The sequence below is a fragment of the Gossypium hirsutum genome, chromosome D10 (assembly GCF_007990345.1).
Source record: "Gossypium hirsutum isolate 1008001.06 chromosome D10, Gossypium_hirsutum_v2.1, whole genome shotgun sequence".
Lineage (NCBI taxonomy): Eukaryota > Viridiplantae > Streptophyta > Magnoliopsida > Malvales > Malvaceae > Gossypium > Gossypium hirsutum.
Genome location: NC_053446.1, coordinates 55,453,254 through 55,592,075, shown reverse-complemented (window position 1 = coordinate 55,592,075; position 138,822 = coordinate 55,453,254). Strand labels below are relative to the sequence as shown.

At 33.3% G+C, this 138,822-nt stretch overlaps 6 protein-coding genes, 1 long non-coding RNA gene and 1 other non-coding gene across 10 annotated transcripts; 5 read left to right on the top strand and 3 right to left on the bottom strand.

Moving 5' to 3' along the window:
• The first annotated feature begins 10,200 nt into the window (after nt 1–10,200).
• LOC107916313 (annexin-like protein RJ4) lies at nt 10,201–13,986 on the top strand. 2 transcript variants are annotated; one of them, NM_001327129.1, is made up of 6 exons: nt 10,201–10,273; nt 12,189–12,334; nt 12,429–12,647; nt 13,148–13,360; nt 13,442–13,531; nt 13,612–13,815. In NM_001327129.1, exons 1-6 carry the CDS (start codon nt 10,201–10,203, stop codon nt 13,813–13,815), a joined length of 945 nt encoding a protein of 314 aa, NP_001314058.1. The 2 variants fall into 2 exon arrangements, with proteins under 2 accessions (NP_001314058.1, XP_016700997.1); XM_016845508.2 differs by lacking the exon at nt 10,201–10,273 and adding an exon at nt 11,686–11,959 and having other exon boundaries at nt 13,612–13,986.
• A 9,048-nt stretch (nt 13,987–23,034) lies between these two features.
• On the top strand, nt 23,035–24,912 carry LOC107915962 (annexin-like protein RJ4). The gene is made up of 6 exons (XM_016845137.2): nt 23,035–23,192; nt 23,317–23,462; nt 23,542–23,760; nt 24,047–24,259; nt 24,327–24,416; nt 24,495–24,912. The coding sequence occupies exons 1-6, from the start codon at nt 23,120–23,122 to the stop codon at nt 24,696–24,698; spliced, it is 945 nt and encodes a 314-aa protein (XP_016700626.1). The 5' UTR covers nt 23,035–23,119; the 3' UTR covers nt 24,699–24,912.
• Nucleotides 24,913–47,071: 22,159 nt separating this feature from the next.
• On the top strand, nt 47,072–51,383 carry LOC107916312 (wall-associated receptor kinase-like 22). The gene is made up of 3 exons (XM_016845506.2): nt 47,072–47,873; nt 47,952–48,056; nt 48,847–51,383. Exons 1-3 carry the CDS (start codon nt 47,339–47,341, stop codon nt 49,944–49,946), a joined length of 1,740 nt encoding a protein of 579 aa, XP_016700995.2. The 5' UTR covers nt 47,072–47,338; the 3' UTR covers nt 49,947–51,383.
• A 13,680-nt stretch (nt 51,384–65,063) lies between these two features.
• Nucleotides 65,064–65,170, top strand: LOC121222778 (small nucleolar RNA R71). The gene has a single exon (XR_005920149.1). It is a non-coding gene; the product is annotated as a small nucleolar RNA R71 (small nucleolar RNA).
• Nucleotides 65,171–67,261: 2,091 nt separating this feature from the next.
• Nucleotides 67,262–84,330, bottom strand: LOC121222469 (uncharacterized). The gene is made up of 2 exons (XM_041103317.1): nt 84,037–84,330; nt 67,262–68,145 (listed from the first exon to the last, which is right to left on the bottom strand). The coding sequence occupies exons 1-2, from the start codon at nt 84,092–84,094 to the stop codon at nt 67,703–67,705; spliced, it is 501 nt and encodes a 166-aa protein (XP_040959251.1). The 5' UTR covers nt 84,095–84,330; the 3' UTR covers nt 67,262–67,702.
• Nucleotides 84,331–90,638: 6,308 nt separating this feature from the next.
• On the top strand, nt 90,639–94,081 carry LOC107916311 (U-box domain-containing protein 44). Its single transcript, XM_016845505.2, has 3 exons — nt 90,639–92,053; nt 92,138–92,438; nt 92,517–94,081. The coding sequence occupies exons 1-3, from the start codon at nt 91,256–91,258 to the stop codon at nt 93,959–93,961; spliced, it is 2,544 nt and encodes an 847-aa protein (XP_016700994.2). The 5' UTR covers nt 90,639–91,255; the 3' UTR covers nt 93,962–94,081.
• Nucleotides 94,082–100,041: 5,960 nt separating this feature from the next.
• LOC107916014 (uncharacterized) lies at nt 100,042–100,793 on the bottom strand. The gene is made up of 3 exons (XR_001689354.2): nt 100,646–100,793; nt 100,418–100,481; nt 100,042–100,325 (listed from the first exon to the last, which is right to left on the bottom strand). It is a non-coding gene; the product is annotated as an uncharacterized lncRNA (long non-coding RNA).
• A 16,406-nt stretch (nt 100,794–117,199) lies between these two features.
• Nucleotides 117,200–120,164, bottom strand: LOC107916310 (protein trichome birefringence-like 4). 2 transcript variants are annotated; one of them, XM_016845504.2, is made up of 5 exons: nt 119,191–120,164; nt 118,555–118,747; nt 118,248–118,441; nt 118,004–118,162; nt 117,200–117,919 (listed from the first exon to the last, which is right to left on the bottom strand). In XM_016845504.2, the coding sequence occupies exons 1-5, from the start codon at nt 119,922–119,924 to the stop codon at nt 117,541–117,543; spliced, it is 1,659 nt and encodes a 552-aa protein (XP_016700993.2). In that variant the 5' UTR covers nt 119,925–120,164; the 3' UTR covers nt 117,200–117,540. The 2 variants fall into 2 exon arrangements, with proteins under 2 accessions (XP_016700993.2, XP_040959250.1); XM_041103316.1 differs by having other exon boundaries at nt 118,004–118,156.
• Between the last annotated feature and the right edge of the window lie 18,658 nt (nt 120,165–138,822).

Genomic DNA, 138,822 nt, shown 5'->3' with positions numbered 1-138,822 from the left:
CTGTAATTATTTAATAAAAATATTTACTAGCTCAGTTTATGAAAATGAGATCTCGATACCTCATTTTTTAAAACCATTGACTTTCAGTACAAATCATCCGTACCTTGACTAACTGACCAATTAATAAAATCTATAAAATCAAAATTCACAATAACACTATATCTATCTCATAAATATTATTTAATAATATTTACGGACTCGACCATCGGAGAGTGGGGTTTTGAAACCATCATTTCTAGCATCACTGGAAACTAGGTCATTACACACATGAAGGGCATTATGAATTTTAGGTGATGCCCTTTGGTCTCACCAATGCACTCTCCCGTTTTCAGGCCCTTATGAATGCCATATTGAAAACTTTGTTAAGGAGATCAGTCTTAGTCTTTTTTTATGACACTCTGGTGTATTCTACTAGTTGGTAATAACATTTGAGGCACTTGAGGAAGGTTTTTCAAATTATGAGGCAGCATCAATTATTTTTTAAGTATAGCAAATGTTCTATTGGTACTAACCAAGTAGAATATTTTGGCCATGTGATCATTAAAGGGATAATACTCATGGACCACACTAAAGTTGAATGTGTAGCCAACTGCCCAATGCCTACCTGTATTAAGGAATTGAGAGGATTTCTAGGTTTCTCTGGCTATTACAAGCTTTTCATCAGGAATTATGGCATCCTAGCTCGACCCCTCATCAATCTACTCAAAAAGAACTCTTGGTTCTGGAATGATCAAGCTACAGAAACATTTCACAAACTCAAGGAAGCCTTATGTACAACACTTGTACTTATACTGCTTAATTTTAACTTGGAACTTTTTGTTGATACAAATGCTTCTAGTTTTGCGTGGGAGTTTTCCTCTAGAAAAGAGGACAACTAGTGGCCTTTTTCAACAAGGGATTGGGTGTTAAACACTAAGCACTATCAATTTATGATAAGGAGATGCTTGCAGTGCTTCTAGCAGGGAGGAAGTGGCATGCTTATTTAGTGGGAAGTCATTTCAAAATAAGGACTGATCATCAAAGCTTGAGGTTTCTGTCAGACCAAAAAGATATAAGTCATTTTCAATAGAAATGGGTTGCAAAATGCTAGGATATAGCTTTGAAATCATATACAGGAAAGGATCTTGTAATGTAACAGTTGATGCCCTCTCTAGAAATTGGACACTCTTGGAGGGTCAACTATGGCAGATGTTTGGAAGTACTATAGTACCATATCTGTTAGGTAAGGTGCAAGCATTGTATCACACTAATGGCAAGCTTACGAGATCATGTTAGGAAGTTCAAATCCAACCTAATAAACATCCCAAGTATGTGTGGGATAGAAGGTTTTTAAGGAGGAAAGCAAAAATAGTTGTGGGACAAGATGCAAGCCTCAGACAAGAAATATTTCAACACTTTCATGCTAGCCTTATAGGAGGACATTTAGGTAGCCAAGCTACTTGAAAAAAGATTTCATCTCTACTTTACTGTAAAGGAATGACTAGAGACATCAAGCTATGGGTTAAAGAATGTACCACATGCCAGAAATGTAAGGTGGGAATGTAGCCAAACTTGGTTTGCTACAGCTTTTATCTGTGCCAGATAGAGTGTAATACTCAATTTTTTTTACAGTAAGATATTATCTTTGATATAAGGAAATAAAGGAAATAAGTGACAAAAAGGGGGAAATTTTGGAGTTATGTCAACATTGGGAAGTATATTATGACATATTAGTTCAAGAAAGGATTAAATTGTAAAAGTAAGAAAAGTTTTGTTGCCCAAGAGTAAATACTCAAAATTTGAGGGGTTAAAGTATAAATATGAAAAATTTGAAGGACCAATGGTGTAAATATTTTAAGAGTGGAATGATCTAGAAACTAAGGAAAATGAATGGACTAGGACCAGATTGAAAAATGTAAAAAATTTTGAGGGACTAAATCACAATTTTACCAAATTAGGTGATGACTCAAGGATGAAATTTTAAAAGATCATAAGGGCAAAATGGTCAATGAGAAGAGAGAGAAATCTAGAAGATAATGATGATGTTGGAGATATTTTAGATTAAATAAATAAATAAATATTAGTTTATTAATATTTTAATTTGATTTTTAAATAATATATTATAATTTGAGTTTTGTTTTATTTACTATATAATAAAGAAAAGGAAGATGAATAATCATCATCAACCTCCCATGCATTCCAACGTATGGGGAGAAAAGAAAGAAAGAAACTTTCTTTTCTTTACAATTTGGTCCTTTTTCCAAAAAAGTACTATTTCACTTAGAAATCAAAAGAATTTCCATAGTTTCCAAGAGAGAAAAATAATAAGGAGACAATGGGGAGCTATAACATCAAGTTAGATTTAAGAAATAGAAGCTGAAGGAGAGAGAAAGTCAAGTTAAAGATTGAAATTAATAGCACAAGGTAAGAACATCAAGATTTCAATATATTTTTGAGTTTGAAATTATTGAAAAAGTAGGAAATTAATGTTATAGTAGAGTTTTATTATTTAATGTCTTATGTTCTTGATATGTTAGTGAAGAGAAAATAAGAGAAAGTGATGAGAAATAGTGTAGAGAAAGAAAGTAAGGGTGTTATAAACATGGTAATAAACATCTTGCACTAAAACAGTTTTGGACAACAATAGTAGGCTAAATTTGAAAAATCACCATAAATTATGGAAATCGAATTAGAGGATGAAAAACAATATTTAATTAAATATTATTAAGTCTAGATTCTTATAGAAGAAACGGTGTAAGTAATGGAATTGTAAATCATGAGATATAATAAATTTTGTGAGACAAGGTCAGAATGAATTCGGGTTCCCCTGTTTTGAATTTGGAAAATAATAAAAAATTTAATAAAAATAATTAGAGGCTTAAATTTATATTTTTAAAATCATTAATGAGTCTATTTTCAATAAAAACAAACGAGAACATCATCCGAATTCTGTACAAAGAGATAATTAATTTTTAGTGAAGAGGGGGCGGAACTGTCAAATAGTGAAATAGGGAAAACTTTAAAGAATAAAATTTACTTATTGGCTGGACAAAAAATTATAAAAATTTTATGGTAAGAAGATATGTGAGTCTAGTTTTATATAAAATTTTCGGAGCTCAATTCGAAGTTCTGTAGCTTAAGATATAATTAATTGAATGACTATGACTCGAGTGAATAGCTTGTTATGAGTAAACAAGTGAATAGTGGTATTATGTATTTATCAAGGATGTGGAATGGAGTGGAGGAAGTGGAAAAATATATGTGAATATTTAGCTAAAATGAATTTATTTTAAAATATCTAATTTACATGTTTTAGGTTCAGGGACTAAATTGAATAAAAGTGAAATTTTAAGGGTAATTTTGTAAAAATGTCAAAAATGACCTAATTGCATGAAATGAATTGTTTTATTATAAATTGAATGAAATATTTTAGATCAAGATTGGGTGGAAATTCGAGGAAAATGGAAAATTACCAAAATGTCCCTAAATTTTGGTATTTTTGCAATTTAGCCCGGTAAGTTTGTGTAACTTGAATTATATTCTTAAATGCTTGAAATATTTGCTATTTATGTGAATATGATTTGAATTTTCATTGAATGAAAATTGATGAAACATTGATATATTTGATAAAATAGGAAGAAATCCCGGTTGAATGGAAGGAAAATTCGATGGATCTCTGAAAAGGAATTGACAGTAAAAAGGATGTAGCCCGGACGGGTGATCCTATCCTGGTATAGCCCTCCCGAAGAATATGTGGAAATGGATTTAGCCCGGATGGGTAATCCAAATTAGGGTCTGAATTTAGCCTGGACTGGTAATTCAGATCCAAGCTCATTATAGTAATTGTCATTGCAGGGGATTTAGCCTGGACTGGTATTCCCGACAATGCTTTATGAGTTTATATTATAGGGAATTTAGCTTGGACTGGTAATCCCGCTGTAAGGATAATGTTCGCGGGAGTGTGCTCTCTTAAATGGAAATGTGCGCACATGAATATGAATTGACGGACTCAGATTTGTACACTAAAAGTGTACCTCTGAAAATCCATCGAATTTTCGAGAAATTCAACGGGATAAATATGGAAAATAATAAGGGTAATAGAAAACATGGAATTGAATTATTATTGGAAATATATTATCGAATTTAATACCCAGTTTGGATTGAACACGGGATTGAGTACAATCGTTCTGTGCCAAAGGATGAATTGACGGATAAGACCATAACTGGGTTATGGCATTACAAATGTAAAGGATGAATTGACGGCAAATTACCCAAGTAAACTGTGGTTCAACATTTGTTGCGGACTTTCGTGTTTACTATCTGTTTAGCTCTTATGAGCTTAAGTTCAGTCTCCGGGCTTCTGAAAACGATGTACTCATATCCGTAAGTCGTTCTTCGATGCAGTAAGAAACAGTAAAAGACTTATGTGGTTGAATTGAAAGGTTTATAGATCATTATTGGTATTGATTTGAAATAAATGTAACCATTGATATTTAAATGATATAACGGGTAAAGTTCTGAAGTGAGATAATATGAGTTTGAAATGATCTATCATGTGATCAATTCGGAAAAGGCTTTAGTTAAATGCACTAGCTTGTGACTATGATTGAATGATATGTTTATGACTTGTGTGTCACGCATATGGAATAATTGTGGAAAGTAAAGAAATGCAAATGAAAATAAAGAAATTATGAAGAGTTAAAGTTATATAAAGTCCTACTAAGCCTGGGATAATATGTAATTGATACTGTGAATTTATTCACCTTGTTAGTTGATGAATATAGCTTCATGAGTACTATGGTATTAAAATTGGATTATTCTTGATATGTATAGATTTCATATTTTAAATGAACTAATATGATTAAAGAATACACTAGCTTACTAAGCATCCATTACTTATGTATTTGTTTTTATTTATTTATTTAGCCTACAGATTATTCAAAGCTCGATTGGTTTGGAAGCTTGTCAGAGATATATCACACTATCCATTGGTTCTATTGGTAATTTTGGATGATTTGATTCTGGTTATAATGACATATATAAGTTAATTTGGCCAACGTTAGCTCATTAATGTTTTGATTTTGGTTGGTTTCAAATATGAATGCTAGATGAAATGAAATGTCTGAAAATTAATTTGAAAATTTTGGTAATGCTCCATAACCCTATTTCGGAGACGGATTCGGGTTAGGGGTGTTACATAGAGCTTGCTCTTTAATTAGTATGAACTTCATAGAAGAACTTCCAAATTCAATAGGGAAGTCTGTCATTTTGGTGGTTGTAAATTGACTTACCAAGTTTTCTCACTTCTTGCCTCTCTCATATCCTTATACATCAGTTACAGCAGCACAGAAATTCCTGAACTATGTCTTGAAATTACATGGAATGCTTGATTCCATCATTTTTGATAGGGAAAAATTATTTGTTAGCAACTTTTGTCATGATTTATTCAAGAGGGTGAGGACAAGGCTTAATTTATCAGCTTCACATCATCCAGATTTTGGTGGCCAGACTAATAGGTACCTTGAAGGGTGCCTAAGCCGTATGACAAGGGAGAGACTATGAGACTAGCTACTTTGGCTTCTAATGGCTGAGTGGTGGTACAATTCTAATTACCACTCTACTATTCACACCACTATTTATGAAGCCTTTAATGGCCAACCTCCTCCACACCATATGCCTTACATGGTTGTCACTTCTTTTGTGTTATCAGTGGACAAAAGTTTGCAGCAAAGAGAAGCTGCTAAGAAGCTGGTATAGTTTCATCTTGAGAGAGCACATAACAAGATGAAACAATAAGTTGACAAACACAGGAGTGAAAGACATTTCTAGGAAGGTGATTTGGTTTACCTTAAGTTACAACCTTATCGACAACATTCAATCAGGAAAATTTTGAACCAAAAGTTATCCCATAAATATTTTTGTCCTTTTCTAGTGTTGGATTGTTGGAAAAAACCCAATTTGAAAATTGTTTTCTTTCATAGTGGAAAATTAAAAAATTAAAAATTGACACGGTTTGTTATATTTATAGCAATAAACCTTAGACCGAAATTGTACTTGTGTTTTTGAATAAGCAGATCCTTGATGTTTTGTCGGCTTTCAACCAAACGATCTTCTCCACTATTCTCGTACCACGAACTGCTTCGAGTATGGGCTCGCGAACCAATTGAATTAAAACACAGAACTAGAAAAAAGTTCTTTTGGGGTGAAAATGAAAATTCTCCCTTCTTAATAGAAATAGGTAGAATTGTTATTCTTGAAAAATATATATGAAAATTGATAATAAGTTCTCTCTATTTTTCGGTAGAGTAACAATCTCTCAAAGTTGTGTTAATAGCTCTATGGTGCCATCTATTTATAGGAAGAGAATGCAGAACCTTTTTAGAGTTGTACAGGTTTATTTTAAATAGAAAAATAACATCATACTTAGAATAGGAGAGGGGTGAACGTTCCACCCTAGTTTTTCTACTAGGGTTGCCACCCTCTTCATGTTATATGAAGGGTTTTAGGTCTCTCTTACATCGAGTCCAATTACGAGTACTTACTGGACTCTTTTTAATCTAGTACTCTATAATGTGATCCAACTCGATTCAATTTTTCTATTTCCCAAAATAAATTTTAATATTTATATATAAAAACAATTTTCTTATCCATGTTTTACCCATATCAAAATTTTGATGATTTTACCCATTGTAAAATTTTGACGATTTTACTCATGGATGTCAAAATTTTGACGATTTTACCCCTGATAAATTTTGAGAAAATGTTTTCAATATTTCACAACTCAACATGTTCATTATGACCAAATGGTTTGTTTTTATTTTCGAGCTTCAAATAGTCTAAAAACATAAATTTATTATTCCATCATTTTTTAAGTAATCCTATTTGGATTACAAATTTCCAATTTCCATTTCCATTTCCATTTTTGGAAACCTACATTCATTTCCAAATGATTCCATTTCTCCATTTAGGAGAAAACCATGATCATTCCTGAATGTTTCTCATTTCTCTTTTCCTATTCATTCTGTTAATTTCTATCTAAACACACAATTCATTTCTGGGTTCAACGAGCTAGCGGAGGGGCCGAATGGATATATGAAGTTGAGTCTCAAATGATTTATAATTAAGTTCTAGCTTTTTTCTTATTAATTATAAAATTATTTAGTCACGAATTCATTCCACTATAGTATCGTGACTGAGCTCTCCCCAATGGCATACCATTACGAAAGTAACTACTCAGTGCTTATGCAATGACTTTGTCATAAGTGTGTTACCCTCATAGGGTATCCTTGATCTCTTTGGGGGTAATATCCATTCTCTCAATATGATCCTATTTTATCTTATAGTAACCATTACATATTCCTTCATGAAAATTCAATCACTATCAAATCGTGATCAATTTATCCATTATAAAGACGGACGACCCTTGACCACGCTTACTTTTCATCAACCATGTAATGCCAAAGAGAGGATATCATTTACCCATGTTTTGGGTTAGGAATTCCACTGTTGTGAATGATACTACATACTATAGAAGTCGTACACCTAACACACCAACTTTCGGTTCCTTATCTATTTGAACTTAGGCTTTTACTTACATTAAAATGTACGAGTCACACATACATAGTCTGCCATCCACTCAGGACTTAGGTATGTCACACTATGAATGTCACAAGTGAATAAATCCATAAACGAATTTAGGATCTATTCTACTTGGGTCTTGTCCGATGTACTGTTAGTCTAATCGGTCACATCTATGTCTCTATCTTCTGGGAGTCATTCGCTTCGATGCCCAAGACAAGACATCTCATCAATTGGACTTGATAGATTACATATTAGTCTTTCGATTGGTTTGCTCATTTTTTATTAGACTAAGGACATGTTTAGGTTCGTCTTCTAATACAAGTTGTCTTTCTATACTACGATCCAACCACGTAATACCACTTAGTATTAGTTAAACATTAGACAACCAATGAGCAACATTTGCTTCCATTTTTCTTTGCTTGCAAAAACCATGCGAGGACAATTATACAAAGAGTATAGTGATTAGTGACGAAAATACTACACTTAGGGAACCCCATTTTTGTTCTTTGCATGTGCTTATAACAAAAGCTTGGGGTAGGACTTTGGTGAAGCTAGTGAGTAGGGTATGGCTAAGGGATAGCCGATGGGAGTTGGCGATTGGTGAGGATGGTGAAGCGAAATGGTGTGAGAGAGCGGCCATGGCAGCTTTGGTGTGGCAATGATGCCCAGCTAGTGCTATTGGGTCTAGGGACCCAATTGTAAAATGTGTAAAGCTTAAGGGGTCTTTTTGTAATTTTTTTACTTTTTGAATTTTTTTAATTAATAAAATAATAAATATATATGCAACTATATGAGCCCAAAATAGATGGGCCAAAGCCCAATAAAAGAAAATTATTTATGTACAAAAAAGAAAATAAAATACAAATAATAGAACTAATTAGACCTGTCCATGGGCCGGGCCCGAAAAAAAATTTTTGGCCCGCCTCCTAGGCCCGGGATCGAAATATGGGCCTGGAATTTTACCCAGGCCCGGCCCGAGAAAAATATCATAAGCCAGAGCCCGGCCCGGCCCGGCCCATTTTTTAATAAACATTAAAAAATTATTTTAAAAATAAAAAATAAAAATATTTTAAAAGTATTTTAAAATAAAAAATAAAAAAATATATTTATTCCCGGGCCAAAAAAGTGGTGCCCGAGGCCCGGCCCGTTTTTTTAAACGGGCCTCAATTTTTGTCGAAGCCCATATTTCGGGCCTATATTTTTACCCAAACCCTCCCATATTTTGGGTGGGCCGTCGGGCCGGGCCAGGCCGCCCGGTCCATGGACAGGTCTAGTACTAATATCTAATAAGTCAAGGCTCGAGTCTAAACCCATTTCAAGGGGAGGCTCAAAATAAATTTCGCAAAATAGCCGATTAAATCAAATTTGAAGAGTTCACCCTTAACAAATTCAATAAGCAGATTTTTAGAGTGTATGTTGACAAAATTAGTGATTTTGTAGGCTCTTTGAAATTGAAAATTAAATTAGATTTATCACTTTGAAGCAGGATAAATTCGGTGTCTAATTTTCATTTTAAATAATTCACTTACAATTAAAGATAAAAATATTAAAATGAAGAAATATTATGTATTTATTTCTATTAATATTAAAATTTAATTTTTATGCTATGCTTTATTCATATTTTGGATCTAAACTTAAAGTTTTATATTAATATCATAAAATACTTTTTTTTAATTATGTTTCAATATATATAAAAACAATTTTTTGATATTTTTTTTTATTTATAATCGTTAAATCACTATTTTGGGTTTGAACTTGAAAACTATTCTCACGTTAAGGTTTAATTTTTTTTTGTCTGAGTTAGGTCCTAAACTTGACAATTGTTCTCACATTAGAATCTGAACTTAGCAACTTTTCTCACATCGAGCCTGAATTTTTTTTGTTCAAATTAAACCTTAAACTCGACAATTATTCACATACTGAAACTTGAACCTTAGGGTTTTCAATGGCTGATTTAGATAAAAAGAATTGAAGTCCCCACGTAAAAGTATTTACCAAGTACAAGCCCTAACTTAGACTAACAAAAAGTTCGGACCAAATTTATAACTTAAATGAAAAAACAAGTTGAAGTTTTGTGAAGATAAAATTCCAAAATATGATTTAACCCTATTTATATATTAAATTTTAATTTCTATGAGTTTTTTACCGTAATATAAAACCACCGTTATATTCCTAGTGAAGTATAAAATAACGTAATAAAACCACGTTAAGCATCTAAACATGTTTTCTGTAATTGAAAATTGGTAGAAAACAAAAAATGATGCATTGCCAACTAGAAAGACAAAAGAGAAACGACATGAAAGTGAAGGAAAATCTGGAGAATCCAACATTTCTCTCACACTTTGCATCCATGCAAAACAACATGACAACAATGGAATCAAACCGAAACTAATTTGAAACAAAAGCTGAGGTTTCTCCTTTGCTTTTTGCTTTCTTCTCTTTTTTTTAATTGGCCAAAGAAAACAAAAGAAAAAGCATGACAGACGTGAGTTGGCGTTAACTTCAACGTTGGGTCTTTAATCATGATACCAAATTTTGATTGCTATAAATAAGGTGGTGGATGAACAAGCTTTTCTTCACATATAGCTTCTTTCTTGATAAACCCTAATTTCTTTTTAAAAGCTTTTGCTTGTAATTTTAATGGCTACCCTCATTGCTCCTGAACATACTTCAGCTGTTGAAGATGCTGAAAAGCTTCAAAAAGCTTGTAAAGGTAACTTAAGTCTTTCCATTTCTGCTATTCACTGTTGTTTTTGCTTTTCATTCGTACAATCATAGTTGTTAAAAGTAGAATTTTTCATTTGTAAATCAAAACTTTAGGCATAAGAAAGGTAATGTTTATGAGATGATTTATATTTGATTTACTTCAAATGTAACCATATTAATAAATTTAACAATTAAACCATTAAAATATTAATCATATAAGATAATACGAAATGATGTAAAATTATTTTATTTTTAAAATCTATTTATTTTTGAACTATCATGTGACTAAAATAAATCTGGCAAGTTTGTATTTTTTTCGAGCCACACACAATAGTTTAAAAATGGATTTTTTGGGATGGTTGAGTTTTTCTATGGATTGGATCATCGGTAAATCAGTTGGATATGATATATTTTGTCCTAATTATTTATGACCTAACGATAAATTTTTAATTAATTTTTAATAAAAATACATATTCCTATACTTCCACTATAAAAAAGTAATTTAAGGACCCTGACTCTATATTCAATCAATCAATTTTTCTATGAACTAGCAAAATGGTGACCTACATACAGAAACAAAATAGTGACTTGGCAAAGTAATTGCTCCTAGATTTATATACCAAATAAAGTGATGAAAAATCTTTGTTATTAAACACAAATTTAAATATTTTGTGAAGTTTCCTTATACCCCCATTTTCTAATTGGTAAGTACACTTTTTATTGCCATACATTATAGTAGCTGCATATGTCAATTTTTCTATTACCATTAAAAATTCAAGCTGTAAAGTGCATAAATTCAGAAAATTTTGCTAAAAATAAATGAAGAGAAATTCAGAAAAGCCCATCAATTTTCAGAACAATAGCTTAAAAAAGGGGAATCTATTAAAGATTTAGGTTATATTAGTTCACCTAACACAAATAAAAGTTCAAGATTTAGCATTAGGAGGTTAATTAATAGAAAAGAAACTACAGGATCCAAATTTAATTCAATTAATTCGTAATTTAAAAAAAAATATCAACGAGGTTAAACTTAAAATTATTTATAATTTTATATTTAAATTGAGATCACCACTTAATATCATATAGTATTAGGTGAAATTTTCATAGTAATAATATAAATGATCTAAAATAATGGGGATTAAGTGAGATAATAATAATTTTTCCTACCTTAAATATAAAATATAGCTTTAAAGTTCATTACCAACATTTATCTCTTAATAAACCTACAAAATACAAAAATACTAAATACTTTGAAGAAAATCATCTAACCCTTTCTTATCTTATACTTTGAACTTATCGCATTATAATTACCCTACACGTATTGGCAGGCTATTTATATTTTCTAGGCGTTAAGTTCAACTATATATATTATATTTCTTTATATTAAAAATTATATTCACCATCTAAATCCATTATAATTATTTTTAACATTGTATAAATACTTATACATACATGAATAAATACTTGAAATATTTTTTTTACACATGCATGTATCCAATATTTACACCGGAATTTAGGTAATAAAGTGTTGGAGGAACTTAGGACTATAAATAAGTGTCTCTGGTAAAGTCTCATTGTTAGTTCTATAGATAAGAGAGGAAATTGGTTCAGAAAAGAAAAATGGCCACCATTGATGTTCCTGAGCAGGTTTCGGTTCTTGCAGATGCAGAAGCTCTTAGAAAGGCTTGTAAAGGTTATAATACATAGAATTTTTTATAATCAAAATCTTAGTTACTCCTTTAATTTAATAGTTCAGATGACATTTTTTTATGCAGTAATCATTACTTATAATCCAACTTCATATTGAAAAAATGGGTTTTTCTTTTTTTACTGTGCAAAGGCAGATTTTTATATTTATAATGAATCATCCATGGAAAGACAATTATGAAATTTAGATGTTTTTGTTATTGTAACTTTGACAGGATGGGGGACAGATGAGAAGGCAATAATTTCAGTGTTGGGTCACAGAAATGCAGTTCAAAGGAAGCAAATCAGGCTTGCTTATGAAGACCTTTACCAGGAAGATCTCATCAAGCGTCTTGAATCAGAGCTTTCTGGTGATTTCGAGGTTAATTAACAAATGGAACCATCATTACCTTCTTTGTATGTTATATATGTTTGTATATTCCTTGTTTGATATGATTATTGTGAAATCAATACAGAAAGCAGTGTATCGTTGGATATTGGATCCAGCAGACCGAGATGCCGTGTTAGCTAATGTTGCCATAAAGAAATTAAGCCCTGATCACCATGTGATCGTTGAAATTTCATGCACCAGATCCCCTGAAGAGCTCTTGGCTGTGAGGAGAGCTTATCAGGCTCGATACAAGCATTCCCTGGAAGAAGATGTGGCTGCTCATACCAAGGGAGACACTCGAAAGGCATGTCCTAATTAATCTTTTTTTGTTCTCTCTCTGTCTCCATATTTATGGTTGATGAAACGTTAGGGAACAAGTTATTGATGTTTAACCGAGATCGGAGCTATTCCGTTGGCCTAAGATCATGTAGAGGTTAGGAAAGAGGTTAAAGGGCATCAGTTTTGGTCTAAAGCACGCTTTGATGCTTGGATCTTTCGCGCCCTTGGATCTCCTTGTCTCTAGAGGACCTTAGGCCATCGGAAATTGCTCCAACCTCCATAGACATCGCAACAAGTAATCGAGGAGGTCAGAGCGATTCTGGTGGCCTGAGGTCCTCTAGACACATAAAAGAGGTTAAAGGTTGTCGGAGTTTGGTCCCAGAAATGCTATCTGATGATCAGGTCTTTGGCACCCCTGGACCTCCTTGTCTCTGGAAGATCTTAGGCCATTAGAATAGCTCGAGCTCGAATCTCCATCAGATATCAAAACAAGTGATTACTGAAAGTTTTTATTGCTGTTTACAGCTCTTGGTTGCCTTAGTGAGTGCATTTAGATACGATGGGGAAGAAATAAATACGAGAGTAGCAAATTCTGAAGCCAAAATTCTCCATGAAGCTGTCAAAGACAAGGAATTCAACCATGAAGAAATTATCAGGATCTTGAGTACAAGGAGCAAGATGCAACTCATGGCGACTTTCAATCGTTACAGAGATGATCATGGCACTACCATTACCAAGGTATCAAACCTTCAATTAACTTAAAAACAAGCTCTACGTTTATGTTTGTTCATCTCAACCTTTGCTTTCCTGTTTCTTCAGAACTTGGAAGGTGATTCAGGTGACGAATTCCTCAAGACACTGCGTCCGACGATTCGATGCCTTAATGACCCGAAAAAGTATTTCGAAAAGGTTAATGTCTTATGATTTTAATACCAATTTTGTAAGCTGTTATTCATCCATATAACTTCTCTACATGTTTTCGGCTGTAGGTTTTGCGCAATTCGATCCGGAGGGTCGGAACCGATGAGGATGCACTTACCAGAGTAATTGTTACAAGAGCTGAAAAGGACCTGAAAGATGTCAAAGAGCTTTATTACAAGAGAAACAGTGTGCCTCTTGATCAAGCTGTTGCTAAGGACACCACAGGGGATTACAAGGCATTGCTTCTTACTCTGTTGGGAAAAGAAGATTGAACATCTTTATTTGGCCCATTTTCAGGTTTAAATTAAGTGTTGTTCTGGTTTGAGATTGGACCTTATTGATATGAGTCACTGTTATCTTCATCCTTGCTTTTAAGTTTTTATGTGGTGTGACAATGTTTGTTTACATTTGGTTTGGTTTTAATGGAGTTGTTATTTTCCAAAGGCATCTTCCTTTACATGTTCTTAGTTATGGTACGTGCAACTATTCTTAAAACATGCGATACGAGATTCGAATTTTAAGCTATAAATATTAGATTTAGAAGTGAATAGTACAATTCACATAACTCGACAATTTGAATAATAGATTGGTGTAAATACTCCTTTTGGTCCTTGTTCATTTTAAAAATAAATAAATTAATCTTTCTCAACAAAAATTATAATTTTCTATTTTTCTTTAAAGTTTTCATTTTAAATTAATAATTAAAATATTTAAAAATTTAAAAATAATTTAAAATGAACATCATAACAAGAATGTTGAGGCACTTAACTCAAATATAAATATCTGAAATAGAAAAATCCAAAGCTAACAAAAATATTTATACTTTACGTAAGTAATGACGTGGCAAATTATTTAACCGTTAGTTTACATCCCAATAAAGAAATGAAAACTAACTATATATATTTGAAGTATTTTATGATGTCACCACTACATTTGTTGGCTGGGCCTAAAGATATGTTTAAATAAAAATATATGCTTGAAAAATAAGTTTAAGCAAAAAATAAAATTTATTTAGAAGATGTGTCAACTTTGGGTAAGGGTTTTTTATTCCGGCTTGAATTTGTAAAAAAGCTTGTTTTATTGTTGTTATTTTTTATTATTTTGCTGCTGTTTTCTTACTATTTTGTTGCTACTTTTTTTGTTATTGTTTGATTATCATATAACTCTTGTTTTATTGTTAATTTTGTTATTATTTGAGGCATTTGCTTATTAAATTGTATCTATCTTAGTGTAATTTAAGTATGAATATATTTATTTAATTTATTTCTAATTTGTTAAAAACTATTTATTTTAATTTATTTTATGTTTTTGATAAATTATATTTTTAAAATATTTTTATATAAAAAATTTAAAATTTAATATGGACAGGTTAGACCGAACCTGAATTTCAACATTTTTATTCAAACTAAATTTGAACAAAAATTTAAATATTTTTTTTCAGGCAGAACTAATCCCAAACCTATCAAAATTTTGTTAGAACGCAACTCGAATCATGTTAACCAACACTTACACCTCGAATTTCTTCTTGAAAGGTACATTTTTTTTTCTTGTCCATACTGACAAGTATCTTCATATGTCAATTTTCTTTCTGTTTATTATTTGATAGAATTCAAGCTCTAAGTTTATGTATTTTTCTTTTCAAAATTGCTGATATAGTGTTTTAGATATTTATTTCATGTGGATGAATACATACAAAATCCTTTGTTTAGAAAATTTTGTTAAAAATGAGTGAAAAGTGATTTGAGAATTTCTAATTAGTGGAAAGTGATTCCTAATATTTTTATTTTTGAGAATTATTTTTACTTAAACATCTTTTGATAAAAGGTCGAAAAATAAATTTTCAATATAATTTAAAAAACTAAAAAAATACTATATTATTCATAAATTTTTATACCATATACATTCTACTAAAATTCATAAAAAATTATTTAATTTTAAATTTATTTTAAGTTTTATCGAATGAAATTTTAATTTAAATATTTAATACTAAATTTGAGATAAATGTACCAATTTATTTTTTATTTAAAATAAATATTATTTGAAAAAAAGACTAAATTATGTGTTTGTTTGTTTGTTTTTTTTTTTATAACTACATGTGTTCTCATATGTTTTACTGTCCAAACCTAATCTTATTCGGGACAAAGTGATATTCATGCAAAGTCCTCCCAACAATTTCGACTCCAAGATTTAAACTTGATCCAAATATTTGAGGAAAAAGTTCACTTTCATTTCTTCTAATCACTTATTGCCAAATTGTGTTTATTAATACAATTTAAATTTTATTTAATAAATGTAATTTCATTTGAAATTAATTTATACATAAGTTATTGAAATTAATTTGAGGTTAGTGTTTTGCATTCATGACGTCTTGATGTTCATAAATTTATTTTGCTTGCTCTTAGATTTATATAAAATTTCAATGATATTATTTTTAGATACAAATAAAAAAAAGCATAAATTAAGCAAAGCATAAACATTAAGACCAGCTATATGATGCAAAGTTATATGCTGCGTGTTTAGTTGGGTTAGACCTAATGATGGTTAGGTGATTTGTGTAGGTCCGAAGATTTGTTTAGAAAGTGAGAAAGTTTAAATAAAAGTATAAGTTGAAAAAATGAGTTTGAACAAAATATTATGTATGTTTTCTAAATGAACCAGGTTTCAAGTAGAATTTTTTTGACTTGGGTTCAGCTTGACCTGAATCACATACCTATATCTTTTTTATATTTTTAATTTATTAAGAAACATTTATTTTAATATTTTTAGTGTATTTAATATGTTATATTTTTTAATTTTATTTTTATATAAAAAATTATTACAATCAAGTCGAACCCGAATTTAATATTTTTAATACAAGTCGAGCTTAAATAAAATTTTAAGTCCAATTTTTAGACTTAAACCTAAAATTTAGACCCAAAATTTTGTATCGATTTAACCCAAACTCGATCTAACTCATCACTTTAGCTCAAGCGGAACACAGTGAGTTATTCACGTCACTTTTATATTATTTTAATGTCACGGAAGTCGTATTTCTTATATTATGTGTTTTAATTTATTTTTTGTTTGTTATATTTTTCTTTATTAAAAAAAATCTAATTTTAACTTTAAATTCATTTTCTGAAGAATCTTTTATTATTTTATTGAACCATTATTGAAAAGTTAGATTATAACGTATATTTTATAGCACCAAATAAGACAAAGGAAATGCCACACTTCGTGAATAGTTCCTTCTTCTATTTCTTTTCTGTAATAACCTTACAAATTTTTGGCAATAAAAAATATAATTTAATATCTCTTATAGTCGATTGAGTTTTAGTTCGATTGACATGAATATTATTTTCAATACAGGAGGAAGTGCGCTAAAACACATTATCCTCCTAGTTATAAGTTGGAGAGGAATTATAGATAATTCTAGGTATTGTGTAAAAAAAAAGATCTAAACCTATAATAAAATTGTACAAGCCCAAATTTACCCAAGGTCCGCACCAAATTAAAACAAAACCTCTAGCCCAAACTCCAAATACCCAAACCATTCCCAAAACCCAATTACAGACCCAAACCCAACTACCATAAGCCCAAAATCTAAAAGCCCAAACCCATCTTCAGCAAAAACAAAAAAAGAGAAAAAACCTAACCCTAGGTGCGCCGCACCTAGGGTCTTCTTCCTCTGCTGCCGCCACCTTCAGCAGCCACCTACCCTCTGTCACTATCGGCTACTGACTCCACTCGCACCAACCTGCAAAGAAATGACAACAAATAATAAAAAAAAACTTTGTAAAATGGCTATAAAAGCCATAGAAAATATGTAAACAGGGGGTAGCTTTTGTTTTTTGTAACTCCCTACGAAATTTTGAAGAAAAAGAAATAAAAACAGAAAAAAGGTGGTTACCGATTTCGATCTAAGGGGTTCTTTTTATTTTTACTTCTTTTTACTCTATATATTTTTATTTTAAAAAATATATATACAAAATAACAAAAAAAAGAAAGGGATGAGTTTTTTTACCTTTTTGACGACGCCGGAGTACTCGAGGTGGTTGAGAGACGATTCGGCAAAAAAAGGGGAAACTTTTCAACTTCCCGCCGCCGTGTGCGGCGGCGCCGGCGCCGGTGACCGTCGGTCAGTGAGGTGGCCAACGGCTGGGCCCTTGGCCGGAGAAGAAGGGGAGAATAGAGAGCATTTTTTATTTTTTTTTGAAAGGGGGGAAGAAAATGAAATTTTTTAGAAAATTTTTGGCTTATATAGGCGCATGATACGGCGCCATTTTGGCCCAACTCCAAAATGCCCAAATGTCGTCGTTTTGTCATGGATCGGATCGACCTGACCCGTTCCAGGGGGATCCGCGTGTTTTTTTATGCGGAGGGGTAAATTGTGCTTTTAGCCCCTCCGCTTTTTGATGTTTTCGCAATCAGTTTTTTTATATTTTTAAATTTACCCTTTAGTTTATTTTGGATTTCAATTTAGTCCTATACGAACGACACCGTTTTAAAGGAGAAGGGAAAATTGCCCTTCTAGTCCCTCTATGTTATTCGCGTGTTCAATGTAGTCTTTCCTTTTTCATTTATTTATAGATTTAAACCTCGAATCTTGTTACAAAGTTTAATTTAGTCCTTCTTGTCGAAACCATTTTTAAATTTGAAAAACAGAAATCGACTTTTAAAAAATGAAAATTCTGGGAGTCGCCACCGATCTTTTATTGAGGTGTGATCGGATCACCTTGAAAACGATTTTGGCCAGCGAAATTTGAGAAAACAGGTTCGGGAGTCGGTTACGCACGAGGAAGGGTTAGCACCCTCGTAACGCCCAAAATTGGTACCAAATTGATTGTTTAATCTCTTAGTGTCGGGAATTTGAAAAGATTTTAAAATACGATCCTTCCTTCTTTATTAATGTTAATTTTATAAAAGATGTTTGGATAAATCGATGCGGATGCTAAAGACCTCCTTGTCTCAGAGTAATAAAATGTCACACCCAATACATTAGGGCACGGCATTTTTAGTCCTCGAGATTAAGCTTATCTTTTGATTTTCAAAACTCGTGTGGTGAAGTTTAAGATGAAAAATCGAAGCCCAATACGTTAGGGCACAATTTCTCAAAATTCTGAGCATTGAATACTGCCATTATTATTTTTTATAGATCTTCATTTTGAGAAAACGACATGTCATATCCAATACATTAGGGCACGACGTATCAAATTCCCGAGAATGAGTTTTTATGTTTTTGATTAAAGCATATCCTCGATTATTTAGATTCAACGAGGAAAATTAGAACCCAATACGTTAGGGCTCAATCTTTTCGAAGATCCCAAATGCCGAGTATTGCGTTATTTTTGAAAACTTTTGTATGAAATAACTTTGACATTTGTAATCTTTTGAATAAATAAATAAAAAACGATTGAATAATAATGTACAACGCGGAATGATAATTTGTAAACTAAAGCATACATTAATGAATAACAAAGATTCGATATATACGAATAAACAATATCATATACGTAAGAGCAACAATTTTATACCCTACACTATGCATATACTAACATCCTTATTAGCAAGTAAAATGAATTAAAAAGTTAATCTTAAAAAAAGTAACAAGCGAATTAAATAAAATGTAACAAGTTCTTAAATAACAAAAAAAGCAATATGAAAGAAGGGAAATTATATATTAAAATAATTTTAAAATAATATATATACATGAAAGTTTGAAATAAATAAAAAATATAGTTAAAAACAAATACTTCATAAAATAATAGTATCCCAATAAATTTAAAAATAAATATTATATCAAAATACATAAAATTATATACATATATTAATTTAAATAAGTAATACATGAGAGAAAATAATAATAATAAAGATGATAATATATACATAATATATATATATATATAAAGAATTTGAAATAAATAGAATATATAAAAAAGGGTTTTTAAAAGTATATTATAAAATAAAAGTTATTAAAAATATTATACATTGGATTAATAAAGAAAGAATAATTCATCACAAAGTTAAAATAATAATGTATGATAATAATAAGATAAAAGAATTTAAAATAATAGTGCATAATAAAGTAATATATATATGTAAAAAAATAAGTAACCGAAAATGTAACCAAATATAACAATAATGTCAATAACAATAACAAATAATAATAAATTAATATTAAACTAATTAATAAAACCATGGGCTAATTTGGAATTAGAACAGAAATTTAGGAGTAAATCTGAAATAAATAAAAGGGAAAAGACCAAATTACAAAGCGCGAATAATATAGGGACTAAAATAGGAAATATTCCTTACCCAGTAAAACGTAGCATTGCAAATGGACTAAAATGGAGTCAGTGACAAATTATGCAGCCCGATTTAAAGAAGCAACATAAACTAGATTGAAACCAAACACAAACAAGGAGGACCTGGAGCGCAAATAACCCTCCCCTCCCAAAACATGCGGGTCAAGCTACAATCGGATCGGGTCATTGGGTTATGGCTCAATACGGCACCGTTTTGGTGCCATTGAAGCAAGGCCCAAACGGTGTCGTTTCAATAATCTGAATTAAACTAAAAAAAAAACTAAACCTAAGTAACCCTAAAATCATCCTTTTTGCGCCGCATCCAAAAATCGAAAGCCCCCCATCCATTCAACTCCAATCCGAATGGAGGAGGGATTCGGCGACGCACCAACCCCAGGTACGAGTTCTAAGCCCTTTTCCTTTCGTTTTCACTCTTCTTACTGAAAGAGATAAGCGCCGATACGAAAAAAAACAGAAGAAAAAAATGAAAAATGAAATAAGAATGCGAAGGCCAATCACCTTTTGAAACTGTTGTTTTTGTGTTTTTGATTTCTTTGAATGCTTTTTTTTTTTACATTCAATCTCTCTGCTTTCTTACATTCGTTCCTCTCCCCCCCTTTTCTGTTCTATTTGCCATCGGTTTATATACCGAAAAATACAAAATAATAAAAAGAAGGAAAAATACAAAATCTGTCATTTTTTCGCTATTTTTTGTTGTTTTCTCTTTTTTTTTCTTCTTCTTTGTGTGTTGTTGGTTTTCTGCTGGTATACGGAGGCCGTATGATGACGTGGCACGGTGCGGAGGCCAGCTGGAGGCGCGTGGTGATGGTGGTATGTGCACGGGGCGTGGTTCAATAGCGGCGCATCAGCCATTAGGGTTTCCAGCTTTTGTTTCTGTGTTGGTTTTTTAGGCCAATTTGGGTTATTGGATATTCAAGCTAGTGGGCTAGGTAAAAGAGGCTAAGTACAATTGGGCCATTTGGGTTTAATATTCTAGGCCAACGTAAATGGACTATTTTTGGACTGTTATTAATTTTTTGTTTGGTTTATATTTGGTTTTTAAATTATCCATATCGGGCCATCCTAAATTGGCTATTACACTTCTGTTATTATTATTATTTTCTTAATAATTTGATATTATTACTGTTATTATTAATTATTATATATACATGTATACATGTGTTTATATATATACATATGCATATTTTTTTAATTTATCTACATATACATATATGTACCTATATACATTTTTATTTCATAATTTATATATATCTATATACATGTCTATATATGTATTTTATTTTCACAAATATATGTATATATACTTACATATTCTTTATACTTTTAAAATATGTATTTTGTATATATATTCTTTTTATTTTATGATTCATATATATACCTACATATATACATCTTTTATATTGTTATACTTTTATTCATTTTCTTCGTTTATTTATTTATTTGCTTGTCCGTTATTATTTTTTTTATGCTTTAGTTTTTATCTGTTTATTTACTTGATATTGTGTATACAAGATTGATTTGTTTTTTTATTTATCTTTCCGTTATTTTTTGTTTTTGCTCAGTTGCTCATGCTATTTATATTTACATTATCACAATTGTTACTCCATTACATCAATTTTTATCCAGATTCAAAAAAATAAAATTTCGAAAATAAAGGTAATGCTCGGTATTTAGGATCTTCGAGAGGATTGAGCCCTAACGTATTGGGTTCTAATTTTTTTCATTGAATCTAAATAATCGAGAATACTCTTTAATCAAAACATAAATAAAAAGCTCATTATCAGGAATTCAATATGTTGTGTCCTAACGCATTTGATATGACACGTTGATTTCTCAAGATGTGGATTTTTCTAAAAATAGTAAAGGCAGTATTTTGTATTTGGAAATTCGAAAAAGCGTGCCCTAATGTGCTGGGTTTTGATTTCTCGTTTAGCCAAATACCCTCTTAAAGTTTCAAAGTATGGGTTTTGGAAACCATAAGGTGATCTTGGTTTCGAGAGTTTAAAATATCGTATCCTAATGTGCTGGATGTGATATTCTTTCGGAACAAGAGAATCTTAAATTCCAACCCATATTGTTCGAAAGTTTTTAGGATCGTATTCTTAAAATTCTTTAAAGTTTTCAATTTTCGCCATTAAGAAATTAACTAATCAACTAGGTACCAATTTTTGGGCGTTACGAGGGTGCTAATCCTTCCTTGTACGTAACCAACTCCCGAACCCGTTTTTCTGAATTTCATGGACTAAAATCGTTGTTCTAATAAAATTAAATCTTTTATTAAAAATAACCACTTTTCAAGGTGATCCGATCACACCTTATCAAAAAGGATTGGTGGCGACTCCCGTATTCGTTTTCGTTTTCAAAATCCAAGTTGACCCCGTTTTCACAAAAAAATGGTGTCAACAAAGATTATTTTAAAAAAAAATCCCTTTCAAAGTTGAGAAGGATAGTTTTACACCACTTCAAATTAAGTCTAGTCATGTTTTGCAAGGGATTATTACTCTCACTGATAATAATATCAATGTTCCATTGGATTAATGGTGGCGCCAGTGTACAATTTCAGGGGTATTATTAATTTAAAATTTTATAAATTATAAAGAGTTCAAATAGAAAATTTTTAATTTTAAGGGCAAGGCCTACTTGCCCCTTAACTCCGCATGTATATTTAATTTGAAATTCATCTTAAATCTTTATTAAAAAAAAGGTTCATTTAATTTTTTATAATTTAAAAAATATATTATATATTATTATATTCCGCCATACATTGGATACAAATGCTTTAAAATAAATAACATAAATGAAAATTATCATTATTCTTTGAAAGGAAAGCATATGTTACAATAGATTAATCCTAAGAAAAATCATGCCTTACCAGGGTATGTATATAAGTTGCCATAAATGGAAAGATCATAACCATGCATTAAAATTGAGATATGCGTTACCTTATAACAAATTCCTAGACCTGGGCCAACATATTTCGTTAGATAGTAATGCTGATTAAAGCTTTAGTTATGTTATAATCAAGGTCGATAATAGTAGTAGGAATAATTATAAGGTAATAATATATATATATAAATTTCAATTACTCATGTTACTCGTTCCCACTTTAGATGTTGTATAAAAAAATTGAACTTATTTATATCCCACATGTCATTTTAGAGTTCGGGTAGACACTAACTTGAAAACTTAGTACTATAAATAACAATCTCAGGTAAGTCTCTTGCAAATCGTTGATAATCTAGAGAGGTTGAGGATTAAAAAGGGAAAAAAAATGGCCACCGTTTCTGCTCCTAAACAGGTTTCAGTTAAGGAAGATGCGGAAGCTCTTCGGAAGGCTTGCCAAGGTTGTATATACAATTGATGATTTTCTAACACATCTTTCTCCTTTAATCAATGAATAAATCTGGGTTTTTGTAATAATTCAAAGGCAGATTATATATAATGAATCATTTTTGTTATATTTGATAGGATGGGGCACAGATGAGAAGGCAATAATTGCAGTGTTGGGTCGTAGAAACGCAGCTCAAAGAAGGCAAATCAGGCATGTTTATGAAGAGATTTACCAGGAAGATCTCATCAAGCGTCTCGAATCAGAGCTTTCTGGTCACTTTGAGGTTACCAATGGCACCATCATTGCCGTCTTTATATATTGTATTATATATGTTTGATGTGATTGTTTTGAATTAAATACAGAAAGCAGTGTATCGTTGGATATTGGATCCACCAGATCGGGATGCAGTGTTAGCTAATGTGGAGTTAAAGAAATCAGGCAATAAACACCATGTGATCGTTGAAATTTCGTGCACCAAAAACCCCGAGGAGCTGTTGGCTATAAGAAGAGCCTATCACGCTCGATACAAGCGTTCCCTCGAGGAAGAAGTTGCCTATCATACCAAGGGGGAAACCCGAAGGGTATCTTCTTTTATCGGTTATTATGTTATCTCTTTCTCTTCTTTTTATGATTTGATGAAACCTTAGGGAACAAGTTGTTGATGTCCATCGGAGGTCCGACATATTTAAGTGGTCGGAGATGATAATGGATAGTGTAGATTCAGATATTTGTGGTCATTTGATCATTTTTATGGATTTGATATTAAGGATTCAGATATTCTAATTATTATAGACAGATCGAAATAGCTCCGAGCTCGGGTAAAGATGAACAGAATTAATTACTGAAAGTTTTGGTGGTTGTTTACAGCTCTTAGTTGCGTTGGTGAGTGCATTTAGATACTATGGGGAAGAAATAAATACCACACTAGCAAAATCCGAAGCCAAAAAACTCCATGAAGCTATCAAAGACAAGAAATTCGGCAATGAGGATGTTATTAGGATCCTTAGTACAAGGAGCATAGCGCAACTCCAGGCCACTTTCAATTGTTACAGAGAACAAGAAGGCACTTCCATTACCAAGGTACCAAAGCTTCCAACCATTACCTTCAAAACAACAAGCTATTAATTAACCTACCTTGTTTCTCCAGAACTTGCCAAAGGACTCGAGTGACGAATACATAGCCATGCTACGTATGGCAGTTCGATGCCTCAAGGACCCGAAAAAGTACTTCGAAAAGGTATAATAAGTCTTGTGATCCCAATACAACAAATGGTATTCGTATATATGAACTCAAAATTGGCTTTGTGTGCCGTAGGTTTTGCGCAGATCGATCGAGGGGATCGGAACCGATGAGGACGCTCTTACGAGAGTGATTGTTACGAGGGCGGAAAAGGACCTGAAAGAAATCAAAGAGCTTTATCATAAAAGAAACAACGTGCCTCTTGATAACGCTGTTGATAAAGAGACCTCAGGGGATTACAAGGACATGCTTCTTACTCTGTTGGGGAATGAAGTTTGAAATGATCTTTATTTGGGCATTTGCAGGTGCCTTTTTTTTTCTCTTTAAATAAGTGGAGTTGGTTTTATCATTTATTCGAGTCTCTATCATGTTCATCTCTGTTTAAGGTTCTATCTGGTGTGACAATATTTTCATTTCGTCTGGTTTTAATGTTCCTAAACGATGTTCTAATGGCCTGTTGATTTTTAATATCCATATCTAAATTTCATAGGCTCGATTGGTGTAGGCATATGTGGGTTTGAATGCGATGAAGTGCATTATCCTCTTATTTATAGGTTGGGAAGGGGTTATGGATAATCTAGGTATTTTATTAAAAAAGAGTAAATATGATAAGAACTTAAAATAATATTGTTAAAAAAATCATAAATTCTTAAAATAATTACATTTAATAAATTTCAAGTTTGAATTTCAACATTTACGTCTTGTTTTTTCTCGCTTTATATATTAAAATTTTTGGATAAATATCAAAATTGCACATGAACTTTCGTATGTTAATTTTGTACAATTTTATGTATGAAATTCTTTTAAAAAAAACTTTTAAACATTACAAAATCTCTTTTCAAACTCTAAAATAAATAATTGAGTGCAAAATCAAAATATAAAAATCAAATTCAATTTCATTAAGCAAATGAGATTAAATGAATTGAATCGAATAAACTCTAATAATTCAATTTATATCTCAAGTCGAACTTTAACTTTAGAATGGAATTCAATTGTACTTGAAGTCTCTTGAAATAAGTTTCAACCCTCAAAATTTAAAAAATAAAAAATTAGATAAAATCAAAATTGAAAAAAAAAATTAAAGCAAACATAATTTTTTTATGTTGATATTTGGAGTTAATTACACTAGACATCTCAAACTATGACCTTCATTTTATATTGGTCTTTAAACTTCAAAACATTTTAATTACATCCTAAACTATAATGTTATATCAATTACGTCTTTTCATTATTAAAATTATTAATTTTAACCATTAAATAACACGTCAAATCATATGTAGCTAAATTTAAAGCGAAAATTTTAAAGAAATAGAACATTGTCATAAAACTTTTAAAAGTAAAAATTTAAAATAAAGAAGTAAAGAAATAAATATATTTGGAGTTTTATTCCTTTTATTAAATTGATACTCCGTCATTTTTTAATCTAATCAATTTGATTTGATTCAAACCAACACTAATTAAAATTTAACCTTTTAGACAAAGATACTAAATCTCTTTATGGAGACTTCAGGTATATATATTAATCGATCTAATAAAAATAAAGGTAAATTACACCATCAATCACTTAACTTTGATGCAATTAATGAAACAGTTACTCAACTTTCGAAAAATAACAAATCAGTCACTAATGTTATCGAAAAGAGACAAATCGGTCACCCATTAATATTTTTCATCACAGGTCTAACAAGACAGGTAATGTGGCCAGTTAACTTGCCACATTGGACGAGGAGCCGAAGGGTTTAAGGTTTGGAAGGGTTTACAGAAAAGAAAAGATGGATTGGTTTAGGGTAAAAAGAGAACAGATCGATTGGGTCTTTACTTTTCTCCTTCGCCTTGTCTTTCTTATTCTATTTTTTCTCATCTTTCTCTTCATCTTCTTCTCCCTCAACCTCTTTTTCCTTGTGCTTTTTTTCTTTCTTCTTCTTCTCTTCTTTCTCTTCATCTTCTTTTACCACCTCTTTATCCTCGTGTTTTCCTTCTTTCTTCATCTTTGCCTCCTTGTATTTTTCTTTTTTTTCTCTCTGTGTTCTCATCATCTTCTTTATCTTTATGTATCTTCTCCTTCTTTTTCTTTTTCTCCTCTTTATTCTTTATTTCTCCAATTTCACTATCCTCCTCTTTATGTTTCTTCCGCTTATCCTCCTTATGCTTCGACCTTTCCTTCTCCACTGATTTGGTATTCAATTCAAGTTCAACCTTAGCCTTTTCTTCCTTCTCATGGTTTGGCTTCATATCCTTCACCTTTGCTTTGAAATGCAGTTATTCCTTCTTCACCTTTTTTCCTTTATTGACAATCGATTCAAATGTACCTTGCAACTCAGAATCATTTGCCACAAATTGAAACTAGAATGTAAGTCCTTCCTGATTTTTCAACAAATTCCCTAAAAGAATACCAAATATAGATAAGCACGGACAAAATACAACCAAACATGAACAAATTATAGGATTCATTAAAAGACACAACATGCTGGTAGGTATATTACAACTACTAGCATTACACATAAAAGCAAGTTTAGCACAAAACTTCTGATAGTAGAAGCATGATGTTCAAAGTTTCAAACAGAAAAATGATCTAAATTTTACGCGAGGATGAATTTGTGCCCTTCAACTAATTTGATTCCAAATACTTTCACTACCATCATATGCTGACAAGAAGAGAAAAATAAATCACAATGAAACCCAAAAAGAGTTATACTAATTTGATTCAACTGAATGAGAAAACTGACATTTCAAGCAAATATAATAGCAGGAAAAATAGTGGTAGCATAAAAGGTTTCAATGATAAATCAACACAAGTTTTTCCATACCCTTGGCATTTTCTTACTCCTATACCTATTTCACTTCCAAGAAGAAGGTTAATATAGACAGGTGACATATGCATGAGTATAAGAAATGGATTTAGATATCAGAAACATTTGCCAAACCTGTGCATCATTATAACCTTGCACAATTAATCACACTATACTACTATAGGGAGCAAAAGCTCCATTGCTACCAGATTCAGCCACTCTCCAATCATCATTACAAGCCTTACGACCTAGAGGACAAGCCATTACAAACTCAAATTATTGTAAGAAGAAAGAAATTAAGAAGTTGTTGCTAGACCAATACAAAGGAATAGTTTTATGAAGATGATTTAAAGGGAATGAAAGAGTCGCACATGCTTCCTGAACAATAAAACTTGTTATCCATTCTTGGAGGAGTATGTGCCAATCACTTCACAAACTAAGAAAACAAAACCCAAATTCAATTTCCCAAAGAAAAGATAAAAAAAAAATGAAACCTTTATACTAGCAAGCAGTCATAAAAAGAAATGGGTAAAATAGATAAATAAAAAAGATATTGAAACATCCAAAAACCAAATTCAGAGAGGTATGTACCTTGAGTGGCTAAGAGGGGCAGATGCAAAGTAAAGATGAGAAGAAAAAGAAGATGAAAGGCAAGAAGAAGGAGAAAAGTAAAGACCCTCAAACTAGTTGGTTAAATGACAACAAGGAGCCGGTTAAATGCCATGTCACGGTGTTGAAGTAATGGTCAGCATGCAGCAACCAAGACTATCGAAGGCACTACATGCAGAAGCTACTGGTTCTTCTAGTCAGCAAGCTGTTTATGTTTCATTTTGTAATTTTAAGTTAGAGTAATGTAACTTAGTTGCTTTATAACTATGTTAGGTTTATGTTTGATGTAATTTTGATGTTGATTGAGCTGATAAATCAGCTTTGTTTATTTGTTCAAGCTAATTAGCACAAGTTACTATGTGTATCACTAGTTGATTTAACATACAGAGTTGGCTCGCTAAGACTTCTTTCAAATCCTTGACTGGTCAGATAGCCATCTATTCTGCTATACCAGGCCCTTGGAGCCTGTTTCAAGCCATACAAGGCTTTATTGAGCTTGTACACCATTTCTTCCTTGCCAGACACTTTGAAACCTTGAGGTTGCTCCACATAAATCTCTTCTTCAAGGAATCCATTCAGAAATGCTGATTTTACATCAAGTTGGTGTATCAGCCACTGTTTTTGTGCTGCTAAGGCAACTAGCAGTCTAATAGTGTCTAGCCTGGCCACTGGTGCAAAGGTCTCCAGGTAGTCTGATCCATACCTTTGACTGAAGCCTTTCACAACCAATCTAGCCTTTAACTTGTTTAGGCTACCATCAGCATTGTTCTTTACTCGATAAACCCATTTAACACCAATAATCTTCCTGTTTGTTGGTCTATCAACAAGACTCCAGGTCTGATTCTTTTCAATCATCCTGATTTCTTCAATCATTGCTTGCTTCCAGTCCTCCTGGCTTTCTGCTTCTTCAAAGCAACTTGGTTCAACAGTAGCCACTTGTGCTCTTTCATAAACATCAGCCAGTGATCGAGTGCCTCTGATTGGAACATCATCTACATCCATTTCAGGTGTGTTTTCATCATTTTCAACTTGGTCCAATGCCAGATCTTCAGCCACTGCCTCTGGTTCAGCCTTCTCCCAATTCCAGTGTCATTTTTCATTGAAAACAACATCCCTGCTAACCAATATCTTGTTTGTAGCAGGTTCTAGGATTCTGTAGCCCTTTTTAACCAAGCTATAACCGATCAGGATCCCTGCTTGAGCTCTTTTATCTAGCTTGCTTCTCTTCTCAGCTGGAACTTGAGTGTAGCACAGACAACCAAAGGTTCTGAGATGAGCCAGTGATGGCTTAAACCCAAACCAGGCTTCAAATGGAGTCTTCTCAGCCAGAGCCTTGGTTGGGAGCCTATTTTGGAGATAAACTGCTGTGTTAACAGCTTCAGCCCACAGGGTTTTGGGCAAATTCTTCTCAAACAGAAGACATCTTGCCATGTTTATCAAGCTTCTGTTTTTCCTTTCACTGACCCCATTCTGTTGGGGTGTATACACATTGGTCAACTGGTGTTTGATACCTGCTTCTTCACAATAGGCTTGGAACTGAGCTGAGGTGTACTCAGTTCCATTATCTGACCTCATTGCTTTAAGTTTGCAACTAGATTCAATTTCAACAGCAGCTTTATACTTCAGGAACACAGATGGAACTTCTGATTTCTGTTTTAGAAAATAAATCCAGCAGTATCTTGTAAAGTCATCAATAAATAGAATAAAGTACCTGCTTCCTTTGAGAGACTCAGTCTTCATTGGTCCACACACATCTGTATGCACAAGCTTGAGCTTCTCTGATGCTCTCCATGTTGTGCTTGTTGGAAATGACAATCTTGCCAATTTTCCTTGCTGACATATCTCACAAAGCTCATCATTCTTCATTGAATCGATGAAATTTTCTGCCAGACCTTCATTGACCATGCGGGCTATGGATTTGTAGTTTGTATGTCCAAGCCTCTGATGCCAGGGTCTTGAGTCATCAGTGGAGGCTATGCAGGCTGAATGTAAGTCATTTGGCCAGTCAGTCTTAGCGAGCCAACTCTGTATGTTAAATCAACTAGTGCTGAAACTCAGCTCATTGTCTCAATATATGTCGATGACCTACTGGTGACAGGAGGAGATCATGAGATGCTAAGCAGCTTTAAAGCCAAAATGCAACAGCACTTTGAAATGTCAGACTTGGGATTGATGTCTTACTTCTTAGGCATGGAAGTAACTCAAGCTAAGAATGGGATTTGGCTAAGTCAAAAGACCTTTGCTATGAAGGTTCTCAGCAAATTCTCAATGGAGAATTGCAAAGCAACCAGCGCACCAGTTGCTGTTGGAGAAAAACTCTCGAGCCAAGACAAGCATGAAAAGGTTTGTGAAACAACCTATCGAAGTCTAGTTGGATGTTTGTTGTATTTGACTGCTACTAGACCTGACATAATGTATGCTGTGAGTCTACTCTCGAGGTTTATGCATTGTTCAAATGAAAGTCATTTTAGAGCTGCAAAAAGGGTTCTAAGATACATCAAAGGAACTTTGTCCTATGGAATGCAGTTTACCAAGGCTGAGAACTTGAAGCTAGTTGGATATTGTGACAGTGATTGGGCTGGTTCCTTGGATGACATGAAAAGCACTACAGGTTATGCATTCAACATAGGCTCTGCTATGATTTGCTGGAGCTCAAAGAAGCAGGGAGTAGTGGCTCAGTCGACTGCAGAAGCAGAATATGTAGCTGCTGCTGCAGCAGTCAATCAAGCCATATGGCTTAGAAAAATTTTGAAAGATATCAATCATGAGCAAAAGGAAGCAACTGAGATAATGTGTGACAACCAATCAACAGTTGCTATTGCAAAGAATCCTATTTTTCATGGAAGGACCAAGCACTTCAACATCAAACTTCATGCAGTTCGAGAAATGGAGCAAGCTCATGTTGTTAAGCTGATACATTGCAGTTCTGAAGAGCAAACTACTGATATTTTAACAAAAGCACTAAGTGTTTCCAAGTTTCAACACCTGAGAGCTAATATGGGAGTTTGCAACATGCTAACCAAGGAGGAGTGTTGAAGTAATGGTCAGCATGCAGCAACCAAGACTATCGAAGGCACTACATGCAGAAGCTGCTGGTTCTTCTAGTCAGCAAGCTGTTTATGTTTCATTTTGTAATTTTAAGTTAGAGTAATGTAACTTAGTTGCTTTATAACTATGTTAGGTTTATGTTTGATGTAATTTTGATGTTGATTGAGCTGATAAATCAGCTTTGTTTATTTGTTCAAGCTAATTAGCACAAGTTACTATGTGTATTAGTGGTAGTAGGTGAAGTTTAGGTCAACCTACTGTTTTGTCAAGATTGTAAACTTGTTTTATGTATTGGCTTTGTGCCATATTCAGTTTAAGGAATGAATTCAACAAGTTTTCATCCATATGCTCTCCGTTTTTAGTTTTGCTTCAAAATCTATTTGAGTTTTCTGCATTGTTTCTGCTGCAAGTCACGAGACTTGCTCAACAAGCATTCTGTTGAAGCTTGCTGCTGTTGCACTTAGATCCAACACACGGAAAATGGTTAGTAGGACTGATTTATTATTTTTTAAAAGTTGAGTGATTATTTTATTAGTTGCATAAATTTTGAGTAATATGTATTTACACTCATGCCTATTTTAAAATAAGACGTTTTTATTTTGATCACTCTAATATTTTTTTTTCTTTCAATGTCATTGTAATTAAAATAATTATTTAAATTAACTACTACCATTAAAAATTTCATTAATTCATTAACGAATTGCTAATCACACATTAGCCCAGTGATTGTGTTGTGACATTTTTTTACTTAGAAACCTTTACATAATTAATCCAAACTTTATTTTTTTATTTGCATGAAGAGTTAGTTGCAGTAAATCACTTTGGTTTCTGGGTTGCGTGTTCTTGCAGCTTATTTCTTTCCATGCCGTTGCTCCTGTTGCTTTGTAGGTTGGCTAATTCAGTTGATTTGAGAAGATCAAGCTCTCCGTAGCGGAATTTGGTGACTATGATCGGAGGAAGAAAATATTCCAGGGTTTGTTTGCTTACCACAAGAAAGCTTAACAGCTTACCACATACACAGAAGAAAATGAAAATGAAAAACAAAGCTGCTAACAGTTGGGATTTTTAGAACCGTGACAATTTGTTGGATTAACAAGGAAAATATCACACCAGGCGATTGTTTTTCTTTGACAGTCAACTCCTCCACATGACTGATATTGGCAGATACCCCTCATTTTATTTCTCAGTCAATCATATAAACCCATAAGCATATTTAAAAAGAAATTCAAGAGATATATTATTTTTACAACAAAATGAAAAAGGAAGTAGCAGCTTTAATGGAGCCGAAGTCCTTACGGTTCCTCACTCTGATGAGTTGACAAAAGATGAACCATCTGATGGCATCACAAAATGAATCAGGGAAAATTGCTTTATATATTCTTGCGGAAAACAATTTCCAGGAGATTTTCAGTTGCTTGCTGAAGTTTTGTGATGCTGAAGTTGTAAAGATGAGGTCCAAGTCTGATATGAACACTTTTCATGCTGTTGCTAAGTTGGAAAACTTGGGTATGGTTCTGATTTCTCAATTATGATTTTTGTTTGCTTTTCCCAATCTGGATTTTTGTTTTTTAGCTTGATTTTATTGGGAAAGGGACAAAGGTGACATTCGAAGGAATGGGAAACAAAAACCCAGGAGCCTACACTGTCGGTGTCACATTCGTCATTGTCGAGAAACACCAAGGCTTATTCCGACGAGTCGGAGATGATTTGGCGCTCACTGTTGAAATTTAGTTGGTCAAAGCTCTCCCTTCCAATAACTTTGTTATGAACGAAAGTTTTAATGAGAGATACTAATTCCAACAATTATATAAATTGAGAAAAAAAAAATCAAAATAAGATTTATTATCGTTGTGTAATTACCCAAGATTAGTGGAAAATTCAAGGGGCTGCAGGGTTGTTCCCAACTAAAATGAAAAAAATTTTCATTTAAGTTTTTTTTTATAGTTTATAAAATTTTAAATTAAAAATGGTAAGATTATATTTTACCCCTAAAAATGATAAAAAATTAATTTAATCTTTTAAAAATTATAAATATATAAACTATTAAAATGGTAAAAATTATATTTTTACTATTGTAGAAATATACAATTTACTTCCGATCCCGCAAATTTTTTTAAGTTCACCCTAACAGAGTCTTAACAAGAAGTATATTTTCCATTCATGTCTTCAACACAAGATCTCAGAGTATTATACACAAGCTAATCAAGAACTTAACAGACTATAACTAGAAAACCAACATCAGCAGCTTCAACTACTTCTAGTTATACAGTTATTTATCTAATATTCCCCCGTCAGATTAAAAGAACTTGCAAACACAACATTCAAACGATCTCTATACCAAGTAAAAGCTCCAACAATTAATGGTTTAGTCAATGCATCGACAACTTAATCAAACCCTGGAACATGATTTACTTGCAATTGACCACTTAACACTTTTTCTCTAGTAAAATGCATATCAAGCTCAACATGTTAACACAGGATTTGCAGCAAAGGACACAACATTGGAATTACCAAACCAAACAACTGACACTCCTCGAACTTTGACTCCAATCTCATCCAGCAGCATATGATTCCAAGTTAACTTAGAAACAACATTTGCTAAGCTTCGATATTCCGCCTCCGAAGTCGAACGAGAGATGACACTTTGTTCCTTTGATGACCAGCCAATAATATTTTCACCAAGATACAAGCAAAAACCAGAAGTAGACTTGCGATCTTCAAGCGAACTTGCCCAATCAACATCAGAAAAACTAATAAGCCTGACATCTGATGGCCGAAACACTAACCCATATATTGTGCCTTGAACATACCGAAGAATTCACTTCACTGCTCTCCAGTGAGTGTCATGTGGGGGTTGCATGTATTGGCTGACCTTATTAACAACAAATGAAATATCAGGACGAGTTAGGCACATATATTGTAAGCTACCCACAACTTGTCGATACAAGGTTCCATTTGCAAGAGGAGAACCAACCAAGGAGGTGAGAGTCGGAGAGCTAACCATAGGAGTACTCACAGGTTTGACGCTCGCCATGTGAGCACGCTCAAGAAACTCACGTCCATACTTTTGCTAAGACACATGTAGACAATTGTTATATTGACCAAACTCAAGTCCAAGAAAATAATTTAGCTCCCCAAAGTCTTTCAAGGCAAATTGTTTATCAAGACATCTAATAATATCATCAAGCTCAGAATAAGAATCATTGATTATAATTATATAAATCACATGCACAAGAATGAATACAGTACCCAATGAAGTATGTTTAAAAAACATAGAAGAGTCGGCCTTTGAAACTTGAAATTGCAGACTTTGAATAAGGAACCTTCATAGCTTTTCAAACCAAGCTCGTGGAGCCTATTTAAGGCAATATATGGCCTTGTTTAGTTGACATGCCAAAGGAATCCCATCACTGCCACATATCTCAAACCCCAATGGTTGTTTCATATAAATGACTTCAGCCAAATCATCGTTCAAAAAGACATTATTAGCATCTACTTGACGCAACCTTCATTTGCGTGACACCGCTAAAGCCAGAATTGTACGAATTGTGTTAGCCTTCATAATTAGACTGAATGTCTTAAGATAATCCAACCCCTGAGTTTATGAAAACCCCTGCGCAACAAGTCAAACTTTGTTACGAGCAATACTGCCATTTGGATTTTTCTTGACTTTGAACAACCATTTACAACATACAAGAACTTGATCAACTGGTGCTGGCACTAACTCCCACGTATTATTTCTGATAAAAGCTTTTAACTCATCATGAACTACCATTTGCCATGAAGGAATGGTCATGACTTCATGAATATCTCACATTGCTGGTAGTAACAATATATGCCTTTGGCTTGTATGTACCGACCTTACTACATGTCACCATTGGATGAGCATTAGTGTTGACACCAACATATTGCTCAACAGCTGAAGGAGAAACCTGCTCCTTACGACCCCCTTGTTCACTTGCTAACTTATTCTGATCCATAGGTGGACTTGGTACTTGTTGAAGAGTGTCTGCAACATCATCAGGTTGTGTCGTGGAAGACCTTGGAGATGAAACATGAACATCACTAGCCAAAGGAAGAAAAATTGGTAGCATAGTGTCATAGCTCAAAGCATTTGCTGATGTAGAAATGAAAGTAGTAGCAGCCTTGGCATAAGGAAACTGACTCTCATCAAACCGAACATGCCTAGAGATATAAACTCGACTAGTTTGATCCAGACACTTATACCCCATGTGATTAGGAGCATAACCCAAAAAAGTACACGACGTAGACCAAAGCTAAAATTTGTGCCGATTATACAGTCGCACCAACGGATAACAGAGGCACCCGAAGACTCTAAGTTGTCGATAATCCGGTCGCCAACCAAAAAGCTTCTCAACTGGAGAGATTCCATTCAACACTTTTGTTTGCAGTTTGTTGATGAGATAAACTGTCGAATAAAATGCATCATTCCAGAATGAAAGTGGTAGTGAAGCTTGTGCCAAATAAACCAAACCGGTTTCCACAATTTATCGATGTCGCCATTCCACTAGCTCGTTCTGTTCAGACGTGTGAGGACAAGATAATCGATGAGCTATAACAAACTGCTGAAGATACGGCTTGGAGCTCCGAAATTCCCCACCATCATTAGTCCGAAGTTGCTTAAGCGACACTCTCAATTGCAACTCAACATGCATTTTGAACGCCATAAATGCTTGCAACGCATTTAACTTCTTTTGCAAAAAATAAATCCACACGTGTTAGGAATAGGCATCCATAAATGATGCATAATACTATGCCCAGAAGAATAACATGGGCTGGTCCCCATAAGTCAACAACCATAACATCCAAAGGAGCACAATAGACAGTAGAAACAGATGAAAAAGGTAATTTATGACTCTTACCAATAGAACATGCTTGGTACAGAGAATAAAATTTATTATGAGGAATACGAATATTACTACCACGAAGAATTTGATTTACAACTGAAAACAACGGATGCCCTAATTGTAGGTTTCACTGATCAAATAACATGACACGTGCAATATTGAAAAAACTGGTTTGGAAAACGTAGCGGAAAATAAATTTAAGAAAAAATTAGAGTTTTATTTTTTTTCCAAAACAAGATATTGGTTGTGATATTTAAAGTAATAAACACTTAATCAAAATTGTACCTTTTCGGTTCATCTAGAATGAGCGCTTCGATCTATTAGTCTTCTCTGCAATCCTCAAGCTCATGTCTACCGAGTGTGGGCTCGCTTTAAATCAGAAAATTTTTCACAAAAATTACTAGTGGGGTAATTTTGTAATTTATCTAAACTTTTGGGTGAAGTTGTAAATTAGAAAAATACATCTAGAAATTTTTTGGAATAATCTCTTCAGAGAATTCTCTCTACAATTTTCTCTAGAATTCAAGTGTGTATAAATAATGACCCAAAGCTCTTTTTATATATGGAGAATTTAGAGAGTTCAACTATGATTAAACATAATCACTTTAATATTTATAAATATTAGATTAAATGTAATATTAAATATTATTAAAATATTAAAATGTTTATCTACAAGATAACATTAAATTAAATTTAATATAAAGATAATCACTTTAATATTAAATTAATAAAATACTATTAAAAGAAGTATTTAATTTAATTTAATTTTAAACTATTAAAATAATATTATTTTTGAAATAGTTAGTTTGAAATCAAATTCTCTAGTAGAGTCTCAATAGGAATGTAGCTTTTCCACTACTTAATTACTAATGACCAACCGCTGTCGGCCTTCGGGATGCCACTGTTACAGTTGTCAGCACTGCCATGTCTAGTGATGTAGGTGTGACACCTTTACAACACCATAGCCAGTTCAACTGTTGGAAGTTCGGTCTGGGTTAATGACGATGACTGGTCCGATCTAGCCACCGGTTGGACCGTTAGCCCGGTTTCATATACCGGGCCCAATGCAACTAGTTTTTGGGTCTTGGTCTCGATTTTGGGCTCCTGGGCCCAATTTATTGAGCTTTTGTTGAGCTAGGGGAGGGACCAATCAGACATATACAATTAGACTCTAATGATTGCAATTATGTCTAGAAGCTTCGTTCCGATAATTCACAATTACTTAATCATGGAGTCAGTCCACAAGAAGTACCATGATTGAAGACTCCTTATTGTATACTCTTTACGAAAAAAATTCATCTAACTACTTTGTCCAATGACCTCGTCATGTGTGTTACCTTATATGATATTCTTGATTCCTTTAAGTTAAATTCATTCACTCAATATAATCATATTTTATCTCATTGTCAGCATTGTGTCTTTTTAATGATTAATATGATCACTGCCAACAAATGATTGTGATAAATTACTTGTTCAAGAACGAGCAACCTGTGGCCACGCTTCATATTTATCAATCCACACAATGCCAATGAGAGTATATCATTAACTCTTTAATTGAGCTATGAATTCCACTGTTGCTAGTAAAACCATACTATACACAAGTTATGTACCCAACATACTAGTCCAATGTATTATTCTACCAATGAATAAATCTATGTCTATACGAGTGGAGTCGATGCTCCGATAGCCAAGACTAGTCATCTCCCCAATTGGAATTATAGATGACATAATAATCCTTCTTAGTATTTGAATCAAATGCTCACTTTGATACTTTTACAGGATTACAGACTCATTTAGATTATCTACTAAAGTAAGTTATCTTTCTCGCAACGTAAACTTTCTTTACAATGCCACTTATCTTTCTCACTATGCTTGCAAAATATAAAAGACAGAAAATACAAATACATAATAGTGAAATGTTGAATTAACTTTATTTATTTATTCATTGTTTAAATAAATAGAAAACAGTTACATTACTATAACATTGGCACTTTTCTCAACATGCAGAAGACAATGTAGACGACGGTATGGGTGAGGATTAAAACCAGTAGAAAAATAACCATTACCAACACTGAAAATACCAATTGAACAACCATTACCTACAATCACTTTACTTGACCCAACTATATGGGTGAGAGTCGGTGAATTGAGCCACATCATTAGTCATATGTGTCGTAGCCCGACTGTCAGGATACCAAATAACATCGTCCACCATAGATGGCATAGCAATCAACACAGACATGGATCTAGCCGAACCAGTAGCCTGAGAGCAACTAGAGAAGACACCATCAAATCTACGCGAAGAGAGGTTAGGGAATGAAAAATCTAAAGGGCATGAAGAACTGAGGCAACCTAAATTAACACTAGGAAAATGAGTCCCAACCCAAGAATTACAATTTGACTAATGAGACCCAACACATGTATGACTATCCAGATAAGCATAACACATATATGCTTGATTAGGTCTACGAACTCAACTGCCCGGCACTTGAAGTTGAACTTGCATCTACATATTTATCAAAAGCACTGTCATATCTGTAATAACATTGACGAGCACTATGCCTAATTTTTTCACAAATTTGACATTGTAGTCGAGATCCACCACTAAACTATCCCTGTCCACGACCACGAAATGACCTAGTTGTCTGACGAGACTAAGACGCTTGACACAAGGATTGACCAAAATACGTTGGAACAACAATCGACTCAGTTTTATTAGCCTCCACAAGATTAGTTGAGAACGAGACTTGAGACAAATGCGCTTGCTGTCAGGCTTCAGCATCAAGCAAGGCACTTGTAATATGATGCAGATCAAACGGTACTCGACTTGTAATAATTGATACAACATGATCAAACTCCAGTGGAAGTCCTTTGAGTATGATAGATTTTTGTTCTTATAAAGACACATGGTGTCCACATCCAACCAAAGAATCAAACAGATGTTTAATCTCAACCAACTACACTGAGATTGACAAATCATTCTTTTTAAAATGATGAAGTAACGAATGATACCTCATAGCTGTAACAGCTCGTTTTTAGTGATATAAAAAATAATAGTTTCGGGACCACAATTTCGATGAGTGAATGATGATTTCATTATTTATTTAAGGTCTACAAGATTATAGTAAGGTCGTATTAAAATTTTCTTAAGAAATTTTAAAGTTTACTTAATTAATTAAGTAAAAAAGACTAAATCATAAAAGGTGTAAAAGATGAATTCTATTAATTAAAAGGGCTAAAAGACTATGAAGGGGAAATATAATTGACTTAAATGGTAATTAGACCATTTATTGAATTAGTGGATAGTTATGGATATGGTTTTGATGAAATTATGATAGATTGTAAAGGTTAAAGTAGTATTTTGGTAAATAAAGTTAAAATAACCAAAGAATAATGTTCATCTTCTTCATTTTTTTACATCTCCACCGAAAACAACCATTGAAACAAGCTAGGGTATTTGTTCAAGCTCTTTTGCTTGCATGGCAAGTGATGTCGATCCCGTTTTTAATCATTTCTATATTTTTGAGATCGTTTTAGCTTAATCTAGCTAGCCCGAGGGTTAATTTGCAAAAAATTTAAAGGTTGAGGGACTTAACATGAATGATTTTGATGTTAATTGATAGATTTTGAATCTTTATTGAAAAATAAACAAGTTTTGTTAATTGATTTTTGATGAATTTTTGGAAATAAGGATTAATTTGTTAAATGTATAAATTTTAGGGTTTTATTGTGAAATTATGGTAAATATGGGTTGTTTCAAGGTCCCTTGCATCTTTGGTTAACATGGATTTAGACTAAAATGACTAGATTTTAAATTATGAGCTTAAGGACTAAATTGTGAAAAGTTAAAATATTAGGGGAAAATTGGTAATTTTTCATAAATATGAAATATGGATGAAATTGAATAATATAAGTATTTAATTGATTGAAACTATCTATATAGATCAAGATAAACCACGTTTAGACTTAGATCGAGGAGAAGTTAAAGCTTTGGATTAGCTCAATCTTACTACTACGCCCTAATTATTAAGGTAAGTTCGTATGAATTGTAATTCGCTTAAATGATGTTTAAATTGAATGTTTATTATATTTTTTTGATGTAAATGAATCAATATACAAATGATGAATTGAAAGATATCGAGTCCTGGTTGAACCTTATGAATTCTTAGGATACAAATGACATGTCATTAGGGATTTCATGTTTCGGGTGTTGGTCTTGAATGTCCTACTGATGGCTGAGGTCCTGCATTTGTTGCAAATTCTCCATAGCTTGTGTGAGTAGTATTGTGTAGCTTACATTCTGACCCACAACTTGTGTGAGCAGAACCATTTCACAGCTCGTGTGAGCATTAATGTAAAGGAAAGGTTACGGTTATATATAAATGCACACTTTATGTGAGCTTTCATAAGTATTCGATGTAATTTTAGATAGTTCAACGGGTAAGAAAAGGAAAAGAAAATGGTAAGTATGCAAATACAATGAATCATGGCTTAATGAAAGGATTTATTAACCAAATAATGTTGTATATATGGAAATTTACATATCTTCTAGTTGATTTAATTTATGTTATGGATGGATATACTAACTTGTGAGTTGGTGATATTGATTAGACTTTGCTAAGCTTATGAAATTGGTGTTGAATTATGTTTAATCTATGTAATGTATTATTGAAATGGTAAGTTATGTTTAAGTTTATACGAGCTTACTAAGCACTCGTTGCTTACGTAGTTATTTTCCTTTGTTTTATAGATCATCGGAAGCTCAATTTGGTTGGAAACTTGTCGGAGACCTATCATACTATCCAACAATCAGTTCAGTAGTTTTTGAGCATTTTGGCCGAGGTTTATAATGACATGTATAGGATGTTTTGTAATGGTATTTAGTGAATGTGTAAATGGTAATTTGGTATGCTTGTGCCTTGATGTTTATGTATGGTTGATGGACTTGTAATGCCTGTTATGTTAAGTCCCTTTGATCACTTTTAGGTAATTGATGTGCATGGTCATATGGTATGTTGATGTGGGCTTGGAAATGGTCATTTGTGATGTGTTTTAGGCACATAATGAAATTAGGTCTTGAGGCTTGAAATAAGACAATATTGGCATGTGGTGCCTTTGTATGGCATATTGGACTTGTAAATGATGTTTGGATGCAAATGTGGTGCCTTTGTACGACATATTGGTTAGGTGAATTATGTTGTTTGAAATGGCATAATTATTCAAGTTTGAATGGTGTTTGAACCCCTTGAATTTGTGCTTAAGTGGTTTGAAAATTTATGCATGAAATTGTTTTGAAATGACTTGATTTTAGGTAAAATTTTAGGTTCACATGGCTTGGGACACAGGTGTGTGACACAGCCGTATGAGGCACACGACCATGTGTCATCTGTGGATTTCTTAGGGTTCAAGTCAGTGAGTTACAGGGCCTGGCACATGGGCATGTGAGACAACTTAGAGAGTTACATGGCTTGACACACAAGCGTGTGACATGACTGTGTGACCCTACTCAGTGATTGCACGGGTGAAGACACGGGCTGAGACACGACCGTGTGTCCCTTGTTTAAAATTTACATGACCTGGGGCTATGTCACAAGGCCTGGCAAGTGACAGTTGTGAGTTAACACCGTACTATACCTTTTATCGGTTAACACAACCTTCTACTTTAAATACCAGAATATCATATAATAAAATTCCCACATACATATATGGTTCTTACTATACACCCATGCGTATACACCAAATTAAGTAATTGGACGGATCACTCTTCGCTAGACAAACTATCTTACTACTATACCCCAAAATCTTAGACCCGCCAGATCTAAGGAGTCACAGTTGTGACTTTGATGTTGAACCTCTCTAGTAGTGACCTAAGAACCTTTCTCACAAGTTTGGATTTTGATTACTCACTCCTTAAGACAAAAGCTTGATTGTCTAGGTCACATGGTTTTGCATAAAATTTTCTAATTGTCTTTGATTCTTGCATCATTAAAGTCTTAAATTAGTGGTTAGCATCTGAAGCTTGGATTGTTTCATTATAGTTGTCACTTCATGAGTTGTCTCTAGTATTTCCCAAACCAACTTAGCTTCAGTACACCTGGAAATTCTCCTAAACTCTTATGCATCTATTCCAAAAAAATAACATAAAGTGCTTTGGAGTTAGCATTAGCAGTCTTTTCTTCTTCAATAGTCTAGGTTGCCTCGATCTTGGGATTTTTTTCTCCTTCAATTTCGATGAATGGATGAGTCCATCCAATTAAAAAAACCCTTCAGAATCATTCATCTATTGACTTAATAAACACTTTCATCTTGGCTTTGTAATATGCATAATTAGCTTCATCGAGCATAAGGGGTGTAAGACTTGAAGATCCTTCCATTGCAAGCAAATATATCAACAAGGATAATCACTATTTATGTTAAGTGAGAGGCTTCGATACCAATTGTAAAAACGAGAGGGGGTACTTGTTATGCAACACAAAAACTGTTGCTAAAATAGTGCTAGGAACTGTGGCCATAGTTTCAACCATGAAATTAAGTGTGAAAATGTAAAGATGAACACCGACATTATTTTCGTAGTTCGACCTTGTCTAAAGAAATGATCTGCTATCTTTCTCACAGTAAAACAAATTATTTAAATCCTAACACTACTCTGACATTCACCAATTCATCAGTCTCACCGTTGCACAAAGACTAGATCACTTTCCCATTAAGTTTCCCCATTAAAAGCTTAATCTTGCAAGCAAGCGTAACAAGTAGGCGAATTAGAATAGAAAGGATGTGTAATTTCAGGTTGGTGATTCAGTCCTTGCTAAACTATACTTGATTTTGCGACATAATGGTTTGCATAAGGGGCTTGTGTGATGGTATGATAAATCCTTTCAAGTTGTAAAGAGAGCAAGCAAAGTGGCCTATACGCTTCATTTATCGGCAAAACTCAAAGTCCACCTCATATTTCATGTGAGCATGCTTAAGCCATTCCATAAGGATCAAAAGGATCCAAATCGAAGCAAGTCCGAAAGAGCATCAATGGGGGTCAAGGTTTCCTACAATCACAAAGTTGAAAGCATCGAGACAAACCGTGTGATCAAACGAAAGTACTATCAGTTGCAACATGAATACTTAGTTCGATGGAAAAGACTTCTCGATAGTGAGGCGAGTTGGAAATCTGCCGAGGCATTGTAGCCGTTCCAATGAAAGATAGACTAGTTCCATAAGGAGGACTCGATGGGGGCATCGTTAGAATAGGTAGGGGAGAATGTCATGGGTTGCGCATGGGAGCCTGCAACCATAGGTGCCTTGGGTATGATGCTCGAGTACCTTGGGTACGATCCTCGAAATACTTAGTTTCGCTGTAAACAAATCTATATTACTATCTGACCCATATACTTGTGGATACTGCCTCAAATCCTTATATTTCGGAAGTAGTATCCACACTATGGATGTTAGTATGTCTGGAGGCGATCAAAGAGTCATAGTCTAATCACTGTTTTGTAAAGCAAAGCTAGAAATCAACATATTATATTAATTTCATAAGAGTCCTGATGTAATCCAAAGTCTTCAACTATAAAAAGTGACGTTATTTATTCCGCAAGTAACTAGACTTAATCCGCAAGAAACAAATCTTCAAGTCTTCAATTTCAACTCAATTGGTCTTCATGTTTTGAGCTCTGACAGGTTGAAATATCTTCAAAATAGATAGCCCAATGCTGTTGTTCTACGATCTATTAACTCTTAAAATATGCAAGTATAACAACGAAACAATGTCTGAAGTTGTGACCACTGTTTCAGCCACAAAAATTACCTTACCTCCAAACGTGTCAACATAATTTTATTTTAATGAAGATTATTAATCCAAAATATCATTCTATGTAGACTTAATTGTGATTTAACCCACTTAATTATCATATTTTAAACTTAAATAGTTAATGATAATTGTATCCTAAAAATGCTTATGTTCTTAAAATAAAATTTTCTTATCATCTATACTAATATCTTACATAGATTTTAGTATTATATAATCTTTTATTATATATCCCTTTACTATAATTTATATAAAAACATAATTAAAATAATATTCATTATATTACATTATATAAAATTCTAAAATTAAATTCAAAATATGAATAAATATAAAAAATATTAAACCATAATATCAATTAAAATAAATATATATATTTCTTTATTTGAGAACTTTTTATATGCATTTACATGTGAATTATTTAGAATATAAATACTATAATCTTTTATAATAAAATTTTATGAATTAATTTGATGTAATACATTTAAAAACGTAACACTTGTATTTTAATTACAATTTTTTTAGAATTATAATTTTAATACAAATCATATATTTTCAATTAGGTATTATATAGATAAACTATATAGTTTTTTTACTAATAATTTTGTTTAAATTTTCAACATTTAAAAAACATGAGTTGAAAATAATTATGAGTTAACATATTAATAATTTTTGAATTTTAAATAACACTTTTATCACTTATTTTTTCAAAATTTTTTATTTAGGTCACCTAACTTTGAGAAGTTTATAATTTAGTTACTAAAATTTGTAAAATTATTGATTTTTTTTGACATTATGGAAATTTTAATTTCGGTTAGAATTTCTTAGTTGGTTGATGTAGTTTGTAATAAACACTTAAATATTTGATGATTTAGATAGCAAATATTTGAAGCAACTAATTTTAACAATTTAGATAATTAAATTTATTCAACATCGATTATAGTTTTACAATTATTAATATTTATAATTACAAAATTTACTATCAATATTTTTAATATATTTTCTATTATTTACTAATCATAAAATTTTAAAAATATTAGAATTAAATCAATATACAAAATTTTGTAAATAATAAACCACTAATAATGAAATGCGTGACATGATCACGTAAATTGACTCTAGTTTGGATTATAAACCCTAAACCTTAAACAACAAAACCTGTTAAATAATGCTTCAAGGTAAAATCTATATGGTAAGCCCCAAATTGTACATATTTCATAAATGTCAGATTGTTTGAGAAGAGTCACTTTATAACTCTTCTTCGACCATGTGGAGGAAAAATTGTTATATAATCATAATTTGACCCGAAGTCCAACCCGATTTAATAAAAGTCGACAGACATCCCAAAAGGGGGCTTCTTCTTCCTCTCTGCTTCAAATTCTCTGCTCCTAAAGAATTTAACTACTCAACCCATCTCTTTTAACAATCGTTGATCCATTGCATCAATAACTCTTATTCTCTTTTCATACATTTATTTATTATCAATTAGTTAATTTAATCTTATTTTTTCAATTTATCGCCAATCAGTTTAAAATTCAACTCTTACCTAATTGCGTTGAAGAAAAAGAAAAAAGAAAACTCCTATCTAATTGCAACAATTCAGAAAAACTTTAAATTAAACTAAATACTTTATAATTAAATAAAAAAATAAAAATTTTAATAGAGAATTTTATATATATAATAAAATACTTTAATTTAAAATGAAAATTTCGTCGACCACTTTAATAATATATTTTTTCCATAACTAAGTCATATTTGCTATTTTCCAAATGCCATGAATAAATGTACGATTGCAAACGTAATTGAAACGTTGTAAAAGAAAGTCATATTGCGTAATGACTAAGTCAGATGATATAATGAAGGCTTATTATTTGATATATTGGTGCTGAAGTTTTCTAGTTTTATAAGTAGGTTTATGTGTCATATTTATTTAGTTTTTATTTTTTAAAATAGTGAGTATATGATATATTGCAATATATTTTTTATTTTATAAGTAGCTTTTTTTTTTAATTTTAATTTTTTAATATTGTACTAGATCTCTATAGGACACTTGTCAACCCTCTAACTCTATTGGTGGAGTCTAAAAATTCCACTGGGTAGTGTACTAGATATTTTTCCTTTTTAAAATATCAATTAAGGATATTTTGTAATCTCTTAAGCCCGTTTCTAAAGTTAAAAAACCTCTACCGTCAATGTATCAAATAATATTCATACATGAAATGATAGATAAGATGAAACGTTAGACATTTTTTTGAGCTGAAACTAGGGTATCGCTAGTAATAGTGATTAATCTTCTTATTGTGAGTGCTTTTCAAAAAAATAAACCACTAACCATAAAATATACTCCACTCCTATAAATGAAGATCGAACCCCTAACATCAAAATTAAGAGATGACTTAAGCAACCATCGCATTACATTTACATGCAATTCTTATATATAATGAGAATAAATTAATTTTGTATAGAAAAGGAGACAGAGGGGAGACTTCAAGTAAAGTCTGGAGGAAATTCTCCGCAGGTTCATAATGTATGGCGCCCCACATTGATAATACTTTGTGGAAAAAAAATTGAGTTTTGATTTAGTCAATATGCTTGAAAGAATGCCATTTTTCAGGCACTGTGAATAGTTGAATAAGAGTGGAATAATTAAAGAATTTTAATAGAAAAATATCTATCTATATATATCAAAACTCTAAAATACTTTAATAAAATTAAATATCTTAATTCAAAAGGATGCTTTTGTTGAATTTTAGAGTTTAACTTTAAATACACCGAGACGAAGGAAAGAAAAAATCGAATACGTAACCACAATGTTTTACGAGAGGAAATTTTTATTTAATATATATTCAAAAATAGTTTATATAAAATTGTTAGAATTAAGTGACCCAATCTTTATTTAAATAAAATACAGTGGTAAAATAAAATAAAAGTAAAATTCCTATAGAATTATACTTTTTTTATTTTATTTTAGAATAAAGTTTTTTAAACATTATTAAACTCCATCTATTTGATATTGATTAGAATAAGATGTTTCAATTTTACTACACTTCTATTAGAATATAGTTTTATAAGCCTATAAATAGACAGAGTCTACTCTTCTTGAAATCAATTTTCGAATTCGACATAGTGAATTTTCTTCTCCTCTGCCCGTAGTTTTTTCCGAAAGGGTTTTCACATAAAAATCTGTGTTTTTTATTTTTATTTTTCTTTTCTTTGCGATATATTGTTATTACCGAAGTTCTATTTTTACAAAAATAAAAAACAATTGATACAATTAAAAGGATAGTAAAATTTCTTGTAAAAGATAAGATGTCTCAAAATAAGTAAAAGGTTTTTTTTCTTTTCTTTTTATTGTAAACAAATCATGTCAATGTTAAATATTACCACAAACCAATGAGAGAAAATAATACTTCAACCAATGGTAATAGTAAAGTTTGAAAGAATCTATAGTTTTGCCTATATATATATCTCGGCTAAATGATCCAAAAAGAAGAAAACAAAAATGATTGTGAGATTTGCATTAAGTTTCAGTTTGTTGCTTTTGCTATTTACCGACCTAGCATCAGCAGCTAATTCCTCAGCAAAACCTGGTTGCAAAGGCAGCTGTGGAGATGTTAGAGTTCCCTACCCTTTTGGAATTGGACCCAACTGTTCCTTGAATGCATGGTTTGAGGTCTTTTGCAATGAAACTTCAACCCCTCCTACAATTTTACTCAAAAGAACAAACATGGAGGTTTTGAATTTTCTTTGAGATCTGCTGATTATGATCCGGACCTTGAGTACCATCGTGTGAAGAGTCCAGTAGTTTCAATGAACTGTTCAGGTAGGGAAACCAGCCTTGGGGTGGATCTAACAGGCAGCCCTTTCTTCTTTTCAGAGTACAGGAACAGGTTCCTAGCCGCTGGTTGTAATAGCACGGCTTTCCTGGCGGAAGTTGACACCAACACTTCGTGTAGATCAGCTTGTATTGGGGACGCACTCTTTGGTTCTAATCCTTATAACATCTGCCACGATACATGCTGCGAGAGGGAATTACCATGGGCTCTCAAAACATTTAATGCTACCTTTGATAGCCAATCTGATGGGTGCAAGTTAGCCTACGTGGTGGAGAAAAACTGGGCATCGAATGTAGCAAACAGGTCCGGTTTGCAGAAAATGGAGGCTGTGGGTGCTGTGCTTGATTGGGCGATACCCAAAGAGGATTTTGAGTTGAGCGAAGAAGGAAGAGAATATAATTGTACGCCGTATGGTTTAGAGTTGTCGGACCCTCATATTGACAAATCAATTCGATGTCATTGCAAGAGTGGTTATCAAGGGAATGCATATCTTCCTGATGGATGCCAAGGTAAAATCCAAAATCTCTTCACATCCCTTGTTTGATACTTCTTATTTTACTCTTTCAAAAGTTAATGGAATTGTTTAGATATTGACGAATGCCTGGACGAGTTGAAGTGCGGGGATGCGACTTGTGTGAATAAGCCAGGGCATTACGTATGCACACGAAGAAAAACTTGGATTCTTCCTTTAGGTAAATTAACTCCCTTTGCATTAGTGATGGTTTAAATTTTGGTTAAAATCAAATTAATCGATGATTAATCGGTTGCCTAATCGATCTAATTCGGTCGGAGATCAGTTAATTATTTTTGGAAAGTTTGATTATCGGTTAATTCGGTTCGAAATTAGATAATTAACCGAATCAACGAACTTAATAATTGATAATACAAATGATATGTTGTTTTAATTTGGTTAATTCGATTAATTCGGTCAAATGAATATTATCACTTTATTTTTTTATATGTGTTATATTTGTTTTAATAAAAAAGAACATATAAATTTCAGTTCAGTTAATTTTTTTGAAAAAAATTCAATTTGGTTAACGGTTAAATGATTAAAAAGTTTGATTAATTCGATTAATACTAATTTGGTTCGGTTAACCGTTTGAACACCCCTACAATGCATAGTTAATATTTTTTTATTACTATTGTGATCCATGAGAATGATTAAAAGTTACTAATTAACTTATACAACATAGTAATCTAACAATTAATCATCAATGGTAGCATATTAATGGAACTTTTAACTTCAATATAAATTTTATAAAGTTACATCGATTCACTCACAATTTTTTTACCTTCCCCTTCCTCTTGCCTACAGCCTTCTTTCATTTCAAAATTTTCTTCTTCTCCAACATATTGTTTTACTTGATTGCATTAGTCCACCATCCCCAAACCATTATATACAAGTGTTTTTTCTTTTGGGTGATGACTCTATACCAATTAACCCTTTAAGCCTTTTGAATTATTGAGCATTTCTTTCAGGAATTGGTCTTGGCTTTGCAGCATTGTGCTTAGTAATGTGCTTAGTAATGGGTGGACGGTGGTCATACAAATATTTAAAGAAAAGAAGGAAAATGAAGTTGAAGAAAAAAAATTTTAAACGCAATGGTGGGTTATTATTACAACAACAAATGTTTGCAAAGCATGGCAGTTTAGAGAGCACCAGGATATTTACTTCCAAGGAGTTGGATAAAGCGACAGATAATTTCAACAAGGACCGAGTGCTCGGCCAAGGTGGCCAAGGAACTATTTACAAAGGAATGCTTGCCGATGAAAGAATTGTTGCCGTTAAAAAGTCCAAAGGAATGGTTGCAGACAAAGTTGAAGAGTTCATTAATGAAGTCGTCATCCTTTCCCAAATTAATCATCGAAACGTGGTTAAACTTATAGGGTGTTGCCTAGAGACCGAAGTTCCGTTACTAGTTTATGAGTTCATCTCAAATGGAACTATTTATCAATATCTGCATGACCAAAGTGAGGAATTCGTATTATCATGGGAAACACGATTAAGAATTGCCAAAGAAAGTGCCGAAGCCCTTGCGTACTTGCACTCTTCGGCCTCAATTCCGATTTATCATCGAGACATCAAGTCCACAAACATCTTATTAGACGAGAAGTTCAAGGCGAAAGTTTCAGATTTCGGGATATCGAGATCAGTTTCTATAGATCAAACTCACTTGACCACGCACGTACAAGGCACATTCGGATACTTAGACCCTGAGTATTTCCAATCGAGCCAATTCACGGATAAAAGCGATGTGTATAGCTTCGGAGTCGTGCTGGTTGAATTACTAACAGGGGAAAAACCGGTTTCTTTCGAAAGGGAAGAAAATAGTAGGAGTTTAGCCTCGTATTTCACCAATTTGATGGAAAAGAACCAAGTGATGGATGTTGTTGACAGTCGAATTGTGAAGGAAGTGAAACATGAAGAGGTAATGATGGTTGCTAAACTTGCATACCAATGCTTGAGCTTGAGTGGGAAAAAGCGACCAATGATGAAAGAAGTTGGTATAGAGTTAGAACAGATCGTTTTGATGCGGAAGGGTTCAAATGTGTCAGAATTTAGTGCAACTTTCTGCTAGTTATGAATTGGTCAAGTTATTCATTTTTATTAGGAGTCGATTAGCATATTTGGTCCTATATTTGTGCAAATAAAATATGAGCACGTTAGCTTCTTGTTGTCAAAGTAGTTCAGTTATTTTGGGAAGCTTTTTAGTATAAATAGATGTTTTACACTGAGCCAAAAGTGTAGCACTTCAATTTCTATTTCTTTGTATCATCTTGATTGAGCAATAATAATATTTAGCTTTATTTTTATTTAGAGTGTTTTTTTTGTAATTGTGTCAATTAGTATCAATGCTTTCTGGTCACCTAGTGTTTTGATATTATTACTCAACCAAGATGAATAGTGGAAGAGCTTCTTTTGGATGTAGACAAGCTTGTTGGTAATTATAATTACTAGAAGCTATGCATGGAAGCTTTTCTGCAGGGGCGAGATTTGTGGGATCTTATTGAAGTTATGAAACATCAATCCCAGATAATACTTGTCAGAATTTAGAGTTACAACAAACTTGGAAGGTCAAGTGTGGCAAAGCTCTATTTGCTTTGTGGACATTGATTAGTAGAGAATATATTGAACGTGTTTGTGATCTAAAGTCACCAAAGCAAGTGTAGGAGACTCTTCAAAAGTTTACTAAAAACAATATAGCTTAATTACAATATCTTGAGAGTGAACTAATAGTGGTAACTCAAGGTAATTTTTCTGTTGAAGAATATTTCTTGAAACTAAAAATTTTGTGTTCTGAAATTTTAGAATTGGATACAGAGGAGCTAGTAAGTGATGCATGCTTGCATCGTTATCTTATTCGTAGACTGCGAAACGGTCTATGCCTTTTGTTTCTTTCATACAATGATGGGAGAATCAAACTTCTAGTATTGAATTAGAAAATTTTCTTTCCAATTAGGAAGCTCTACTAAAGAAAATGACCAGGAACCATATGCTTTCTCCCAAATCAGAGGATGTGCTTTATGTCAAAGATCAAAAGAGAAAGAATTCCTACTTGAAGCCTTCAACAGGTGATAGAAAAAATTTGGAACTGTAGAGTAGTGAAAGAGATCTTTCAAAGCTTAATTCAAGTGCGAAAAACTTGGACACATCAAATGAGATTGTCGGGTGAAAGTGGTGTGTGATCGATGCGGGAAGTCAGGCCATATTAAGGAAAATTGTTGAGTCAAAATGCAAGAAACAGAAGCAAATATTGCTCTTGAAAGCACTGAATTTCAACAACTAACTTGGGAGCAATGTCTATCCATTGAGGTTCTTGATCAGCCAACAAACGTGTTTTCTGCTGTGCACCAAAATGAAGTGTTTATGTGTCTCACGTGACTAACTAAAAATACAACTAAGGTGAGTGCACCTATCAATAAATAGTATAGCTATGGTGAGTAGAGATATCGTATCCACGAGGACTAAAAGTATTAGTAATTATCGTTTTTCTATTATATTATTTAGCCGACAATTTTGAGTGATGAGTTTTAACTAAAATTACTAAATTAATTTAACTAAGAACTCAATAGAGAATGAATCAGGAAAATAATTGAAAGATAACCAATGAGAGAGACAATACCCAGGAAAGAATCCACCCAGACTTCATCTATTATTATGAATCTGAATTAAACAATTTATTCACTTGGTGTCATGATCCGTAGAAATCCCTAAATTATGCTAATATCTCTTTTAAGAATAAGAGCAACTAACTCTAGGTTGATTAATTGAAATTTCTTTCTAATTAAAACTTCTATTATCGCATTAACTCAATCTATGGATTCCTTTATTAGATTTGACTCTAATCCGATAGGTTTATGTTGTCCTATTTCTAGGATTGCATGCAACTCCACTCAATTATGCTAGATCTACTCTTAAATAGGAACTTTCCTCCACTGAATTAAGCACATTAAACATGAATTAATATCTCATAAATATTAAAACAAGAAATAAGCACACATAATTGAGAACAAGAATCAAATATTTATCGCATAAAACAATAATTAAATAGTAGAATTCATCATAGATTTCATCTTCCCTAGGTATCTAAGGAATTAGTTCATAATTTTGTATGAAAACATCTCAAAGTCAGAAAACCACAAGAAACAAAGAAACTCATAAAAAATTCAAAAGAAAATAAAAGAAGGTCTTCGATCTTGATGGGAATTTACTTCAGAGTTGGCTCCAATGGTGTTATTCAAGTTGTTTTCTTGGATCTTCTTTGATGGCTTCCATAACTCTTCTTCTATTTGGTATTTATAGACTTCAGAATGCTCAGAAAGCCTAAAAATTACAATTTTTTTAGTGTGTTTGGGAAGCAGGTTGCGAAATCTACACAACCTGGCACATGGTCGTGTGTCTAGCCCGTGTGGCTCACACCCTCTATGTGGCTCTTGAAATATGCTCTTTTTGACCGATTTTCTCTCGTTTCTTGCTCCTTTTGCTCCCAAATGCTCACCTAAGTATAGGAACATGAATTCAAAGGATTAGGAGCATCAAATTCACCAATTTGCATATATAATCACTCAAAAACGCATTAAGAACGATATTAAAATATTTTAGTTTTATCACTTATCAAATATCCCCACACTTAAACATTTACTTGTCCTCAAGCAAAACCCTAAACTTACATTAAAGTTAACATTTCCCGACTTATAATTCTTATCAATAATGTCTCAAAATAATTCACAAATAATCATGCATTGACAATTCAACTAAAAGGGCACTAAAGATTTAAACAATCCAAGTCGAAAATTTTAAAGCACAAAACATAGGTATCTCCCCTTATTTAAGTAGTTATCTTTAATTCAAAATCAACAAGAATTGGCATCCTCACTAAAGATTCACTTAAAGCACTCAAGGTGTTTAAGGTTTAATAAAAATGCACTCAATAGTCGAACAAGAAGTGTCATTACCATAAGCTTTCTTGAAAATCAAATCTTCACCACTATAAAATGATATGACACACTAATCAAAAGGTATTTAAGAGGTTGTATTGGGGCTTAGGTCAATGGTGTTGAGAAAGGCCAGAAAAGTTGGTTATAATTGAGATTAAGTTGATAAATTACCAAACTAGAAAAAAAAAACAAATGTTGAATTAAAAACAAGAGCATCACTCAAGAATAAATAGGAATAAAAACGAGCTTCTTCTCAAAATATGAATTTAACTGTTCAAGCTCAAACAACAAATATCTAAATAATAATATTTTTTTTCTTTTCGATTTTTTCGTTTTTTTGTCATCTATAAAAATAAGAAATAATTTAGCAAATTAAACAAAAAAGCATTGTTAGGTAATTAACCATATCAAATCTCGACAAAAAGTCAATCAATAAAATGGGAAAGAGTCACAACGAAAAAAAAGGGTTATAGGTTAACATTAATAGGTCAATCAAAAAAAGGTGTGTTAGGCTCAACGGGATTCACTAAGGGTTAATTAAAAAGGTAGGCTTTTTTATAGGATAAGTGGGTTAAAACCTAAGTGCCTTTATCATCTCAGTTTATCAAATTAAAGGTGTGGTCTCGACATGCATAATCGAAGCAAGTTCTAGAATTACAAATCAAATTGACACACTCATAACCACTAATAGAATGAGCATGAAAAATGTATGCTCTAAAGGTTCAAAATCTCACAAAAAATCATGGTCTTTTTTATGTTAAACTTGCAAATTTAAAACTTCAAGATAATACCTAAATTCAGGGAAACAACCTAAAATTTTTAATTCTGGAAAATAACTTATCATGTTTGATTCTCTCATGTCTTAAAGTTTAAATCAACCAATGCACAAACATCTACAAATTAGTCCAAAACACACCAACAAAAATCCCAAATCAACAAGAATTTGTTCTAATAGAAGTATGCGAAAATTTCTTAAACACAAGAAATAATTTAGGGATTTTCTAATAATTATATGAATAACCTCACCACACTTAAAATGTACATTTTCCTCAATGTACAAATAGATATAAGCATATTATAAGTAGAATATCATAAGAGAGGGAGAAAACTAAAACTACCCTGAATATGGTTGAATTCGCCAGAATGGTGAAAACTAGAAATGTAGGAAAATTTAAATGTAGTGCATGGTTTCGAGCAAACTAATAAGAAAATAAACACAAATAATAAAGAAGATTAAGAGGTTACAAACTCTATTAGAAACAACCATAAAAATAAAAACATAGTTCAAAAGATAATAAACGAAATAAGTCTAAGAAAATAAAATAAAATAACTAAAAGAAAAAATTAAAAATAAAACCAAAACTAAAATCAGTGGTCTTCATTGTCAGAGGCATCGTGATCGTGAGACGCCAGTGCTGAAGAAGATATATGGAGGTGCTAACAGATCTGCTGCAAAGTCGCATCAATACTGTCCAACCGCTCAAAATAATGGCACTCGAAACAAGTGAACCGTTTGGAGAGGTCCACTAAGGTGACAACAGAAGTAGTAAGACGGTGACTCTGAGGTAGAGGATAAGGTGGATCCTCATGATGGAATGGGACATCATCAGTGAAGCTCGTATACTCATCCTGAAAGTCAGAATGAGATAATCGGTATTGAAGAGGACCCACTCCACGCAGTCGCTCGATCATCCTCATGTGACTCAAATTGGATAACCCTTATGGGGTCATCTGTCCAACAAGTGTGAAGGAGGAGGGTTTCTCTAAAGTTTCGAGGAGATTGAAGTGTTGTGCGAGGCGACTCATGTAATGGCCTAAGCAAATAGGATCCTTCCTACTGTGCTCTGTCTGATGGTGGCAAGCTAAAGGGAAGAAGTAGGCAAGATAAAAAATACGCCCCGTGGCCATGCTCCAACAAAATAGGCGTCAATTGTACCGACAACGCCGGCGCTCTCCCTCTGAGGGAAAAGAGAAAGTGAAGAAAGGGAAAGGGGGAATGACAAAGGAAAGGGGAAGGGGCAAGGGTGTGGGGCAACAAAGTGGATGGCCGGAATAAGGGTCGATGTGCATAAAGGCAGATCGGGGGCGGGGGAAAGAAGTGAGGAAAAAGACAAAACAAGGGGAAAAAATTTTAAGGTTTGGTTTAAAAGGGTGACACGATTGTGTAAAGGCCTATGTTGGGCCACACGACCATGTCATATGCCCGTGTGGCTCTCCTTCAAGTCGTGTGCAATTTAAAACTCTAAGCCCAGTCTTCACACGACCATGTGCGAAGCTATTTTTGCAATGCCTTCACTTCTTCCACGCCCGTGTGTAAGGTCGTGTAGGGCACATAGTCTTACACATGCTCGTGTGACAGGCCATGTAACTCACTGACTTGAAATTAAAATTGACAATAATTGGTTTTATTTCTATTCTATTTTTACTGGCTAAGTTTTTGGGTTGTAATTGGACTTTTGGAATTTGGTTTTGGGTTTTAACTATCTTGACCTTATGGATTACAACTGATAGTAGTAGGAAACCTTGGTTTTTCAAAAGAAACAAATGTTTTTCCTAAACGCACGATTGTTAAATCCGTTTTAAAAGCTTCCAGAAACAAATCCCGTTTTGAAACTATCAATTAAATAAGCAACACAATTTTGGAACTAATAAAATATTAAGATAAGGAATTCAATGGAAATGGTTTTAACGCGACGACACGGTCTTCAAACACCCTATCATGTCACATCCCTAGATCCGGCCATAACGTCTGGGCCGGGTTTGGGGTGTTACACTAAATAATGAAAAGCTAGTGAGATTGGAGTATCGGGACGCTCATAAAAGCTGTGGTGTCTCTGCAACACATGTAGGATCACAACCAATCGAGAACCCTTAATGACAATGTCATTTGTATCTATCGAATTTTTTTTAGGTTCAAACGAGACTTATTACTTATCAAATATGTGATCAGTATTTTACATGGCAATTATACATTTCATATACATATCATTCAATTTAAACATATAAATATACAATTTAGTTACACGAACTTACCTCGACAAGTGTTCGTGGATTGTAAGCTACTAATTCGATATTTTTCTTTTCCTCTATCCAATTCCATACCATGTCTATCCGGATCTATATGAATGAATTTAACTTGATTTAATACAATTCATACTCAATTCAATCCCATACACATCTTTGAAAAAATTACTACTTTGCTTCTATACTTTTAATTAATTACGATTTTATCCCTAGGCTCGGAAAATGAAATTCATACAATTTAATCATTATTCCAAACCTAGTTGAATTTCATGTATCACAGTAACAGCCTATGTATTTCATAAAATTTAGAATTTTTCTATGAATTTTCCATCTTTTCAATTTAGTCCTTAAATCATAATTTCATCAAAATTTTCTTTACAAAAGTTGTTTATCTATCAACAACCTTTCATTTTCTACCATAAAACTTTATAATTCAACTATACTTATCCATGGCACAACTCTAGTACTTCAATAGTTTTGTAAATTAATCCTATGAGATAACTAGATAAAACTATTATGATCTCAGAAACATAAAAATCATTAAAAACGGGACAAAAATACTTACCTAATATACGCAAAATAAGCTTGCCTGAACTCAATATTCATAGCTAGGGTTTCCAAGTCTTATTTTAGGAAAGTTGTTTACCTTTTTATTTCTCAATTCTTTCACCTCTCGTGCCAAAATTTTAATCGGTTCCTCACTGTATGTCATGTCAGGCTGAATCTCAACATCTGTCAGAGAAATAACATGTGAAGGATCTGACCGATACCTTCATAAAATAGTCACGTGAAAAACATTGTGAATCTTTTCTAATTCCGATGGTAAAGCTAATCGGTACACAATGGGTCCAATTCTCTTAATTATCTCATACGGCCCAATAAATCACGGACTCAACTTTCCTTTACGATTGAACCGAAGAACTTTCTTCCAAAGTGAAACTTTTAAAAATACTTTGTCACCAACTTGAAATTCTATCTCTTTACGTTTAATATTTGTATAGGATTTCTAACGATCAGATGTTACTTTCAAGCTATTTAGGATCACTTTCTCTTTTTCTTCAGTTTCACGAATCAAATCAACTCCATGTATCTTTTTCTCACTGAGCTCAGTCCAATACAATGGAGTTCTACATTTATGACTATATAGAGCTTCATACGGTGTCATTTTATTGCTTAACTAAAAACTTTTATTATATGCGAATTCGATTAACGAAAAATATTTCTCCCAATTGCCTTTGAATTCTAAAACACAACACCGGAGCATATCTTCAAGGATCTGAATCACATGCTTAGATTGACCATCAGTCTGAAGATGAAATGCAGTGCTAAAATGTAATTGTGTACCCAGAGCTTCTTGTAACTTGTTCTAGAATCAGGATGTGAAACTCGGATCTCTACCTGAAATAATGGAGAGTGGGCACTCCATGCAGTCTGACAATTTCGAAAAAATATAAATCCGCTAACCTGTCCAGGGAGAAATCTATACGTACCGAAATAAAATGTTCTGACTTCGTTAAACGATTGATGATTACCCAAATGGCATCTTTCTTTTTTAGAGATAGAAGTAATCTCGATACAAAATCCATTGTAACTCTGTCCCATTTCCATTCTGATATCGTCACTGGCTGTAACAATCCTGAAGGTACCTGATGTTTAGCTTTAATTTGCTAACATATCAAACATCTAGATACAAATTCAGAAATATCACGTTTCAATCCCGGCCACCAGTACATCTATTTCAAATTATTGTACATTTCATTACCCCACAGGTGAACAGACGTAGTACCATTATGAGTTACATGCAAAATTTTCTATACAAGCTCTAGATTTTTCAGTACACAAACTCTACCTCTGAATAACAAACAATCATCGGGTCTTATCTAAAATTATGAATCAGAAGTCGACTCACACTATACTCGTTTAGCTTGCAACTCATAATCACTTTTTTGAGCTTCACAGATCTGCTGTAGAAATGCTGGTTTAGCTTTTAGCTCAGCTAAGATTGAACCATCATCAGACAATGACAATCGGGTATTCATCGTTCGTAAGGAAAACAAAGACTTTCTACTTAGAGCATCTGCAACTACATTTGCTTTTCCCAGATGGTAATCAATAATCAAGTCATAATCCTTCAACATTTCAAGCCATCTGCGTTGTCTCAGATTCAAATCTTTTTGTGACATCAAATACTTTAAACTTTTATGGTCGGTAAATATATGACACTTTTCACTGAAAAAGTAATGTCGCCGATTTTTTAGCGCAAAAATAATAGCTGCCAATTCTAAATGATGTATCGAATAATTCTTTTCATGTGGTTTTAGCTATCTAGAAGTACAGGCTATTACTTTACCTTCTTGCATCAAAACACAGCCTGAACTGTTCAATAATGCATCACTAAAAAACACAAATTCCTTACCTGATTCAGGCTGAACCAGAACTGGTGCTTCGGTCAACAGGGCTTTCAACTGATCAAAACTTTGCTGACATTTATCAGACCATTCAAACTTCACATCTTTTTGTAATAATCGTGTCATCGGTGAAGCTATCATAAAAAATCCTTTTACAAATATCTGATAATAACTAGCTAATCTCATAAAACTTCTGACTTTAGATATATTTTTTGATGGTTTCCAATTAATAATTGCTGAAATTTTATTTGGATCAACTCTAATACCTTCAGCTGAAACTATATGTCCCAGAAAATCAACTTCCCAAAGCCAAAATTCACATTTGCTAAATTTAGCATACAAATTTTTTTCTCACAAAGTTTGCAGAACAATTCTCAATGTTCGGCATGCTCAGTCTCATCTCAAGAATATACCAGAATATCATCAATAAATACCACAACAAGTCTATCCAAATACGATCTAAAAATTCTATTCATTAAATCCATAAATATCGCAGGTGCATTTGTTAAGCCAAACGACATCACAAGGAATTCATAATGTCCGTACCTGGTTCTGAATGTCATTTTTGGTACATCCGAATCTTTCACTCGTAATTGAAAATAACCAGAATAGAGATCAATATTTGAAAACACTATAGCACATTTTAACTGATCAAACAAGTCATCAATGCAGGCCAGTGGATACTTATTCTTGATTGTGACTTTGTTGAGCTGTCAGTAATCAATACATAATCTCAAGGATCCATCCTTTTTCTTAACAAACCGGTGCACCCCAAGGTGAAAAACTAGGTCAAGCAAAACCTTTGTTAGTCAATTCTTGTAACTGTGCTTTCAACTCTTTTAATTCTATAGGGTGATATCGATATTGGTGTTGTTCTCGGTACCAGATCTGTAGCAAATTCAACTTCTTTGACCGGTGGTAATCTAGGTACTTCATCTAGAAACACATCAGGATACTCACAAATCACTGACACTGATTTAATCTTTGATTCAAACACTTTAGTATCCAACACATAAGGAAGGTAAGCATCATAGCCTTTTCTCACATATTTCTGTGCTGATATGGCTAATATCATATTAGACAACTTGTCCGATTTATCAGATTCAATACAAAGCATTTCAGTATTCTGACATTTCAACACAATATGTTTTTGTTTACAATTTACCATGGCATCACGCTGAGTTAACCAATCCATACCAAATATCACATCAAATTTATCAAATGGTAATAACATCAAATCAGTTCAGAAATAATAACCCCATCTCATTAACGGGCAATTCTTAAAAAAATTATCAACCATCATATACTGGCCTAAGAGGTTCGATACTTTAACCACGAATTCAGTGGACTCAACAGGTAAATTTTTACTAAACACTAAATTTGTGCAAATATTTGAATAAGTTGAACCAGGATCAATTAAAGCAGTTACATCAGTATCAATAAGAGAGAAAGTACCAGTAATAACATCTGGCACAGAGGCATCTTCAAGTGCACGAATAGCATAGGTCCTAGCTGGTGCTCGTGCTTCAAATTTTACAGTGGAGTCTTTTGTCACACCACGACTACCACTCGTATTTCCAGGATTACAAGGCGGTTTACCTCTTACAGTTGTATTACTCGGCCTCGAAGTTTGAATAGTATCTTTTTAAGGTTTCTCTGGGCAATCTCTAAGATAGTGGTCAAAAGAACCACATCTGAAACAAACTTCACTTTTCATTCTACATACACCAAAATGTAACTTATTACAGTACTTGCACCTAGGTTTGGTCTTTCTAACACTACCCGCACTTGCTACAGATGTAGCTTAAGATTTAGAACTAGAGCGTCGGGTACCTCTGTCTCTACCGGAGTATCCTGCAGAGGTAGTAGAACAGTTATGATACTTTTTTGATTTCTTCAAGGCTGATTGGTATGACTATCCCATAAATCTACATAATTCAATGATGTAACTCACTGTTGAACCCCTTGTAGTGCACACGGCCTGGGACACACCCATGTATCTAGGCCGTGTGGGTCAAAAACCTATACTTTTATTTCTTTAATTAATTTTTAAAAATCTAATGAAATCAAAATAAGAAAATTCACAGTGTTAACACTCGGGTTGCCTCCTGAGAAGCGCTTATTTAAAGTCCAAGCTCGACTTACCTTGTGCGCACAAGTACTATGGTTCGCGAAGCTGAAGCTTTTCTCTATCATTTCTAAAATCGTCACCACTATAAAGTTTGAGCCGATGGCTGATTACCTTGAATGTGCCATATGCTGGATGAGTTAACTTTATAGTACCGTATGGGAAAACGATTTGTACTACGAATGGACCTGACCATTTTGATTTCAGCTTTCCGGAAAACAACTTGAGAGTTGAATTGTATAAAAAGATAAGATTTCCAGCTACGAATTGTTTGGGCTACTTCAAACGAGCATCGTGGTGTAGCTCTATCACTTCTTTATATAGTCACGATTTTTCGTAAGCATTCACTCGCCACTCATCTAACTTGTTCAGCTGCATCAATCTTTTCTCACCTACAAGTTTGAGATCATAGTTTAGGAATTTTATTACCCAGAATGCTTTGTGCTCTAGTTCAAACGGTAAATGACAACTTTTTTCATAAACAAGTTTGTAAGGAGATGTTCTTATAGGTGTTTTAAAAGCAGTTCTATAAGCTCATAAAGCGTCATCTATGTTTATCTCCCAATCCTTCCAATTTGACTCTACAGTTCTTTCTAGGATACGTTTGAGCTCCCGATTTGCAACTTTAACTTGTCCACTAGTTTTAGGGTGATAAGGGTAGTTTTTCTATGACGCACCCCATACTTATTAAGAACTTTATCAAATTGAGCATTACAAAAATGCGTACATTTATCACTAATAATTGCTCTGGGTGTTCCAAATTGAGAAAAGAGTTTCTTAAGAAATCGAACTACCACTCTAGAATCATTGGTAGGTAAAGTTTGAGCTTATACCCACTTTGACATATAATCGACCGCTACTAGGATGTATTTATTACCAAATGAGCTAAGAAATGGGCCCATAAAATCAATACTCCAAACATCAAATATTTCACATGATAGCATATAAGTTTGAGGCATTTCACCACATTTAAAAATATTACCTGTTCTCTAGCATCTATCACAAGAAGTAACATACCTGTTTGTGTCCCTAAACAATGTAGGCCAATAAAAACCTAATTCAAGTGTTTTATGTGTTGTCCTAGTCCCAATGTAATGTCCTCATGTTGGTCCTGAGTGGCAGTGTTCCAAAATTTTACTCGTTTCTAATTTTGTAACACACCTCTGAATTACTTGATCTGTATATACACGAAAAAGAAAAGAATTCTTCCAAAAATAATTTTTCATATCGACGAAGAATCGCTTCTTTTGATGATGTGTCAACCTTTCTGGTAGGATGTTACCAGCTAAGTAATTCGCAATATCCGCAAACCAAGGAACTTCAGAGTAGGTTATAACTAAGAATTCTTCCTCAGAAAACGTGTCATTTATCTCATTCTCATTAAGCTCCTAGAGATGTGAATTCTCTAGCCTGGAAATGTGGTCTGCTACAAGATTTTTAGCTCCTTTCTTATCCTGGATTTCTAAATCGAATTCCTGCAATAATAAAATTAATATTATAAGTCGAGGTTTTGCATCTGATTTAGTTAGGAGATAACGAAGACCTGTATGGTCAGTGTAAACAACAAATTTAGATAATATCTAATATGGTCTAAATTTATCGAATGCAAAAATCGCAACCAACAATTCTTTTTCTGTAATAGTGTAATTTTCTTGTGCAGCTGTCAATGTCTTGCTAGCATAATAAATTGGTTGAAAATGCTTGTCTCTTCGTTGTCTAAGAACTACACCTACTGCAAAATCACTTGCATCACACATTAGCTCAAAAGGTAAATTCCAATCAGGTGCAACCACAATCGGAGCATTAATTAATTTTTCTTTAAGAGTATTAAATGCTTCTAAACATTCCTGACTAAAATAGAAGGGCACATCTTTTTCTAGCAAATTTATTAAAGGCTTAACTATTTTAGAAAAATCTTTAATAAACTTTCTATAAAACCCAACATGTCCTAAAAAGCTTCGAATAGCCTTAACTGAAATAAGGGGAGGTAATTTTTCAATGGTTTCAATTTCCTCTTTATCAACCTTAATCCCTTTACTAGAAATTTTATGGCCCAACATAATCTCTTCTCAAACCATAGAGTGACATTTTTTCCAATTAAGCACAAAGTTTGTTTCCTCATATATCATTAGTACTCATTTTAAGTTTTTAAGACAAAGATTAAAAGAATTATCGAATACCGAGAAGTTGTCCATGAATACCTCCATAATTTCTTCTACAAGTTCATCAAAAATGGCCAACATGCAACGCTGAAAAGTAGTAGGAGCATTACATAATCCAAAAGGCATTCTTCGATAAGCAAACGTACCATATGGACATGTAAATTTTGTTTTTTTTTTCCTCAGAAGCTATTGAGATTTGAAAGTAGCAAGAGAGTCCATTTAGGAAGCAATAATACATATGCCCAAATAATCTTTCTAACATTTGATCAATGAATGGCAAAGGAAAATGATCTTTTCTCGTGGAATCGTTCAACTTCCTATAGTCAATGCAAACTCTCCATCCCGTGACTGTTCTTGTTGGAATCAACTCATTCTTCTCGTTGGCTACAACAGTCATGCCTCCCTTCTTAGGAACAATCTGCGCTAGACTCACCCAAGTACTGTCAAAAATAGGATAAATAACTCCAACATCTAGAAGTTTAATTACCTCAGCCTTAACGACTTCCTTCATGTTTGGATTTAGTCGTCTTTGAGCTTGTACGCATGGTTTGTATTCATCCTCCATTAAAATCTTATGGGTACAAAAAGGACTAATCCCTCTAATATCAAAAATCTCTCAAGCTATAAATCTTTTATGCTCCTTTAATACTTGCAATAACTTATCCTTCTCATTTGGGTGCAAGTCTGAAGCAATAATCACTGGTAATGTAGAATTATTTCTAAGAAACGCATACTCTAGGTGATTTGGTAATTGCTTCAGTTCCAATTTAGGTGGTTCTTCAATAGAGGGTTTTAATTTTAATTCATCATTTACCTCAATGCCCTCATAATTCTTTTATCTCAATGAAGACTCATTAGAATTTAAATCAATTTTTATCTCACTTACCACAGCAATTTCGTCAGCTACCTCCTCTCTTTGGACAAGACACAGTTCCAATGTGTCCTTATGAACAATTTCCTGTAATGAATCTTAAATAACATGGTCAATAGAGTCAATAAAATAACATGAATCATCTTGTTCTCTAGCGAATCGCATGGCGTTATATATTTTAAAAATAATCTCTTCATCACCTACCCTAAGCACAAGTTTACCATCACCCACATCAATGATAGCCCTAGCAGTGGCTAAAAATGGGCGACCTAAAATTAAAGGCACCTCAACATCCTTATCCATGTCAACCACAAAAAAATCAACAGGGAATATGAATTTATCTACTTTTACAATGACATCTTCAATAATACCCTTGGGATATTTAACAGATCTATCAGTTAATTAAATACTCATCCTAGTGGGTTTTAGTCCTCCAAGACCAAGCTGCTGGAACATTTTATAAGGCATCAAATTAATGCTAGCACCTAAATTAGCTAATGCTTTTTCAATATTTAAACTACCAATAAAACAGGGAACAATATAACTTCCTGGATCTTTCTCCTTACTTGGTAGTTTATTTTGAAGAATAGTTGAACATTCCTCATTGAGTACCACAGTGGATAGCTATTCAAACTTTCTTTTATTTATTAATAGCTCTTTTAAAAATTTTGCATATGTTGGCATTTGCGAAATAGCTTCAACAAAAGGTAAGTAATATGCAACAGTTTAAAAAGTTCAAAAAATTTACCAAATTGTGCATCCATGCGGTCTTTCTTCAACTTTGCTGGATATGGGATCGGTGGTTTCTATTCTTTAACTACCGGTGTTTCACTCATTTTAGGTTGTACCCCCTCATTTTTTTCCTTATCAGATTCCTGTTGCAGTTTCTTTTCAGGTTCAGCCAACACTTTCCTATTCCTTAGTGTAATTGCTTTCACATGCACTTTTGGGTTAGGTTCGGTGTTACTAGGTAAACTACCTTGCTGCCTTTCTGAAACCAATTTAGCGAGCTATCCAATTTGATTTTTGAGCCCATGAATAGACGCTTGTTAATTTTTCCAAGCTGTCTCGATGTTTTGAAAATGAATCTCTGACACCGAAATAAATTTTGCTAACATATCTTCAAGGTTCGATTTCTTCTCTTATTGATGAGGTTGTTGTTGAAAGCCTGAAAGAGGTTGTAGTCTTTGGTTTCCTTGACCACCCCATGAGAAATTTGGGTGGTTCCTCCATCCCGCATTATAATTATTACTATAAGGATTGTTTTGAGGTCTAGAATTATTACCCATATAATTTATTTGCTTATTCTCCATGCTAAGACCGAAGGGTAAATATTCTGAATTATTTATTCCACCTCTATTTTTGTCTCAATGCATCACCGAATGTACCTGTGTAGAAACACATAAACCATCAATTTTTTATTCAAAAGTGCTACCTGATTTGATAACATGGTGACCGCATCTAGGTTAAAAACAGCAGCTGCTTTCGTCGGTTTTGTCCTCATAACTTGCCACTGATAATTATTCAGTGACATTTCCTCTATAAACTCATAAGTCACTTCAAGTGTTTTGTTTTTCAGTGTACCACCGACTGCTGCATCGATCAATTGCCTAGTTGAAGGATTCAAACTGTTATAAAAGGTTTGAACCTGTAACCATAAAGATAACCCATGGTGAGGGCACCGTCTCAATAAATCCTTATACCTCTCCCATGAATCATATAGGGTCTCTAAGTCTATCTGAACGAAAGAAGAGCTATCATTCCTCAACTTGGCCATCTTAGTCGGTGAGAAATACTTCAGTAAAAATTTCTCAGTCATTTGGTTCCATGTAATGATAGAACCTCGTGGTAAGGAATTCAACCACTGTTTAGCTTTGTTTCTCAACGAGAAAGGGAACAACCGTAAGCGAATGGCATCGTCAGAAACGCCATTCATCTTGAAAGTATCGCAAACTTCTAGGAAATTAGCCAAATGAGTGTTTGGATCTTCATCTTGCAAACCATCAAACTGAACAAACTATTGGATTATCTAAATAGCGTTCAACTTCAATTCGAAGTTATTCACAGCAATGGTGGGTCTCACAATACTCGATTTAGCCTCAGTTAGAGTGGGCTTGACATAATCATACGTAGTACGATGAGCCAAATTTAGATTTTCAGGGTTCGTAGCAACCACAAGAGGTAGCTGATTATTCTGATTATCACCCATCTCTTCAGTGATAATAATAACGTCCTATTACTCTTCCACTATATACTGTCAACTATGTCGTGCTTCTTTACGGTTTCTGGTGATTATTCTGATTATCACCCATCTCTTCAGTGATAATAATAACGTCCTATTGCTCTTCCACTATATACTGTCGACTATGCCTTGCTTCTCTACGGTTTCTGCGAGCTGTACTTTCAATTTCATTATCAAATACTAAAGGACCCGACAGGTTTCTTCTAGTTATAAACTAAAGGAACCTGCCAGAAGCAAATAAAAGAAAAAGTTAGAAAACAAAAATTAAACTAAAAACAAAAATAAAATGCAATAAAAATAAATGGCTAAATTAATAAAAATCGAGTGTTCCTAATATTTTAGTCCCCGACAACGGCATCAAAAACTTGATTGTCACTAAACTAACTATAATTACGACAAAGGCAAGCGCGCCTATTGAACAAGAGTATAGCTATGGTGAGAAGGGAATATCGTATCCACAGGAACTAAAAGTACTAGTAATTACTATTTTTCTATTATTTAGCCAATAAATTGAAGGAATTGTTTTAATCTAAATTTACTAATCTAAATTAACTAAAAACACGACAAAGAGTGAATTGGAAAAAATAAAAGAAGATAACCAATGAGATAGACAATACCCAAGAAAAAATCCACCTAGACTTCACTTATTAATCTGAATCAAACGATTTATTCACTTGCGCCTTGATCCGTAGAAATCCCTAAATTATATTAATATCTCTTTCAAGAGTAAGAAAAACTCACTCTAGGTTGATTAATTAAAATCTCTTTCTAATTAAAACTCCTATTGTTGCATTAACTCGATCTATAGATTCCCCTAGTAGATTTGACTCTAATCCGGTAGATTTATGCCGTCCTATTTCTAGGATTGCATGCAAATCCACTCAATTATGTTAGATCTACTCTTAAACAAGGACTTTTGCTCCACTAAAATAAGCACATTAATCTTGAATCAATATCTCAGAAATATTAAAACAAGAAATAAGCATACATAATTGAGAACAAGAATCAAGTATTTATCATATAATTCAAAAATTAAATAATAAGATCCATAATATGTTTCATATTCCCTAGGTATTTAGGGAATTTAGTTCATAATTTGGAATAAAACCATCTCAAAGTTAGGATAACAACAAGACATAAAGAAACCTAATAAAACTTTTAATAAAATTGAATGGAGATCTTCAATCTTGAAGGAAATCCGCTTCTGAGTTGAATCCGGTGGCTTTCTTCGATTCTTTTTTTCGTTCTTCTCTGTGTGTCCTTTTGGGTTCCTTTCTAATATGTATTTATAAATTTTAGAATGCTCAGAAACTCTAAAAATTGGGATTTTTGGATAAAAGGGAAATAGGGTGCGAAATTGACAAGGACTGGCACATGGGCATGTGGCCAGCCCGTGTGGAAATGCCCAGGCCATGTGGATCTTAAAAACAACTCTTTTTGTCCAATTTTAGCCGGTTTTTTGCTCCCTTCGCTCCCCTATGCTCACCTAAGTATAGAAACATGAATTTAAAGGATTAGAAGCATCAAATTTACTAATTTACATAATAAATCATCCAAAAACGCGTTAAGAATGGGATTAAAAACATGTTACTTTTATGGTTTATCACCTGTAGAGATAGTAGAACGGTCATGATACTTCTTTGATTTCTTCGAGGCTGATTGGTATGACTTTCCTGTAAATCTTTTACTTGAAGTTCTAGCTTCCATCACAACTTGTCTTTTCTCTTTACTAAGCTCTTCAGCTTCATAAGCTCGATCAACCAGTACAACAGATTCTTTTAATTCAAGAATCCCGACTAACAATTTTATGTCTCATTTAAACCCTCTTCAAATTGCTTACACATTGCAGTTTTAGTCGGGATACATTCTCTGACATATTTACTCAATCGAAAAAATTCTCAATCATATTCAAATACTATCATATGCCCCTGTTTAAGCTCTAAAAATTCTTTACGCTTCTAATCAAGGAATCTTTGGCTGATATATTTCTTTCTGAATTCAGTTTGAAAAAAATTCCTAAGTGACCCTTTCTTTCGGCACAACAGAAATTAGTGTGTTCCACTATTGGTAAGTTGAATATTTTAACAGAGACACCGCACATTTAAGACATTTTTTCGGTGTACAAGATAGTTTATCAAGAACTCGGATAGTATTTTCTAACCAGAACTCAGCTCTTTCAGGATCATCTTCAGTTGTAGCTCTAAATTCTTCTACCCCATACTTACGTATTTTATCAACAGGAGGCTTACCAGTTATAATAAGTCCTATACCTTGAGGCATATTAAGAATCGGTTGAGAAATAGGAGGCAGTAGAGGTTGTTGCATAGCTGGCTTTGTTCTTACATATTTAGTAAACCATTCATTCATTATTTGGAAAAAAGCTTCTTTAGTCTCTCTTCCTCGGCCCTCAGATATGAGTCTTCTACTACTCGAGGCTCTTATTTGTACAGAACCTTGAGCATTACTTTCAGCTTCTTTGGAATCAGCTCGGTTGGATGACATTGCTATATGAAAAACATTTTTTAAAATGGTCAAGAGATATCACACTATCACAGGTTATATAATGACATGTATAGCTAGACTTGTATATGCTACATTAATCCAAGAATCAACTAAACTATAGCTCTGATATCAATAAATGTAACACCCCTGACTCATATCCGTCGCTGAAATAGGGTTACGGAGCATTACCAAAATTTACAGAACAAATAACAAACATTTCATATCATTTAACATTCATATAAAAAACCAATCAAAATAAATCACATTGTCCCTTACATGGGCCCTCGAGATCCAAAATACACATTAGAAATAAGTCGGGACTAAACCTGGTACTCAGAAAATTTTTCATAAAACATTAAAATTTTCTAAAGGTGCAGGGGACACACGCCCGTGTGGCCAGGCCGTATGTCTCACACGGTTAAGAGACATGCTTGTGTCTCAGGTCATGTGGGCATTCGAAATAAGGACACACGGTCATGTCCCAGCCCCTGTCTAAAATTATGAGCTCACTGACTTGGGTCACACGGCCAAGCCACACGCCCGTGTGCTAGGCCGTGTGAGCATATTGACTTACATAAATAAGGTGCATGGGCCACATGGCCAAGCCACATGCCCATGTGCTAGACCGTGTGAATAAATTGAGTATTCTGTTTTGCAATTTAAAAGATGCAGGGGACACACGACCAAACCACACACCCATGTGCTAGGCCGTGTGCCACACACGGCTAAGACACATGCTCGTGTCTCTACCCGTGTGGACGAAAATAGGTCATTTCCAAGCCACATTTCTCACCCAAATTTGGCATCAACCTAACCAAACATTTTATGACATCAATAAACCATAATAAGACATTCAAACCAAACCAAAATCAAGTTTTATGCATGTAATATCACTTCATAAATCCAAATATCCAAACTTACCTATTTGACCAAAAATGCATATAGGCATACTTGTATCAAATATTAACATACCTACAAGATTACTATCAATCAACCATACCAAACACTCACATCAAACATGATATAGCCTCTTATATATACATCAAAAAACATGTCCATCACAAGCCATTCCAATGGCTAGTTACAACCAAAACATTTACATGCCAACATTGACTAATTAACCTATACATGCCATTATAACCAAAATTAGTTTGCTATATATACCGAAAAGGCTGATGGATAGTGTGATGTAGCTCCGACCAGCTTTCACAGGGCCTGGGCACACGGCCGTGTGACCTCTGTTTTGCACAATTGCCCTTCTTTTTGTAAAAGTTTCAAAATGATCCTTGTTTGATGTCAGGTCAATTCTAAAGCTTTCGTAAGCTCAATTTAAACCTGATTTTATTTACAAAGCATGATTCATGTGAATGTATGTAGTTATTCAATGTTTAATTGAATTTTTTATTTATGAATCACGTGTAACTGTTCTATAAATTACTGTAGCATTTTATCGCTCGAGTTCAACAACCGTACCAGGTGAGGGGTGTTACACCTTATGTTGAAAACTAGAGTATGAAGGCTATCCGACATTTCAGTTTCAATATAATCAAACATAATATTTTATCTTCATGCCTTTTTGGAAAGAAAACTCGTGTTAAACGTGTTGAAAGTTATGATTCATTATATTCTATTTCTTTTATGGGTTTAGAGTTTTCCTAATTGATTTCCTTTCAATGTAATTAGGCTTCGAATATGATCACCTAAAGCCATTAATAGGCCATTCCAAACCTACGATTCAGACACCATTTAATTACAATCTTCCTTTCAATATAAGTATTGTCATATGAACACCAAATCTCAGTGTCACAGTCTCCGAGTTAGGATAGCTTTCTCTTCCACTTACCATTAACAGTTGCAACTTCAACAATTGATCCATCATTTTGTATTTGTATACAATTTATAGTCAAATTATATTTATATTTATATTTATATTTATATTTATATTTACATTTATAGTCTCATTTTTAGTTTCTTGATAAATTATATATACATTTAAATATTTTTCATATATATTTATAGTCTAATTTTTTAGTTTCTTAATAAATTATATATTATATATAAATCCAAATATATTTTGATAAAAAAATAAATTATATATTATATATAAATCCAAATATATCTCAATCACATCCATATAAATATATTTATATGTAAATATAAGTTTTAAAATTATTAATTAGATTCAATAATTTAATTAAATAGCTTTTGATTTTAAATATAAGTATAGAAAAATTAAAATGTTTAAGCAAAAAAAATTTAAAAATCAGTTTAAAATATCAATTTTTTGTACGAATAGGTACGTATTGGTACACACTAGTACAATTCGATATTGACTGAGCGGGCTGAAAAACATCGAAATGATTGAAACGCGCCAAAATTTTGATCGAAGTAGAACATGGACTATTTTGTACCAACTTAGGACTGAAATGGTACATACCGACCTGTATGAACGGTATCAACTACCATGATTTTAATAAATTTTATATAAGTTAAAATGTATAAATACAATAAATAATAAAGGAGTAAGCAAAAGAAAATCGTATTCAAGTTATTCGACTCGAGAAAGGAGGATTTGGATCTGTAAAGAAGAAATAAAGAAAACGAAAACACTAGAAGAATAAATTTGAGAAAAAAAGAATAAAAAGAATAAATAAATAAACGAAAATTAAAAAAAAGTAAAGTGGAAGATGGAATGAGTAAATCGATAAATATGATGAATAGATGGATAAGTGTTCAATTAAACTCTTTGAGATATAAATTCTTAACAAACTCAATTAATGACTCTAATCAATCCTCTTAGAAACAATTCATTGGCAAATTGGAGGATGAATAATAAATTCTCATGATTACTTGAAGAAAAATCGAGAAGAAAACTACTAAAATTTACAAACAATTGTCTATAATGAACAATGAAGAGGCCTTCATATAGGCTAGCTAAGTACATCCAAATAAAACTTTCAACTATACTGAAGCTCTAATTAATCTAAACAAAAAATAGTTTTAAACTAGACTTAATTTCTTGTTTGACTAAGAAACGTAAAACTCCTAAATAACTTAAAATACTTTAAAAAATCTAAAATTTAAAATAAATAAATAATAATGCTTAATAAATACAATATTGGGCTCATATGTAATAAAAATTAAGCCTAAAAATTGAACTCAATACGATTTAAACTCGAATTAAAAGTCAAACTCGTAATTTCCGTAATAATTTCGTCCAGAAATTGTACTCGCACAATCTTCACTAAAACAGTTATAACTTGAGCTCTTGAACTCAAAATCAAGTGATTTAAAATACAATTCGAAGCTAAAAGATAGATATCTGAATACTATGAAGACATTTCAACCCAAAAATGTCTATATCCCATGCAAAAACTCATCGCAAGTCAACTGATTTTTTGAACTTGAAAATTAGCACATTTGGTGAATGGAATTTAATAAATTTCACCTCATCTGTGCATGTATCAATAAATATAGTATTTATCTATAATATAATATATATAAGCCAATTTGAAAATTTTTTGAATTGACGAGAATATCCTTTTTTATCGTATTACTAAATTCACATTTAAAAATAATTATAATATTTAATTTATAATTATTAGTTTAAAGGGTTGAAATAAAATAGAAGTTGTGATAATTATGCATTCAATAATTATTATAATATAATAGGAGTTGTCATAACATGGAAACAGTTGGTTCATTAAAAGAAATTTTTTGAGTTCATGAATTGCAACTCCCTGACTGGGTTCATTGTAATAAATGTAACCCCTGTTATTTTGCTTGTGAGGATGTTGATTGGGATATTCTATTCGATTTGTTGTGCTCGAACCTTTGGAGGCGTCGAAGTAGGCTAATTTTTTATGAATACTTTGTGGAAGCCGAATCTGTTTTGGAGGCTAGTTTAAAATTGCAGTAGCAATGTGTATTTGCTATGGGTGTCCCAAGCAGCAGTATTAGAAGAGAAAATTTTAAGTATGCACTTAATAAAGTGGGAGAACCCATCTATCAGATGGTACAAATTAAATGTTGACGGTGCTCACAAAGCAAATACGGATATGGTCGCTTGTGGGGGAGGTATACGAGATTGGAATAGAGAATGGATTATTGGATTTTCTAGACTGGTTGGTTTTTGTTTGGTGTTGGAAGCAAAACTTTGGGGTGTTGTTGAAGGACTTTAGATTGCCTGGAGGAATGAACATCGAAGAATCATTCAGGAAATAGATAGTATGGAGTAGCTAATATGTTGTTTAGTAGTGCGAAGTTTGGTGAACATCAGTTGTGTAGGGAGGCTAAAAAGTACATGAATAAGGAATGAGAGGTGATTATTCAACATACTTATAGAGAAGGTAATAAGCTTGCTGATGGCCTTGCTTCAATGGTTTGGAATCAACCGTTACAATATTTTGTCTTTTACTCTCCACTTGATGCAATTCGTAACTTGCTGAATGCAAATACAAATGGAGTTGTGACACCAAGATTGATGGTTAGTTAGTTACTATTTTATGTTCTCTCTTCTTAATAGAATAATAATAATTAGAATTTAAATCATAATTGTGCTAATTTTAAAATAGAATTATTACTTGAATAGAACTCTAAGCATAAAATATAGTAAAAATGTTGTGATAATTATAATTATAATTATAATTTACAATTATTAGTTTGGAAAATTTGACATAAATAAAAGTTTTGTTAATTTTATTGATGTAAAATATAGTAATTACTTGAAAATTTTATTATGTTAATTAGTTATTATTTTGAATAATGTCACTTTACATTAATTACATAAAGTCAAGAGTACCCTCTCAAAGTTTCCCAGAGAGACAGTGGCTACTGTGGTTGAGTTGGAGGTGAGTGGTGACTTTTTCAAGAATGGCTAGGGATGAAATTTCCCTCCTTGAAGAAGAACTTGTTCAATTGCCAGTGAAAAGTTTGTTAGTTGTTTTGAATGAGAATCCGACGCTAATATGTTCTGTCTGGACTAGGAAACCTTATAATCCGAACAGTTTTCGTGTCCGACTCAAGAGTAAATAGAAGTTAAAAAAGAAGTTTGAGATTCAAGTGGCAGTACATAACTGATTTTTTTATCTCTTTTGAGGCTAAGGAAGACCTGGAGATGATTACGGAAGGGCGACCGTGGTTTTTCCGTAGGCAATTGATTATTTTTGATCGACTTCTCTGTCCAATCGAGAGGAGTAAAATCCAACTTGTCTCTTCTCCGTTTTGGCTAAAGATAGGTCTGTGTCCGCCAGAGTGTGATAAGAAGGATTTTATGCATGCAATTGGTTCTACTTTTGGTGGCTTGATCAAATCAGAAGTTAAAGGGGAGTTTTGTCAATTAAGGGTTCATTTGGATGCTCAGAAATCACTACGGAGAGGAATTTTATATCTTCAGAAAATCGAGAAAAAGTGTAGCTTTCTTTTAAATATGAAAATCTATCGATTTTTTGCTTTGGATATGGTTAAATGAGACATAGGGTTAAGGAATGTACTTGTATTTCGGTTGCAGAACGGGAGAAAAAGGATGATGAATATCCTTATTCAATGGCGTTAAAGGCCGAATCCAATTTGATCGGAAAAGAAAGTTTACAGTTTAGGTTTTCTACAAAAAGAATAATGAAGCAGTGTTTCTATACAGGTGCTAATGAAGTTGAAATGGGAGATGTTTTGTCCAAAAAACCATTAGAATTTGATCATCATCAGGAGGAACAGATCAGACTAAAGGTGACGATTGAAGATTTGGCAACTACTGAAGTGTAGCAAAATTCGAAAGTGACGATTGAAGATTTGGCAACTGCTGAAGTGTAGCAAAATTTTGGGGATCATGCTAATTCTATTTCTCCGTCAATTAAGGAATCAATTAATTCAATTAGGGATTTATTTCCCAATCAGGTTCTCCATGATAATGGCGCTACCATAAATAAATAAAAAGAAAATATAGCACAGATTCCTGAATTAAAGTTGACGGGTCAAGAAGGACAAAACTAATATGTTGTGGTGGATAAGTTGGATAGGGAAATATATTTAAATAGGTTGGGTTGACCACTACCTGACAACTCTCATAATCATACGAAGAATAGCTAGCGCAGGTTAAATAGAGCTGAGACTTTAGATTTATGTATGAATGAAGGGGTAATTGATAAACGCAAAAATTGCATGGAGAATATAGAGGTTTTTGACAAGTCCAACTATGATGAGAATGACAATAAAAAACCCAGAGTTGAAATGAAGGACTTAGATGTTTCTATTTTACTAGATTCGAAGAGCCTCGATTCAAAGTAAACAAATGTTCCACTTCAACAAATATTGACGACTACCAATAGGCAAGTCGACCGGGAGCAATGAAACTGTTAAGTTGGAATGTCAGTAGACTGGGGAATCCGTGAGCTATTCGAAGACTTCAACATTTGTTGAAGAAACATTGTCCCCTAATAGTCTTCTTTATGGAGACCAAATTAAATTGCCAAAGAATGGAAAGATATTATAGGTACGACTTTCAAAACGGTATTGTCTTCCCGACTGAAGGAACTCGGGTGGGTTATGCTTAACATAGAAGGAAGAAATTTCGATTGTGTTAAGAAGCTATTCAAAAAACCATGTAAATGCGATTGTTAATGAAGAAGCTGATAGTCCAGAATGGAGGATGAGAGGATTTTTTGGGGCCCCTGAAATTCATGAGAAGGAAAAGACATGAGATTTATTGAGACGTTTGGGAAGAGATCAAACTCATCCGTAGATGGTCTGTGGGATTTCAATGAGAACCTGTATATGCATGAAAAAATAGGGGATCCCGAGGGAGGAAAGAAGAATGGAGGATTTTTGTAGCACTCTTAAGGATTGTTATCTTGTCCATATGGGTTTCACCATATGGGTTTCACGGAAGTATGGTTCACATGGGAAAGAGGAAATATTTCTGATATAAATATAAGAGAAAGGGTCGATAGGCGTGTGGCCAATACAGAATGGTTGACTTTGTTCTCGGACTCTTTGGTTAAACATTTACCTCACTCGTTCTCTAACTATTGTCCCTTATTTATCCAAACAAATAGTGATGATAGTAGAGGATCGCAAAAAAGGTTTTGATTTGAATCATGGTGGATATTGGAAGAATCGTGTGAGGGTGAAATTAGGAAAATTTTGGAGGCTAGTTCCAGAAATATATCGGAACGGTTGTTCTTATTGCTAGAGGGTATGAGTAGTTGGGAGCAAAAGATCAAAACAAAACATAAGGGACTTGTTGATGGTCTTACAAAGGAGTTGGAGGCTCTTAATAAGCAGGAAAGTGGAGGAGGACAATCTCATGAAGTTAATAGAGGTAAAATTACAGCTCAACATGAAGATTGAAAAAGATTAAGTTTATTAGGAGCAAAGAGCGTGAGCCAATTGGTTGAAACATGGCAATAGGAATATCACTTTCTTCCATAAATTTCCAACCCAAAGGAGAATGAAGAATTAGATTCATTGCGTATATGATGAGTATGGGTAGGAAAAAAAGGGATTCGGAATCAATGAAAAGGGTTGCCAAAAATTATTTTTAAAATTTATTCACTACTAGTAGGGTTGGGAATCTGGATCACATTTTGGGAGGTGTGGGAAATTGCATATCGGAAGATTTGAATAGAAAGTTAATTAGGGATTACAAGGAGGAGCTTTATTCGACGTTAAAAGGTATGAGCCCCACAATGGTGTACGGGACTGATGGATTCCCTGCTTTATTTTTTCAAAAATTCTGGCATATTGTGAGACGAAATGTCAATGCCTACTGTTTGGAAATTCTTAATCGAGGTTTGTAATTGGAACCTATTAATGTCACAAATATTTTTTTTTATTCCAAAGACATCCCACTCAACAATTCTTAAAGAGTTTTCAACCTATAAACCTTTGTACTATCTTGTATAAATTTATATCTAAGACTATTGCTAATAGGCTTCAAAAAGTTTTAGAACTCTACATTTATGAAGCGCAAAGTGCATTAGTACCTAGGAGGTTGATTACTAACAACTTGATGCTTGCCTATGAACTTTTGCACGCTTTTAAAAACAAGAGATTGGGAAAAAAAGGTTATTTGGCACTGAGGGAGTATGAAAGTTGTACGAGCCAATGTATAAATTTTGATAAATCTACCAATTTTTTTAGCACGAATGTTGATGTTCGAGATAGAAAAGTGGTGGAAGACATTTTGGGTGTCAATAGCTCAGAAAATCTTGAAGTTATTTTGGGGCTCCCAAGTATGGTGGGAAGAGCAAAACGTAAGGCTTTCCAAAAACTCAAAGACTGTATTAAGTACAAAATTGATGGTTGGAGCATTAGATTTCTTTCGTAACGGGGTAAAAAAGTTTTTATAAAATCGATTTTGCAGTCAATTCCAGTGTACTCAATGTCTTGTCTTCTTTTGTCAAAATCGCTCTGTACAAGAATGGAAAATATTATAGGGAAGTTTTGGTGGCAGGTAAACGAGGATTACATAGGTGTGATTGGGAATCTCTATGCGGATTAAAGGAAAATGGTGGTCTCAGTTTTCGTTGTTTATCCAAGTTCAATTTAGTGTTATTAGCTAAGCAAGGGTGGCAGTTAATTCTTATCCGAATTCATTGTTAGATAGAACGTTAAAATTGAAATACTAACCGTTAACAGACTTCATCCACGCAGGTTTAGATAATTTACCTTCCTATACCTGGCAAAGCATGTGGACTGCGAAAGGGCTCCTTCATAAAGGCCTTTGTTGGAGAGTGGGTACAGAGACTTCCATTTCTGTTTTGGGTGATTCTTGGGTCCTAGAAAGTACTAGCTACAAAATTCAAGACGGTGTTAAAAATCAGAATGTACAAACAGTGGCAGACTTGATCGATCCTAACATTAGAAGATGGAAGAGGAATGTGATTTTCAATACATTTAGTGAGAGGGACGCTGAACGGATCCTAAAAATTCCTTTATCATAGTGCCCGAGAGATGATCATTTGGCATGGAGGGGTGAAGCTTCTTGAGAGTACTCTGTGCGCAGTAGTTACAAGCTTCTAATACAGGGTTTTCGAAATCCTACTCCTAGACAGGTACATAATACAGAATGCAGCCTTTACAAAAAAACGTGGTTGCTCAAAGTGCCACTAAAAAATAAAATTATAATATGGCGTAATATACAGAATTTTATCCCTACTTTTAGTAATTTACACTATAGGAGACTAATGAACACTGCTAGATGCCCACGATGTGATGATGATGCAGAAACTCTCCTACATATGTAGCGCGACTGCAAAATAACAAAAGAGGTATGGAGAATTTGGAGTTTAAATTGCCACAAGACTCCACATTGACTAGATTTCATACAAATTTTCTCAGTATTTACAAAATCAGTGTCGATTGTTTGTGTGTGTTTTGTGGTCAATATGGATGAATCGGAATAAATGAGTGCATGAACGGTGGTTTCAAGATGGTTTATCTACTGCCAGATTTGTCAAGAACTATCTTAAAGAACTGGATGACTTGGAAAGAGTCTTGCGAAGAGAAGCAGTGGAACGGTAGAAGGGCCCGAAAGATGCTTGTATAAAAGTAAAATTTGACGCTGCATATTGTCAAAGAGAAGCGATTTCATGTTCGGGTATATTGCTTAGAGACCAAAGAGGGAATGTAATTGCTTCAAAAATTGCCTGTCATGAGAGTATCCCATCGCCTTTTGCAGCGGAAGCAGTGGCTTGCACAGTGGCCATGAAGTTGTGCTTAGATCTAGGTTTGAGGATATTGGAAGTTGAATGGGATTCCCTCACAGTGATTAAAAAAGCGAAAAACAATGAGGATGACAGATCGGAAATTTCAGCATATATTGAAGACATGAAAAAGATGACTAAGGATTTTCAGGTCTGTAACTTCATGCATGTTCAGCGATCGGCAAACGGAGTGGCGCACCAATTGGTGAGTTAAGGGCTTAAATTGAAACTGGCGTTTTTCGAGTCAAATGGTGTTCTGGATTTTGTAGAGGAGTTGGTTGAATAAGATCGCTGCTGGAGCGAGGCACCGGATTGAACTATAATGATGCCGAGAGAAGGGGAAGCATAAGGGTGGTTCGTCTGCTAGGTGTTTTCAGAGAAACCGAAGGGTTTTCGCCCGCTGATGTTGTTTCTCAGGTTCTAGATTTTCTTATCTTTCTGCTTATTGAAGCAATCTAGAGTAAATAGCTGGGTTAATGTTCCTTGTTTTCTTTTGTATTTGATGTACTGGGCAGCCCAATGGCCTTGTTTTGAGCTTTTATTTTTTAATCTTATGATTAAAAATATATTAAAAATACTTTAATTATTATTTAAAATTTTCTACTATAATATTTGAATTGATAAATTAATATATTTTTAATTATATTCAATAATTTAAATAAAAAATATTATTTTACACTAATTATTTTAATTAAAAATTCAATATTTAAAAGACTAACTAAATATTAAAAACGTAAAATCTATTGCCTATTGGTGTATTTTAAATTAAGTAGGATTATACTTATAGGAATAAAATATTCCAAAACTTCAAAAGAAATAAAAATATATTATGAAAATCTGATTGATTATTGAGTAAGAAATTTCTTGCATTTAATTTATGAAATTATATTCTTTAATAAAATTATATTAATAGAAGTTGTTTTAAATAAAAGTAAATAATTTAATTTTTTTTACTAAATATGGGTATAATCTGGAGAATAAGTTGAATTTTGGTTTAGTTATAGGGATTAAATTGAGTGTTCAATAGTCAATGAAGGACTAAATTAGAAATTAACCCTTTTGAGAGAGTAAATTGGCTAATTTCGACGTGAAAGTAAAAGAGTAAAAAGAACTAACACTAAAAAAATCTCAAAGAAAATCATGTGAGGTTAGATTTCTTTTGATAATTAGAGCTTTAATTTAGATAAGATAATTAGGAATTTAAATTAATAGGTTAGATACTGTTTCAGATTTTAAGACAACTAAGAGTTTAAATTAAATTAATTTTAATTTAAATAAGATAATTAGGAGTTTAAATTAAATAAGGATAACTAGAGTTCTAATTTATTTAAGATAATTAATAATTTAAATTAATAGGTTAGATAATATTTTATATTTGAATTAAGAGTTTGAATTAAATTAGGATAATTAGAGTTCTAATTTAGATAAGATAATTAGGAATTTAATTAATTGTTTAGATATTAATTTGGATTTCAATTAAGATAATTATGAGTTTAAATTAAATTAGGATAATTCTAAACCTAATTTATTTAAAATAATTAATAATTTAAATTAATATATTAAATAATAATTTAGATTTTTAATTAAGATAAGTAGGGTCGCAAGTTGATTTGAACAAAAGGCCTTGTAATATCTAATATATTTATGATTATGTCTCCATTAATGCGGGGGATTTGCAATTTTGAATAATTTATTTGTTTAATAATAATTCATTTTTAAATTAAATATTATTAAATAACTATTATTTATTTTAATTTTTGTTAATTATGAAAAATAAATGTCAACTAGACCCCGGTTCCATAGTGATTAGTAAAAGACTTGCGTTGCCTTAAACAATTTTTTTGTTCCTCTCTCTAAATAAATTATGAAAATTAAAAATTTGTATATTCAACTATTTATAAATGAATATATTATAAACTACACTCAAAGTCTCTCTAAAATAAAGTTTATAAAAAAAAACCCTAGAAGCCAAGAGTGCTATCCCTAGTATCCTAGCAAGAACAGTGGCTGCTGCGGCTTGGGACGATGGAAAATGGTGGCAACGATGGGTTTGGGGGCGATGAGATCTCACTGCTGGCAGAGGAATTAATACAATTATCGGTTAAAGCTTCGATGGTGGAAGCAAGTAAGAAACCAACTCTAATCTGTACTATTTGGACAGAGAAATCATACAATCCAGATAGTTTCAAAGCGCAGATGAGAAGTATTTGGAAAATAAAGAAAAAGTTTGAAATCCAATCGGTAGGGCAAAACCTGTTTATGATTGTGTTTGATTTAAAGGAAGATTTAGAAACTATTTTGGAAGGACAACCATGGTTGTTTAGGAAAAGTTTAGTCATCTTTGATCGATTGACTAAACCAGTGGAAAGAAGTCAGATCAGATTAGTTTCATCCCCTTTTTGGATCAAGATTGGGCCATGTCTACCAGAATTTGATAAAAAAGATCTCTTGCATGCCATAGGGGTTACTTTTGGAGGTGTTCTTAGATCTGAAGTTAATGGTGAGTTTTGTCGCCTTAGAGTCAATTTAAATATACAGAAATCATTACGTAGGGGAATATTTGTCTTACGGAGCAATGGAAACAGATACTGGATCCCCTTCAAATACGAGAAATTACCGAAATTCTGTTTTGGTTGTGGATTAATGGGGCATGATCTTCAAAATTGTACAATAGTGAAACTTACAGAAAAAGACAAAATTAGAGAAGACCCACCTTTTTCTTTAGCACTTAAAGCAGAATTAAATCTGATTGGAAAGGAGTGCCTGAAATTTAATGCTATAGGGAAAAAATTGCAATCACAGAGCTTGTACACAGGAGGAGTCACAGCGAATCAGGAAACGTGCTTGTTTGATGGCAAAAATAGTGGTCAGATTACAGTATTGCAAAAAGAGGTGTGGGCGACAATAACAGAAACAGAGGGAAGGGAGCCAATGGAAGGAGAACAAGATAGGAATAATTCGAAAGAAAATAAAACAGACGAAGAATTGTTACAGCCAATTAAGAAATCCAGTTGGAGAAGAGTTAAACCGTCAGAACCGATGGAATGTCATGGTGCTGAAAGTAAATTGTAGAAAGAAAATTGGCAGATATTGTTGATTCTAACACAGAAGAAGCACGGGGTGAGACAATTAAAAGGAAGAGATTGGAAGGAAAGGAGTTAACACATGAGGTGGAAATAAATATACCAGTTGTAAACCTCAACCAGTATAGATCGGCGACTGCCAGAAGGCAAGCCGACCGGATGCAATGAAAATCATTTGTTGGAATGTTCGTGGCTTGGGGAGTCCACGAGCAGTAAGAAGGTTTCGGTTTTTACTGAAACAGAATAATCCCCAAATAATCTTCATCATGGAGACTAAAGTCAGTGGAAAACGCATGGAGAATATTAGACGAAGATGTGGTTTTTTGAATGGTTTTGAAGTTGGAGCAGTAGGTTCGCGAGGAGGACTCTGTCTAGCATGGAAAGAGCAGACTCAGGTTAGTCTTAAAACCTTCTCAAAAAATCATATTGATGTATTGATATGCGAAGATGATGGTGGTACACAATAGAGATTCACAGGGTTTTATGGGTCACCTTATATACAAGATAAAACTAGCTCATGGAATTTATTAAGAACTTTGGGTCAGGAACAGAACTATCCTTGGCTTGTTTGTGGAGATTTTAATGAAATAATGTATTCTTTTGAAAAAAAAAGGGAGGACAGGTAAGGGAAGAAAAAAGGATGGAAGCATTTCGTTATGTACTAAGAGAATGCCAACTTGTTGATGTGGGATATACATGAGTATGGTGTACGTGGGAGAGAGGAAATCTACCGAGTATGAATATTAGAGAAAGACTGGATCGTGGCGTGGCAAATGAAAAATGGATGAAGTCTTTCCCATGTGGCAATGTTCACCACTTAACGTCTTCACTTTCTAATCATTGCCCTCTTTTGGTTAGTACAACAAATGTGGGTAGGTTAAAAAGAACTCCAAGATTTAAGTTTGAGGCATGGTGGACTGCAGAGGAATCAATTGAAGAGGAGATTAGAAAATCATGGGACCCATCAAATGGGTCTTTAGTCGAAAAGTTCGAAAGTTTACAGATTAGTCTGTCAAAATGGGTACAATCAATAAGGAGGACCCGGAAAGAATTAACGCATAAATTCACAAAGGAGCTAGAAAGTCTGCTGGAAAAGGACAGAGATGACGATACAATGATACAGCTAATAAATGCGAGAACCCACTTAAATTTGGAAATTGATAAAGAAGAGATGTATTGGGAACAAAGAGCAAGAGCAAACTGGCTTCAGCTAGGGGACAGGAATACGGCATTTTTTCACAAATTTGCATTGATGAGAAAACGACTTAATGCGGTTCACAGACTGGATACAGATGATGGAAAGGAGATTGTTGAAGAAATAGAAATAATTAAGACTGCTGCAAAGTATTTCCAGAATCTTTTTCTATCTAATGGGATAAGGGATCTTTCCCACCTTTTATTAGGTATCAAGAATAGCATCTCGCCAGACATAAATACAGTTTTACTTGCACGGTATACGGCTGAAGAGATCTTCAATGCAATAAAAGGTATGGGTCTCACGAAAGCACCAGGTTATGATGGCTTTCCAGCACTTTTCTTCTAGAATTACTGGCATATTGTGGGTAAAGATATTGAAGAATTTTGCTTGGGAGTTTTGAATGATGGAAAAAGCCTTGGCGATTTCAACTTTACTGAAATAGTACTTATTTCGAAGATTTCCAATCCCACAAATCTTGTTAATTTCAGGCCTATCAGCTTATGCACAGTTATATATAATATAGTAGCCAAAGCTATTGCTAATCGTCTTCAGGAATTCATTGGTGGATGTATTGATAATGCTCAGAGCGCGTTTATTCCTGGGAGGTTAATTTCTGACAATATTTTGGTTGCCTATGAACTTATGCATACACTTCGACAAAAAAGAACGGGGAAAAAAGGATTCATGGCAGTGAAACTTGACATGAGCAAAGCATATGACAGAGTTGAGTGGACATTTTTGAAAGAAGTAATGCTTCGAATGGGCTTTGCGGAGGAATGGATATCATTAATCATGAGATACATTTCTACAGTTTCTTATGTGGTAAATATCAATGGAAAGAGGAGTAATGTTTTCAAACCTACGAGAGGACTCCGACAAGGGGACCCTCTTAGTCCGTTTCTTTTTCTAATCTGTAGTGAGGGACTATCGTCTTTATTCAGAACTGCAATAGCAGAAGGTTTGATTAAAGGGGTTAAGGCTAGTAGAAGGGGTCCGGCGATCTCACATTTATTATTTGCGGACGATTGTATCTTGTTTAGTGAAGCTACAAAGGATAAAACAAGGACTCTGAAAGACATTCTGAAGGAATACGAGAGGTGTTCAGGCCAATGTGTGAACTTTAGCAAGTCTACAGTTTTTTTCAGTTCCAATATGATGGAAGGGGACAAAGCAGCTATATCAACCGAACTGGGAATAAGGCGCTCAACAAATATGGAGAAGTACTTAGGATTGCCTAATATGGTAGGAAGGAGGAAAAAGGAATACTTTCAAAACCTTAAGGATAGGATTAAATTAAAGATTGGGAATTGGAGTACAAGATTTTTATCACAAGGGGGAAAAGAGGTTTTTATAAAATCCGTTCTTCAGGCTATACCAACTTATGCGATGGCATGCTTTCTTCTACCGAAATCATTATGTGAGGAGTTCGAAAGTATTTTTGCTAGGTACTGATGGCAAAAAAGTCAGAAAACGAAAGGGATTCATTGGTGCAAATGGAAAGATATGTGCAGCTCCAAAGAGGAGGGCGGATTGGGATATAGAGATATGGCTAAGTTTAATATTGCTTTACTTGCTAAGCAGGGTTGGAAAATTATCAATAATCAGGATGCTCTTGTTACGCAAGTTTTTAAAGAGAAATATTTTCCAAATGACCATTTTTTAAATTCTCGTTTGGAAAATTACGGCTCTTTATGTATGGAAAAGTATTTGGGCAACGAAGGCTTTATTGGAAAAGGGGTTATGCTGGAGAGTTGGTAAGGGGTATAACATATCCATTAATGATGATGCTTAGGTTCCGGAGGCAACAAATTTTAGAGTATCAACAGTGAATAATTCAATGCGCAATCTAAAAGTTAATGAGCTAATTGATAGCGATACCAGGCTTTGGAAGAGGGAGTTGATAAACAATACCTTCACAGAAGATGACGCTGCAAGAATTCTTCGGATCCCTTTGGCACGAACGCCTCATGAAGATTTCCTCATCTGGGGAGGTGAGTTGACGGGTGAATTCACAGTCCGCAGTGCTTATAAACTATTACAGAGTTCGAATGAAGATCCTAGCGCTTATGCGTTACAACTTATCTATAGGAAATTCCACAAAAAACTTTGGAGCCTAAATCTACCAGCTAAAATTGCAATTACAATATGGAGATTATCATGGAATTTCTTGCCTACAAAAGTGAATATGCAGCACAGAAAGCTTTTAAACATTAAAAATAAAATATTTTTACTCTAAATCAAATACAAACAAAAAATAATATGAAAATACATGTCAAAATACAATAATATTGATAAAATAATTCGTACAAATACAAAATTAAACACACTATTTCTCTTTATTTCTTTTATCCCTTTTCCACTCTATTTGGAAAAGCTAAAAAATAAAGACTTAATATATCATTTGGTATTCAAGTTTGGCTTTTTCTTTAACGTGGTACATATGTTATTTTTTAGTCTAATTTGGAACATGTATTTGAAAAAATTTATATGTTTTGGTATTTATTGATTCGGGTTTTAAGGTTAATTTGATGGAAGTAAATTGCTAATATTATTAGGTTTGAATTTTTTTCATAATTTTGTTATGTATCTTAGTTTTATAAAGTTTATTATAAATTATAGAAAAATGATTGTATGAAACTGTAATTTCATGTCATCCCTATCTCTTTTTAATAGGAGAATAATAAATCAAATTCTTTTAAGAGGATGAATATATATTACTTTTGAATTAGAAACATTTAACACATAATTTCCTTCTTTAAAAAAAACTTATAATTTCCTAAAGAGCAACATGGTCAAATTTAAATAAAATTTTGGAATTCCATACACAAAATGAAAAGTCAAATTGAAAATGTGGGAGAAACCTCCAAAAGGAAGAAGAATGATATTTTACTAAAAGAGACGGTTGAAAGTAAAATGGAAGTCTGGAGAAAAATATTTGGTGGTCAAAATCCAAGAAGGAACATGGAAATTCTTTTCAAGTTTTGGCTTTTACACTTAAACGTGGGCTAAGTGCCATCCCAATTTTTTCCATTTGTCAATTTGGGATGGCTGCTTCCATAAATTTTATTAATCTAATAGGGATTTATTTTTTAATGAAAATATTTTTAATAAGATTTTTGGATGATTCATTTTATAACCACTCTAGCTATCATTAAAATAGTTTTAAGGGCCGACAGAAAAATCGAGAAAATAAAAGATAATTTCGAATCATAATAGGGTTAATATTTGATATATTCACGGTATATTTTTTTTACAAATAATTTTAAAAAATTGACATGTGTCTCTATTTTTTAGTATTTTACTATACTCTTGTAGAACATCGGTTAATCCCTCATCCTGTTTGTAGAGTCTAAAAACTTCACTGTAATGTTGATTTAATTTTATTAAACTTAGTTCAACTTTGTTATGGTTCAATTTTTATTGAATTTTGTTCCATTGGTATATTATTTTGAATAAAAGTTAAATATAATAATTTAAATAGTTTATTTTGTTGTTTATATTATTGTATTTAATTTGATTTAATTTTTTATTCAAAATTGCACCCAATTGTTACAATCCCTACGGTTTAGTTGAATTGGTCCCATTTGTGGAAACCTTTTTTCTTTAAATCGACTTTTATTTTAAAAACGAAAATGGAGTCGCCGCCAATCCTTTTTATTAGGTGTAATCGGGTCACCTTAAAATCTAATCATCTTTTAAGATGATTAGATTTTACTAAAACAATAATTTTTAGCCTACGAAATCCAAGAATGTGGGTTCAGGAGTCGGTTACGTATGAGGAAGGATTAGCACCCTCATAACGCCCAAAATTGGTACCTAGTTGGTTACTTGATGTTTTGATGTCGAAAATTGAAAATTTGAATAAAATTAAAATATGATCCCTCTTTGCATGATTTTTTTGATTAAAATATTGCTTAACTAAATTAATTTTCACGTAAAGGCCCTATTTCAAGTTAATCAAAGAAGAAAAGATCATGCTCCGTAAGTTAGGACATTATGCTTTAAATCCTCGAAAACAAGAATAATCACAATTTGATCATTACTTAAATCTCATTTTTTTTATTTTTAAAATGGATATTCAATTATTTCGGTTTTAGAAAAAGACCATACTCCGTAAGTTAGGAGCACGACTCCTCTAATTCCAAAAAATAATGAACATTGCATTGGTTTTCAAATATTTCCTATTCATTAGGTAAAACGAATGCAACCTTTTAACGATATGCTTTTTAAATTATCTAGGCCTAGTAATAAAATGGATGAATATGTTTTAACACGATACACGGCATGAACATTAGCACAATAAAGTAACATAGTAACGGGTAAAAAAAATGAAATGATGATATTAAAATGATAGGTAAATAAATAAATGAAAAAATAAATAAATAAATAAGATAAAAGATAAAATAAAAATGTTATGCTAGTGAGTAATGATAATGCAACTATAATAGTAATAAGAATATTGATTTATAACAATAATAGCACTAATCATATCATAATTATTATCATAATAATAATATGAATAAATAAAATAATGATAACAATAATAACAAGAGTAAAATAAAAATAAAATGTATAAATAAAAGGAAATGTAAATGACATAAATTTTAAGTGTTAAAATAAATGGCATAGTAAATAAAGAGGCAAAATTAACCAAATGAGGGATTAAATTGAAATTTAAGCGGAAATTAAATTATAAATCACAAAATAAATAAAGAAAGGGGAAATAAAGGACTAAATTGAAAGTCTAATGAAATCTACTGTCTAAATTTTTTTAAAAAATGATATAAAGGACTAAATTAAAATGCTATGCAAAAGTTCAGGGACTCCGAGGACAATTAATCCAAAAACAGTACACGCACTATTCCCCGAGGGATCAGCGGTCTAAGGACCAAACTGAAGGCGAACCCAAATTGAATGGCATAATTTCTAAAAAGAAAAAAATAGTGAAATTAAGACCTGATTAAAATAACTTAAAAGGCAAAAGGACCAGGGTCATAAATAGACCCTTTCCACGAAAACACGTGAATCCTAGGGGATCGAATCAGGTTGGCGGGTCAAGCCTAAAATGACGCCGTTTTGGGACCTCTGAAACCTAGCCAAAATGACGTCGTTTGGTAATGCCTATATAAGTAAAAAAAATTTAAAAATTTCATTCCAGATTCGATTTTTTTTTAAAAAAATTGAGCCCATTTTTTCTCTCAAAAACTTTCCATGTCCGGCCACAGAGCCATTGGCGCCCCGCCATGGCCACCGATCATCAACAACGGCGAATGTCGCCTCCGGTGACCGTAGTTATGAAAATTGTACCTTTTTTAGCCTCTTTGATTCCCAAAACCTAGATCTAAAGGTGGCGCCTTCTATTTTTTTTAAAAAAAAACCCAAAAAAGAAACAACTTTCAACCGCTCTTTTGAACGCGTACCCCTCACGCCCTCTCCTCCGACGGAGCCCAGGCAAATCCATAGGAAATCAAGGGCCTTTCACGTCGAAAAGAGGTCGTCTTTACTCGAGGATGACAACCTTCCCCACCCACAACGAAAGCATAGCGAGATCGGTAAGAACTTCCAAAATTCTATTTTTATTGTATTTCTTTTTTTATTTATTTTTGAGAAAATAAATATTGAGTAAATGGACTACCTTTTGAATCTGTTTGTTTTTTTTCTTGTATTCTGTTTTGATTGCTCTTCGTGTGTAAAAAATACATGCGGTTATCATGGCTTTTATAGCCAAATATATTACATAACATTTAATTTTGTATTCTTTTTTTGTTGTTTCTGCCATTTTTACTATTTTTACTCTCTGTCCTCTTTCGTTCTTTCTTTGGATGTATCTATGGCAAGGTCAACGACGTTGGGGAGCCGTGCCTTGCCATTTCGGTGAAAGGGCAAACGAGGTGTCAAACCTTGGGCAACGAGTTCGCTGACGAGGCGGAAGCTACGGCACGGATAACCTTAGGGGACTAGGTTTCTGTCATTTTTTTTTGTTTTGGGCCTTTTAGGGTTTGTGTTGATTTGGGCTTCTAATTTGGGTTAAGATAAATTGGGCTTTATTTATTTTGTTTTTATTTTGTCTTTGTTTAGGTTTATTTATTTGTATTGGGCCGGACAAAATTGGGCTACTACACCATTTTCCCTTTCAAAGAAAAAGTAATATGAAAAATAAAAAACCATGGATCTATGGGTGAAGTCACACTAAAGATTAGTATCAATAAAGCTTATGAAAGAATTGAAAGGACCTTTCTAAGGTTTATTATAGAACACATTGATTCACAAGCAAGGGGACCCGGTTTCACCATACCTGTTTATTTTGTGCACCGAGGACTTAAGTTATTTATTGGAAAAGGGATAGAGGAGTGGTGATTTACATGGTCTTGCTATTTACCAAGGGAGTTGGATGATTTCTCATTGAATGTTTATTGAAGATAGCTTTTTCTTTTCTCGAGCTAGCAAATCAGAAGTTGTTAAAGTAAAAGATGTGCTGCGACAATATGAGACGACTTTTGGACAAGCTATTAACTTCCTGACATAAGGTATTATGTTCAATTCAAACACCAAGCGAGATGCTTGACACACTATTTGTAATGTTGTTGGTGTTACTTCACCTCTCAACCATGACAAATACTTAAGTTTGCCAATGAGAAAATAGGTGTTTGTGTTATTAAAGAATGATTGAGTAAACGTATTCTTAGTTGGAAGAATAAATTTCTCTCCAATGGCTAGGAAGGAAGTGATGCTCAAAACGGTTGCTCAAGCTTTTCCAGTTTATAATATGAGTGTTTTTCTACTTCCCCCAATTCTTATGATGACTTACAGAAGATGATGAACTCTTTTTGGTGGGATTCTAATGGAGATTGAAAGAGAATTCATTGGGCTTCTTAGGATAAGCTTTGTGTTTCGAAGAAGTATGGCAATATGGGATTCCATCATTTGTACCAATTTGACTTGGCTTTGCTTAGTAAGCAAGGTTGGAGTGAGTCTCTTATTATAGGGTTTTGTTCCATGTAAAAGTAAGCTTCTATCCCATTGTGTAATTATTGACCCGATTTGTTATAGATATTGTGAAAATTGAATGTCGATAATGACAATGAATCACAAAGAAAGAGAGAAAAGAACACACAAAATTTTACGTAGAAACCCTCTAGGGAAAAAACCATGGGTAAAGGAGAAGGAAATTCACTATGTCGAATTCGAATGATACAAGAGGAGAGTCGATTACGTCTATTTATAGGTTTAAAAACCTTATTCTAATCAAAGTCAAATAAAAGTAATACAGTAAGATTAAAACACGTTATTGTAATCAACATTAAATAGAAGGAGTAACCTTCTATTCAAATTTTACTTGTGTAGCCTGTACCATAGATCCCCCTAACTTGCCACTTGTATTTTGTTTTAACAGCAATTTGGGTCACACAACTTCTAATAGATGCTGACAAGCCAAAGAGGATTTAGACCTTTTTTTCCCATTGTTTGTTTGTGATTACAGTTTGGCAGGAGATGGGTATTGTGCCAGCTTTGAGTTTGGTGGGGGAATTTATCTCTTGTGTGTTACTTAAGCAACAAGTTGAAAAAATGAGGCAAATTTTGGGCATGCTACGAGGCATTTGGTTTTGCAGAAATGTGACTGTATGGTAGAAAGTCTTGACTGCAGATCAGCTTATTCATGATGTGGATGAGTTCTTGCAAGGATGGGTAGGAGAGTGATACATGCTTCTCAATTGGTATCTGGAAGAGTGGGTGAGGTGACAATGGCTATTGAAGACGGTCTTTGAGGGGTAAGCAAAAAATGTAATTTTGATGGTACACTCTTTGTCGATAGAGTGTGTATAGGGCAGGCCTCGATTGAGCGTATTGAGATTGGAGAGTTTGTGCGGTGTAATAAGGTCAATCCTTCTCGTGAGGCTCTTTCATAGTTTCGTTCTATTCGTATAAATGACATTATTCTTAAAATTGATAAACGACTATGGTAAACTTTTTCTTCTAGTATGTTGGATTCTTTTTACTCTAGGAAATTATTATTGAATTGTCAACACATTATTTCTAGGTTTTAATCTTTATTTGTCTATTGGATACGTAGGGATACTAACAAAGCAACTCATGCTTTGGCTAAAGTGACTTTATTGAAAGCAAACTACTTTGATTGTATTTGTTGGGTATTGTTAATGTTAATAAATTGGTTCAACTAGGCAATAACGAGGAGACTAAAGAAAAGGTGTATTAAGTAAGCCTGCTGGCTTGGATCAGTTTAAATGAATTTGATTTTACCTAAAATAATAATAATAATGACATGATGAAATTTGAAAAATAAAATAATTAAATTTTCTTAAAACTTCAAATATATAACAAGTAGAACATATTTTAACTTATTTATAATCATGTTTTTAAAAATAAAAATACATATGAAATTAATTTTAAATAATTTATTTATTTTGACTTGGTCTTCTCAAAATAAAATTGAAGCATAAGATTTAGTAATAAATAAGGCAGATAAAAAGGTCAATAGCCAGCTGACACTGACATTGCCAAGGAAGATACTCTTCTCCACATAACTCCAAATTACAACCTTCCATCCCCAACATTTTCATCTTTTAATGTCCTCTATTTCTAACACTGGAATTAAGATTCAACTTCTTAGTCTTTTTTCTCACTCTTTTTGTCTTCCAATCTTCAGGTTAAGTTCCTTCTCTTTTCTTCACCCTTAATTAGTTACACTTTTTTGTGTGTATATAAATCTAAATTTGTTTGTAAATTTCCATGTATAAGATCTTTGAAGCATGTAAAAGTTCCTGTTATTTCTGAATTTGCAGCCCCTGTTCCTGTTTGACCTCTGTTTAGAACTCTGGGAAAATCCTCTGTTTCCCTTTTTTTTTCTTCCCTTTGTTCTTTTTTCATTCATTGAATTATTTTTTGTGCTAATTTGTTAAATTTTTAGTGATATAAGATATTTGAAGTTTGTAAAGTTTCTTTTTGATTCTGAGTCTACAAAACCCTGCTCTTGTTTGACCTCTTTTTAGACCCTGGAAAATCCTCGGTTTTCTTTCTCGGAAAATCCTATGTTTTTTCCTGGAAAACCTTTTCTTTTTCTCTGGAAATTCATTGACATCTTTGTTTTTTTTTTTAAACCCGGTCCTTGAAAATGAAAAAAACTGATTCCAGAGCCTTCCCTGAACTTATATCCGAGCTAGTAGCCTCAGTAGAAGAGGTGTCCTCAATTGCTAAAGACTCAGAGAAGGGATTATTCATTGAATTCTCATGTCTTCTCAATAAACTTGGTATAATTTTGAGTGATATAAAGGATAACAAAGATGTTATGGACACGAGAACGATCCGAAAAGCGATTGAATCGATCGAGAAAGAGCTTCAGCGTGTGAAGACTTTGATCAAAAGCCCTGATTCAAAGCAACCGAATACATGGATTGAAAATGTGACACAAGATCTTGGGAGATCCTTAGGCCTCGTGTTGTTTGCTAGCATTGATCTTCATCTGGAAATGAAAGAAAAGATCAGTGCATTGCATAAGGAATTCATGAATGTCAGGTTCAATGGAAGCTTAACTCCGAGTTCTAGTCCAAGTCTGGGACCGAGTCCGAGCCCGAGTCGGCCTCCTAGTCCAAGCCATGGATATGAGTTTGTCACTGCCAATGCATCAGAGACAGAAATTGAGGAAGAAAGAACTGAAATCATAGAGGAAAGATCAAATCTTACTATCGACGATGTCATCTTGCAACTCAAGTATGGCAATGATGAAGAGTTCAATTTCGCGCTTTTGTGGTTTAACGAGTCGATTAGGCAAGGATTGATTACGAATGAATGGATAAATGAAGGAGGCATTGTTCTCATTCTAGTGAATAGGTTGAGTTCATGTAAGCCGAACAACCGGTTGATCATTCTTCGGATATTGCAAAAACTTGCTTCCGAAAATTCCGAAAACAAGGTGAACTAATTTTTTTATTTGCCTTGATATTTTCAGTTGAATATTTACTTGTTAGTCTGTCTTACACTGTATGCTAGTTAACAGGAGAAGATGGCAGATGCAGCATCGTTATTGGCATTGGTGAAATCGTTGACACGAGATACGGAAGAGAGGAGGGAAGCTGTAGGGCTGTTGCTTGATCTATCAGACCTTCAAGCAGTTTGGAGACGGCTTGGTCGAATTCAGGGATGCATTGTTATGTTAGTTACACTGCTTAATGGCGACGATCCAATTGCTTCAAGCAATGCAGGGAAGTTGTTAAATGCGTTGTCGAGCAATACGCAGAATGCGCTTCATATGGCCGAAGCCGGTTCTTTCAAACCGTTAGTGCACTACTTGAAGGAAGGTAACACAAAAATGCCCTTTATTTGCTGCATTTGATTGTTGATATTAGAATGTATAGTAAATTCTAATGTCTTGCCAGGCTCCGACATGAGTAAGATCCTCATGGCAACTGCGTTATCGAGAATGGAGCTAACAGATCAAAGTAGAGCTTCCCTTGGAGAAGATGGAGCGGTCGAGCCTCTCGTAAAGATGTTCAATGCCAGAAAGCTTGAAGCGAAGTTATCTGCACTGAATGCATTGCAAAATTTGTCGAATTTGTCGGAAAATGTACAACGGTTGATCAATTCCGGTATAGTGGTATCTCTGCTTCAGCTCCTTTTCTCTGTAACATCCGTGCTCATGACTCTCCGGGAGCCAGCTTCAGCAATTCTTGCACGAATTGCAAAGTCAGAATCAATTCTTGTTAATCAAGATGTAGCACAGCAAATGCTCTCCCTTTTAAACCTCTCAAGTCCTATAATTCAATGTCACCTTCTGCAAGCACTGAATAGCATTGCAGGCCATCCTAATGCATCGAAAGTTAGAAGTAAAATGAAGGAAAACGGTGTGATTCATCTTCTTCTACCATTTCTAACAGAAAGCAACATGAAAATCAGGACCGGCGCATTGGATTTGCTTTACACTCTCTCGCAACATTTACCGGAAGAATTGACCGAACAGCTCGGAGAAAGCCATTTGAACACCATTGTTAACATTATCTCATCATCACCATTGGAGACTGATAAGGCTGCTGCAGTTGGCATACTGAGCAACATACCAATCAGCAATAAGAAAGCGACTGAAGTTCTTAAGAAATCAAATCTGCTACCAATTTTGATATCCATGATGAATTCAAGCCCTTCAATGATATCGAATTCGTTAGCAGAAGGTGTTGCGGGTGTACTTATTCGATTCACGGTTCCTTCAGATAAAAAACTACAGCTTCTCGCAGCACAAAACGAGGCGATCCCATTGCTCGTCAAGCTGCTATCTTGCGGATCATTAGTAGCAAAATGCCGAGCCGCGGCCGCACTCGCGCAGCTATCACAGAACTCGGTATCACTTCGGAAATCGAAAAAGAAAAGTTGGTTCTACGTCCCTCCATCTGCAGCAGCGTTCTGCAACGTCCACGACGGGTACTGCATTGTTAACAACACGTTTTGTTTGGTGAAAGCGGGTGCAATCCCACCATTGATACAAATCCTGGAAGGCAAGGAAAGGGAAGCTGATGAAGCGGTTCTGAATGCAATGGCAATGCTATTGCAAGACGAAATCTGGGAAAACGGAAGCGATTACATTGCTAAAAACGCAGGCGTGGAAGCGATTATCAAAATCATGGAAACCGCAAGTGTGAAGGCTCAGGAAAAAGCGCTTTGGATATTGGAAAGGGTATTCGGAGTAGAGGAACTTAGAGTGAAGTATGGGGAATCAGCGCAAGTGGTGCTAATTGATTTAGCTCAAAAGGGTGATCCCAGGCTAAAATCAACGACTGCAAAATTGTTGGCCCAGCTTGAACTCTTACAATTTCAGTCTAGTTACTTTTGAGACTACCATTCCTCAATGTATCGTTACAGTTTTGTAAATGGACCAACCAACAAATTTTTGTGAGGTTTTGTTTAGTTTATTTATGAGTCTGTAATGGATAGCAAAGCTGAATCCTTTTAAGCTGCATGTGATTTAAATTTTTATTTTATTTTTCAAATATTATAGTTCTGATATTATAATAGTAACAAATGATTAAAGTATGACCTAAGTTTGAATCCTCCGGCGAGCTCAATAACTTGGAATTCATTTAGCCCCTGATTTGTTTCTTCTTTTAGCGAGTTATGCCTATCGGGAAGTACTTTCAATTCTTTTTTGTTGGCATTTTTTTTTGTTTCTTTGGAATAAATATTGCTTTGATAATTGTTGAAAACTTTGACTTTGTTTCATGATTCGATTTAGTATTTTTGCACCCTTAGGCATTGTTTGTATTATAAGGTTTTTTAGAGAGTAATTGTAACAAATTGAGTTCAATTTTGGGATTGAAATTATCATGGTTGCAATTATCTTTCATTGCGAAGATAGATTGCGTTTAAGCTAATAATTTTTTTTGAGTGAATTATTAAATAAAATCATTCTTTGAGCGAAGTTCCACAAAGATAAAGATCAATGAATCCAAACTATATTGACAAACATCCTGTGTTCTCCTTGCTTTACTCTATTTGCAAAATATCATTGTCCCAACTTTCTATCTCAACTCTTGTTTAAACAACTTGTAAAAATAGAATGTTGGTAATGACAATATATCGCAAAGAAAAAATAAATAAAAATAAAGAATACAGATTTTTACGTGGAAACCCTTTCGGGAAAAAAACCATGGGCAAAGGAGAAGAAAATTTACTATGTCAAATTTGAATAATTACAAAAGAGTTTCGACTACATCTATTTATAAGTGGAAAAAACCTAATTCTAATCAAAGTCGAATATATTATGCTAATAAATGCTAAATATATTATACTCATAAATACTAAATCTTCTAGAAAGAAGATATATTTTGTTTAACTTGACTTGCAAACAATCTCTTACAATTTGGGTCACACAACTTTAACAATCTCCACCTTGATACGAATTCTCAACGAACAAGTTTTTCACCTCTTTCATAAAACCCCTTAAGGGTTTAACTTCAACAATGAATACCAACCAAGTCTAAGCAATGCTCAAACTTGGTTATAGGAAGTGACTTAGTCATCATATTTGCAGGATTTTCATGAGTACTAATTTTGCTCACAACAATATCACCACGAGAAATAATATCACGAACAACATGATACTGAACATCAATGTGTTTTGTTCTCTCATGAAACATTTGATCTTTTGTAAGGAAGATGGCACTCTGACTGTCACAAAATCCTGTACTAATTTGAAGGTCTTCATTGAGTTCACTAAAGAGTCCCTTCAACCAAATAGCTTCTTTACAAGTCTCAGTAATCACCATGTACTCAGCTTCAATGGTAGACAAAGTGACTGTATTTTGCAAAGTGACTTTCCAACTGATTGCACAACCTTCGATTGTAAAGACATAACCTGTGAGAGATCTTCTTCTATCAAGGTCTCCAGCAAAATCAGCATCAACATATCCAATGACTCCATCTCTAGTTCTTCCAAGCTGTAAGAAAATATCAGTAATACCTCGTAAGTATCTTAAAATCCACTAAATTGCTTTCCAATGTTCTTTACTGGGATTCGCTATGTATCTACTAACTACACTAATTGCATATGATAAATCTGGACATGAACAAAACATAACATACATGAGAGATCCCGCTACACTAGAGTATGGAACATGTGACATGTACTCAATCTCATCATCTGACTGTGGAGACAAATCAGATGAAAGTCTGAAATGGGCTGCTAAAGGAATACTAATAGGCTTAGCACTCTGCATATTGAACCTGTAAAGAACTTTTTCAATGTACCCCTTTCTGACTTAGGTACAATTTACTTGCTTTTCTATCTTTGAGAATCTCCATACCAAGTATCTTCTTTCGCTGGTCACAAATCTTTCATCTCAAATTCTTCACTTAGTTGGGTTTTGACCTTTCTTATCTCTCCTTTATCTTTTACTACTATTAACATGTCATCAACATAAAAGAGTATATACACAAAAGAACTATCATAGTTTTTCTTAAAGTAAACACAACTGTCAAAACTACTTCTTTTGAAATCATGAGAAGTCATAAAGGAATCAAACATCTTGTACCACTGTCTTGGTGACTGTTTCAAACTGTAAAGGAACTTTTTCAGCAAGCAAACATAGTCCTCTTTTTTCTGAGACTGTAAAACCCTCTGGTTGTTGCATGTAAATATCATCATCAAGTTCTCTATGTAAAAATACAGTTTTTACATCTAACTGCTCAAGCTCCAAATCATGTATGGCCACAATACCAAGCAAAGCTCAAATCGAACTATGCTCTACAACTGGGGAGAACACATCTGTGAAGTTCACTCCTTGAATTTGACTGTAACCCATTGCAACAAGCCTTACTTTATATCTGGGTTCTTCAACTCCTAGAGTCTCTTCTTTCTTTTTAAACACCCATTTACAACGAACAGTCTTTTTACCTTTAGGAAGTTTCACAATATCACATGTTCTGTTTTTGTGGAGTGGTTCCATCTCTTCTTACATAGCAAACATCCACTTTTCTGAGTCTTCACAGCTAACCGCCTTAGAATAATTAGATGGCTATTGGTTTGTATCTATATCTTTAGACACATTTAATGCATAAGCAACTATATCAGCCTCGGCATACTTCTTTAGAGGTTTAATTTCTCTTTTAATTTTGTTTTTAACGATAGAGTATTGTGGTAAAGAAGCAACTCTATTCAGAATTTTTGTACTGCCTTGAGGAGTCGACTCTATTATAGATTCTGGATTAATCTGATGCTCCACCTACTTTTGATTTTCTTTATTGGAAGAGTCTTTAAGGGGTAAGTTAGGTAGCATAGCAGTTTCATTAAGAACATCTCTGCTAATCACAACTTTTCTATTTTCAAGACACCATAACTTATACCATTTTACACCAGCTTTAAAACCAAGAAAAACACATTTAATGGATCTTGGTTCCAATTTTCCATTATCAACATGAGTATACGCAGGACACCCAAAGATCTTTAAATCAGAATAGTCAATAGAATTACCGGACCATACCTCTTGTGGAGTCTTTTTCTCAATAGCAACGGATGAAGATCGATTGATCAAAAAACATGCAGTAGAGGCTGCTTCGGCCCAAAACGACTTTGATAAGTTGGCATTTGGCAACATACATCAAACCTTCTCCATGATCATTCTGTTCATTCGCTTTGCAACGCCGTTTTGCTGTGGAGTATGACGAACTGTCAAGTGTCTCACGATCCCTTCTAACTTACACAGTTTATTAAACTCATCAGAACAAAACTCTAAGTCATTATCTATGTGGATAAATTTTATTTATTTTCCCGTCTATTTTTCAATCATAGTTTTTCAAGACTTAAATGCAAAAAACACATCGCTTTTCTGCTTCATGAAGAACGCCCAAACTTTTTTGGAAAAATCATCAATAAAAGTTAGCATATAATTAGCTCCACCTCTTGAAGGCACTCTGGATGGCCCCCACAGATCAGAATGAATATACTCCAACGTTCCCTTCGTGTTATGGATTCCTCTAGTGAATTGAACTCTCTTTTACTTCCCAAAAACACAGTGCTCACAGAACTTTAGTTTGCAAATTCTTTGCCCATCAAGAAGTCCTCTTTTGCTCAATTCTACCATGCCATTCTCACTCATATGCCCTAGGCGCATATGCCAAAGTTTAGTAATATCATCATCTGACAAGGAAGAGGAAGCGACAGTTGCATCACCAGTAACAGTAGAACCCTGTAAAACATATAACTTGGTAGTCTTTCTCTGCCATTTCATCACAACGAGAGAACCTTTAGAAATCTTTAAAACCCCATTTTTAGTTGTGTATCTGTACCCTTTTGAATCAAGAGTACTCAACGAAATTAAATTTCTCTTCAATTCTAGAACATGCCGCACGTCATTACGTGTTCTAACAACTTCGTCAAACAGTTTAACTTTAATCTTTCCAACACCTACAATTTTACACAAAGTATTATTTCCCATTAACATAACACATTCAGGCACTATTTTGTAAGTTGTAAACCAATCCCGATTTGGACTCATGTAGAAGGTGTAACCCTAATCAAGGATCCACTTCTCGCTCACTTTAGAATTATTGACAAAAGTGACTAGAAGTTCACCATCGCAGTAGTCTTCTACAACATCAGCTTCACTAGAATTTTCTGGTTGTTTTCCCTTTTGATTTGCAACCTCCCTTTTGATCTTGTTCTGTAGCTTATAGCACTCAAATTTAATGTGTCATTTCTTCTTGCAGAAGTTACAAGTTTTACCTCTGTTTGAAGACTTTGATCTACCCTTAGATTTACCGCGAGGATTCTGTTCCTGTGTCATTTCATGATCATCATCAGCATTCCGTTCTTATCTCCCACGAATAGTGAGACTCTCTCTCTTAGAGTCGAGTTTAACCATAAGGTGCTTTATCTTATCATATGAGGTCAAAGAATCATAAACCTCATCAATTGTGAGAGACTCGTAGCTATATAAAATTGTGTCTCTAAAGGTTGAATAAGACGGGAGCAATGAACAAATAGAATCAACCCTAGATCTTCCTTATCATACTGAACCTCCATGGCTTCCAAGTTTGAGAGAATTTCTTTAAATAGTGTTAACTATTCGTACACAGACGCACCTTCCTCCAAACGATGAACACAAAGATGTTGCTTCATATGCAACTTGCTGGTTAGAGTTTTCGACATACATATTTGTTCCAACCTCTTCCATAATGCAGCAGCGGTCTTCTCCTTCATCACATCTTGTAAAATTTCGTTAGACAAATGCAGATGTAATTGTGTTAATGCCTTTCGATCCTTATGTTTCTTCCCTTCATCTGTTAATGTCGAAAGCATCTTATCTATCCCTAGCAGGGCATCCTCCAGATCCATCTGCACAAGAGCTGCTTGCATCTTAATTTGTCACAACACGAATCTGGTGTTACAATCCAACAGCGAAATTTCATACTTCAAAGACGCCTTTACCGTGATCGAGATGAACAACCCGGAAGCTCTGATACCAATTTATGAAAAAGAATGTCGGTAATGACATTATATTGCAAAGAAAAGAGAAATAAAAATAAAGAACACACATATTTTTATGTGGAAACCCTTTTGGGAAAAAAACCACGAGCACAGAAGAAAATTCACTATGTCAAATTTGAATGATTACAAGAAGAGTTTTGACTACATCTATTTATAGGTTGAAAAAACCTAATTCTAATCAAAGTCGAATATATTATGCTAATAAATGCTATATATATTATACTCATAAATACTAAATCTTCTAGAAAGAAGATATATTTTGTTTAACTTGACTTGCAAGCAATCTCTTAGAATTTGGGTCACACAACTCTAACACAATTAATAGACCAATAACTTGGAACAAGTGCAAGCCATGGTAATTTCAATATCAAACAATTGACTTTGCAAGATGTGTTTGATTGGGCTTGTAGATTTGAGATGCCATGCTTTGAGCATAAAGGCACTGTTTTGAGAATGTAGGACATTTTTTTGCGGAAGACTCCTTCAAAATGAATATGGATGTGAGATTTACCCTAGGCTCTAAAAATTACCAATTGGACACTATGGTTCGAGACGGTTGCAAGAACGTAGTTTCTATAACTAGCCTTAATATGCCAGAGTACGTAGGCTAAACCTTTATACATGAAGGCTGAAGCAATGGTCTTCGTGTTTAGATGGTGTCATCAAATGGGTATTTTGGCTCTTGAAGTGAAAACTTACTATTTATCTCTTATCATTTTACTTACAGGCAATGTACGTGTTGATTCCATTTGTTATTCATTGGTTAAATTTGATGTGTCTAATGTTTCTGATTATTTTTAGAGTTCATCAGTTGTTTATTGGCTTGATGAATGAGAATTTTGTACACTCATTTCCTCCCTCCGCTATTCAAGCTTGGGCTTCTAACCGGAATCAATTATAAAAATAAATTTTTTTATTGAGACACTTTCTTTTAAAAAAAAATGGAATTTTATTATAAAAATTCTTTATTTAACTAATGTAAATATTTCTCGCAATACAAAGCACAAAAATACAAAATTGTAGCTTAAATGTTCATTACAGAACTAGATTACTATTTCTTTTGTAATAAAGTATAAAAAAGAAGTAATCGTTATAAACACACACACATTAATATTAATAATTTAGATGTAATTCCACATTGCCATTTGACTGCTCCTTATTCTACAGATCGAAGCAGGCATCCCAAAGCCAGCAGCAACACAAAGCAAAGAGACTGCAAATAAATTCAAAGACAAAATATATTAATTAGATGGAATTACATATTTGTTTATCTAAGAGATAGAGAGAAAAGAATTGAAGACTTACCATCCTTCAAGGAAGCTTCTGTTCCTGCCGTTTCCTTTGTTTCTTGTCACCGGCTGACAACATGCTGGAATCAGGGGACAAACATGTTTAATAGAAATAAACCCGACAAATTTTGTATCATATTCATATACATTTTAAAACGTTAATAAGTCAGATTAATATTAGAATGAACGAAGATACACTGGAAACCCCAAGAATAATAATAATAAAAGTGACATTGAAGATGACCTGCTGATTTGTTGTCGTCGATAGTTGGTTGTTGCGTTTTGTGGTTTGCCATTGGAGAAATCAACAAAACTGTGTAAGAACGTAGGATGTTTATAGTTATTATCGTCTTAACGATGGATGGACAGGAAAGTGTTGTGTTTGTATTGTTTTATAGTTGGTGATTGTCTAGAGTTTTGTAGAATCGGATTCTACTTTTACACGTCCTTTCTGCAATGTCGGTAAATATTCTCTCCTATCCAAAGATTTTTTATTTTTAATTTTTTTTAATAATAACACAACACTTAGTTATTATTTAAATAAAAATAGTAGAAGGTTTGGGCAAAATACAAATAAAAGCTCTTTTTTTTAAAAAAATTATTGAAATGGGCCGGTAAATAATTAATTACCGGAATGACCTTATTTTCCCGAAAACATGTCCACGTCAGCGCGTTGTCAGGTGACGAAGCAGGAAAACGCTTCCTCAAGGAAGCGTTTTGCCCGTGTCTCCTGCGGCTAGGGTTTTGGGTTATTGGTTTAGGGTTTAGGGTTAGGGTTTTGGAATTTTTAGGTTTAGGGTTTTAAAGAAAAAATTAAAGAAATAAGGGATTGGGGTTTAGGATTTCTCAATTAAATTAATTATAAAATTTTCAAAATTGGATTAGGTTTTGTGTTTATGGTTTTTAAAGAAAAAATCAATTAAATTAGGGTTTAGGGTTACTTAAGTAATTTAATTAAAATTTTTAAAAAATTAGATTAGGGTTTAGTGTTAAGAGTTTTTAAGAAAAAATCAAATAAATTAGGGTTTAGGGTTACTTGAGTAAATTAATTATAAATTTTTAAAAAATTAGATTAGGGTTTAGTGTTTAGGGTTTTAAAGGAAAAACTCAAATAAATTAGGGTTTGGGGTTTATGGTTACTTAATTAAATTATTTGTTAATTTAAAAAAGCTCCCACGTGGACGCTCTTTTGTTACAGTAGCTTCTGAAAAAAATAATTTTGAAAAGACGTTTCTGAGCAAATAGTGTAAAAACGCTTTAAGCAGGATGCATTTTCAGTAAAAGTACTGAAAGAAGCTTTCATGTGGACGCGCTTTTGCTACAGTAGCTCCTGAAAAAATAATTTCAAGTAGATATTTCTAAGCAAATAGTGTCAAAAATGCTTTAAGCAAGATGCTTTGTCAGCAAAAGTACTGAAAGAAGCTCCCCCATTGACGCACTTTTGCTATAGTAGCTCTTGAAAAATAATTTCGAGTAGACATTTCTGAGCAAATAGTGTCAAAAACATTTTAAGTAGGATGCTTTGCCAACAAAAATACTAAAAGAAGCTCCCACGTGGACGCACTTTTGCTACAGTAACTCCTGAAAAATAATTTCGAGTAGACGTTTCTGAGTAAATAGTGTCAAAAACGCTTTAAGCAGGATGCTTTGACAGCAAAAGTACTGAAAGAAGCTCCTACATGGACACGCTTTTGCTACAGTAGCTCCTGTTTGGCCTGAGGCTATAAATGAGGCAAAATTTTTTCTCAGATTGCATAAGTTACAGCAAAAAAAATTTAGGAAGGCTAATAAGGATAGAAACTGAAGATGAGTGAACGTATTAGTATTGTTATTTACTATGATGATGAGGTTCACCACACCAAGAACGGTGTTGTTTTTTATCGGAGAATACAGTACGACTGATTTTTAACCAGAACATAGATTTGACAGAACTTCGTAAAAGAATTAGGCATAAAATATTCGAAACGACGCCAATAAAAGTTCTATCTATTACATATCAGTTTTGTTCTTCTGTTGATCCGGTGACATATGACTCGTTCGACATAAAAGGTGCTCGTAGCTTGGAGGCAATAGTGCAGACTCATCTCGCTAGTGGAGCACCCCATCAACAAATGATGCACTTGCGACTGCTGTTTGAGAAGTATACACGACCCTTGCCCGACACTCGATTAGTGGGTTACAAAACACAAAACAACCCATGTTTGTTAGCGGTATGGAATACACATCCCCTGCACGACATTCTGTCAATGGATGGGACATGTACCTCGGTGGGTCGATGTTTGATGCTGAAAATACGTACTGGGAAACGACATCAACTTCTAGTGGTTGGCAATCTACATCCAATTGGGGACATTATGAAACGCCCAGAAGAATGGATGATGTACTCCCTACGACGTCCACTGGTGAGGGGACCTCGTACGTTACAGATGATGGTGAGTTAGAAGATGATTCTGATGTGGATCCACCTCGAGAGCCGAGACCGGATAGTGCAGAAGTTACATTATTTTTTAAATCGGAGTCTATTCTAACCGAACCTGAAGATGTTGAAGAGGGTTCAGATGAAGAAGAAGATCCACGATTCAAGACATACTCACCTCCAGCCCACATGCAGAGTGTCGATCTGTCTGTAGATGATGCGTTGGAGTTTCCAGATCTACCATACAGGTTGCGTGACCGTAAAAGTTCGGTACTAGATTCGGGTGAATTTAAAGTTGGTAATCAGTTTTCCAATAAGGATAGTTTTATTGGTGCTTTCAAACAACATAGCATCAATAACGACGTTAACTACTACGTGGTTAAATCTAAAGCTGATAAGTTTGAGGCGAAGTGTGCACTGCAAGATGGTATATGTTCATGGAAAATCTATGCCTCGTTGAGGAAAAGGATAGGGTTGTGGGAGATAAAAAAGTACAAAGGTCCACATACATGTACTGCAGGTACAATATTTAGGGTTTCTGAATAATACTGTTACTATGTAATGTTACATTATTTAATGTACTCTGTTTATAGGTATTTCACAATATCATCCCAAGAAGGATTCAATTATGTTAGCTAGCTTGATACTACCCACAGTGAAGGCAGATCCCAAGACTTCAGTACCGGTCTTAATTACCAATATTCGTAGCCAAATGGGGTACACGCCCTCTTACCGCAAGGCTTGGATAGCTAAGCAGAAGGCGTTGGAGAAGTTGTATAGTGGGTGGGATGCTTCATATAATGAAATATGGCAGTGGTGTTAAGTGCTAGAGAGATACGTCCCAAGTTGAATAACAGACCTTGAAACGAAACATGCGTATTACAACGGCCGATTGCTACGTGGATGCCAAGTGTTCAAACGCCTGTTTTAGACCTTTAAACAATACCGAGACGTATTTCCATACTGCAAGCCATTGGTACAAATTGACGATACATTTATGTTTAGTAGATATACCCATCAGCTATTGCTAGCAGTGGCATAGGATGGTAGTGGGAGAATTCTTCCAATTGCGTTTGCAATAACACCGAGGGAGTCAGCTGATGACTTGGATTTCTTTCTATCTAGGTTAAGGAGGCATGTGTGCCCCCAACCTGATATCTGTGTTATTTCGGATCGGGGCACCAGAATACTAGCTGCAAGCTTATGGCAACGCACACACCATCGGTATTGCCTAAGGCACGTTGCTTCCAACTACTACAGGCAATATCCATCTAAGAATGAACGACGAAAAGTAACCAACATAAGTATTTAGTCTCTATTAATATAATTTCTTTTGTCATTTTAAATTTATTCTAAATGAAAGAGTGGTATGTAATATTCACTATGAACTTATATTGGCAGGGTATGAAATAAATAAATATCGTTTCCATGAGATGTTGGCAGTTTTGCATTCAATTAACGGCGAAGGCGTAGACTACCTTTGTAACATACCTTTCGAACAGTGGGCACAAGCATACGACGACAGCCTACGATATGGTCATATGACTTCAAACCTGACTGAATGCATAAATTCTGTTCTAAAAGGAGTGCGCCATCTACCGATAACGTCGGTTGTGCGAGAGACATATTTTTGTTCAGCGGCGTTATTTCCAAAGGGAGCAGTGAGTTATGCAGGCCAGATGCAGGGAGGCCATGTATGGTGCAATAAGGTAGTGCAAGAAATTAACAAGGCCAAGGTGCGGACGAACACCATACATACAGTCTGTCATAATCAAGACAACTTATGGTTTCGTGTCACAGAGTTTGACAGACCGCACCAAGGTGTTATTGACAGACAATATCGTGTACACTTGCGAAATAGGACTTGCGACTGTGGGATGTTTGACGCACTTCGTTATCTATGCGCTCATGTAATTGCAGCTTGTCAGAATCTCCGTCTGGATCCGATGAGCTATGTCGACAAAGTGTACAAATTAAAAAACATGTACAATGTCTGGAGATACGTATTCCCACTGGTCTCAGATGAAAAAAAGTGGCCGTCTGTATCGCTTGCTCCATTTAAGCTGTTACCAGATAGAGAATTGCGTCGCAAACCAAATGGTCGACCTTGCTCAACTAGAATACATAAAAATATAGATATCCGAGAAACAGTTAGTCAACAAATGGTGTAGGAACCTAGGCCATGCAAGCTGATCATGCCCAAATTGCAATAGTTGAACGTTATTGTAAAAAACTTTGTATTATTTGTATTTTTTAAATCGAATAATATAGAAATATTCAGAATATTGACTTATTTAAAAGAAAATCTATTTTATCAAAAATATTAAAGTAAATTACAATTACTTTATTCAAAACAACGTTTTATTTTATTAAATGAAATAATATAGAAATATTCAAAATATTTTCTTATTTAAAAGAATTTTTATTATATTAAAAATGTAAAAGTAAATTTCTATTTTATTACATGAAGTAATATAGAAGAATTTCTATTTTATTACATCAAATAATATCAAAATATTCAAAATATTTATACAAATATATTAAAAAAATCAATGTCCTTGCCCACCGGATTCAGTGCCACATGGCGGCCGTCGACGGTTACGCGCTAGATTCCTCCTTTGTCTAGCTTTCGGCTGGGGTTGTGGTTGCTCTGGCGGGGATTATGGTTTCTCCGGTAGGGGATCTGGTTGTTGATGTTGGGACGATGAGCCACCTTGATAGAATAGTGACTGTGGAGGTGTTTGCATCACCAACGGCGAAGTTGTTTGAAACCAATACGGTAATGGGGATTGGTAAAAAGAAGAGCTCCCCGACGGCCCCTCTTGCGATCCCTCGTGTGACGCTGGCCTATACATCGGCGGTCCACTCGGCGTAATCAAAAATAGAGATGAACCGGGCCATGGACTCCAACCTGCCAAAGGACTAGAAAACGGAAACATATAAGGGTTAGGATACATAAAAGGGCTAGGATACGCACCTGGCATCATCTGAAAAGGCTGTGCCGTGGGTATTGTCAGTTGCAATGCTGAGTTGGGTGACTGTGTCGGTGCTGTTGTTGGGCTTGGTGATTGTATGGGCGCTGATGATGGGCCGGTGATTGTCTGGGTGCTGTTGATGGGTCTGCGTCGTCGTCCTTTCTTCTTGGATTTAAAGGGCCACGTCGTTCTCTTTGGACATGCAACTGCCGATAGTAAATACGGCTTGCCATAGATCCAAAACCATGGCATGTATTCCGGCACGCACGTTAACTTTGGAACAATGATCGATTCCCGAGTAGGTATATAATCATACCGATCTTTCCACATTTGGATGAAGTATGACCAGAATCAGTTTTGTGATGATCATTCAACACCCATGAGTCACGGGAATTGGTTGTCGGAATCCAAATTGCCATAATACTCTGTCCGACTGGTGCATCTCCATGGTCGCATAGTTGACCAATGGGACTTTCACTGCCAAACATTTGGATTTTGGAAGTACTCATCCGGAATTACTGCCCGAATTGCTGGATCCTCGTATGGTGTCCATTGAAACTATATGAATATGATGGAAACATTAGTTCTATACACAATACATAATACTAAATACCAATCGACTAGCTTATGATAAAAATATCTATTTTATTTAATACTTACTTGTGCTTCCGACTGTTGGTCTAATAGAAGCCGTATATCTTCAAGAAAGGTAGGTAATCGAGCATAACTTGTCGAATGGTTCCACCTAATTAAATAAATTTTTAGCATACGATTATATTTTAAATCTACGTAACAATTGTAAAATCTAATATAAAATTTACCTCGTTATGAGTGCAAATTTATATGGGTGGTCCACTCGAGGACGTAAAAATGGAAAGCGAAACCGTGCCCATGACTGCAGTAATGACAGACAACCTCTGATTTTCGTTTTATTCGGTACGTCGCCCCGCACATCTCCCGGTACAATGTTGCCAACACGGCAGACCCCCAACTAAATTCACCAACTGCTCTAAAATCAACGAGTTTTAGCAACCATCTTAGATGTACAAGGTTCCGTGACAAATCCGGCATCAGATAACCTCTAATTATTTGAAGAATGTATACCCGAGCATATCAGATTCTTTCTAGTTCGGTAGATTCATCATCCGGCTCTGAAAATGTGTCTCGTAACCAGCCCATCCTAATCCGACCTCCGTTAATATTCTCCGAAATAGCGCGTAAAAGCTCGTAGCATACCGCTCCCCAATCACCAGATTGAACAGACCCGGTGACTGCGTACCCGTCCACCGGCAATCCCAATTGCAAATTGATATCTTCCAAAGTGATAGTACACTCTCCACATGGAAGATGGAATGTGTGCGTCTTGAGTCTCCACCTCTCAATCAACACACTGATGAGTTTCGGGTCCAACTTGCATCCCTGGCCTACCGTCGCCACGTGCCAAAAACCTGCTTCCCGTAGGTAATTCTCTACCAACGATGATGGAGGACCATGCATATTACAGATATAGCATTGCAATATCCGATCTACAGACTATTATAAGAAATAATAAAATAAAAATTATTTAAAATTACATAAATAAGAAAATTTTAAATAATATTTAAAAATTAAATTTAGCACTTACCATTTTCATTTGTTCGACGGATATGCTTGTCATCGAGACGAATTAATTCTCCAGCCATTGCTAACACGATCAAATTTTTACGATTTAAAAAAATACAAAAAAATAAAATTAAAGCTTTTTTTAAAATAATTAAAAAAATTAAAGCTTTTTTTAAGAGGATTTCGAGAGGAATTTGAGAGAAATTGAGAGAAAAGGATTTAGGTGTGAAAAAAATGAGAGGAGGTTTTACATATATATATTTTTTACCATTGGGGGAGTCACCAACGGTTAAAAAAGTAGCCGTTGCTACTGTTGACTCGCGGACAAAACGCGTCCTCAAGGAAGCGTCCACGTGGATGGAAAACGCATCCTTGAGGGCGCGCTTTATGTCCACGTGAACAAAGCGGTTCCTTAAGGAAGCATTTTCCTGCCTCGTCACCTGACAATGCGCTGACGTGGACGCGTTTTTGGAGAATTGGGCCATTCCGGTAATTAATTATTTACCGGGCCCATTTCAGCAAATTTTTAAAAAAATGGCTTTTATTGATTTATAAATTTTTCATAACTTATTTTGCTAAGTCTTGTATAATTTTATTTGACTTAAAGATGATACATTGTGTTATTATTTACATGAAATTTACGAATATATCTAATATTATTCTTTTTAAAATAGAATGTAAAGTTTTATTAATATAGAAAAACTGAAGCACGAAGTAATGTGAGCGGTCAGAAGTAATACAAATCATAATATTTTATTTGTTGAATCTCGATGTTGAAATGAATATTCATATTTAATAAATTTCATTACCTTTTTATATGACATTTGTGCTTTCAGATTAATTTTTATATACTATCTGCATAAATGAAATGTGAAAGGAATAAACGAATCACTTCATCAAATCGATAGCCATCGCCGCCAAATTCGATTCTTCTCCTTTCTTTAAGCATTTTCAGTTAATGCGATCCCATTATTTTTAAAACAAAATTCATGAATTAGGATTTTTAATTTCTCATTTCTGATTAAGAAAATCTTTGATATTAATGTAAATTTAAATCTTAAAAACCACAAGAATCAGTTACTAATCCCAAACATAAAAAGAAAATATAATTAATACAAGTGTACAATTCAAATTTAAATCAAAAACAGATGGCAGCCGTCATGATCATGGAAGGCAAAACAAAACATTTGATGTTCTCCAATTTCAAGATTATGGTAAAAATATAAAACCCTTTTCGAATATTTGGAATATCAAGTATTACTGCATAAAATGTCAAAAGTATGAGCATAAAACCTTGCGGCAACTTTTGTAAGATTTTCAACACTAGTTTTTTTTCTTTTTTTGGACCGAGACAACTCATGGTCATGAAATTTCATCAATGAAACTCAAGCTATCAAAATTGGTCATATTATATATCATACCATCCAAAAATATTAAGTTGGAAAGAATGATTCCAGAAATGCTGATGGCAGGCATAATTCGAGATAGCAATAATTTGTTTTGTCAAACTCACAAGTGTTCAAACCGTATCTTAAAAAGTTTATGTTGACATTCTTTGAACATATTTTGTTGTATTCAAGAGACATTTGGCTCATATATAAGAGATTCTTTTTTAAGGTGTTGACGAGTATTGTGCTATATATGCTAAGATGAGCAAATGCGAGTTAAGTTGATTGCTTAGGCTAAGTCATTTTAATGGCAGCATAGTTAGGGATTTTAGAATTCTGCAATTGAAGTCTCACAAATTGTATGATCTTAGATAAAAATTTAGCTTCAAATCTATTAAGTCGGTTTAATCCTCAAAAGATGAAAATTCATAAAGAGAATTCTTTAAGGCATCGAAATAAAATAGAAGCAAACTCAAAGACAAAGAAGCAATGAAAGAATCGAAAAGCCACAAGAAATCAATGCCATCAATGGTTGAGCTCTCTTAGATCCAACAGTATAGATTGAAGTACATCATTGGTTGAGATAGTGCCTATCTACAAGACGAGAGTTCTAAGGGATTTAAACTTTATACATTCTTATCCTTTAGAATTTACAATATTTATCCAGGTAAAAATACAAGTTACTAGAGTATTTACATTTTAACTAGAATCCAAATAGATGGGCCTTAAAGCCTTAAGTCTCTTCCAAGCAATGAACCAATCCTCTTGGGCCGAATGACCCCAAGTGAACATGAAGGGTTTATAATGTGCGCATCAGTCGCAAGCTCTTTTGCGCGGCCTGTGACATTCTCCCACACCTGTTCTAGCAATGCTCTCGCCGCATCTTCAGAATGCAACTAGTCTACCCTGTCTTAGAACTACTATAAAGCCTCTGTAGGTTCCCAACTTACCTCATTGTCGGGAAGTCCCTTCCATCGAACTAAATACTCATGCTTTAACTTATAATACTTCCATCGAATCACATAGTCTGCCATAATGCACTCAACATCTCGATCATAGGAGACCTTAACTCCCATCGGTGCTCACTCGGACTTTCCTTGATTTGGATTCTCCTGATCCTCATAATTTTAATTACAAAAGGCCATTTCATAATTTATCTAACCGATTTGGTAACCCAATTGAGGGTAACATCAACTCAATCAAAAGCTTAAATAATAGTAAGTATAGAATACAATTGATGGAAGTAATAAAGTGTGCATAATAAAATTAAAATGTATGAAATTATCAAAATAAAACTTTAGTTGAGTGGTAAATTAAAGATTTTACTAATGCAATTTGTTTGAGTTCAAATCTCACCATATGCATATTTTTATTGGTTTAAATAAAAAGACTAAAGTACCATCAAATAATATAACTTATTTTAAATATGAAAGGGCATTTTTTGTAATTTTCTAACCGAGTTGGTGGTAATAAAAAATTTTACTAATATAATTGGTTTGGGTTCAAATTACACCATATGCTTAATTTTATTTTTAAAAAAAATAAAAAGACTAAAGTACTCTCGAATAATATAATTTATTTTAATTACAAAAGGGTAATGGTATTTCGTAAATTCTTTAATGAGTTGGTAATCTGATTGAGGGTAACATCAACTCAAACAAGAGCAATAATAGTAAGTATAAAAATAAAATTGATGGAAGTAATAAAGTATGCATAATAAAATTAAAATGTATGAAAATGTCAAAATAAAATTTTAGTTGAGTGGCAAATTAAAAAATTTACTAATGCAATTGATTTAGGTTTAAATCTCACTATATGCATATTTTTTATTTTTAAAAAATAAAAATACTAAAGTACCCTCAAATAATATAACTTATTTTAATTACAAAAGGGTATTTCTATAATTTTTTCTAATCAATTTGGTGATTAGGTTGAGGGTGACACCAACTCAGTTAAGAGCTTAAATAATAGTAAGTATAAATATACAATTGATGGAAGTGATTAAGTTTGCATAATAAATTAAAATGTATAAAATATTAAAATAAAATTTTAGTTGAGTGGTAAATTAAAGATTTTATTAATGCAATTAGTTCAATCTCAAATATCATCATTTGCATATTTTTATTGATCTTTTTAATAAAAAAAACTAAAGTGTGTTCGAATAATATAACTTATTTTAATTACAAAAGGGTATTTTCATAATTTTCCTAATCGAGTTGGTGACCTAATTAAGGGTGACACCAACTCAGTTAGGAGCTTAAATAATAGTATAGATAAACATCATATGCAATTTTATGTAATTGTTTTAGTGTTCCATATTTGTTGGATTATTCTCTCTTTAATATTTAACGTAAGCTCATTTTCATCAAATGTTGGTCCTTGACCGAGTTCATCACCATCATCTGAATTTGTATCATTAAGATTACCAATATCGCTTTCTTCCATATACTCTTCGAAGTATAAATCATTTCAGATCCACCTATGAATGAAGTTGTGAAGTATGCAATATGTTAGTACAATCTAATGTTATTTATGCTATACTAAGGTGATCGTTAATATGTTAGAACAACAAATGTTCTCTCAACTATATTCCGAAGCCTTAAATGTCTAAAATTAAAGAGTTCACGAGCCGTCTTTGGTGCTTATGTCTAGCTCCGTTCTCTCAAGTGGTATTATACCTCACGATATGGTGTAAGAAAATCTTTTGTGTTTCTGTAATTAACATCAACCATATAATATTTGGGTTCGCGTTGCAAATAGTTGGTAACTTTAATCATAAAAACTTATATAAAGTTAATTTGGAAAAAGAATTTATAATATGTAATTTAAGTAAAAAAAAATTATGAAATTTATAATATATAATATTGATAAAAAAGAAAAAGGGTTTTATAAAGTGTCTAGTACATAATATAAATTTTGGCGATAACTTTAGAAAGTTATTCTTTTTACAAATAAGTTATGATAAAAAAATTATAACAACTTTTTACAAATAAACATATTATATTTATAATATACAGTATGGACACATAAATAAGCTATGTCTATACTTTTTGGGTGTAACATTTTATAAATAAGTATATTATCATATTTTTATAATATATAAATTATTTTTATAATAATTTTTTGTCATAACTTTAAAAAAATAAGATTTAAATAATATAATTTATAACTTTATAATATACACATAAATTATTTTTATAATATATTTTTTAGGATTTATAACATAATAATTTTTTTGCCATAATCATCCAAAAAAATCATACATATTTATTCTTATAATATAAAAAATTTATAACTTAAATCTTGTATAAAAAATATTTAAAAAATTTTAAATTTAGATGTAATTACTCCAATTCCCACTCCTCTATGAATTAGAAAGTGTAATTAATGTGCTCCAATTATACCAAATTCAGTGAGACTCTAATTACAATAACTATCCACATATATCATTATTGTGTAATTACATACAATTACATCTAAATCTAACTACTAGACGATTTTTCAAACACTACCTTAAGTGTTTTAATTTTTTTTTATTTTAGCTGTTAGTTTTTATAATTCTGTTGACTAAACACTAGAGGTGCTCATGGGCCGAGCCAGGCCTAAAAAAAATTTTGGCCAGCGTCCTAGGCCCATGCCCGACCCGACTCAAAATATGGGCCTGAAATTTTGTCTAGGCCCGGCCCGAGAAAAATTCCTAAGCCCAGGCCCGGCCCGGCCCAGCCCATTTTTTAATAAAACACCAAAATTTTATTTTAAAAATAAAAAATAAAAAAATATTTTAAAAATATTTTAAAATTAAAAAATATATAATATATTTATTATATTCGGGCCGGGCCAGGCCAAAAAAGTGGTCCCCGAGGCCCAGCCCGTTTTCTAAACGGGTCTCATTTTTTTACCCAAACCCATATTTCGGGCCTATATTTTTATCCGAACCCTCTCATATTTCGGGCGGACCGTTGGGCCGGACCAGACCGCCCGGCCATGAGCACCTCTACTAAACACTGCGCTTTTATTGTTGTTTTCTTTTATTTCTATTAGCTCCTGACACTCAAAAAGATGAGAAAAATTATTGAAAAAAGAAAAGATTTAGAAAAAGAAAAAAAAAGAAATAGTATCATGAGATTTTTGTTACTTTGTTGGTTTGGTGATGAAATGAAATATTCTTGCTTATTTCCCATGCAAAATTGTCTTGCTCCTTATGATTTGTGCCTTACACCCATTTTCCGGGGTAAAATTTTAATAAATAAGAATATAATTAAATATTAAATTAAAAATAATATGAATATTTTTAAAAAAAAATAGATGGGTTTAAAATGGATTGGATTAGCCGCTTATAAATATAAACAAATTTAAGTAAAATTTTAAGTTTATATTTCGAGTTGAACAAGCATAAAATATATAAATATCATACTTAAACCCAGCTCAAATCTAATTCGGCTCATTAACACCTTTAATGTAACACATATGTATACATATATATTAAAAAACAAGCTCCAAGGTTGTGCTTAGTTAGGTGGAAAAGTAGAGAGATGGAAGGAAAAAGTGGAAAAGTGAAAAAGAAAATAAATCTAAGTGTGCCTAGTAGGAAAGAAAAGTGAAAGAAAAGAAGAAATATAATTGAGATAATCATTTTCTATCATAATGCGTAAAATCAAATCTTTTAAATTAGAATGATAAGAGGAGAAAAAAAAAAGAGAAATGTATGTTAGTTCAAAATTACGCATTTTGTAAATGTTTTTTTCTTTCATTTTTTAATTCTACCAAGCAATTGGTGGAAAGAAAATTATTTTTTCTTTCCATTTTTCAAACTTTCTTACCAAGCACGTCTATAGAAAGAAAAATTATATTTTCCATCCTTCTAGTTTTCCATCCCCTCCAATTTTCCATCCTTTCAATTTTCTTTCCATTCTACTAAGAAAAACCTAAGAATGTGCTTGATGAGGGATGAGAGGAAGGAGTGAAAAAGTGGAAGGAAAAAAAAATAGTGTGTTTGGTTGGAAAGAAAAGTGAGAAGAAAGAGAATAGGATGGATGACTATTTTCCATCCTAATGCATAAAAGTCAATCCTTTCAAATTGGAAAGACGAACGGTGAGAAAATAAAATAAATCTATTTATTAGTTTAAATTTGTACATTTTTCAAATATTTTACTTTTTTTCCTTCCATTTTTCTAACTCTCCTACCAAGAAAACTTGAAAAAAAAAAATTTATAATTTCCGTCCTAATTCTTTTACCTCTTTAATTTTCTATCTTTCTAATTTTTTTCTCCAAACTACTAAACAAATTAAGCCTAAATGTAATATAAGATGCATTTCTAGCTGTACACATGTCCAAAGGTTTGCATGTCGAAAATGAATCAAACTAATAATATGTTGATAAACATTATTTTTTCAACATTCATATTTGTAGCTTTCACAAGGTTCAAAATTTTCAGCGATCCAACTCAATCCATTCAAAAAACACTTATTTTACTGCTTAGAAATTTTTAAAGTATTAAAAATATATTTTATAATAATATTTCATAATTAAATTTAATAATAAAAATATCTTTTATTATTAATTGATTTTAAACCTATGCAAGTCAAATTAAAACATAAAAATCGTTACCTACACCCAATCCAAAAATTGGGCGAGCTATCCAACCCATGAATATGTCAGAGTTAAAAACCACATTTAACATTAATTTTTAAAGAAAATCATTTTCTTCTTTCAAATATATTTGAAATTTTTAATAGGTAAAAGAAATTTGAAATTTTTAATAAGTAAAAGCATCATGGATGTATCTGTATTAAGGGTCAGATTGCATTTTATCCCTTCTATTAAAAAATGTGTAAATTAATCTATATGTATTAAATTAAAAAGTAAATTGGTATTTTTTTTGTTAAAAATTGCATTCTTTTATATTGTTAAAATATTAGTAAAAACTAGTGTTGAGTATGACTCTTATTTTAGTTAAATTTGAGAAATAATCTTTCAGTTAAACTCTGTTTATTTGTTTAAATCAAACTCTGATTAATTTAGATTATTTTATTATTATTTGAGCAATAAATTTAGCCTATAAATAGACTCTTTTACAACCTTAGAAAAAACACTCATTAGAGGTTAGAACTCATAACACATTTAGAGAATTTTGTGTGTATGTTTTGAGGGTTCTTTGTTTTCGGGGTTTTATTTTTATCTCCATCTTTTGTACTCTTTGTTCTTTTGCCATTATAGTAAAATTATTTTTGTCCATGATTTTTTATCCTCTTTAAAAAAAATTTCTACGTTAAATCTGTGTGTTCAATTTCTGAATTTCTTTCACTATTTTTACTTGTTCGTTGCTTAATCGGGTCGATCCCCAACAAGTGATATTAGAGCTAGTTCAATCTATGGCAAGTTCAGATGATGACAATTCTAGTTCAAACCGGCTTGAAAAAGGTTGTTACCGGGAAAAAGCCTAAGAATCTAAATCAAATAGAATGGGAAGAGTTTGATGAAAAGGCATTGACTGCAATCCAGTTGTGCCTCACGAATACAATATTGCAGGAGATATTGATGGAGAAGACCTCATTCGCCTTGTGGAAAATGTTAGAAACTCTTTATGCGACTAAGTCTCTAGCTAACCGTTTAGTATTGAAATGACGTCTATTTACGTTTCGCATGAACAAAGGTAGGCTTCTTAAAGATCACATCAGTCAATTCATTACTCTTTTAAATGATTTAAAGAACGTTGAGGTTCATATTGACGATGAAGATCAGGCTATGCTATTATTGTGCTCTTTACCCCCTTCATACAAGTTTTTCAAGGAGACCTTAATTTATGGCAGAGACAAACTCTCGTTCGAAGATGTAAAGGGTCATTTATTGAGTAGAGACAAACTCGACAATGAGTTTGGTTTGGATAGCAAGGCAGATAGGCAAGCTTCCGTTTTGATAGTATCAAAGAAACGAGACAAAAGGTGTCGTTATTGTAAAAAGTTAGGTCACGTCAAAGCAGATTGTTATAAACTACGAAATAAAAAAGTTGCTGAAAGTAACGAGAAATATATAGCTGATGTTAATTTGGCCGATGAAAGCGGTGATGATTTATTATTAGTGTCAACGAGCGATAACTCCAAGCTCACGTCTGAGTGGATCCTAGATTCAGGATGTTTTTTCCACATGTGTCCCAATAGAGAATAGTTCTCCACATACAATTCGGTTGAAGGTGGAGTTGTGTGCATGGGAAATGATTCATCTAGTAAGGTAATTGGTATTGGTACTGTTAAAATTAAGATACACGATGGGACGATTAGGACACTCTCAGATGTCAGGTATGTACCTGATTTATAAAAGAATCTCATCTCCTTGAATATTTTAGACTTGAAAGGATGCAGAATCAACATCGAGTCGAGCGACATTAAAATATCTCGTAGAGCTCTCGTTTTGTTAAAAGGTAAAAGAACCGGTAGCCTTTATATTCTAGAAGGTTTTACAGTGACCAGTGAAATCAGACGTCCCTCGTCCGTTACGGAGTTGAAGTCAACTCGTTTTGAGCGGAGACAACTTGGTCATAGGAGGGAAAAAGGTATGACCAATTCGTTGAAGAGAAGTTCTCTTTTAGATGCAGGTTTTGAAAAGTCAGGGCACTATGTTCGTGAAAATCAGACTCGGGTTAGTTTTAATTTGGCAATGTATAAGTCGAAGGCTAGAAGTCTTCCAGTTTCTAAGCACAGATTCGACTCAATTAATGCCATGCATAGTTCAAGATAGGCCTGTGGCGGGCTTTGACAAAGATGGCATTGTGGAAATATGAGTCAAGTTGGAGATTTGTTGAGTATGACTCTTATTCAGTAAAATTTGAGAAATAAATTTTTAACAGTATGAAGACTAATTTTTAACAGTAGAAATGGATAAAAAATTTAACAGAATGATTAGTTTACTCTTTGATATAATGTATAAAAACTAATTTACCCATTTTTAAGTAGAAGGGATAAAATACAATTCGACTCCTATTATAAAGGTATCTACAGTACTTTTACCTATTTGATATATAATCCTTGGCAGCTGCTATCAAATACATGTATTTACTCAGACTTAAAAATTGGTTAAATACATATATTTGTAGATGTATTTAAAGGGTTCTTTAAAATTCATAAGTAAAAATACCACATAGGCACTTGTACTAGGAATCAAATTACATTTTGTTCCATTTACTAAAAAAGGGAAAATTGATCCATTTACTTCAAATCGAAGAGTAAACTAGTCTTTTTTATTAAAATTTCCATCAATTTCTACTATTAAAAATTGGAGTGGTTGACGAAGTAATCTAACCTCATTCTAGTTTAAACAGTGTACAAACTCGGATTTCGGATTTAATTCCGAAACTAATGATCCTAATCTCAACCGATATCCGTTTCTAGCAGTTCCTCGTCGATTAAAAGATCAGTAACATGAACCCAAAAGCATATAGATCAAAATCAAATAACATGATCAAGATATTACAAACTAATTTCAACTCATATTACAAGTGGTAATAAACCGAAACACAATGTTCAATAACAACTTCATGTAAGACTATAGGACACTAGCAATTTGACTTTAAACAAGTGAAACCGGTTAGAGGAAAGCTTATGAACAATTATAATTAACAGCTTTTACGGAGAATTACATTATTTTACACTTCTCTCTAAGAACCGAACTTTTCACTGATGAATATGGCATGTACGTACACTAATCGATCATGACAAAACTAGGGACTAACTAATAATTTAAAAAGTTCGACTGCATTCATTTTACCTATGATTTCTCTGTTGTTGTTTTGGTTTCAGAAGTTGTTGCTGATAACTTTCATGTTTGATAAGGAGTTGAGTGTATACTAGCTCGTTCCAAGTATCAGGAACACCGGGGAGGCACCAGTGGCTGCAATCCTGGATTCTAGTAGGTGAAGTTTTCTCTTCCTCGGTTAAGTTCTGCTTCCTGTAAACCGATGGATGAGCATCCTTCCGGAAACCAGTCATCCTTGAAACATTAAGATACAAGACCGGATTAGTCATGCCATTTATCACTGACTCGAAAATTCGCATTTTTGATGGATATTTCTTCAAGTACTTCCCATTTGTAATAGGTTCAGTTTCACCGTGGCATTGCCCTCCAGAGTTCCACCTTCCACCCCTGGGAACAGGAAACAAGAATTAAAGCCACTCAGTTCCAAATTTCAGGGTTCAACCTAACATATTCTTTCGATGTTCGATTTACCTGAAATGTGATGCAGAAAACCCCCTGAAGAAAACAAGGGTCTTCGTAGAATCTATATTAGTATCTATCCATTTTGCCCACGTGGTCAAAGCTTTTCGAAAGGCTACTTTAACATGTAATCGGTTATAGATAGTGTTCCCCTCTTGATAGTAACTGTTCCTGCAAATCGCTTAAAACCGTTAAGAGCTCCTACTTTAAGATTATTTATCTTATCATATGAATAAATTGGTAGCATTAACAGTACCCTTTCGAAGTTTTATCATGAGTCCACCAATGTCCGGTATTGAAAATGAGAACATCGGCATCTTTGTACTTATCAGCTGATTTATCAATCATATCTAGTCTAAGTGTTTCCTTCTTTGATCCATTTCTCCAGACCATTTCCCATTCTTGAACTAAAAATGCTGAACGGAAGTACTCAATTGAGCAATTATAACCCTGCTCATTCATTCATCCGAAATTAGTATATATCAAAATCAAGGAAACAACTCCAAGTACTGCAAAACTGCAATTTGTCTATGTCTGAAGGAAAGGATAAAAGATAAACATACTTTGAATATAATGGAGTGAGAACCCCCTTTTCCTAATTCCTGCTTGCCGGAGACCTCGAAAACACTGCTTTTCTCCTCAACGGAGTTTCTAAGGATACAAACCAGAGATTCCCACATATTCCGACCAAGTGAATCGCCAAGAAAAACTAATCGCTTCCCTCTCAATAATTCCAGCATATGCTTGCCATTCAACCTGCATGACAACTCCACCCAAAACCAATCTAAGTAAAAAACCAACAATAAATAAGCAATACATACATACATACATACATACATACATACATACATACATACATACATATATATATAAAGATCATTTCCAACAAATATCATTAAAAACTACATATGAACATGAAGAAATTAGAACCACCAGTAATAGATGCAAATTATCACAATTCATTCTCATATAATATAAACTCTACCCTAAGCCAATCTAACCAAGACAATGACAAAAATGAACTAATACACACGCGCACATATATATAAATATATAAAGATACATTATCAACAAATATTATAAATACACATGAAGATGAATTAGAACCACCAGGGTATATGCAAAATTAGCAGAATTCAATTATATATAAATGAACCAACAAAATTTAGATTTAAAAATGAGAACTTTGGTGAATTTACCTTGGTAAGATGCATTCATTGGGTTGCCATCTGTATTTCTCATACCCCCTATCAGGCCTACCATTAACAAAGCAATTGAAAGACTCACCAATATATGGACAAGTCCCTGGTGCATAAAGAGGGTAAAAATCATCTCTCACCCATTTCCCATCAAATATTCTACATTGATTTATTATTTCCACAAAATCACCCTTCCTTTGCTTCTCAAGTAATTCATCAATGCTTCCATCCACCAACTCTTTCCCACTTTCTTTAAAATCCAAAGGCCGAGAAGGGCTTCCATGAATGATATTTCCATTAGCATTTAAAACCTTTTCAGCTAATTCTTTCCCACTTTCTGCAGGAATCTCAGAAAGGGTTCCATTAGTACCTTCACTTGACAAAGAAGAATCATTTTTCCCATGAAATCTTTCAGATTCCCGAGAAATCTGAAAAGGGTGTTCCTGGAATGGAGAAAAGGGGAGTGGGTAGTGATTGGATTGGGAAGAATTGGGGAGAAAGTGAGAGAAATGGGAGGAAAACTGGGATCTGTAAAAGGAACTTCGAAGCAGGCTTTGAAGGCGAGGAGAAGAGTAAGAAGATGGATTTAGAAATACTAAAGTTGTGAAACCAATGACAAAAACGGAAGTGAAAGTAAAAGCAAAAGCCACCCTGTTTTTTGTTGTCACGACAGAGAATTTGTTCGAATTTAGTGTTCCTGTCAGTGTCGGTGATGGGTAATTAGGGTCAGCCATTGCAAGACCAGAAGGAGAGCATTCGGCTTAGAAACGAAGATCGGTTTCTTCTATTTTGGAAAAATCTAATGATAGTGAGTGGAAATCGGGAAATCTCATTTACTTGTAAGAATTTTATTAAATTCAGCATCCCATTTTCTACATGAGAATTCTATAAATAGTTAAATACTGCGCTTGGGTGGACTCAGATGTAGGACTCTTGTTCCAACCCATCTTTACAAACTTCTTTTCAATATGATTCATCTGGATCGAATCTTTATTAAGGGTATAGGTAATTTAAATACAAAAAAGTTACAATCTTTTGTTATTCAATGATATTTTTTTGATGTTCCTCTTCTAATAATATCTCCTTTAAGATTTGAACTTAAGATCTTCTATTTGTGCTTTACTATTTATTCAACTATTTATTGTTGTTAAGTGACACTTTTTAATTAATATAATCCTCAATTTTTATACGTTTTCAAATCATTATCCAAAGTCGAATATTCATCCCACCAAAATTAAGTAAAATATTAAGGCATTTAATCCAAATTTATAAAACATTAAAACGTAATGATCCATAATCCAAACTAATTAAAACATTACAATATTTGGGGTGAGTTGGGTTTTTCATTCATTTTACTCATTTTTGGATTTCGGCCGGTTGTTCTAAGTTTTGGCTTTTTTCATTTTGGGCCCTGAAAATTGGGCCAAAACCATAAAAAGCTATTCTACAAGTTATAATTGGTTCTCAATTTGCGATTCAACTATAGTTCAAATAGTCTAATCCCTCTTTCTAGATTGATGTACGGTCAATTTTTAATCTAATTAACCGATCCAATTTAAACAACTATGATAAGCTTATTCCAACTCCAACTATTGCTTGAAGAAATTGAGAGTTGCACCAAAGTACGGCCCCTTAGCACATAAGCTTGTAGCCAAGCAATCCATACGTGCTGATTGAGAGCTCATATATGTTAGATAGCACAAGCATTATTCCAACTAAATAGCTCTTCCAAATCTAACCCCCTTTCTATTTTGGCGTGCACGCTGAGCTCCATTCTGCTTTACCACCCTTTGCTGCCTCATGCTTCCCTTTCCACAAAAAGTAACACACAATCAATTAATGTACTAATCTTCGCTCCTCATTTTTCTTTTTAAAATTTACAAGTACAATTACAGGGTAATCATAGTTGTCAAAACCACTTTTTTTGATAAAAGAGTTGACTTAGATTTTGAAAAACGAAAACGAGTATGGGAGTCGCCACTAATCTTTTTTGATGAGGTGTGATCGGGTCACCTAGTAAAACAGTTGTTTAATAAATAGTTTGAATTTATTAAAATAATGCTTTTAGTCTGTAAAATTTCGAAAAACGAGTTCAGGAGTTGGTTACGTACGAGGAAGGATTAGCACCCTCGTAACGCCCAAAATTGGTACCTAGTTGATTAATTAGTGTCTTAGTGTCGAAAATTGAAAACTTTGAAGAGATTTAAAATACGATCGTTTGTTAAAAAATTTTGAGAAAGGAGCATATTTTGCGTTAATCGAGAAAGAGAATTACGTCCCGTAAGTTAGGACACAATGTCTTAAGCCCCGATACGAGAATGAATGCCGAAAAATTTACTTATTTGGAAGATATTCGATTATCTCGATTTTAGAAAAGAAATCAAGTCCCATAAGTTAGAACACAATCTTTTATTAATTCCCAAGATTATTAAAAACTTATGTTTAAAAAGGTTTCGTGTAGTCGGATTTATCGAGAAAATCAAAAACCCGTAAGTTAGGGAACGACCTTTCGAATCTCAAAATACGACATATCGCTTATTTAAAAAGTTTATGTATTGGATAATGATTAATGTAACACGATTTTATAGTAAAATGTAAAAATAAATCACGGTGCTAATATGCATAACAAAACAATAACGAATGCGATAATATAAACGACAATAATAAGAGAAAAATAAAAATAAAAATAAATAATAAGATAAATAATGAAAGAAATAAAAATAAAACAAACTAATTATATAAAAAAGGAAATAAACAAATAAAACTAAAAAAATTGAAAATAAGCAAATAAATAAAAAGAATAAAGAAATATTAAATAAAACAATTTAAGAAAATGATGAATATAATAATAGTAATAATGATAATAATAATAAAGGGACAATAAAAAAATTAATAGGATTTAGGGGATAGATTTTAAAATAAAATATAAAAAAAGGATGATAAAGGACAAAAGTAAAGCGCGCGCCAAGAAGGAGGAACTAAATGAGAAATTATTCCCTGTCCCAAAACGACACTTTTTCAAATGTTTTCCCTTTTAAAACGGTCTAAGGACCACATTGAGAGAAAAATAAATTTTTTTGGTAAAATTGAAAATAAAGAAAATATGATAGGATCTAATCGTAACCAGTCTCAAAAACGGAAGGACTAAGGACGCAAATAACCCCTTTGTCCAAAAAACACGCTGATCCTAGGCGGTTCAGGTTGGGTCGGTCCGGTCCAGGTCAAAACGACACCGTTTTGATGTCTATGTACACTAACCCAAAACGGCGCCATTTCATACGCCTATATAAGTCAAAAAAATTTTACAAAAAATCATTTTCAACCTCCTTTAAAAAAACCAAAGAAAATCCTCTCAACCTTTCTTTCCCTCTCCGGGCACCGGCCTAGGGTCCGGCCATCGGCCGTCGCGTCGGCCACCGATCACCGGCGACGGTGCTGCCGTACGTGGTGGCTGAAAAATAACGAAGAACCCTCTTTCACTATTTCGACCCTCCTAAAACCGAATTCGGACTCGAAATTCCTGAAATCCTCACGAAAGTGACTTGAAAGTAAAGTCAACCTTTCGGCTTCCGAATACTTTTCATCGGAAGTGACCACCTCAGCCGTTCTCGGCGACGGAGCGCGGAGGTTTGCTTTCTAAACCTCTCTTCTGTTGTTTTTTATATTCTATTTAAAAAAATGAATCTATCCGAAAAAATAACAAAAAAACCACATTTAAAAAATGCTATTCTGTTTTTGATTGATACTTGAATGTTCAATTCTCCGTGTTTTTTTTTGTATTCCCAAAAATCCCCCTTTTACAATCGTTTTACCATGGCTTTATAACTGATTTTTACACATTTTTTAATCAATTTTTCTACTATTTCGTACTTGTTATTGCGTGTTGTTGTTCTTGCATATTGCTTCTTTTTTGTAGGGGTGGCAAAAGAGTTGGTGATGGCAGAGGCTAGGAGCAGCGGCTAGGGCTTCTGTTCTTTATTTTTTTGCTGAAAATAGTTTAGGTTTTGGGCTTGTTGGTTCATTAGGGTTTTTTTATTATTTGGGTCATTTGTAATTGGTCTTAGGCTTGATGGACTTTTTTTATGGTTTGGTTTATTTTGGTATGAGCCCAAACAGAATTGGACCCTTACAGCTGCCCCTCTTTGCTCGTTGTTGTGTAACAAGAATGGAGCAAAGACTTTTAAGATGGACCAATTTTGTCCGGTCTCACTAAATCTCGACTTTTTTGGGTGCTTCTCTTCTTCAGGTAGCATCATTCCAGTCTATGCGTCTTGTTGCTTCGATCCAGTCCACTACGTCTTGTTGTTTCGATCCACTCCACTACAACTTCAGATAGATACGATTTGTACCCTCAACCTATTCTGCCGCAACTTCAGGGGGACGAGATTTTTTGTTTTAATCTGCTCCACTACAACGCCAAGGAAATAAGATTTGCTGTATTCAGTCTGCTCCGCTACAATTTCAAAGAAATACGATTTGTACCCTCAATCTACTCTGCCGCAACTTCAGGGGGACGAGATTTGTGGTTCTAGTCTGCTCCATTGCAACGCCAGGGAAATAAGATTCGCTGTCTTCAGTCTGCTCCGCTGCAACTTCAGGGAGATAATGCTGGTGGCTTTAATCTGCTCTACTGCAACTTCAGAAAGATAAAATCCGCCATAATTTGTAGCTTTAATTTGTTCCACTGCAACGTTAGGGAAATAAGATTCGATGTTTTCAGTCTGCTCCGCTGCAACTTCAGGGAGATAATGCTGGTGGCTTTAATCTGCTCCACCGTAACTTCAAGAAGATAAGATCCGCCATAATTTGTAGCTTTAATCTGTTCCACTGCAACGCCAGGGAAATAAGATTCGCTGTCTTCAGTCTGCTCCGCTGTAACTTCAGGGAGATAATGCTGGTGGCTTTAATCTGCTCCACTGCAACTTCAGGAAGATAAGATTCGCAATAACTTGTAGCTTTAATCTGCTCAACTGCAACTTTAGGAAGATAAGATCCGTTATAATATTTAGCTTTAATCTGTTCCACTGCAACGCCAGGGAAATAAGATTCGATGTCTTCAGTCTGCTCCGCTGTAACTTCAAAGAGATAAGGTTGGTAGCTTCAATCTGCTCCACTGCAACTTCAGGAAGATAAGATTTGGCATAATTTGTAGCTTTAATCTGTTTCACTGCAATGCCAGGGAAATAAGATTTGATGTCTTCAATCTGCTCCGCGCAACTTCAGGGAGATAAGGCTAGTGGCTTCAATCTTTGCTCCACTACAACTTCAAGAAGATAAGATCTGTCATAATGACTTCAATCCATCCCACTGCAACTTTAGGGATATAGGATTTATGATTTCACTAATCTATTCTCTAGGGAAATGACCTGTAGAATCCATTTTATGGACCTATTTATGCCTAGTGATTAGGATGCCATGATCAGAATGAATCAAATGCTCCTAACTAGATGTGTATGAATGATATTTGTATGAATGCATATTGTCATTTTTAGAGAATGATCCATTTTTAATGTTTAGGTTGTCATTACTCGTTGTTCATAAAGGTACTATCACTGATGTGTTACCATGCCTTCTTGTCCAGCTGGTATCTTTAACAAAAAATCCAAAGAAATAGTCACCATTTAGACTATTCTTTCTCAAATGTTTCCAACCCTTAAGTTTGGTTAGTTCTAAATAATAGTCTTGATTCAGGTCATCGTACTATTTAGAAGCTTTCAGAGCAATATGCATAACTCCTTTTGCTTGAATATTATCAGTCCATTAATCGTTATTTCAATGAAAAATGCTTGAAAAAGATTATCACAATGGATAGGATGAAATTTTATTGAGAGTAAAGCTCAAAATGAATAAATTAATCAAGACAGCAAATTTTGCTAAGATACAAAATGAAGAAGATAAAAATAGGTGCCTCAAATATCGTAGCATGAGCTTCTCTGCACAAAACTTCTTGAGGACCCTTTGAACTTGATACGTGTTTAGAAGTCCTAGAAGACTTTGTTGAAGCCCCAAGATGTAGCATCCCTTCTTCTTGTTAATTCGGAGAGGAAAATACTACCACATGCCCTACCTTTAATAAAAAATTTGAACTGCCCATTCCTGAGTTTTCAACTCAAAACCCCTTTGATCTCAAGGTGCCATTTTGCAGGTTTTCACATTGGCTTCTCATTTTTCTTTTTCTTTTTTTTCTTTTTTTGTTTTCATTTATTATTTTTTTTTAAAGTGAAGTATTTCTTGCTTGAATCAGAATTCACAGGGTTAAGCAGGTTCTTGCCATCTATCTTGGTCAATATTGATGCTTTTCCAGATAAGGCCTTCCACATAAAGTCCTTCCCAATTTGGCATCCATGAAGTCTATTTGTATGGAAAGGATCTTCTTCGATACCAGGTCCCCCTTATACAATTCTCTAGGGCAAACCTTTTTTTTGGTGAGCTCGCATAATTTGTTTTTGGTACATTTGACCATGACGAATAACTTTAAACCTTTCTCTTCAATCGGGATTAGATCCAAAAAAAACTCAGAGAGAAAGAATCTCGACTTCAATGGGTAAAACTGCGATAAGCCAAAGAGAAAGGCGTTGCCCCGGTAGAGTTTTTTTGCCTCCACTGCACCACTTACTTTGGGGTGATATGGTGTTAATCTTGAATAGACTGCAAACTTTTGATGTCGTGCGATTGTTCAAATTTAAAGTATTGTCTGATACGATCCTTTCTGGCATTCTATACTGACATATGATTTTTTTTAAAAATTTGTTAACTGTCGACTTTGTGACATTGGCATATGAAGCAGCTTCCACCCACTTAGTGAAGTAATCAATGACTACAAAGACGAATCGATGACTGCTAAACTTTTGGTGAGATCGGCCCAATGACATCCGTGCCCCACATAGAGAAAGGTCATGGCTTCCATTGATTCTTTGTAAGGTAGGGTCTATTTCTCATCTTGTTCTACCATCCTTAACAAAACAGGAGATAAGCTACAGTCCCGGTCATTTTTGAAGTCCTGTGGTTCCTCTAGACACATATCTTGCTCAAAATGAGGTTCTAAGTCAATAGCAGTGTCGCTTATATCATTGATATCTGGAGACCTATTACAGGGACGAAGGAAGATCCGAATAACAAAAGAATCTAAGAATATTTATCTGTATAGTATGATTATGAATGAAATGGAAATAATAAAAGAATATTTGCTCAAAGTGAGAAACAAAGATGCATTTTATTAAAATAAAGATGTTAGACATAAGTTTATCCCACAAAAAGATTCTTATTGCCTATAGGCTTAGAGCAATAAGCGTGTTTTGGACATTAATCCGAATTAGCTTTAAAAAATATAGGGATCCCTTACACAGTCCCATTGTTCAAAACACACTTAGATATGTAAGGGCAAATGCCTGATAAATTATCTTGCCCGGCTCCCTCTTCGGATACGGCGTTAACGTTCAAATTCCCCAACATTCCTTTCAGGCCTTTGACTTCTTCAAGGAATTCCAACTCTTTATTATCCATTAGGCTCTGCACCAAAGTTTTGAATTCAGCACACTCCTGAATTTCATGACCTTTTTCAGCGTGGAACTCACAGTAGCTCTTCATCCCTTTTGGTCTCTTATCTGAATTCTGAATGATTAATCACATGTCTATCATTTATTTCAAAACCCATTTTAGTGGGGTTTTTACTTCTGCAACATTTGTCTTAATTCTCCTCCCTGCACTTTCGATTATTGCGTTTACCTTTTTTTCAGAATGGTTAGGTAATGGATTTTCTGCACTAGATGGATCATCGAATTTCACAATACCCATTTTGATGAGTCTTTCAATTATCTTTTTGAAAACGGTGCAGTTCTCAATCAAGTGTCCTATGATTCTCGCGTGGTACTTGCATTAGGTGTTTGCGTCGTACTATTTGGGGTATGAGAGCTGCATAGGTTTTAGGTAGAAAGGGAAAACAACATGTGCATCAAATAAACTTTGGTACAACTCCCTGTATGTCATTGGAATAGGCGTAAACTGGGGTTTCTCCGTTCTTTGCCTAGCATTGGACTCTTGTCTTGGTAGGCCCTAATGACCAGTGGTTATCGTTCTCATTTGGCTCACAGTGATTGGCTTCGAATAACTGTTGTTACACGTGGTTACATTATTCACGTCATTTTCTCTTTTCCTTGGAGCCTTTAAAGTATTGATTTGGAAGCTTCACTCCTGCCTTTTCCGTTTGTACCGATCTTCAAATTGTATTGGAAGCTCCACTCTCACCTGTTTTGTTTCCGCTAGATCATCCAAATCAAGGCGAACAGGATTGGTTAAATTATCCCTCGGGTTAAAATCTGAACCTGTCGAAAAGTTTGTCGGTGTCGAGGTACCGATCTAGTATTGGGGTTTGATGTTAACAGACACCCTTTGTGGACACGCGTTTGGTTGTTCTTGGGTGTTTGTTAGGGTAAATCTTGGAGGATAAGCAAGGTCCTCGTTATCGTCCCCGAAGTTGACCATAGGGCTTTTTCCTTTTTCTAACCCTCCAGGCAGTAACTGGGTTAACTGGCTCATCACATTTCTTTGGAATTCTAGCATCTAATCCCTCATATCTTGTTGAATTTTACTCAATTGCTCTTGCACCTGTATTTGCATTTGCTCTAATCTCTCCAACCTTTGGTCCATTTCTTTAGTTTTTCCTCATGTATCGATATTCCAGGATAATTGTCAAGATTTTAGGGTCTTTTTGTGAGACTTAATGCATATGATACAATGCAATGTTAATACATGAATGCAATGAATACAATGAATGCAAAAAAGAGAAAAGAGGTGTTGATCCTGATTCAATTCTAATAGAACAACTTTACTAGAAAACAAATCTCTTTACATAAAACGGATATCTACATATATGGCCTTACCCTAATACTCAAAGTGAAGGCATCGATATCCGTATGTTAAGATCGAATCTCACGAACTCTTCAAAGGGGTACCTTATCTATCTCCTTTATGCTTGATCTAAGTCGCGACCCATTGTTCACTCATCCTCGTGAGGCTCGTTAGATTTTTTAAGAAAGCTGAGACGTTGACGGCTTTCGAATAATCTATGTTAACTTGAATCCACGGGCAACGTAGCAAAGTCGTATATTCATTCATCAGACTATCACCCTTCCCTCGTTACATTTTCTCGGACCATATTCGGACGACCACATTGTCATCCACTTTATCAAGAAATCCATTTTCCATGACAAGGTCTCTATTTAGTAACTGAACGTGAATCAACACCTTTATTCTATGATGAAAATTCAATGCAATCATAACCAAAAAAAAAAAAGAAAACACGTTAGTACAAAAACATAAATAACAAAAAGAGCACCTATTTGGATGACCACTAGGGGTTCGGTGCGGTTCTACCTAGGGTAGGCTTGTAGGCTCTTAGGGCTCATTATATGAGTTCGGTTCTAAAGTAAAGGTACCTAAACTAGCAGATTCATCGATCCTCACTCATTATAGGCTCATATGGATCGAGTTTAGTTCAAGGGAATACATTTTCCTATGGCCATGCGGAGATGAAAATCTCACGAAGACATAGGTACGGATGTATCCCGAAAGCGATTCACTATCCCATGCGGAGGTGAAAACCTCACGAAGGAGTAGTTTCTCACTCTCACTTAAAAAGGTATAATCGAGCAGTAATGCGATGCAATGTGCAGAAAGATACCAAAACATAAACCAACACAACAATTATAAACCACAATGATTAATATCGTAATAAAGACGGATGAAATGCAACAAAAGGATCGTATATTTAAATCAAGTTTTTAATTTTTGACAAAAAGGCAAAAAGTAATCAACACGTGGCTTGACTCTCTTATTTTTAAATCTCCAGTGGAGTCGCCAAGCTGTCGAAACCACTTTTTTTAACAAAAGGGTCGACTTGGATTTTGAAAAACGAAAATGAATATGGGAGTCCACCAATCTTTTTTGATGAGGTGTGATCGGGTCACCTCGTAAAATGGTTGTTTAATAAACAATTTGGATTTATTAAAACAGCGATTTTGGTTTGCAAAATTCTGAAAAACGGGTTCTAGAGTCGGTTACGTACGAGGAAGGATTAGCACCCTCATAACGCCCAAAATTAGTACCTAGTTGATTAATTAGTGTCTTAGTGTCGAGAATTGAAAACTTTGAAGAGATTTAAAATACGATCGTTTGTTAAAAAATTTTGAGAAATGAGAATATTTTACGTTAATCGAGAAAGAGAATTACATCCCGTAAGTTAGGACACAATGTCTTAAGCCCCGATACGAGAATGAATGCCGAAAATTTTACTTATTTGAAAGATATTCGATTATCTCGATTTTAGAAAAGAAATCATGTCCCGTAAGTTAGAACACAATCTTTTATTAATTCCCGAGATTATTAAAAACTTATGTTTAAAAAGATTTCGTGTATTCGAATTTATCGAGAAAATTGAAACCCCGTAAGTTAGGGAACGACCTTTCGAATCTCAAAATACGACATATCGCTTATTTAAAAAAATTATGTATTGGATAATGATTAATGTAACACGATTTTATAGTAAAATGTAAAAATAAATCACGGTGCTAATATGCATAACAAAGCAATAACAAATGCGATAATATAAACGACAATAATAAGAGAAAAATAAAAATAAAAAATAAGATAAATAATGAAAGAAATAAAAATAAAACAAACTAATTATATAAAAAAGTAAATAAACAAATAAAAACTAAAAATTGAAAATAAGCAAATAAATAAAAAGAATAAAGAAATATTAAATAAAACTATTTAAGAAAATGATAAATATAATAATAATAATAATAATAAAGGGACAATAAATAAATTAATAGGATTTAGAGGATAGATTTTAAAATAAAATATAAAAAAACGGGTGATAAATGACTAAAGTAAAACGCGTGCCAAGAAGGAGGGACTAAATGAGAAATTATTCCATGTTCCAAAACGACACCGTTTCAAATGTTTTCCCTTTTAAAACGGTCTAAGGACCAAATTGAGAGAAAAATGAAAGTTTGTGGAAAAATTGAAAATAAAGAAAATATGATAGGATCTAATCGTAACCAATCTCAAAAGTGAAAGGACTAACGACGCAAATAATCCCTTTGTCCAAAAAACACGCAGATCCTAGGCGGTTTGGGTCTGGTTGGTCCGGTCCAGGTCAAAACGACGCCATTTTGACGTCTATGTACACTGACCCAAAACGGCGCCGTTTCATGCGCCTATATAAGTCAAAATTTTTTTACAAAAAAATCATTTTCAACCTCTTTAAAAAAAATCAAAGAAAATCCTCTCAACCCTTCTCTCCCTCTCCGGGCATCGGCCTAGGGTCCGGCCATCGGCCGTCGCATCGGCCACTGGTCACCGACGACGGCGCCGCCGTACGCGGTGGCCGAAAAATAACAAAGAACCCCCTTTCACTATTTCGACCCTCCTAAAACCGAATCCGGACCCGAAATTCTCGAAATCCTCATGAAAACGACTTGAAAGTAAAGTCAACCTCTCGGCTTCCGGTCACTTTTCATCGGAAGTGACCACCTCAGCCGTTCTCGGCAACGGAGCGCGAAGGTTTGCTTTCTAAACCTCTCTTCTGTTGTTTTTTTATATTCTATTTAAAAAAATGAATCTATCCGAAAAAAATAACAAAAAAAACCACATTTAAAAAATGCTATTCTGTTTTTGATTGATACTTGAATGTTCGATTCTCTATGCTTTTTTTTTGTATTCCCAAAAATCCCCCTTTTACAATCGGTTTACCATGGCTTTATAGCCGATTTTTACACTTTTTTATCAATTTTTCTACTATTTCGTACTTGTTATTGCATGTTGCTTTTTCTTTGCAGGGGTGGCAGAGGCTAGGAGCGGCGGTTAAGGCTTTTGTTCTTGTTTTTTTTTTTGCTGAAAATAGTTTAGGTTTTGGGCTTGTTGGGCCATTAGAGTTTTTTTATTATTTGGGTCATTTGTAATTGGTCTCGGGACTGATGGACTTTTTTTTATGGTTTGGTTTGTTTTGGTATGGGCCTGGACAGAATTGGACCCTTACAATAGTACAATCAAACAACGTTCTAGCAACTATAAAATTCAAACCAATACAAAGTAGAAACATAAAAATTGAAATACTTTGAACTAAAACTCACACATGATGAAATTGAAGATCCATATATAGGTAGAATTCAAACCTAGGTATAAGACCCAGACTTAAAACAAGGTAAACATCTTTATATTTTATCAAACTCTCGATTTTTTTCTCAAATGCTCATATTTGGCATCTTTTAACAAATGTTTATTAGACTCTACTCTATGATCATGTCTCTCTTTAGTTGCGTCTACTGGATTGTTCTTTTTATTTGTTGTAATACTGTTTTTATTTCTTGTAATTTTTAAGATAGCTTGTTATTGATTGAATAAATCTCCTAATATGTAAGAGTACTTTTAAGATCTTTCCATTCAGTTGGTTATTTACTTAGGTATATAAATAACAAATGCATAAAAAAAATGCGAGAGTACTTTTGGGATTGTTTTATGCCCTATTTCTTTATATGGTATCAAAGTATACTAGCATTTAAATATTAGTATAGGTACAACTCTTTAAATATTTAGAAAAACTTAAGAAAAATAGGGTAAATTACACCATTAGTCACTAAATTATGGGTAAGTTTTCGTTTTAGTCACTTAATTTAAAAAGTTACAATTTGGTCACTGAACTATTCAAAGTTTCCATGTGAGTCACTTAGCTATTAAAAGCAATTGTTATGTGACTTTCTCTGTTCGTAGTTTTTGCACCAATTAAAGCTCTCTTTCCCATATTCTCTTCTATTGCTTAATATTTTTTTCGTGAAACAGCTTTAGACGTCACGAATCTACAAACCAAACTTCAAACAAATATTTTCTCCGTCTTCGACATTGACCTTCAGATCAACTTAGATCTAAAGTATGTTCTTCTACTTGTCGACGAGTATTGATCTACTGTACCGGTTGTCAAATCGTTGCTTGGAGCTCATTGGCAGAACTTTTTTTAAAGAAACTTAACAATCCTGTAACTTAAATAAAAATTTTTAAATATATAATTCAGTGAAAAATATTAATTTTTTTTAGTTAAGTGATCAAAATAAAAATTTTCATTAGAAGAATTTACACGCATCAAAACTTGAATGAAAAGAAAAAAAAACAATATAGTTATACACAATTAAATCATTTCTAGTAGAGAATAAAAGTAATTGTTGCATTAAATCTTCAAAATCAGAACAAAGAATTACGAATTGCTTTCAAACTACGAGTCAACAGTATCCAAAGAATCAACAATCATAACGTTAGAATTTAGTAAGTTTTATATTCTTCAGGGTATTCTTCAACTGCTGATCTTGAACTCTTGGACGATGGCACGGCTGCTCGAAAACTTGGGGAAAGTCCGACCGGCAAAAACATAACGACCGAGCAGCTTTGAAGCTTAACGAAGATGTCATCATCTTGTTGTCGGAGAAAATGTGGGATGATTTAGACAAGATGAGATATACTAGTGCTTGAACAATCAAGAACATCAACATCTTCTTTGAAGAATCAGTGAGGGCAACCTCTATGAATTCCATATTTATCTTCAACAAAATAGACTGTATTTTGATTTCCACGAAAATATGAGGAAACCAATGGTTTACCAAAGCTGGTTTATATAGGTGTAGACTTCGCTCACGTAGATATAATAATCAAATATTTTATATACGATACGAATAGGTAAATAACTTACATAGGAAAGAAGCCTGAATAGATTAAGACATGCAAACGGCTGCTATTTGTCGTAAGAAAAAAACATTAGAAGTTGCCCAAGAAAAAAGAAATATAGACGGCGGTGACGCCGCCAATGCTGATCAATTTTAATATATAAATCCAGGTATCAAAAACTTGATATTGAATATATTTAGTAATTTGAAAATTTCCGAAATATACTCGTATTCCAACCTTAACTGAATAACTTAGGTATAAATATAAATCCCGTATTGATTTGATCGTTAGAGTGTTCACCACCTCAGATGTGGTTTAAATTTGAATAACACTAATCGTACTATTATTACGGTTTTGTCCTCTTCTCATTATTCAACCAAAAAAACATAATTGTAAATATTTTAGAAACATAAAAAAAAAATTCAAAGGGAAAGGATTTTGTGTAAGTTTGATTTAAATTTAAAACTAAGATATAGGGTTGGACCAACCTGGTTGATTTTCTTTTTTGGTACATTAAATGGTCTTGGTTGATGCTTAATAGGTATATCTACCCAAGATTTAATATTGCACATATATACTGTACTTTTTGTCTGTTTTTCTTTTAACATAATTTTAATTCGACTTAGAGTATTTTGAATTTTTAAAAATATTTAATTTTTTATATATGTTTATAATCATAATAAATTTTCATTTATCAAAAACATTGAATTGATTTTATTTTTTAAAAATTATATTCAAAACAAGTTATTATTTTACTTCATTAAAAAATAAAATATTCAAATTATTATATTTAATTTTTATCAAAACTATTGAAAATAATATAAAATATTATATTAATAAGATTAAAATTATGAGATAAGTAAATTTTTTAAAAATTAAAATATATTATTATCAAACACTATAATTATATTAAAGACTTAATTTTTTTTAATTTATTAAACAAATAAACCCTAATAATATCATATATCTGTATATATTTTAAATTGTATAAATTTGAAGATATTCATGGGACCTGCGCTGTCTGTGAAGAAATCGAGAAGATAAAGCTCGTTTGCTTTGCTAGCCTAGTTGGCTTCATCCATGCTGTCTCAAATGTAATGGTTAGAATTTGATGTTTGTCCCTACACTTTGCCCATCTTATCAATTTAATCCTTATATTTTAATTTTGTCATTTTAGTCCTCGTGCTTTTCAAGTTTTCGAATTTTAGTTTTCCCTAAATGATAACCATTAAATTCATTAAGTGAAGTTCTATTAGTCCTAAACATATTACCATACATGTAATGCTATATCAGCTTATTATTTTCACATTTACTCACTAAAAAATTCAATTAATAGATTATTAATCGTCACTTGTTTCGAGATTGGAATTTCAAAATGTGAAAAAGTATAGGAACTTAAAATGATCCAATTGGTGAATATAGATCAAATTTATAGTTGTACACATAATACATGACTAGTAATTGAATTGAACCAAATAAATTTAACTGCTACTGTTTAGTTCAAGACTAAAATTTTAAATTTTAAAAAATAATCTGAGTAAAATTGACCAATTCAAAAAATATAGAGACTAAACTTGATCAAATTAAAATATAGAGACTAAATCCATAATTTCTAAATAATAATTATTGGTAAGTAATTAAAAGTACATAACTATTGATAAAAATAAGTAGAGCGCATTAGGTATGACACATGTGTCTGAAAATTTAACTATGGGAGAGTGCTTTTTTTCGCATTTTGTACATTAAAAATTCGTAACTTTTCTATAAATGTAACTTCCCTCTTGGAATTGTTTTCCTTCAATTATAGGAATACGATTCCTTTGAATATTAATGGAAAAATAACTTTTTCATGAAATTTGGAAATTTTAAATTTATATTTGCGATAAAATAATTATTTTTATTTATTTTCATTATTTGTATGCAATATTTTTCACCTAAGATCATAATAATATATATTTTTAATTTTATATGATTTAAATTTTAAATTTTAAAACTTATACTTGTTTAATACATATGAAATATTAAAACTTTATTTCCAATATAATATATTAAGGTCGTTGATAATGTTTTTTTTATTTTACAAGCAGTCTTCAAAAATTGACATGTGCCTCTTTCTTTTAAAAATATATTTTTAAATATTTTATTAGACCCTTGTCAACCCCTGGTCTTAATAGGACACTTGTCAACTCCTGATCTTACTTGTGGAGTCTAAAAACTCCACTGATAATATATCAAGTAACTTTTCATATATTAAAATATTTTCATTTAAAATAAATAATATTAATAAAATAAAAATATTAAATTACTTGTTTACTAGTATTGAACTAAATATTGTTAATAACAAATATCACTAAAAATGTTAAAATTAATCAAATTTGTAGTTTATTTAATAAGGACAATTTCAAAATTTAACGTAGTAACATGCTTAATGAACCAAACACATCGATGTAATTTCTAGAGATTTTAATTAATACATTCCTAATATATGAAACATTATAATGTTATGTTCTTGATAATTACATTCTTAGTAATCACATTCCCAAGAATTACATTCTATTTAAATTTTATCATGGGAATGTACCAAACATGTAACAACCCGTTTTTTAGTGGTGTCGAAAATGGTGATTTTGGAATCCTGTTCTCTGATGATCGAGTCCGTAAATATTATTAATTAATATTTATGAGTATATTATAATGTTATATTAATTTTTGACTCAGTAATTGTATTAAATAATTAGTAATTAAGGTACAAAAACTAAATCCTAAAAACCATAAAAGATAATTTCTATTGATTTTTATTAATTTAAAAAGTATAAATAATAATTATTTAAGGATTTTAAGTGAAAATTACACCATACTTTATTATAGTGGACGGTTGGTGCTTTGTTTTGAGTGAATATGTGTTAAAAATTGTGATTAAATTATATTATATGTTAAAATTAATAAAAGAAAAGCTATTATCATCTTTGTTTCTCCATCTTCCATTGAAAATACAAAATAAAAAAAAAACATTTTTGAAGCTCCAAGCATTCGGCCTTTGCATGGTAAGCTAATTCAAGTTTGCTTTTTGTAAATTTTATATTTTTGAGATCCCTAAAGTTTGATTTAGCTAGCCCAGGTACTATTTTGCAAAGCTTTCAAATTTTATAAAAGTTTCTATTGTTAAATCTTGAATCTTTTGGTGTTAAATTGATAGATTTTTGTGCTTAGATATGAAAATGGACTAATTTGTAAAGTGAAAATTGCTAGTTTTGAACATAGGGAATAAAATGTAAATAATTAGAAATTTATATTAAATTTCTGTAATTATAGATATTGGAGGGCTGTAGAAGGATGTGTTTGAAATCAAATGGAAAATGAGGCTTAAATTTGAAAGATATGATCGTTTTGATTTTAGGGACTAAATTGAATAAAATACAAAAAATTAGGGAATTTATGAGGAGTGAAATTAAATTGTCATATGCATGGAATAAGATGTTATAAGGTAATTGAAACTAATGAATTGAAATGAATTACCGTATAGATCAAGATTTGAATCAACCAATAAATAATGAAGGAAAAAGAGAAATTGCAGATTAGTCTCCAACATTGCACTTATCGTTGTTTTGGTTTGGTAAGTTCATGTGGTATAGTTTTATATGTAAATGTAATGTATGTATTTGAATTATGAATTTGTATACTTTGAATGTGTTTTGAATTGTATGCAAAATAGTACAAAAATGTGAGAAATGAACTGAATTGTAAAGAAATGAACTAATGTGTTACATGTGCTCGAATGAACATAAGAAAGGATAGGATAAAATTGGCATACAAATAGGGTTATTGTGTGCTGTATAGGATATTGTTTGAGATGATATTGATGTATGGAGAATTCACTGTTTAAACTGGAATTCAACATTTGTTACAGATTACCGATTTTTGTCTCTATAGAGACCACTATTATTGATTGTCTCTATGGAGACCCTGGTGTGTTTTGGAGGGATGTAATGTCTTATGACATATGATGCCTATAGGCTTAGCACTTCGGTGCTCAGGTGTGTATTGGAATTACCGCTCGGACAAGCAATTTGGTGTGTTTTGGTGGTTACCCGCATATCCATATTTGTTTATTATATTTCATCGGGTTAATCGGTTACGACAAAAAGGTAAATGAATGAATGTTAGTGTGTATTGTGATAGAAATGGAAATATAAGACTGGAATGATGTAAATGATATATGTGTTCGATGATCTTAATAGAATAGCATTGAATGAGATTGTGTCTGTAATAGCCCAACTTTCAGTGGTGTCGGAAACAGTGGTTTGAGACCACCAAATCCGGTGAGTAAGCTCATAAATTTTATTATTAAATATTTATGAGTTAAATATAGTTTTAAAAATAATTCTGAATTGGTAATTTATGTCTTATAATGAATTATTAGGTTCGAGTGATAAAACCCTAGGTCAAGTGGTTTTAGAAAATGAGGTATCGGGACCTCGTTTCTATAAAATGAGCCGTAAATGTCAATAAGGTGGTATTAAAGTTTCGTTGAAAAATTTTAACGTTTCGATGGTAAATTAATTAAAAATGACTAAATTGAAAAAGATGCAAAACTTGTTAATTATAAAAACTAAGTGATTAAATGGCTTGATTAATAAATAAGGGAGGACATAAGAAATAAATAAACCTAAATCTAAAAGTGAGGCCACATAAGGAAGGAAAATAATAAAATAAAAAGAAACAATGGCAAAATTGTAATTAAATGGAAATTAAAATGAAACAAATTTAATTTAAAGCTTTCTAGACATTTTCTTCTCCAAGTTTCAGTTCAAACCAAAAATGGGAGAGAGCTTAAGCTAGGTTTTCAATTTTTGCTTCATGTGAGTTCAATTCTTACCCGTTTCTTATAATTTTTATGTTTTTGAGATTGTTACAATTAGGGCTAATTAAACATTGCCTTTGTTTTTGATTTTGTTAAAGATTTTGGATGTTTCCATTGATGAATATATATGATTTTTGATGTTAAATGCTGAGTCTGAGATATATTTGTTAATTAAAAGTATTTTGTTAACTGATTTTGATGAATTTTTAGATTAAGGATTAATTTGTTAAATTAGTAAAAATACAAGGATTTTTTGTGAAATTATTGCAAAAATGGACTGTATTAAATTCCATGAGTATTCGGCTAGTTTGGATTTGTATTAAAATGGCTAATTTGCATGTTTTGGGTTCAGAGACTAAATTGAATAAAAGTAAAATTTTAGGGGCAATTTTATCAAAATGTAAAAAATGACCAAATTGCATGAAATAAATTTTTTTATTATCTAAATTAATATATTGAATGAAATTATTAATTTAGATCAAGATCGGGTCGAGGAAAATGGAACATTACCATAACGCCCTTGAACTTTGGTATTTTTGCAATTTAGCCAGGTAAGTGCATGTAACTAAATTGTATATTTATATGTTTAAATTGAATATTATGTTTGTGAAATGTATATTTGCCATGCATAAATATCGTTCACATATCCGACAAGTACTAAGTCCCGTTTGAACCTAAGAAATTCATTGGATACAAATGACATTGTCATTAAGGATTCTCGATTGGTTGTGGTTCTGCATGTGTTGCGGACACACTACAACTCTTATAAGCGTCTCAATATTTGGCTCTCACGAGCTTCCCGATACTTGGCTCTTATAAGGTTCCCATTATTTAGCTCTCATGAGCTTCCCGATTTAATGGCTTTTTTGAGCTTCCCGTTTATGGCTCGTATGAGCTTCCCGGTAATTGGCTCTCTGGAGTTTCTCGATAATTGGCTCTCATGAGCTTTCCTATTAATGGCTCTTCGGAGCTTCCCAATATTGGCTCGCATGAACTTTCCAATTACGGCTCTTATGAGCTTCCTGTTATATGACTTTCATGAGCTTCCCATTATATGG

What these genes read in the sequence shown, in the direction of transcription:
- LOC107916313 (XM_016845508.2), top strand. Translation starts at nt 11,887, where the DNA reads ATGGCCACCATTGATGTTCCTGAGCAGGTTTCGGTTCTTGCAGATGCA. An exon ending in TCTTAGAAAGGCTTGTAAAG is followed by an intron (nt 11,960 to 12,188) that starts GTTATAATACAT and finishes TAACTTTGACAG; the next exon opens with GATGGGGGACAGATGAGAAG. An exon ending in ATGGCACTACCATTACCAAG is followed by an intron (nt 13,361 to 13,441) that starts GTATCAAACCTT and finishes CTGTTTCTTCAG; the next exon opens with AACTTGGAAGGTGATTCAGG.
- LOC107915962 (XM_016845137.2), top strand. Translation starts at nt 23,120, where the DNA reads ATGGCCACCGTTTCTGCTCCTAAACAGGTTTCAGTTAAGGAAGATGCG. An exon ending in AGCTTTCTGGTCACTTTGAG is followed by an intron (nt 23,463 to 23,541) that starts GTTACCAATGGC and finishes AATTAAATACAG; the next exon opens with AAAGCAGTGTATCGTTGGAT. An exon ending in AAGGCACTTCCATTACCAAG is followed by an intron (nt 24,260 to 24,326) that starts GTACCAAAGCTT and finishes TTGTTTCTCCAG; the next exon opens with AACTTGCCAAAGGACTCGAG.
- LOC107916312 (XM_016845506.2), top strand. Translation starts at nt 47,339, where the DNA reads ATGAACTGTTCAGGTAGGGAAACCAGCCTTGGGGTGGATCTAACAGGC. An exon ending in TCTTCCTGATGGATGCCAAG is followed by an intron (nt 47,874 to 47,951) that starts GTAAAATCCAAA and finishes GGAATTGTTTAG; the next exon opens with ATATTGACGAATGCCTGGAC. An exon ending in AACTTGGATTCTTCCTTTAG is followed by an intron (nt 48,057 to 48,846) that starts GTAAATTAACTC and finishes CATTTCTTTCAG; the next exon opens with GAATTGGTCTTGGCTTTGCA.
- LOC121222469 (XM_041103317.1), bottom strand. Translation starts at nt 84,094, where the DNA reads ATGAGGCGTTCGTGCCAAAGGGATCCGAAGAATTCTTGCAGCGTCATC. An exon ending in CAGCGTCATCTTCTGTGAAG is followed by an intron (nt 68,146 to 84,036) that starts GTATTGTTTATC and finishes TTTTTCATATAG; the next exon opens with CAATGTCATCCAACCGAGCT.
- LOC107916311 (XM_016845505.2), top strand. Translation starts at nt 91,256, where the DNA reads ATGAAAAAAACTGATTCCAGAGCCTTCCCTGAACTTATATCCGAGCTA. An exon ending in CCGAAAATTCCGAAAACAAG is followed by an intron (nt 92,054 to 92,137) that starts GTGAACTAATTT and finishes GCTAGTTAACAG; the next exon opens with GAGAAGATGGCAGATGCAGC. An exon ending in AGTGCACTACTTGAAGGAAG is followed by an intron (nt 92,439 to 92,516) that starts GTAACACAAAAA and finishes ATGTCTTGCCAG; the next exon opens with GCTCCGACATGAGTAAGATC.
- LOC107916310 (XM_016845504.2), bottom strand. Translation starts at nt 119,924, where the DNA reads ATGGCTGACCCTAATTACCCATCACCGACACTGACAGGAACACTAAAT. An exon ending in CATGATAAAACTTCGAAAGG is followed by an intron (nt 118,163 to 118,247) that starts GTACTGTTAATG and finishes AGCGATTTGCAG; the next exon opens with GAACAGTTACTATCAAGAGG. An exon ending in TTTTCTGCATCACATTTCAG is followed by an intron (nt 117,920 to 118,003) that starts GTAAATCGAACA and finishes TCCTGTTCCCAG; the next exon opens with GGGTGGAAGGTGGAACTCTG.